The 144,179-nt window shown below is 39.2% G+C and overlaps 1 protein-coding gene across 1 annotated transcript; it reads left to right on the top strand.

Moving 5' to 3' along the window:
• Positions 1 to 20,525: 20,525 nt before the first annotated feature.
• On the top strand, positions 20,526 to 69,650 carry SAMD5 (sterile alpha motif domain containing 5). The gene is made up of 2 exons (XM_063096078.1): positions 20,526 to 20,972; positions 69,588 to 69,650. Exons 1-2 carry the CDS (start codon positions 20,526 to 20,528, stop codon positions 69,648 to 69,650), a joined length of 510 nt encoding a protein of 169 aa, XP_062952148.1.
• The last annotated feature ends 74,529 nt before the right edge of the window (positions 69,651 to 144,179 follow it).

Consider the following 144,179-nt stretch of genomic DNA (forward strand, 5'->3'; position numbering starts at 1 on the left):
CATAGCAGCAGCATTCATAAAAGGGAAGAACTGGAAAGAACCCAAATGTCTATCAGCTGCTAGATGGACAAATGGTGTTATGTACAGAATACTATTTAATCCAAAGGTACTAATTACAGATTCACGCAACAAAGTGAATAAATCTTAAATGCATTTTGCTAAGTGAAAGAAGCCAGACACAAAAGACCATATATTTTAGATTCCATTTATATGAAATTCTACAAAAGGCAGAATCATGATAGAAAGCACATCAGTGGTTGCCTGGGGTTTGGAGAGAAATAGAATTGACTGCAAAGAGAAAGGAGGGAAATTTGGGGTGATGAAAATGTTCTATATCTTAATTGTGCTGCTTGTTACAGGATTGTGTATGTAAGACAAAATGCATAGAACTATACAATTCACATGGGTGGGTGTGATTGGATGTAAATTATACCTAAATAAAGTTTTTTTAAAAAATGTAAACATAAATATATAAAACAAGAAGATGGCAAAAACTGGATGAATAGATACCACTTATCACAATAAATGATCCTATCTTTTCCCTCTATAACACCAATACTAAAAGAAGAATCTCAGATTGGGTTAAAATATTTAAGTAATTAAATTTTCCTTTATTTATTAAACAATTATTTGTGATAGGGTCTATTGAAAATTAATTGCTGACCAATAAAGTAAGCCAATTGCAAACCCAAATGCAAAACTAAATGCAACTCAGAGCAAGGACTTTGAGTTTTGGGCTTTCCTGGCCAAAAATGGTATATTAGCCTGCTCAGGTTGTCATAACAAAACACGTCACACTGGGTGGCTTATACAGCAGAAATTTATTTTTCACAGTTCTGGAGGCTGGGAAGTCCAAGGTCAAGGTGCTGACAAGGTAGATTTCATTCTGAGGTCTCTTCTCTTGGCTTACTGGAGGCTGCCATATCACTGTGTGCTTGTGCAGACTTTCCTCTATGCATGCAAAGAGAGAGAGAGAGCAGGTTCTCTGGTGTCTCTTCTTAAAAGAACTCTAATTCTATTGTATCAGGGCCCCATCCTTATGACTTTATTTAACCTAATTACTTCCTTAATGTTGTAATGTTAAATAGAGCCACAGTGGGGGGTTGGGCTTCCACATACAAATTTTGGGAAGGAAACAAACATTGACCCCATAACAGATGGGGTATGACAAAGGAAATGGGGGAGTAGAGGAGGAAGGGGGAACACGTTTGCCTGGTGGCAGATTCTACCAGTGGTCAAGACTTGCAACCCTTTGGAATGCCATGAAGAGGTGGAGAAGCCCGCTGGAGGAGGTTTCGTGTTTAGCTGGCGCCTGAGTACACTGAGGCCGAGCTTGGTGTTAGAGATGTCACCAGCAGAGCCTACACCTTCAGATGGCCCCCAAGGGCCTGGACAAAGAGATGCAGCCAGGGTGAACTGAAGGCTTTAGCCTTTCTCTTGCCATTCTCCAATTTGCTGGTGTGCAGAAGCCTTTGCAGTCTGGTATCAAGACAAAGGAGGGAGAGCAACCCCGAACAATGTTTTGTTCTTCTTGCCATCTCTGGATCATGAGAGTGGCCAGATTTGATTGGATTTGATTCAGAAAAATGAAAGAATATATAACACCAAGCTCAAGGGTTCAGATCCCATACTGGCCAGCCACCAAAAATAAATAGATATTAACTAACTAACTAACTAACTAACTAACTAACTAACTAACTAACTAACTAACTAACTAAATACCTGGAAATAGCAAAATGAAAGAATGGATATTTCATGTTCTTGAAATCTGTGGAGCAATTCCTAACTGCTGTACATTTACAAATACCTCCTACATTCCTGGGACTGCTGGTTAAAGAACACAAATGCATCATAAATGTTCCCTGTTCTCAGGTAGCTCATAGCTAGTGAGGCATACATACACATAATTAGATAATATTCAGTTTCGTAAGCGCAGTGATAGAGATTAGTGCACGTTATTATGGGAGTAAGTATACACCATGGTATTATGAGAATGATTTTGTTATGACAGCCTCAGCAGACTAATACACCATTTTTGACCAAGAAAGCCCAAAACTCAAAGGTCTTGCTCTGAGTTTGCATTTAGTATTGCATTTGGGTTTGCAATTGGCTTTCTTATACAGAATAAGAGGGGTTCTCTGTTGTGGCTACCATGAAAAAGCAGTAGGCACCCTCACCCAAATTTTGATTCAGATGTCAAGATTGATGATGCCTCCCCTACCCTCCAATAAAGCAGGGAAAGCTTTACGAACATAATTGAGGGCTCTGGGGAGAATAGGGAAGGCCACTCAAGCAGGTCCTCAATGGCTTGAGAATGCAAGGAAAGGAGACCAGCTCCGGGTTTTTGTCGTGGTCGGATGCTGGGTTTGGATCCCTGGCTGGACACAAAGGTGGGAACACCAGGCTTTCTTCTCAACTTGCCAGGGTATGGCTCACAAGATGAAGAGGAAAGGTGAAGCTAAACGGTCGGGAGACATCAAGGATGGAGTCAGTCTCTGCTGTAGAACCTAAGCCCATTTCAGAGGTGTAGGGTGTGGTCAGGAAACTTTCCTGTAGAGGGCCATGCCAGAGATTATATGAATACTAAAAAAGGAGTATTGATCTATTTATTATTGTTTGTGACTGCTTATAAACATATGGTAACTTTAAAAAATACCTTTAAATACAGAAAGGTATAAAACAAATTAAAATTCACTCATGACCTCATCATTCTAAAGTCATCACGGTTAACATCTTTGTTCCTTCCTGTTTGGATTAGTTTGACAATTAGGACTAAATAGTTTATCAGAAAAATGATAACAAATTTTTTTCTGGTGTACTTTTTAGTAACTCCAGCTACTGTATGGTACATGTACCTTTTTTTTTCTCCATGAACTCTTGATATAATTATTATTCTTAAACTTTTTATGTAGAAAAGTTAACATTTCTGTTCAATTTTCCTTACCATTTTAAATATGGCAGAACTGAAATTATATACTTTTTAAAAACTTTGCAAATCTATATTTCTTTGTTAGGGAAATGTTATTTTTATCATGTCTATTTTCATTTTGCTCTCAAGAAACTGCTGGAATTCAAACTTGACCTTTCTTGTTTAATGCCTATAGTTAGCTAAGAATTGCCAAAGAACCACCAGTTCTACCGCACTCCACAAAGAAGACAATGTACATTTGGAAATCCCCACTCTTACCACTTTCATCTTTCAGGTGCTTAAAGTACTTGTCAAATTCAAACAGAGAATCACAAAATTCCACATTTAGAAAATTTCAAAAAGGCTTGGTGATGATGTGTCTAAAGACTGATAGAGTGGGTTCCATTTATCCCTATAACTCTCACCTTCTCTAATTCCTTCCTGGTATATTTCAATTTTTTTTTTTTTATTGTCACCACTCAGGGACAAACAGCAAAAGAAACTCTCCATCCTGTCTTGCCTGTTCCCTGGTCTTCCTTGGTCAATCTATTTTACTGTACTCTACGTGGTGAACATCAGCCCACATAGTCCAACAATAAAATGGATGAAGTGGTAGCTCTATCATAAGGCAAAGGTGGCCACAGCCTTGGGATTTGCAAAGAAAAATCTCAAATGTTCAAGGACCTTGAAAGACTTTGGTCCTCAAGGTGATCCCCAGTAAAGCTCTTTCTAGCTCATCAAAACAAGGCCAACTTTGGACCATGGAAACATGTGAACGTGTTTCCACTGCCTCTGCATCCGAGACGGTGTGACGCACAGTAGCTCTCCCTACAGTAGTTCCACGGTTTTGCTTTCCACAGTTTCATTTACCTGCAGTCAACCTCAGTCCAGAAAGAGTAAATGAAAAATTCCAGAAATAAATAATTGGTAAGTTTTTAAATCGCACTCCATTCTGAGTAGCATGATGAAACCATCCCCCTCCGACCTGTCTGGGACGTGAATCATCCCTTTGTCCAGCATGTCCACGCCGTATACACTCCCCGCCTGTTAGTCACTTAATAGTCATCTTGGTCATCAGACTGCCTGTGGCAGTATCACAGTGTTTGTGTTCAAGTAACCTTGATTTCACTTAATGACCCCAAAACACAAAAGTAGTGGTGCTGACATAGTTACAATTGTTTTATTTTATTATTAGTTATTGTTATTAATCTCTCACTGTGCCTAATTTATAAACTAAGCTTTATAACAGGTGTGTATGTATAGGCAAAACATAGAATATACATAGGGTTTGGTACAATCCTTGGTTCTAGACATCCACTGAGGATCTGGAACACATTCCCAGAGGATAAGGGGGGACTACTGTATGTGCAGATTGACATTTCTGTCTAAGGTGGGAAGTGCATTTTGGACCCTATACTTTGTGGAATCATCAGCTGAGTGTGTTCACATATTTATGCAGAACGCTAAGCCTGTAACATTTACTACCTAGTGATGAAAAGTTTGGCAATCCCTCCCACAGTTAGTCATGTTCACACCAACAGAACTATTTACTGATGCCAGAATTTATTAAAAGTTGGTAGTTGATATGGCACTATAAGCACTTGAATTAATTAAAAAGTAAATCATTGCTAGTTACTGACATGAAATAATGAGGTTATACCCATTGCAAAAATGTCTAAGAATGGGGATGTCATGCCAGTATAGGACATTGGAATCACATGGTACAAAAAAACAAAGCAAATGACTTTGAAAAAAGGCATGTGTCGTGTTGTAATGTTTCTTCTTAAGGCTTCATTAGTTCCTACAATCTAACCATATTGTGGAAAAATAAGGGCCAAAACTATATCCCATTGGGAAAATACACAAGTTTCACCTTCATCAACAGCTATTAAGTGAACTTGACTTGGTGCTATGTATACAAAGTGACAAAAGTCTAGTTTGTCTCTCAAGAAGCTTAATGACAATATTCACCAAATGTATGGAGCTTTTACTATGTGCCGAACACCATTCTAAGTACTTTACCCGAATTATCTAATTTAATCCTTCCAGCAGCCCTATGAAGGAGCTACTACAAGCATCATCTCATTTTAAAGAGGAAATCTTGTTACTTAGAGAGATTCAATAACTTGCCCCAGGCCATGAAACTATAGAGATTTAGTGAGGACAATAAATCCGGCAGTGTAACTAAACTTTCACATCCTTCGCCATTCTGTACATCACCTCCCTAAAGATTCCAGTCCTGTGCAGCAGGTGCTCTGACAGGGGATCTATCATAAAACACTATGGGGAGGTTAAGGTTACTCGAGAGGTCTTCCCAGAGTCTGGAATGACAAATAGGATTTCGGGTAGTGGTGGGAGAATTTATTTCAACCCTCCCAAGTAATTCTCAGCTGCAGACACTAGAGATTTAAGGCCCATGGCATAGCTCTACCGAGTCTCTTAACAAATCCCCTGCAAATTGGAGGATAAATTAGGAGTGTAACAGCCTCCATCCCTCCATCCTTCTGTCCTAAGCCCATGCAGAGATGCCAAGTTGAAGTTTTTCTTGCTCTTTCCCCAATCCTCCTCAGTGCCTTCCATTCTGAATGAAAGGGCTGCATCACACTTCCTTACTTCTTGCTCTTTCCATCCTGCACTCTAACTGCTGGATGCTACTCTGTTCTGTGCAGCCCCAAGGTTTTTACCCGCCCGCCCTCCCAGTGACAAGCAACAGTTTGCCTCCAAGGCCCTGTCGTCACAAGTAACATAGTCATGAACATCCTTGTTGACCTTTGCGAGAATTTGGGGGGATGTATATATGCTGGAGTGGAATTGTTGAATCTATGAACCAGTCTGTACCCCGCCTCCCAGCAATGCATGAAGTCTTCATATATCTACACTATATCTCTATACCTATATACCTAATGCCAATATACAGTTTAGGTATTATACTTGACAAGGTAATACCTGGCATTTTCCAGCTTATTCTTTACATAGTCATCAGCATATCCCATGTAAAACCACAAGTCAGGTAGCTCACCACTGTGTACAGGATAAAGGCCAAGCTACTTAGTAGCTACTTAGTATGCAACTGGCTGGGTACCCACAGATCTTCATTCTTATCACCAGCTAAGCACTTAGTTATTGAGTTACTATCAGTGTTTAGATATCTGTGCTTCCCATGGTCCAACAAGGGCAGCAAGTGAGTATTTTTCACCATTTATATGAAGGACCTTTCACGGTGCACTTCATACATGGTTTTGACTCAGACAAAGAGAAAACAGAGGACAAATAACCGTTTTGGAAGGAAAGATGATTGTATTTTCAGTATATGGAATTAAATTATCAATTTAATTGATAGACATTCATATACATTTGTTTTTCAAGAAACGTAGAACTTTGGATTTCAAGCAAAAGAGATAGTTTGGGGATCGAGTTGCAACCGTGCCTTTTGAGTCATTACTAGTGAATCAGTGAATTGCACGGGGAAGAAGTATATTGAGAGAACTACGGAATCAGGTTTATTTAACATTCAGGGAAGGATGGTTCTCTGCCAAAGAGGAGGAGTCAAGGAGGAGGCTCAGAAAGGTTTAGCTGCACCAGGGAGGTCAATGGGGTATCACCAAGGTCAAGGGAGGATGAGGGACAGGAGGGACCAGTGCTCTATACTGTATGGCAGTAGGGTCAGAATGTGACCAGGCAGAGGCTGTTGGAGCTGAGAATTTATATTTCACTGGTGTCTTCAACAGACCCTATTAATTTGTGTTGACATTAAGCACTGTACCACATTTGCTTTTCTTTTATCTATAGGAAATATCTCATACCTCCTTTTTGGCTTAACTTGACTGTAGGACACTTGAAATATCTATATGAAGAAGAAATTCAGAATGTAATATTTTCAGGAGAAAATAGAATTTTATTGAAAGAAGTCAAGTTAAAAGATTATTCTGTACTATGTGAGGCTAAAAAAAAAAAAGCATTAGCTAATTCCCTTGGCTCATCACATCACATGAGTTCCTTTGAAACTGTAGGAGCTATGTGTATTTTAAAGAAAGGTAGAATCCTATACCTTTCCACCACACACTAATGTTGACACCATTTGCTTCAAAGTAACCTGCCCTTACCCAGCAATTCCATAAGGAACTAGAAGATATGTAAGGATAAGTTCCTGCAAGGTTACATAATTTATCATTGTCTTCTTATTTGTCATCTGGTATCTTCCCTATTGAATTTCCATTTTAATGTGCACCCTAAGTTTTTTGTCAAAAAAATTTAAACCCTTTCTCCATTAATCCCATAGAATTCTTAGAGAGCATAGTTTTTTCAAAGATTGTAAATTTCTACCTCTTCAGAAAAAGTCTACTCTACAGCTTTTATATTTATAAATCTTTTATGGTGATTTTTATAAGTTATTCTCACTTTCCTTTTACCAATCAAAAGCATAATCTTTCAGAATTTTCTGAAAAGAAAAAAAAATGCCTTAAGTCATTTTCCATTATTTCCAGGAATAGAATTAAATTAATGCAATAAACCTTAAAAAAGAAATTCTTCCTTTCATATAGCTTTTGTGCTCATTTCTTTTATTTCTTTTGTACTTGAAATTTATGTCTTTCTGTGCCCACAGTCAGTAACTTGGAAATCATCTGTGCCCATCTATATCACTGATCTCAGGCTCTGGAAAAAGATTTTTGAATCCTGTGATTTCCTTTCCTACAGCATTTTTAGGGTGGTAGGTTATATTAAGGTGATTTTGATTAGGATGTAAGTTGGGTTCTCTGGAATCTTGTCAAGTATAGTTGACCTTTCTTCATCTTTCTAATATTAGGACTGGTTCTTCCTTCATTAGTACAGAAATTAGTGCTCATAAGGTACCAAACAGTCTTCAGAGTCATCAAGAAGGATGTCAGTACAGCTTTAGTTTGTACTTTGCTTATACTAATTTTTAAAGTTGTAATCCTATTTAATGAAGTTTTATATTCATGAGACTATTTGGTTAACTAGATCAATTCTTTCTTTGCTTTATGCTGGAAAACCTAAAGACTGTTATACTTCTAAGATGGTTTGTGATTGTTTCAGCTTTTCATTTCCTATACATAAGTCTTTTCTTGCATTTATTCTGTGTTTTTTCCTGAGTCAAGGTTTGGTTAGAGTAAAAGCTCTGCCAGCTTAGCACTTGCCCCCAAGCATCTCGATGTAACTGTAGGAGAATGCACAATCCTGTTGACTGGAAGCTTATGACTATGTACCTCAAGTGTGACCCTAGGATCCTGGCCTCTGGTCATCAAGTACAGAACTTCCCCATGCTCCCATGTCCATTTTATGTTGCTTATAAGAGTACCTGAAAATCGGTAATGTATTTAAAATAGGAAATTTAAGCCCTTCACATACCAGGCAAGCAATGGAGCAAACTGAGATGCCTGGGGATCCTGAGATGGGGACTGAGGGCCTAGGCCATGCTCCTGCCCACATCCAGGCGAGCAACAAAGCCAGCCCAGATGCCTGGGGGTCCTGAGACAGGAGCTAAGGGCCAGTCATGCCCCCACCTGCAACCAGATTTTAGAATATACTTATTAGCCACATGTATTTCTTTGTGATATGTGACTTAACTACTCACACCCTTCACCAAATTCCTGCTTAGATTTTTCTAATTTATTTTTAAGAGTTCTCTTTGCAATAATAAAATAAAATAAAATATTTAAAAGAAAATTTATTTTTTACAGTTCTGGAGGCTGGGAAGCCCAAGGTCAAGGGGTGGGCATCTGGTAAAGGCCTTCTCGCTGGTAGGTACTCTCTGCAGAGTCCCAAGGCTGTGTAAGATATCACATATTGAGAAGACTGAGTGTGGTCACTTGGGTCTCTTTTCTTATAAAGCCACCAGTCCCATTCCCATGATAATCCATGAATCCATGAATCCATGAATGGATTAATTCGCTCATGAAGGCGAGCCCACATAACCCAATCACCTCTTAAAGGCCTCACTTCTCAATACCATAGTAGAATTTCCCACCCTCTTACTACTGTTATAATGGGAATTAAGTTTCAACATGAGATTTGGAAGGGACAAACATTCAAACCATAGCATCCCAACACCAAATCTATTACTCCACCTGCATCTGTACCCACAGACTCTACCTTCCTAGCTGTTACAAATGGGATTGACCATTCAGGCTCCTACCCCAGGTCAGGCCCTCCACTCATGCCCTGGATTTCATCCCCTCCCAGCCACCTGAAGACTTTGTTCCTGCATCACTTGTCTGCCCCTCTCTCCTGGATCATTCCCTTCTGCAGACCCACATACAGTAATTTCTCCTGTCAGTAAAAGAGCCCCTTCCTTTGCCACACACCACTTTCCAGGCTTTGCCCCTTTTCTCAAATCTCTTACAGTGCAATTGCTCACATTGCCATCTCCATTTCCTCCCCTCAATCTCTCTTGAGCCCCTTTCAACTGATACTGGCCCTGACAAAGCCAGAAACTGACTTCCGTGGTGGCTGATCTAAAGTCAGTTTCAGTTCTCATATCTGTGGACCCTGCAGCAGCACTGGAGACAGTTGCTCATGCCCTTCTTGAAACAGCCTTATTCACGGATCCTAGATTCCCACCTCACTGGCTGCTCCATTTCCTTCCCTCCTGTGGCTCTTTAGGGTCCCTTCCATATTCTACGTGTTAGCGTGCCCTTAGTCTTGGCCTTATTCAATCTAATCTCATTTTGTCCTATGAATTTAAATACTAACTATATGCTGAAATGGCCCAGGTTTATATTTCTGCTACTTCTCTTCCCTAGCTACAAATTCACTGGGATAACTCCACTTAAGAGTCTGTGTCTAAAGGCAAATTCTTTCTTCCTCCCTATCCCCACTCCCAAACTCACTCCTTTTCAGTCTTTATCTTAGGATGTGGCAACCCATTCACTCAATTGCTCATGCCAAAAATTTAGGAGTCAGCTTTGTTTTCTCTCTTCTCAATCTGCCTCCAGCAAGTACTATAAGTATGTCATAAATTTCAAATGCTTCTTATTACCTTTACCACTATTGTGCTCAAGTCCAAGTGACTCTTTTCTCTTGCTTGTCCTGCGAAGTAGCTTCCTAAGGGGTCTCGCTGCTTCTGCTCTTTGTCCCAGTGGTATCTACTCCATGGAGCAGCCAGAGTGGTCTTGTTAAATTATGAACCAGTTCACATTGCTCCCTTGCTCATAACCTGCCAGTGGCTTCCATCACATTTGGAACAAGCTCCAATGTCCTTACAGTGATTTGGCCCTATTCTAAATTGGGTTAAAAGTGTCCCCCAAATGTTCATGTATTAGAAACCTGATCCCCCTTGTAACAGTATTAAGAGGGTGGGAAATCCAATCATGGTATTTCAAAGATGGGGTCTTTAAGAGGTGATTATATAATGAGGACTGTGCCCTTGTGAATGGATTGATATATTCATGGATTAATGAGTGTGGTTCTGATGGCTTTATAAGCAGAACAAGTGAGAAGTTTAGCTCTCTTGCATATGCCATCTCTTGCTATACGATATCCTGAATTTTTGTAGAAAGCAAGTCACCCCACCAAGAAAAAGGCCCTCACCAGATGTGTTGCCTGGACCTTGGACTTCCCAGCCTCCAACACTGTAAAAAGTAAATTTCATTTTCTTTATAAATTACTCAGTTTCAGATATTCTATTATAAGCAACAGAAATGGACTAAAACACCCCTCTCTCATTCCAGTTGCTACCATTCTACCCCCCTCTAACTTTGCTCCAGCACATAGGCCTTCTTGCTGCTCCCCGAACATACCATGCTTGGTGCTGCCACAGTATCTTTGCATTTGCTGTCCTCTCTACCTAGAACACTCCCTCCCCAAGATATTTCATGACATGTTTTATTCCTTTCTCCACTTTACTTTTATTCATACTTTTTATTTTCACTTAACACTATACAATTATTTATTTAAGCTCTACAAGGACAGAATCTTTGTCTCTCTTGGTCATTGCTGTACTCCATGCTTAGAGAAGTGCTTGAAATAATAATAAGCACACAATAAATAATAAATAATAAAAGAATTAATCAATGGCATAAGGTATTCATTTTCAAGAAAATACTTGCCAAATACCCAAATCCGTATAACCATAATTTTTCTGTCAGTCATTTCTTAAATTGAAAATGGTATTCCAAGGAAAAAGTGGCTAGTTTGGCTGGCTACTCAAACTATCACTCAAGTAGTGTTCCAGGAGATGACCACCCTAGGTCAGTATGCAGCATATGTGCTTTGTGTGTATTTCCATTTAGTTACATGGAATTATTTTTTAAACACTTGAAGGTCAAGATTAAAAACAATTAATAATTTTTACTGCTTCATTAAAGTAATTTTTAAATGAGATTGGCTATTTATTCCCCTGCAGCATGTGGCGGTAGAGAATACAATAACTACTTGCAGCACAGTTGGTGCCACTGCCTTGATTCATGCTGAGGCACCAGCTGTTTTTCCCACCATTGCTTTTGTACTGTCAGTGTAAATGTTAACAAAGTAAAAAAAGGCAATAATGTCTTTGCATTGCCATGAAAATATTGGACCTGTGATCTCTCTAAAAGTCTATACGTGGGGATCTCAGCAGTCCATACTTGGAGATCTGCTGGTTTAGATCCATTAATTTATTGAGAGTTGCATTAGTAATATTATCATTTACTTAGCTGGAATACATTTATGAAGAAACTCCTTCTCACCAATGATTTTGTCTTCATATAGGAAAAAGAGAAAAAGTGCTTCCCTTACTCCCTTTATGTACCATTTTTCAAAGTAATGAAGTGGCTCTCTAACATTCTCTAAAGGGCACTATAAGGTTTTATTAAAATATCACATGAATTTATGGGTTTAAACATATTTGATGGGTTTAACACACTTCAATTTTCATCCTTACTGGTAATGATCAAATCCTTCCATCTTTGCCTGGTGGGAAACTCACTCAAGTAGGCTGCTGAGTCTTTTTGGCATGATCCTAGCCATCTTTGGTAGATTCCTTGCTTTTTGATATGAAAAAAATTTCCAGGTTAATTTTGTTCATTTCCTGCTGTTGTCTACAAATAGCATTCCAAACCTAGAATCAGGCATTTCTTCAAGGAGCCTTAGTTTTTTTTAGTGGGAAATGGTATTAGGGAACACAATTTGGATGCTAGAGACTTCATTACTAATGGGTCAATCATTGTCTCTAAATTTTTTCATAGATAGAAAATATGGATTTTCTTTTAAAATAAAAATACAGCATGAGTTCATACTGACATTTCAAATTAAAATTTATGATTACAGAGTTTTTATCTAAACTCATTGATCTTATAACTGTATCTCCTTTCAACTGTACCCAAAATCTTGGCTCTCAACAATGCTAACAATTAGTCATTTTATTTATACCGTATTATTCACAAAACAATATCAGTATAATTCCACTTATTACTGTTCTTTTTCCATGGAGAAATCCCATCAGGCACATATGGTCAAATTTTTATTTTTTAAAGTCTCTTGGAATAGCTCCTCTCTGTGTGCTTACGCCACTAGAAGATACAAAGGTCCACTTGTTTTATTTATTTAATTTTGGGAGGTTGCTTTTATAAATTTATTTATTTTTTTATATGATTGCATAGAATGTTTTTATTGTTCCACAGTCAAATCTACAAAACAAAATCTCTCAAAGAAGTCTAGGTCCTTTCCCCATCACCTGCACTCTATCCCATTCATCTCTTCTTATGTAATCATTTCTTAAATTGTGTGCTTATCCTTCCATTGTTTTATGTTAATATTAGCAAATAAATATACAGTCATATACTGCATAAGGACATTTCGATCAAGGATGATGTTGGTCCCATAAGATTATAATGGCTATACCATATAGCCTAGGTGTGTAGTAGGCTATACCACACAGGATTGTGTAAGTACACTCTATAATATTCACACAAAGATGAAATCTGCTAACGACACATTTCTCAGAACATATCCCTGTCATTAAGTGACACATGACTGTATATTAATACCTCCTCCTTCTTAAACAGTTGCATGCTATACATGCTTTTCTCCGTCTTACTACTTTCCAACTAGTGATCCTGGAGATCACGTCGTTATAGGGTATAGAGACAGCCTTCAATTCTTTTAACAGTTGCCAACTACTTCATTGTACTGATTTATCATAATTTATTCCATCAGTTCCTTACTGAAGGATATTTAGGTTGTTATTACAAAGAGTGCTGTGATAAATAGTCTTGTGCATACTTTTATTGTATTTTATTTTTCCTAGCATATTTTTTTGAAATAGAGTTCTACAAGTGGGATTTGCTAAATCCAAGGGAAAATGCACATGAAACTTGTTAGATATTGCCAAATCCCCCTCAATTCAGTTATTTTTTTTCTCATATCTATACTTACTATTTTCTCCTCCCCTTTGAGCTGGAGGGGCTAGAACCCTGCAAACCACATTATTGCTTTACCAGTTGGTTTTCTGTTAAGTTTGGCCAAAAGCATGTGACAGGTAGACTGAAAGTCAGGAAAAAGAATGAACAAGGGACTAGTACTTTCTGTCTTATCTCCTCTTCTTGTCAGTGTCCCCCAGCAACAGATTTCCACCAGTAGAACGAGGTTACAGTATCATTTTTCACACTCCTAGAATCCTTTCTAAGGTATCAACAGCAGCCACTCAGCAGCCCCTCCTCAGAAGTCTGAGTCCCTGCTCTGCAAGGGGCCTCCTGTGGTACCTGTACCTGACACATGATGTCCCTTCCTCAGAGGTCTAAGTCCAGGTCCCTTCTCCTAACCCTCCAGGAAACACTTCCTTCTCAGAATTCTGGGTCCCAGCTCAGCAGGGTCCTCCTCCAGGTTTCTTCAGTCTAACTATCTCCGAACCTCTTTCCTTTGTTCCCCCTACCTTTAAAGATAATACCTCCTTCCTGAAGTTACTACATCTGGGGTATCTCGGGGTTTAGTTTGTCTTTTAGATTCTTCAGTGCCTGGTTAATAATTTTCTTTCTATTAAATTAAATAATGTAAACTTTATTTTTTTGACCAAGTCTAAACAACAGAGGAGTTATACTATTTTGCCTTTTTTTTTTTTTAACTCTCAACCTTGTTTCTTTTCAGCCTTTCCAACAAAGTTTGTTGTTAAACTTGGATTTTTGCTAATCTGATAGGTAAGAAATGGTTCCACAGTATAGTCTCAATGCATATTTCTTTTACTCTGAGAGAAATAGAAAATTCATTCAAATGAACATCCATTTGTATTTTTTTCTAGGAACTTTCTGGCCCATTTTTCCAAAGGGCTATAGGTTTTTCCTTTTACATTTTTAGATGCCTTCTCTGTATTAGCTATGTCAATCTTTGATTATCATAGAAATTCTAAATATTTTCCCACAAGGTCAAGGTGCCATTTACTTTATTAAAGCCTTTTTTATCCCCATGCAAAGGTTTATCATATTTATGTAATCAAAAGCATTAAGTTTTCCCCCCACTGCTTCAGGAAGTTGAATCAGAATTATGAAAGTTTTCCCCACTCCCAGATTATAGAGAAATACACCCATGTTTTATTTTAATTAGGTATGCCATTTCATCTGAATCTTTACATTTCTGAAATATTTGGAATTTATCCTGTTGTACAGTATAAGAAACAACCATTTATATATTTTTTCTGGGCAGGTCCCTGAAAACCCTCTCTCCTTGCCCATGACCTCAGCAAGTCCTGTGAGGTCACAGCAGGCTGGCTGACCATGGCCCTGGTCCAAGCTGTGGGGATCTGGGGTTACTCAGAGAAGACAGATGAACAACTACAAGAAAGAGTCTGAGATCTGGCTTTGGTGAAACTGTTAAGCTCAAAAGTTTTTAACATATGTTCAAACCGTCTTCTATTCCTGGGTTTGTCCATACTTCTAGGAACTAGGCTTTGCTGATCTAACGATCCAATTTTCACTTCACTCAGGCCTTGTCTTTGTACATCTATAAATAGAGTCTAAGATTTCATACATATATAAAAAGTGACCTCGGAGGTCAGGGATAGTTTCAAAACCAGTCTGCATTCCCCCTGCGTCTCTCCAAAGCTGGAAAAAGGGCAAGAACTTAAGCTTCTGTAAGAGCTTTAATTATGTGCAGGTATCCCATAAGTTAAGAGTTCAAGAATTATAAAGTGTATATTCCAATAGCGAGTTTAAACCAGGTAAGAAGGAATAAAGATTTTAAACAAATACGTAAAATTACTTTGCCTAAAGAGAGAAGACCGACCACCTCTCAATCACCAGGAGCTGACTAGATCTCAGGAAGTACACCCCATTGAATGGGTTGTCCTAACTCCTGAATGGAAATAAACCATCAGATGGGAGCAACTATCATTTATCCAGTCTGGACAACTGATCATAAATTGAGTGATTTCATTGTTGTGGTTATATAAATAACTTGTACTTGTCCGAAATATCATTTTATCAATATCATTTCACTTGTATGAGTGATAGAACTTGAAGGTGCTAAGTTAACTTTGCTTACTTAGATTGAAAAAAAGGGTACTCATAAGAGTTGCCTATTGTTACCTAACAAAATACCACACCTACCATTTTTACTGCAGGAAACACAGGATTAATTCTTTCCTCCACTTCTTGAGTATATTTTAAAATATAGAACTTTGGGGGATTACCAGAGACGAGAGGGCAATAATTTTTTTAATGGATCTCATTTTATTTTCTGTCACTAATATATCCCTTGCTTGGCTCTCTTTCAGTTAGTGACCTCTAAGTCGATGACTTCTTGAACATGCATTTTTGTCCCCTTTGTTCTTTCTTTAAAGAAAGAAAGGCCTGTTATAATAGCAATGAATAATCTAATGGCATCCTGCTGGCACTCCCTACTGCTCCTTGTCTCTCCTTCTTTCATATATGTGTTGTCACACACAAGTATAATGTATACAGCTCAGACATATTAACAGACACCCCCACTCAGCCTGCCCCCAATTAAGTTGCCCACGCAGTGCCTGACTCGCCGCCCCTGGAGAACAGATTGCCTGTTACATCACTCAAGCCATTATTCTCATTTCTCCCTATGGCATGCGTTCCTTCTAGATGCTTTTTAGCTCATAGTTTAAGCAGAGGCAAGACATATTTTGCATTTCAAGATTAATATTATATACCTTTGACTTTTACATGGCTAGGAACGCTGGGGACTGACGTTTAATACATGTTAATGGAACTTAATTTTACATACACCAGTGTGAATATTTATCTTCTAAATACAATAGTGTAAAACCTTATGCAGCACCAAGAAAACTTCAACACAAATTATTTTTTACTCTACATCCTTAAACTGAGTTACTGAGCAAAGTAGAAAAACTGTTTTTTTGATATTTAGAATTTAAAACCTGATAATTATCAATAATTAATTACACTGAGAATATCAACAGACATTTTGCCAGTTATTTTCATTGTAAAACAGTTCTAAAATGGTGCCTAAAAAGAAAATTTCTCCATAACCTCTTTCCCCAGTGATTTTCATTAGACGAGGAGTCTCTGCAACAATAAATAAATAAACAAACAAATAAACAAATAAATAAATAAATAAATAAGAGTCTAGCCCCAAACATATTAAATAATAATCAGCATGATAAATATTTTGAAAATTTTTACGTAAAGAAAAGAGTCTAATAAAGCAATCCCACTCAAAAATACCCATAAAATTATAGGTACTCAACAATGCATGCTGAGTAAATTAATTTGGTGTTCCAAGGCTGTGACTAGGAGCATAATAGCCACTTGTTTTTTTAAATTACGTTTTCGTCTGGATGCCAAATATAGTTTAATTTCAAATTTTGGTTTGTGTTGTGATTCACAGAATTTGGATAATATTAAAAACAGAAGAACACACCACCCTTGTACTTTTGTAATCTTCATAATTCATGGGCTAACATATGAAAAAACTATCAGTTTATTCTCTACATATTTAAAATGCTGAAATCTCTCCAGTTCCAATTAATGAAGAAAAACTCTTCTCTTTTTGCTCAGTGCCTGGCACAGATGTGCCTACTTAATAAACATTGGATGAGTAAATGAATGATTTTGACAGTGGCCAGGCACTCACAGCAAACATGAGGTAATGCAGGGCACTGCAAAGAGCAATGTGAGAAAGAGGTCTGGGTTCTTGTCCAAGTTCTGTCACAAACTAGCTGTGTGACCTTAGGAAAGTGACTTGACCTTCCTGGGCCTTTACTTCCTCCACATAAATTTGGGTGCTGAAGATGATCTCAAATGGCCTCCTAGCTCTTAAAAGCTACAGTTTTAAATCTTAAAATTAACTAATCATTGTTCTTGCCAGATTTACTTTGGACTTTAGACATGAGTCTCTACAGGAGGTAGAAACACATTTAGGCTGTAGAACTTCTGCATTTGATATTACATGTAGTGACCTCTAGAACGAAATCCATTAAGAGGTTCAATGTGCTAAGGCAAGCAGTAGAAAGTTAGAAGCCTCTAGGGTTCACACAGAGAAGATTTGAGCAAATGTAGGAGACTAGAAAAGTAGAAGGGAAACTTGGAAAAAAGTATCTCTGTAGCTGAGACTAGTGAAGTCTCCAGATAGCAGGTTTCCTCTAGAGGTCAAAAGTGAGTAGGTTTTATTTGTGACTGATGAAAAAATGATGAATTTATAAAAGGCATCCCTTCTAAAGAGAGCACCAGGATGCTTTATTTCTTAATTCGATAGTGCTTTGCCCATAAATAAAGGAGAATCACTGCTGCCTGTCAGCAAGACACTTTGACAAGTCAGGCTTGTTCTCTCTGTCCTGATTTACTGTATGACCTTGGGCAAGTTATTCATCTTCTCCCTAACTAGTTTCCCTAATTATAAAATGGAAATAAAAATACTCACTGTCTTCACTGAGGATTAATGAGACAAGATGAATGTCTTTAAGCTCCCAGAGGGGAAAGGCTGTATAAAAGAAGGCAAATCACTACTAAGTAGTACTGTTGGACTTTTCTCAAAACTTGGGAAAGAAAAAACCGCGACAGTAAGACCCTCGAGCTTTAAGTTTCTCACTCTAAAAATAAAAGGCCTCACCTCTTACAACCAGCCCGATTTTTCCTGCGTGTTAACGCAGCACACGCTGGAGACTGTGGACGTTAATAGTCGGAAGGCTGGCGCTGACTTTATCCCCCCAGAGTTCTTACCATCGCCCCACCGTGAACAGTGATACCTTGGGTGAATTAGTGTTTCGGTGCCTCAGTTTCCTCTTCTGTAAGATATTGTATTGTAATACTAGTTACCATATATGCAGAAATTCATTTATGGATGTCTGGCACCTAGTAATATTCCAATAAATATTTGATGATAATTGTTTCTTAGCAGCATAATTCAAACTGCTGGAATATCTTCCTTTTGAAAATCAAAGGTCCTTACGACAGAGCTATGGGATACAAAGATAAACACGACGTAAACATTTGTACTTTAAAGGAGGAGGGAGCGAAGAACCGGTATAAAGCCATAAAGCTTACTTTCTCCTGCTGAATAAAATGAATTTGGGTACTTGGACAACGCCTTAAAATTCGCGCTCGCGGACGCGAGAGGGCGCTGTGAGTCTGTTCTGGAGAGGGAGAGGCGGCGACCCGCGCGGGCCGGGGAGGGCTGGGCGCTTCCAGACTCGCAGCGCCCAGGCGCATCGCAACCCTCCCTGTCCGCGACCCTGACTCGGGCTCCTGAGGGGGCGGCCTGGGTGACCCAGGGCTGGGGCCTCACGCAGCCCCACAGCTCTTCGCGTTCCTCTCTCCTCTCCCGAAGAACACATGGTCCTTTCTGGCATGTGACAATCTTGAGTCCAGGGGCTTGGGCACCCAGAACTCCTCTGTAACTGTAGGTTACATCCGAGGAGCGCCTACGTCGGGCATTTTCCTGGGCAAAAGGTCCAACGTTGTCATCTGATTTTTTCAGAGGTTCGTGTCCCAAGAGGGGATTAAGCTCTGAAATAGGGAGAGACCCTCGCATCCCCGTCCCCGCCCCCCAACAAAACCAAACAAAACAAAAAAACGCGCAGTGGGTCGGGAAAGGACTCTGTCATCACTACTTGTTGGCCTCCCTAGGTCGCGGCGAGAGGCTGGCACGCCCCCCCCGGGGACTCGTGCGAAGTTGAATCGCCCTTCTGCGAAGAGAGAGGACGGTGCACCTGCCCCCACGGTCCTCAGCTCTTAGTCGCAGAAGAGGGCAGACACAGGGAAACGTGGGCCAGGCGCTCTGTCTGCTCCACCTGCCGCTCGGGTCCCCACTCCCAAGCGGATGCTCGGGCATCGGCACGATGGGGAAACTCGGCTGATTTTCTTACTCCTTAGGGAGAAAATACCGTGGGCGGAGAGGCCCTCGCGTCCCTCTAACGAGGCTGGATGGGAGTGTAACGATTTCCACGCGATCCCGGGGCGGGAGGCGCGAGGGTCTGCTCTGATCCCCAGGCCCCGGTACTGAACGCGTCGCACTGTCACTGGGGGCAGAGCCACCCAAAGCGCTCGGAGAGAACCTCGGGTCGGAGGAGCGGAGAGAAAGCACCGTGAAGACGAGGGTGGGGGACCCGGCAGACAGCAGGGTGGGGGACCGGGCGGGACGCTCCGGCCTGGGACAGATTACAACCCTTCCTAAACTTTCGCAGACCAAGGGGCAGAAGCTTCTCCCGCCGCCCAGCGTGCCCAGCTGCAGCGAGGAGGGGTCGCGCGCTGCGCCGGCCGGACGCGGGCGGTCACCACGTCGCGCCCACCCGCCTGGCCAAAGCGCCGCCGCTTCGGGCACTGAGCGGGCGACCACGGAAGAAACCCGACCACCGGGCACCGGCCTGCTCGCGGGCTCCGAGGAAGGGGGATTCAACGCGGATCGGGAAGGTAGAAGGGACGCTTGACCAAACAGCCTCGCCCTGCCCGCTCTTCGCCGAGCATTAATGAGACAGGAGGACGTGCCCTTGGGCGGCCCGCGGGAGTGCAAGCTGGAGGCGCGCAGGCTCGGGAAGAGGTGAGCGCGGAGGGTGCCACGGGCTAGAGAAGTCGGATTAAAAAGAAATGTCAAAAGCAATCCAGGGCAGCCTCTGGAGCCCGGCAGCCTAGAAGCCACCCGCTCCCCCTAGGAGGACGACGGTGACTGGCACGCGCGAACACAAGGCGCTCCCGGCAGCCGTGGGTCTGCGTGGAAAGGCCGCCTCCCCAACTTGGGGCGCGCGTGCAGACGCCCCCCAGCGCGGTGGCCAGGACGCGACATGCGGCGCGCAGCCCGGGGACCGTCCCGGCCTGGGAAACTCCGGGGCGGCGCGGTGCTGCCCTGACCCGCGCGGGTCCGAGGGGTGTGTCCGGGCCCCGCCCGCCTCCGCCCCTCCCGCGCCCCTCCCCGCGGCGGCGGCGGCGCATCCAGGGGCGGCGCGGAGCGGCGCGGCTCGCCCAGTCGCCAGTGCCTGCGAGCGCCGCGGCTGCTGGGGGAATTCACTTTGCTGCCTTTACGCTCCTGCGTCCCTCAGGCGTCTTCGCAGGGCTTTCCGTCTCCGGCCCGATCTCTTCCTTTAAAAAGAAAACTTTACTGCGCCTTCTTTTCCCCCTCCGAGGCGAGGATTCAAAGTTCCCACCACTGGTGCCGCCGGTGCCGCTCGGCCGCCGGGAGGGCGTTCGCCGGCGGGGTTCGCAGTCCCGCCATGTGCACCAACATAGTTTACGAGTGGCTGAAAGCGCTGCAGCTCCCGCAGTACGCGGAGTCCTTCGTGGATAACGGCTACGATGACCTGGAGGTGTGCAAGCAGATCGGGGACCCGGACCTGGACGCCATCGGGGTGCTGGCGCCCGCGCACCGCCGCCGCATCCTGGAGGCCGTGCGCCGCCTGCGGGAGCAGGACGCGGCCGCCGCCGGCCTCTACTTCACGCTCGAACCGCAGCCGCCGCCCGCCGATGCCGTCCCCACCGGCCGCCGGGGGGAGCCGAGCGGCGGCGCGGCCCAGGGCACCCGCGGGGACCCCCGCGGCCAGACCACCGCCCCCCGCAGCAGGGAACTGGTGAGCTACCCCAAACTGAAGCTGAAGATCATGATCAGGGATAAGCTCGTCCGCGATGGCATCCACCTGAGCAAGCCCCCGTACTCCCGCAAGGTAAGGGGGCGCCGCCCTGGCGACCTGGGGCGAGCGGCGGGAGGGGACGCGGCCCAGCCGGTTGTGCCGGGGCTTGGCAGCCCACTCCAGGTGACGACGGGGAAGCCAGGATGCTTTGGGTGTCTGGGACTCTCTTCCGTTTTCTTTCTGTATTCGCTCTTTATTCCTTCCTTCCTGGTGTCGCCAGGGGTAGGTAAGACAGGATCCGGCACCCAGATTTAACCTGAAACCAGGACCGAGTCTCCGCATGGTCTCGGGGCTCCCCTGTCAGGAACTGGCCTCGCGGTGCTTCTGGTAGCAAAGGGGATTCCTGACGTGCTTCGGTGTGAGGGGTGCCAGGAAAATGCTCAATACCTACATTCTTTTAGACCTTCCTTTTTGTCTTTCTTTTCCTTACTTTCTTGAGTTCTGAGAAACTCCCACGGGATCTGGCGAACTCTTTTTAAAGAGTGAGAAATCACGCCCTGTTGCTTTCAATTCCATGAGTCTGAATTCTAGCACTGCTGCAGATTTGAGAAGCGTGTCCATTAACATGAACATTCTGGGGGGACAGTTAGCCAGCCACGTGTCGGTCCACTTGAGAGAAGTTCTTTAAACTTAAGGTAATAGGGTGCAAGACGTTGTAGATAATAGGGCCACGGGGTGTGCTTCGGGGGTCTGTGCTGTCACCAGTTTGGTTTATTATTAACCCAGATGCTATGAAGTAGCTACAACGTGACTTCTAAAAAGTCTGAGTCAACCTGCATTTGACGGAGGAAGACAGAGCACAAGGAAGTGACATTTTCAGTGCCTGGGGAGGAATTCTCTGCGGAGCCTCTGGGAAGAAGCCTGGAAGTTTCCCCAGCTGCTCTGCGAGGAAGACTCAAGTGGGCTTTGAATAATGAAGTCACAGACAGTTATTTCACACAAGAGCTCTGCTTCTTGCTCTGTCTGTTCAGCTGGGTTTTCTGCGGCTGTCCAGGTAGAGGGTCCTGACTTGACACAGAAGTGGACAGCACACGTGACCCCAGGGTTGCCTGGAGTTATGCAGAGAAGGAGCACTTCAGCTCGAATCTCAACACTTAGGGACGGAAACCCAGGAGGAATGAGGGCAAAGAGTCTCAGCTGTTGGAAAGAAAACACAACGCCCAAGCAGGGACATGCGGATGACGTACATGTCGTGTGGGTGTCTGGGGCCCTCGCACTACTTTATAGTCTTAAGTAAAGGTCAGTGCCTGGATTAAAGGAAGTTCAAGCGAAAGCTTTGTAAAAAAGTAGATAATATCTAGAGGAGATGGAAATAAGGGAGTTAATATTATCCATCTGTTAAGGCAGTAGATATGACAGGCAATTCAGACAACCTGCTTGAGTACAAATTGGAGAGGACGTAAAAAGGGCAGGTCAGGAGGACGGTTTGCCTCACATTCAGCACCTGTTCTGGCTACCCGCTCTGTGCTACTGATGTGTGCCTGAAACAGCGATGGGAAGAACGCAATTTCCCCAGGGCTTTAGAGGCACGTTAGAGGTAGTGTGGATAGAGGGACTCCAGACTCCAGTCATCAGTATGAAGCTTGGTCCTGGAGACGGCAGGTCAAAGCCAGTTAGATGTTTATTATTATCATCCCAGGAAGTGAGGGGGCTTAGGCTGAGTAACTGGGCGCATGGCGAGAGCACAATTCCAGACCTGGCTGGAAGGCGATGCAGAGAGCAAGGTGTGTCACAAAGGCTTGCTTAGCGTTCAGGAAAAGTGCTGTGTAATGGGCCGGCAGGGCAGGGAGACAGTGGGCTCCAGGAGAGAGCAGTAAGCATGAAGTGACACGTGTTGGTTCCGGTTTTTAAACAGCATAGGCAGGCTGAAATATCAAACTTAGAAACTGAAAGGATTCTAAAGACATGAAAAGTCTGAGTGTAGACTTTGAACTGTGGACTCCTACCTAGATCAATGAGTAACATGGTAGTGTATTTGCATAAGTATAATTTATAGAAGAAAATTTCAACTTGCACTGTAATACTATTTATATTCCATGTAAAGAATTGTTTGAGTTAACTTTACTCTTATATAAATCCCATAACAATAATGTTTGATAATAAAAATATGCCCCTACTCACCTTAAATACATATTTAACTCTCCTTCTCGAACTAATGGAAGGATAAAATGGGGGCAGAAGTGTTTTTATTACCTCCTTCATTGATGCTCCAGCTGGGACCAAAAAAAAAAAAAAATTAGAGCTGACAAACTATTGTAAGAAATAAATACACAGTGAGACAGGAATTAAAACATAATTAGTGTATATGAAACTAAGCATACAACTGTGTAATACCAGATCACATTGCTCATTCTGAATTTGTTGCTTATAAGTGCATTGCTGCCTAAGTTTTGGATTTTCAGTTATTTACTTTGTTTTCTGATGCAGCTTGTTTCTTCATGAACAATGCTAGGACTTTTTATTTAAAATATGATCCACATCATAATTTCTGCAGACTCCTTGGCTCTGTCATGATCAGAATGTACAGTATTCATTATGTGCATTTGGAATCGTGCTTGGTAAAGCAGGCTTCAGTCTCCCTTACGGTCATTTGCGTCATGGAGCCCTGTGATTTTGTACTTTGGTGAGAATGTCAGATTGCTTGAAAGTGGATTATATCAACAGTGATCAAGGCAGGTCTTTTACAGAGGAAATTAGGTTGAGGAATTTTCCCAAGAATCATCTGAAAGGATTATAGGATTTGCTCCAGTAACAGTTAAGGTTGCCCGGTTTAGAGATCAGAGAGTTAAAAGGTAAGTTCAAAATAAGTTTCTCTTTGTTTTCCAAACAGTCTGTAGCTCTCAAAAGCCTGGAGCTTGGAAAGAGCACTGGGCTGGGAAACAGATGACTCTGGATGAGTCCCCTCTTCTGCCCTCTTTAGCTTCTCTGACTGCTGTGATTCCTACCTGTGTGAGACGGCGACAATGTATTTTCTACCAGGCTTTTCTATGCCGCACTCCTACTGGGCCCCAGGCTGCTGTGGCTGACAGGCTGTGGAAGCCCTGCTCTCGGGAACCTTAGATTCTAGCAGAGAATACATAAAATGGAATGAAGGCTAATGATAAAGTATGACAAGTGCTTTGATGGGAAGCACATGATGCCATGAAGAGTGCATCCTGTGTAGTTTGCAGGAACTGGGACCACGCAGGCTTTCCAGAACTGGCATTTGATCTGATAACTGAAGGTTGAGTGGATTTAGCCTGAAGAAAAGCAGGGTCTTAAGGAGAAGAGTGTTCCAGGCAGAGAGAACAGTGTGTGCAAAGGCCCCACGAGGGAGGAAGTAGAGCATGCAGCGGGAATGTGCAGGAATTCTGTCTGGCTGAAGCACTGGCTGCTTGGAGGAAGTGGCAGCAGATGGAGAGATGGGGCAGCAGCTGGTCCTGAATGGCCCTGAGGTCATGTTAAGGAGTTTGGAGTGTATACCGAGAGCAGAAGGGAGCTGTTGACGGGTCCTGACCAGAGGCAGAGTAAACAATTGGGAGATTGTTGTAGTGTCAGGAGAGAGAGGCTGGTGGCCTGGACTGCCTAAGACAGTGGGGGAGAAGCAAAGGAGGTAGTTGAGAGGGAGAGTTGACAGAACTTGATGATCGTCTGGATGACAGGATGAGAGGGAGAGAGGTTGGGGCAAAAGATGCAGGTTTGAGAGGTGTCAGCACATTGATGCTGTGACTGTGAGTGAGATGTAGAGGGAGAAGAGAGAAGGGACTACGACGGAGGCCTGGGAAACACCAGGTTGTATGACATGGGCAGAAGAGGACGCTCCAAGGGAGGCAGAAATGGGCAAGCAGAGAGGGAGGAGGCAGGAGGAAGCGGGGTGCTGGAAGCTGATGGAAGCAGTGATGTTTCAAGGAGGAGGGGCCAGTCAGCAGGTCAGAAAATTGTCAGGTAGAACAAGAACGGACACACACCCATGGGAAGTAGCAACCACACCATCGAGGACCTTGGCAATAGCAGGTTTAGGTGATGGGACCAGTGGGAGTGGAGACAGGGAGAATGCACACCTTATAACAAAGTTGGACTGAGAACATAGAACTAAGGTTACAGCTAGAGGAAGAAGGGAGACTTTGGGTCAAGGAAAGGGTTTTGTGGGTTCATTTGCGTTAAGGGTGAGAACAACTGGAGCCTAAGTGTTGGTGGTAGGGAGCCATTGATAGGGAGATGGTGGAGGCATGGGAGAAAGGAGATGACCCAAGAGACAGGGTCCTAGGGAGGTGGAGAGAATCGTGCCCAGGGCACTGGAGGGAAGGGTGGATTCACTTTGGGCCGGAGGAGAGTGTCTCCTCCATGGTAGAGGGGAGGGAGGCAAGAGACGAGAGGAGACTGGGCACTTTGTAGGGCTTACACTGAAGAGCCTTCATTTCTCTGTCTGACCAGATGTGACTAGTATGTGTGGTGGGGGGGAACATTGTGTTAATATATAAATGTTGGAATATTGGATATTATGATCTGGTGTTTCTAGCTATGCCTCCATATAAACATTACATAATACAATGTATAGGATTACACATATACTCACAGAGGGTTCTCTCACCATTCATATATTTGTGCTGTAGGTTACAGGTTATGAGATGTTTGGTTGTGTCCCATGATGTTTGGCAGTGCTTGTGGGGTTGTGGTTGGTATGAAGGGTATGGGGCAGAAAGGTATTTTATTTTCTAGCAGACTTGACAAAGCAGGAGGCAGGCCCTAGGGTAGGTGGGGTGGGCTTCTAGACTTCTTTACTGGAAATTTTCTCCTTACCACATCTACCACTTAAAATGGTTTGAGTTAGCAAAACCTTATTTAATAGTGCTGTAGGAGGGCTAATATTCATTCACACTTTCATGTGAATTTAATTAATAACTCTCATGGTAATGAGGCTATTTATGGATATTCTGGTGAGATGGCCTAGGATAAAGGCACGTGGAGAGACAGAGGTGGCCTGAAGGCTTCTGTGTCTGGGGTGCAGGATAAAGAAGCAGCGTTTGGAAAGGGAAGAGAGAGGCTGGCAAAGATATGATTGTGTCCTTTGGAGTTTTGCCTTGGGTCTTGGCAGAAGCTGAATTGAGAGTAAATATTCCTCCTCCCAAGAATCTCTTCTGCCTTTTTGACATTACCAGGGACAAATTAAAAACTGGCATGTTTCTGTTTTCTCCAACTCAATCAGTATCCTCAAGTATTCTCAGCCTAGATCCTTCGGAGAGTTTTTGTTTCCCTGATTGGAACACTTTGGAAAGGGGGAAAGGGTGCTCAGAGAAGGACACAAGGGGTTGGGTGGTGGTGGGGCTGCTGTATTCCTCATGTTCCTTACAGTTTTCTGTCCATGGAGTGTCGACATAAGCTGTCCCTCGGCCATCCATTGATACATCCATCTATTCATCCATCCATCCATCTGTCCATCTGTCCATCCATCCATTTGTCCATTCATCCATCTGTCCATTCACCCATCTGTCCTTCCATTTTACACACACTGAGCATGCGCCATGTGAGAGGTCCTAGGATTAGGACTGCAGGGAGCTAGACAGACATGGCCCCGCTGGTATGTGGAGGGCCTAACCCAGCACCTGATATGTAATAGTTGCACTATATCAATGTTAAATGTTATTTCTACAAACATCAAGGGCTGGAGAATTTTGCATTTGTGTTTATTTCAAATGTTAAGAAAAGATCAACTCTCGTGAAAACTCAAGTAGAGATAATTGATGACGAAATTTAAAATCAAATATGTTTATTCCTTACATGTTATCAAAGAAGAACTAGGAATTAAAGTGATACTCCTGCAGGACATTAAAAAAAAAGACTTCTGCAGCAGGGCCCGCACTCGGGGGAGGGAAGTAAGGCACCTAGGGCATAACATTTACGGAAGTGCTCATTCTCGGGGTCATCCAAGTCCAGGCCAGGCTAGAGGGCCAGTCACATTAACAAAATGTACTGCTTCTCAAGAAACATCAGGTGTTAGTAAGTATTGTAGGCATCCCTCACATCATTCACTAAGCAGTCACCTTCTCCTCCTCTGGTTAATACCTGCCCTCAATAGCAACATGCTGAGAGCTGAGTCAGTGCTGATTTTCCAAACCAAGAAAACATGGTTTCTATGAGTTATGGCAGCCCATGGAATTCATCCAGGTTAGAATAATACTGTGCATTCCTATTACTTCTTTCTGCTGACTGAAGAGGCTCAGAACCAGACTGCAGAGTTCAAGTCCCAGCTCTGCTCCATGCCAGGTCACCTCTGGTTCATTTGTTAAAAATGCACAACACTAGTGAACATCTCATAGGGTTGTTATGGGGATTAGATGAACTAACACTTCTGAACTTAGTAGATCAAAATTTGTTTGAGTTGCCTAGAGTTACCATAACAAAGTACCACAAACTGGGTGTTTCAAACAACAGAAATGGTTAGAAGTCCAAGATTAAGGTGTTAAGGTGTTGGCAGGAACTTGCTCTAATATCCTAAGGATCTGCGCTGTGATTCACCTAGAGGGGCCCACTGAAGGATACAAACAGCATCTGTCTATCTGCCACTGTCACCTCAAGCATCATTGGGTCTGCTGGATCATATGGCCTAAGGGGCAGAGCAGCTTGCACAGCAGCCTGGATCTGCTGCAGAGCCTTCTGTTATTCTGGGCCCCACTCAAAACTGGCAGCTTTTCAGGTCATTCAGTAAATGGTCTTGAGTAGCACACCTTATTGAGGAATATGCTGCCTCCAAAATCCAAAGAGGCTCACTAGGTGTTGTGCCTCTTCTTTGGTTGTAGGATGGAGCCAGATGCAACAACTTATTCTTCACCTTAGAATGGATGTCTTGATTTACCCCACACCACTGGACCCCTGGAAATCTCACTAAGGAATAGGCCCTTGAATTTTTGCAAGATTTATTTCCCACCCTACACAAATGTCTTACCAATAAGTTTAGAGTAGTTACTTCATCTCGATCACTAGGTCAAGCAACATAATATCAGTGTAATGGACCAGTGTGATGCCTTGTAGAAAGGAAAGGTGACCAAGGCCCCTGCAGACTAAATGATGACATAGGGCTGGAGAGTTGATACACCCTGAGGTAGGAGTGTGAAGGTGTATTGCTGGCTTTGCTAGATGAAAGCAAAGGGCTTCTGGTGTTCTTTGCTAACAGGTGTTGAGAAAAAGCATTTGCCAGATGAGTGGCCTGGCTCATGGTAAGTGCTCACTGTGTTGGCTCCTCTTACTGCTGTACTTAAGTTTGCTTGGACAGCTCAGCCTCCATCACAGTGGCTGTGTGTCACCTGTGCACAGAAAGGACTGCTGGCCTAGGTCGTATTCCTGATGATAGGGGTGTTTGGTAATAAATCAGTGGTATATTTTTAGTACACATGATGGCCAGTTGTTTCTATGTGCCTGAGGATACCATAATGAAAATAATTTTTAAAAATATAAACATTTCAAAATTTAGGTATTCAAAATTAGGTTATAATCTTGAAAACAGTCACTTGGGAGATTACAGTGCTGCTGTTATTCAAAACATTTCTAGAACTCCAGTGCCTGTGGAACACTCGTTGGATTATCTTCAGCAGTGGCGAGCCTTCATTCTCAGGTAGATCTGGTTTGGGGGTAAATACCTAAAGTAATCCAGAACCAAATCAGGCAATTAAGAGAAATGACAATTGGTAAAATGTGAAATGGAAAATAGACTCTGACAATGAGGTTTTTTTTTTTGTATGACTTGTAAACTGGTTTTTAGATTTTATGATATTTATAATGCTTTTTCTACTTGTGAATCATTAAAAATATGCTCTTACTATGTATCCATATCTGTGTATATGGAACCCCCCCGCCAAAGGCTTTTCAAAATGCAAAAGTCAATTCCCTTTGTATTTTCAAAGAGCAAGGCACCAGTTGTGGTCTCTCCCAATGGATAATTAGTGTAAAGTATCTGTGGCCCTAATGGGGAGGAATTAGGTAAAATGTGCACAGTTATCAGTAAACTATGAAGCACTTGATGAGCTGATCAGGATTTGGACAACCTAATGGTTTTCTCAGGGCATTTCACTTGCTGCATCTGCAGTTCTTAGAAAGCTCTTCCTCTGCACTTCCATGTTGTGTCTTAGCGGAATAACAGTTGTACTTGTTTCTCCCTCTCCACTCTTGAGAGAAGAGAAGATGCTAACAGCAGGGGTAGCAGTGTTAAGGTTGCTCTTGTCTCGAAGAGACAAGAACCTCGAGTCTTGTCTGTGCTTGGTAGTTGTCTAAGGCGGACCATGAAAAACAAGAAAGAAATAAGAAATATATTTTTATAAACATTTAATTCTTTTCAGATTATATTTAAGTGTTCAGATGCTGGTCCACCAGGAACATGTTTTGAAATGAGTTTTCCTGAAGCGAGGCAAGTCAGATGGCATGACCTCGGCCAGGGCTGGTTCTTGAAATAAACAAGGGACATCTGAGGTGTTTGGAAGAAAGGGCACCTGGAACTATGATCGCTTATAGCTTCTCAAGATCACACAGCCTGCGTAGAGCTGGAAACAACACTGAGTGCTAGGCTGTAGCAGATGCTTATTATTACTACTACTGGTATTGAGTTAAAAGGTTTTTATCATTTGTAAGTTTTATGAAAAATGCTATTTCAGAGTAACCACTGATTTGGACTTGGGGAGGCCTGGGACGATTAGGAAGGGAATCCTCGTTTTCAGTCAATATAAAAACTATTAAGGGCCAGTAACTGAGGATCATGCCAAAAGGCATTAAGTATACAATCTGTCTTACATAAAGACTAAGTCACATCTAATAGTTTAAAGAGATTTCATTACTGCTCTCATTGAAATACAGAAATGGTCTGATGCTCTCTAAAAAGCTTACTGTTACCTTTCCGTAAAATTATAAATATAAACAAAATAAGACCTATTTCATTTGGAACAGGTCAGTACAACAAAGAAAACAATTGGTATGTATTCTTATTTACCAAAATCATGAGCAGATTTGACAAGTTTTAAGATTTTTTTAAGTACATAACATAACATTCTAAGACTGGAGATGTACGTATTGTATTTGATAGAGTGTATTATTTTGAACACCCCACCTCTATTTGACAAAATTAGTTTAAGTAATAATTGTGTAGTAATACACAGAAATTAATATTTTCTTGTTCCCTTTTTTTGATTTTAAAGCAATTAACAATTAAGGAAAGAATACATTTCAATTGTAAAGTATTCAAAGTTAGTAAAAATATTTCATCTATGAAAGAGAAATTGTACTTATCAAACTAAAGTATTACACCTTGCAGTTTCTAGTCTCTTTCACTGTTGTAAATTTTCAACACAAAAACTCCAAGGGGTCACATAAGAATAAAAGCATTGAAGTAACTCAAGTTTAGTTTCTTGGTTTTTACAAATCATGGTGCTCTCAGAGTTTATTTCAAATGAACTGTTTAACTCAGGAATATGTAGTACTATGTGGGAGACATGGCAGCTTTATATTCTCACTCTAGAAAAAGATTCTTGTAGCCAAGTCTGCAGTGTGGGCCAACTATACAACTGTATTAACTCCCATGTAGCATATAATGCTTGTAAGAAAAGATGCTAATTTAAAGCTTATATACAGACCATTAAAACTTAACAGTAGCAGCAGCAGTTAGAAGTTAGGCCAACAAAAAATTTTTTAGGGAGAAGTGTTTTATTACTAACATTATTTAAAAATGGTTACTGGGACATGTTCATAATAAAAAGTTTTGTTTTTAAGGACTCTTATTGCCTGCAACTGGGGCGAACCCTTCCCTTTACCCTGTCATTGTAAGATATAAAGAAATGTGATCATTTTTAGTTTAAGAGAAGTTTTTTCTTCTGTAAAGTGGTGCCAATATCTATCTTACAGAGTTGTAGTATGAATTAAATGGGATAATATATGAAGTTACTTTGTAAATTCTAAAAGAAATTTACCAATTTATGGTGTTCTTACCAATAGTAAATAAATCATTAGGTTTATTTAACAAAAAAATTCTGTTGAAGAGCAGACACACTGAATTGAGAAAATTTGGGGAACAGTGAAGCAGATAAAGAAGAATTTAAAATGGACTACATTACAATTTCTAACATTACACTATATCTCTTTAAAAATCATTTATGTGTACAAATATCTGTTTTGTGCAGAATGCACCAAATTGGTACCACATTTTATATGGATAAGGGTAAGGCTGTTTTTATGAGTGATATCATTTGAAAAGTGATTTTCCCCCAGTTTTATTAAGAAATAATTGACAAAAAGTGAATATATTTACAGGGTACAACACTATATTTTGATATATGTATACATTCTGAAATGATTAAGTTAAGCTAATTGTCTATCATTTCACATACTTATCATGTTTTGTGGTGAGAACATTTAAGATCTAATCTCTTAGCAATTTTCAAGTAAACAATATGATATTAACTATAGTTATTGTATATGTTTTGTATGTATAAAATATCCAGAACTTATTCATCCTAACTGAACCTTTAAATCCTTTAACCAACATCACCTTATTTTCTCCCCTTCCCCCCAAAATGATCTTAATACTAAGACATTTTCTGTCTTAGGTTAATACCATAATTAGTTTAAGCATTTCCTTATTGAGATGAAACCTTACCCACGTTATTGCTATTATTATTATTATTATTATTATTATTATTATTATTATTATTATTATTTGAAAATGTCATGTTTGAGAAGTGGTATTTCATCATTGTTTGAATTATATTTCTTAGATTACCAGTTTACACAATTTTATGTTTCTGGCTTTTTATTTTATAATTATATATTGCCTGTTCATGGCACTTGCTTATTTTTTTCTGCTGGTTTTAGATGACTTCCAGTTGCTTTGCAAGAGCTATTTATGTATTAACAAAAAGAATCATTATCTCATAGAGGTTGCAAAGACTTTTCCCAAACATAAGAATGTGTTTTACATTAGAATTTTATGAGATTTTTGAAATATATATTCAAAAATTTAAAATTCTTGAGTATTTCACCTTATTAGTAATTTTTTAGCTATTTCTTCCAAACTGGGGGAATATAAAGGGTGCAGACTCATACAGGACTGAGTTTGAATTCTTTCTTTACTGCTTACCTGGACAAGTTACTTAATCTTTATGAACCTGAATTGTTTCATCTAGAAAACAGATATAATATTACTTACTTCTTAAGAGTATTGTGAGGAATCAGTAAAACAGTACATGAAAAGGGCCTCTTATAATACCTGCCACATAGTGTTCACTCAAAACATCTGGCTAATATTTATAGTATTATACATAACTTTATGACTGTGAAGTTATTCTAAATATGAAGATATTCTCTTAAGTTATTAATTCATGTCCTTGCCATTCTGTTGACGTGTGTTCTTTTCACTATTTAAGAAAGCTCTTTAAATAAGAACGACTTTTTTGCCTGTTATAACCATTGAAGATATCTCACTTAATTTGTCATTTGCCTTTTAGGTTTTCCCACTTTTTTTTTTTTTAAGTGAAGATAATAAATCTCTATGTTTGTGATTGCTTTTATCCTTATAAATCCATTGTTCAGTAAAAATCAGTTAATGTTTACCTATCTCTTCTATTAATTTGTTTGGTTTTATTTTTACGTTTAACTCTCTAATCCATCTGAAATCTATTTTCATACATGATACAAGGTAAAGCTCTAATGTTATATATAATTATATTATACACACAGGATAATTTTATCGCCTACTTTAAAGGAATAATATCTCTTATTTCTTTGTTCTGGGGTTATTGCGTTGGCTGGAATTTATATAACAGTATTAAATAACAATGACATTTAGGCATTCTTGTCATATTCCAAATTTTAGTGAAAATGCTGTAAAGTCATTTGCTGTTATTCTGTCATTGACTGTTTAAGATAGTCTTCATAATGTTAAGAAAGCATCCTCCTTTTCCTAATTTTGTAGGAATTTTTATTGGGAATGGATATATAATTCTATGAAATATCTTTCTAGCCACTTAAAAATATTGGAGAATTTTTTCTTACTGGGCCTGATGTTGATATATTACATTACTAGATTTCCTAATGTTAAATGATCCTTACATAGCTGAAATGAAGTAAAAAAAAAAAAATGACATGATGTCATTTGAAGAAACCTGAGTATGAGGTGAGGAGTTTATAAGAATCTTAGATCATTATTACATTTTATATCTTTTTCATGAATAATGTTTGACATTTACCTTCAATTCTGTAGCCTCTTTGACAGTTACTGACTTGACATCCTTACAGTTCGCTTCGTGCCACTGGCTTTTTGGAAGTTGTGGTCTCTGTCTAGACCAAGACAAGAGGCAGGGACAGCAGGGGGAATAGGGACCAGCACCCTCATGACAATAAAGGCTGTGGATAATGACATAGCTGTGGGTAACCGTTCAGTTTTCTGGCTCTTGAAGACATTTTGTTTTTGAAGCAGAGAGTCAGGGGCAGGGGAAGTAATTCACTTGAATCCCTCTTGATTTTACTGTTTTCATAGCAAGGAGGGGCTCTTTTTCTCAGTGCACTTCAGGAAATTCCTCCCAAATTTTGGAATTATGTTCCTCTTCTTCAACCTCCCACTTTTCCACTGCCCCACTCCCACTCCCCTCCAATAGTCTGCTTCCTTCCCACCCCCACTTCACCCCAGACCTTTTAGTGGAATATTCAAAGGGGGGCTGCTTGCCAGATGCCCTGTCAAACTGAAAACCCTTATAAAAGAAATTGAAGTGGCATTCATTTAATTTGAATCTTTGGCTTTGCATAGAAACAACAGCCCAATGTATAACAAGATAAAATTGGAAAAGTCTGTAAGAAATATTATTATAACAAATCCTTGATTTACATTTAAACATTTATTGAAAGGTCAAATAGATGGATTTTTAAAAAACATTAAAAGGTCATTGAAGCAAGGATTAAAAATGGGGTACTGGAATAGTATGTTTCTAGAGAAAATACCTAAATCAGGCCCTGAACTCAGCTGAGTTTGCAGAAATGGATACACCCGACACTTCCCAAGCCAGCCATCAATCATGCAATAAAGATACAGCCACTTTAAAGTAACCATGTATCAACACAGAATGGAACACTGCTATGTTATGAAGCGCTCCTCTGGGAAGCTTTTGATTGATAAAAATAGTACTGCATTAATTAGTAGCAATATTTTCATGGCCAGATAGTAATAAAGCTATAGATGAGCTTTACGAAGAGGAAATATTTTGCATAAAATATCACGGAACAATTCTTAGGACTTGCCTTCTACAGGATCAGGTTAAGGTGCAAAGTAGCTCTACCTAAATGTGAAAGAAGAAATTGATAATTTGATAAGTTGTTCATTACATCCACGGTTGGTGCTCTAGTCACTGTCATTTATAGACATCTGAAGAAAAGATGGGATTAGTTGCCATTTGAGATCACACAAACCCACTGTATCTCTGGCTGGCTTAAACTTGTACAGCAGCAAAAAAACTCAGGACATGCATATTGCATTCATTATAGATTAGAGTTGAGCCAGAGGGTATGCAAAGTAATTTACTCTTTTGAGACCTACTTCATTACAGAGAAGTGGTAGAGAGTTGGAGTTAGGTTGGTGACAGTAACTTTGGGTTTTATTGCTGTGTCATTTTAAACCAGAGTTTTTACTGCCATTTCTTGGCATAGAAATTTGGGCCAGTGTGTTTATCTCTGTCAATGTGATCCCTTATATTGACACACTTTCCTTGAAAATGGTGATGGGTTGAGTCTTCTGATCTTCTTCTCAAGGTTTATTGAACATTGTGGCAGGGACACACCTGACCTGCTGAGCTATGTTAGACCTGCTCTCTGACAAGAAGAATGCTATTCTTTATCAACCCAAACATAGTCTTTTTTGATGCATATATTCCATTATATTAGTAAGTGATTTTTTGGAGAAATGGGGAGAGAGATGGTGTGTTTCTGAAAGCAGACAAATTGGACAGGTGACAGACAGCTCCTGGAAGAGTGAACTGAAGCTGCATTCTGCAAACCTTTTCACAGTGCTTTGATGTCATTAATTGTGATAATTAGACTTATTCTTCATTCAGCCATATGTTAATTAGTTATGGAGAGATTTGGTTTTCCTCTTCACATCTGGGAGGGACTTCTCTGCTTGAACTGCTTCCCTCGTTCTCCACGTGGAGTTTAGAAAGGTAAAATATTATTTCTCATTCCCATCTATTTTCACTTTTGAAGTCAGGTTTGCACAAGTTAGGAAAAGCTTCCTGCTGTTGGTGGCCTCTTCAGGTATAACATGAAGAAACAGCCCTGAAATACACCAAATCATAACAACAGTGATGATTTTATATTTGTTATTATTTATGAAGAGTGCCTTACCATGTTATTTCACTCAATCCTCATAACAACCCTCTAACATAGAGGTTATTTTTGCCATTCCTGTTTATAGAAGAGAAAAATGAGGCTTAAAGAGCTTAAGTACTTTACATAAAGTCACACAATTAGCAAATTTCATTTGAAAACCAGGTGTACTGATGCCAGTGCCCATGGTCCCCATCACTGAGCAATTCTGCCTAAAAATGTTGCTATGTGGGACTTGGCAACTATCTGTCTTTCTGTTGGTGAAAAATAGGTGTGGGATAGGGAGCAGATATATCCTAGAGGGTTTTGGTTTTTTAACAAATTTTAATAGCATACTAATTAGTTTACATTTCAAAGATGTTATCCTAGAATGAATTTATATGTTATACTTGATTTAAGACAAAGAGAAATCCTTTATTCTTTCAATATGTATTACAAATATCGATTGACAATATTTGTAATCAATTTGACAAGGAGACAGAAAAGAAAGACATATATGAATCAAATCACATCAATTTGGTAACAAAAGTTTCTGTTAAACTTGAGCATCCGATGTCTTGGTCTATGTTCTGTTACAGGTTGATGAAGTTATTAGTCGTCATTAACTTTATGTGATTGCTACTGTGTTACATACTAGACAAAACAGTATTGGCTCTCTTTTGTTCTCTTCTTCAGGATTTTATACTATGTTAAAGTTTTTGCTAAATCCATATTTGCTACTTTAGTTTAGGATACATTTTTAAGATCCCAAGCTTTTATTCCTTCAGAAAATGTGGAGGGTAATATGAGAGCCAGTCATTTAATCAAATGATTCTGTTCTTGCTCAGAACACTTCTAAAAGTTAATTTGAGTTGCTTTTATAACCTTCAGCACAATGTTTGAATATCCAGAATGGCATATTTGGAATTTGAGGTGGGATTTAGAAATAATTGAAAGTCATCTTGGTAGATAAATTTGTTAGCAGGTAGTCATGTTTTTAGTCCCAAATCCCAAACAAATTAAAAAAAAATGTGATTACAAAGTGTAGAGGCTGGTTTTCTTAGGAATAGGCATTTCCAAGGGAATTGGTTTATCAATATCTTGATCATGTATTTGGCTCCACTGCTGTATAAGCATAGTTTCCCAGTAAAAATTACGTTTAGACACCTTTTACTGGCATACGTAAGTCTTGATTTGTTTGCTTAAAAGTATACTTAATCATTTCTAATAAGTATCCCTTTTGCTTAGAGTCATGTATTTGAATTGAATGGTGTTACTTTGCCATTAAAATTAAGAATAAATATTCAAAATTTAGTTAGTAGCAATTATGAACTTGGGAAAATAGGCTCCCTTGTTGGCCTTAATTGTGAAAAGGGGAATTAACCTGTACTGAAGAATTAGTTGACATATTATATGGTTCCAGTAAGACTAGACCCACATTACGTCTGTGTACATCATGTGTGTTTTAATGGGAATAGGCCTAGGACACCTTCAGATCATTGCAGTGTGAACAAAAGACTCACATACTGAATAGTGGCTTTATTGCATTGGAAAGAAGGAAGGGAGACTTTCAAAAAAATGAGAAAGCATTTGGTTATACTGCAGTGTCCCATAGAATTAGTAACTTGTTTGAAATGATATTAAACTTGTGAGTTTTTATTTCACTTAGGGTGTTGAAATTCACAAGAAGACATTGCTCCCACTTTAACAATGAGAAAAAGATGGATAGTCTAAAATATCATGTATTTTTTCCATCCCATCAGAGACCTAAGGTCTAAAGGCAGGCAGGTGATCTAAATTCCAAACTGAGAAGGGACATAACATTGTTTTGTCGTTGGTAGAGCCCAAGGATGAGGGTTAGCAATCATCAAAGCAGATGTGAAGAAAACAAATAAAACTTTTGTGAATTTTTGAATCGGGCTAGTGTGACAATTTGAAATTCCTAGGAATCCCAGACACAGAAGGTTTGTATTGACTTGCCAGCTCTTGACCACAGGCCTCTACTGTGTATCCATGAGAGTGACTAGGGGCAGGGCAGGAAACTAGAGAGGGTCACTCAGTAGGGCAGGTGTGCAGGTGATGCCTGGGGACTAGGCACAAAATGCACCAGTGTCTGGGACCTTCTGTCATAGGACACAAAAGATAGGGAATGAGCAAGAAACCTGCCCAAACATCTGACCCAGGCAAAGATTGGCAGCTGTGGGGACAGAGATAGAAAACATGCCTTCCTAGTCCTGCACTGACACTAGATAAACACTATCTGCAACAGGGCAGTATTGGGAAATCTGCTTAGGCCCAGGGTGTGATATGATGTAGTGCTCTGCCATAGCTGGGATGGAGTAGTCTGAAACGAAGACCCACTAACAATACAAGTTAGATATTGGCAGTCATTCATGGTTAAAAGTGATATGAATGCTGAGAAAGTCCCCTCCTTGAAGCTGCAGTGCACAGGATTTGTCAAAGAGAGACTGCAGCAGGATAATCAAGAAAACCCTTCTAGACCCCACCATGAGACTTGCATCGAGTAACAAGTCTAAAGTTGGGGAAAGAACATGAGCATAGAGTGAGGCACCCTCTGTTGCATAGGTATGTAGGTCCTCTGGAAGCTGAGGGTGGAGCAGGAACACTAAGAAAACTCTCGGTCACCCCAGGCTTCACATTGAACTCAAGGTGTCTAGAATCCCTTGCTGAAGGAATTTGAAGTCTTTGCTGAACTGAAGGTTACTATAGCAACAACGAAATCCAAACCCAGCTCAACTATTCTTTAGATTTACTCAACTACCCACAATAATAGCCAGCAGAAAAGATATGCCTATTGTAGATGTAAGTCTAGTTTATTTTTGTCTCACCTGTTCTTTCACATACAATGTTTTGTGCACATACAAGACGCACAAAAGAAATAGAAAAAAAAATTCATTTACCAAGGAAAAAAAAATCATCCAACAGAACTAGACCCAGGAATGGCTGGGATGTGGGAACTGTCAGATAAAAACTTTAAAATAATTATTAATTATAAAAACTGTACCTTACTAGTGTAAGATATTAATAATAATGGAAACTGATTATAGGAGTATATAGGAACTATCCCAATTCTTCTGTAAATCTAAAACTGTTCTAAAAAATTAGGTTTAATAAAAATTATATCATTAAGGAATACATTTTAAATATATTGTTAAGGAAATAAAGGTCAAGCCAAAGGCTGGAAGAAAATATTTGCAAAACACACATCTGATAAAAGACTGGCAACTAGAATACGAGTACATGAAGAATTCTTACAACTCACTGATAAGAAGACAACTCAACAGAAAAATGGACACACATTTGTGCTTTCACCAGAGAAGACGTATGGATTGCAATTTAGTACATGAAAATATGTTGAGTGTTATTAGTTGTTAAGAAATGCCAATTAAAACCACAGTGAGACATGCCACAGTTAGAGTGGTTAGAATTAAAAAGCCTGTCAGAACCAAGCACTATCAAGAATGTAGAGAAAATGAGTTCTCACTCACTTCCGGTGGGCATGCAGGGTGACCCAACTACTCTGAAGACAGTCTGGTAGTTTCTTATGAACTTCTCAGACAACCAAGCAGCCCCACTCTTACCTATCTTCCTACCAGACATGAAAACTTATGTCCCTGCAAAGACCTGTTCATGAATGTAAAAAGCAGAGTTACTTAAAATAGCCCCAAACTGGAAACAACACGAATGTCCACCTACTTGTGAATGGATAAACAGATTGTCCTATATCTATACTCTGGAATAAACTGATCAATAAAAAGGAACAACACTTTCAATACCATGGATAAACCTCAAAAGCATTATGCCAAATGATAGAAGCCAGACACAAAAGACTACATAGTGTGTGATTCCAAGTATATGTCATTCTAGAAAAGGCAAAATGTAGTGACAGCAAAAAGATCAGTGGTTGCCATTGGCTGGGATGAAAGATGGGCACGTGGAAAATTTTTGAGATGATGCAAGTGTTATGTATCTTGATTATGGTTGTGGTTAAATGACCGTATATATTTGTCAAGACTCATTGAGCTGTGTACTTCAAAAGGGTAAATAATTGTATGCAGACTATATTCAACAAACCTGTCCAAAATGCTATTGAAATCTAGAAGAACTTATAGGGGGTTCTTATAAAATACATATTTAAAATGGAATTTACAAAACTGGTGGCAATCAGTCTATAATTATGCTGTGCTATTTGGTGGCATTGAATATATTAACTTCTCACTGCCTTAATTTTTTTGTTCATAAAAATGGGATAACAATCCTACATATCTTATATGAATTTTTGTGAGCATTTATTTAAGTAGTACACATAAAGTTTCTAGAAAAATGCCCACATCATAGCAAGTGCTCAAGTAATGTGTTATCTGTCGTGATGGGGACGTTGCTTTACTTTCTGTGTATAATAGAGGTCTTAGATCTCCACATGCCGTTGATGCCCTGAAGAACTTAGATAGATAAATATTACTGTTTTACTTCAAAATTGATGTTTGCTTGTTCTGTTGATTAGTATAATTTCTTCTCTCATTCAAAAATACTTTTTTTTAAATTGAGCACTCTCTCTATTCCAGACATTGTGTTAGGTGGTGGAATCACCTTGAAGAAGGAAACTTAGTCTGTGCCCTCAAGAGTGTGCTGTGAAAACAGACCGATCATTAGCTCTGCATTTGCTGTGCTAAGTACTCTGAGTAGTTGTGGGGACCTGTTATGGTGGCCCATGAAATGGGCATCTACTATGGCAGAGAAGAAGATTTTGATGGTGGAGGTGAGGGCGTGGCTGACCCCTGAAGAGGTGTGTGTTGGAACCAAGCATGCCATCAGTTTGGCCTGCCTGGAGTGGGAGTACATTGTTAAAAGCCCATGGAATGATAGTACAAGAGGAAAAATCTTTTAAAAAGAGCAGAATCTGTGTAAATAGTATTTGATCTTTTAGTAAACTCTATTAATTGATAGTTAAAGTATTGGCAGTTAGAGATCACAAGGGACATGATTCTAAATTTTTTTCCGTTGTGACTTGACATTGTTGCCGGTTGCAATGGAAAGGTCAAACTCAGAACACACCCCAGCTATCAACTGACTGATGCTTGTATCACAAAGTCTGACAAAGAGAGAAGCAGCTACATTAGGGAAGCACTGGTTCCTGCCAATGTCTCTGAATGTGCTTGACAAATTTTGCTCCTTTAGCAGGATCAGTCTGTTAATATGCTTGCATGCAGGTAGAAAAACACAACCGAGAAAGCCAACATGTCTTCTGGGAAGTTGGATGTTTTTATGGTGGTGAGAAGAGATCAGTCTCTGAACCAACCTTAAGTTCCAATGAACAGCAGGTACAGGCCTCACCTTCTGGCCATTATCCTTGGATATACCACAGAGACCATACCTGGCTGCCTTTTGACACTTCATCAGTGTCACCTACACACCACAGTCTTTAAATGGCCTGCGAGAAATGAATTCCTGAAGCTCAGACATGATGAACTGGGAATGTTGCAGTTTAGTTAAAAAGCATGAATATGTGCAGATGGAATGGGAACAGTGTTTTGAAGGGAAAACACTGTAAACCTATAGTTTTTTAGGCTTAAATTTGGTGAGTTTCATATTTTGTTCAGTACTGGACCTTAACATATCAATTTATTGTTAATTAATATTATTTATGGCACTCAGCAAATATTTATTGAACACCAAGCATATGCAGAGTACTGTTAGGTGTTATGTGGGGAAATACAGAGATAAGTATGGTATAAATTGTGCCCTAATGGAATGTATAATCTGGAAGAAGATACACACACACACGTACACGCACAAGTCTATCTATACATAAATACGTAAGTAAGTATATACAACATTTCAGCATGACCTGAATGTCAAATGAAAGATAAACCAAGGATAGAACTGTTCATTTTGATTGGGGGTTTGAAGGATCTTCAAAGAGTAACTGGAATGTGAAGAACAGCAAGGATTTCACTAGGCAGAGCTTCAGTGTAGACTGGGCACTGGAAGCTGAGGAATTCCACAAGGATCTTGTGAATTTTATAACCTTTTGTATATACCTCACCTTGCTACAAATGTTTGTTGAATGGGTGAACGTTTGAAACAGCATAAGCAAAATCTCAGGCTAAAGAAAGTACAAGGTGTGGATTGGTGAGTGGTCTGCTTTAGGTGGTGGTAGGGTCAGTTACACGATGTAAGAGGAAGCCTAAGGTTGGGCTGGGTTGTTGAGGGACCTCCCTGTGGTGCTAATGAGTTTAGAATCTATTCCACAGCCAGGAGACCTATCAGATATGTTTGATATAGTTACCCAAATCTATTTATTTTTTGAAGTTCCTTTTATACTTTTATTGTTCTTTGATTTCTTTCCCATTTTCTCCTCAGGATTTCCTAATCTCTTTATTTGCAGGAACCCCTTTTACTGTGTCCTACCTTACCCTCCACTTTCTGTGCTTTGGTTTGAAAAATTTTGCTACACTGCTCCGGTGGTAATCAATTCATTTGCCTGTTTTCATTGATCAAAGGCGTATAACTCAGTAATAGGATTTTCCCGTGAGGGTTGAGCATGGATTTAATTGCTGATTGTATTAGTTTGCTATGGCTGCCATAACAAAATACCAAAGACAGGGTGGCTTAACAGAAATTGGTTTTCTCATAGTTCTGGAGGCTAGAAGTTGAAGGTAAGGTGTTGAGAGGTGGGGTTTCTTTTGAGGCCTCTCTCCTCGGCTTGTGTATGGTCGCCTTCTCTCTGTGTCCTCATGTAGTCACCCCTCCGTCTGTGTCTTACCTGCATTCTAATCTCCTCTTCTTATAATGACACCAGTTGTATTGTATTAGGAATCATACATATGATCTAATTTTAAAGTAACTACTCCTTTGAAGGCCCTATCTCCAAATACAATCACTTTCTGAGGTACAGGGGGTTAGGACTTCAACATACTAATTTTTTTTGGGGGGGGGGGATACATGATTCAAACCATAACACTGACCTATAGATATGCTATACCATCTGATTTAGGAAATATGATGTCTGGGGTTAAGTTAATCCCAGTCACATGTGGCTGGAATCTGAGCTTGAATCTAGGACTTAACATGGTTAATTGCTCAGCAGCTGATGAAACTGGATTGTTGCCTAGTGAAAGTGATTCCTTCTGAAGAGTTCGGTCTATGTCAAATCAAGGAGCAGTCCATATTGAATAGCTTTATGTAAGCTTGGAAAGGATGAACATTAACCCACAGCATATTTGTATGACATTTGCTAGAGAATAACCAACTAAACAAGTGCTAACTAGTACTACTGACAAGATCACAGGCTCCCAAATCAGATATACTTGGCTCCATTACTTTTGATCTGTGTGACCCCAAGCAGATTGTTTAAGCTTTCCCTGCCACTGTTTCCTTCTCTACACGTAGAAGATAATACTGTTTCCTACCACATAGGACTGTTCTGAGGAATAAATGATAAAATGTATGTAAAGCACTTAGCACAGTGCTTGATACATAGTAAGCACTTAATAAGTTCACTAACCGATTATGTATTCAATGTTAGCTCTTGTTGCAGGTGAAAATGGTAGGTCTCTTCACAGGCATGTTAACAATAGAACTGTTAGTGAAATATTAGTCTTTTCAGTTAGTCTTTGCAGTTATAGGTCAAAGAAATAATTTTTCATAGGTTGGCATTCATGTTTTTCACATATCATAAGTATTATTCTTTTAACCTTATCAGATAAAGTGTACTTTTGATTCTTGTCTACATACTAGTATTATTCAAGAATAACTTTCATTGGCCTTAATCCAACAATTTGATGAATACCAACTGAAAGTAATTTAGGTGTATTTATCCTCCAGAATTGAACATTTTATTCTGTTAATAGTACAAACTTTAATTGTCTTACTTATGAGGTATACATGCAAATAAGGTGCTTCTTTGTGTTGTTGAGATATACAGGATGATTTGACACCAGTATTGCTTCATTATAGATAACCTCATAGAAAGCCTTCTAGAAGATTTGCTTAAAGGAAGCATAGCACTCATAGAAAAGGCCAAATAAACTCATCAGTAATGATTTCCTTGGATCTTTTTTCCCTTCTGGCTACTTCATCTCCACCTCAAAGCACAGCAGTTTACTAATAATGCATTTTGTAGCACTTATTTTGCTGGTATTATAATCATTTTAGAACGTTTTGAAATATCTTATTCAATAAAAACGAGTTGGGCATTTATAAATACTTGGTACTATAGGCTGTTTTTAATACTATCATTAAACTAATTATTCAGATCTGTCTGATTTATATAATGCATGTGGTAACTGAGATACTTACGATTTCTTTTGTGTGTTTAAAAAAATAAAGTGAAAAAAAGTTTTCTTAGTTTTAGAAATGAGTTGAAAGTACATTTTAAAATATCACACACAGTTGGGACTCCTCAGTACTTTTTCTTATGGTGGTATTTCTTTTTTTCTTTAAAGTGGATTAATTTATACCATATATGGGGAAGATACTTCTCTGATTTTTAGTTCTACTTAAAAAAAACCTGCAAATAGAACTATTAAACAAATGTATAGGTCTTGCCACAGGAAGGTTTTCATCACGTTTGAGATTTCTGTTCAGTAATGATCAACCTTACATTTGACTGTAAATAGAGGTGACACAGACATGAGGAGGAGGAATGATTTTTGGCAGCACAGTAACTTACCATGCTGTTTGAGTGTGCGTGCATGCATGTGCACACATGCATACACACACAGACACACGTGCAGGCACGTTTTTCTTGTTGGGATTTACTTTGGAGGAGCATGGTCTTTGTGCAGAAGGCAGGTGCAGACAGCTTTGTTCTCCATGATAGGGCATGTCAGTTCTCATTTCCTCTCTGCTGAGGAGTACGAAGTGGAGCAGCCACAGTGCCCCCTGGGGCCAACAGCCTCCTTCCTTCCCTTGGTGTCTTGGAGACATGACATCCTGCCCCATCTCCTGACTCCTCAGCCACAACTGGCTTGTGGTTTTGCTTTTTGTCTTTGTGGTCCTCATTGAGGTTCGTGTAATTAATTTTATGAGCAGAACAACCAGTGAGAGGCAAACCTTGCAGACCAGGAGTTGCTGTAAATGCTCAAGAGTCTGAAAGGAAGAGATCCAGGGTGCAAAGTGGCTTGGGGTGGAGTTGAGGAATTAGTGAGATGTATGGTCAGGCCAGTGATTCCCAAAAACACAGAAGAGGAGAATCACGTTCAGGGTTGGAGCCATGGGCGTTTTGCAAAATCAGCCTTCTCTGCAGTTTCTGCTATTTGATGTCTTAATCTGCTGTTCTGAGAAGTACAAAATCTTGGAAACAGATCCAAGTTAATCCAAGTTAACCTCTAAACTTGACCTACTTTCATTTAGAATTAGCCTTACTTAAAATTGTAAACTACTGTCTTGACTATAGCACATTAACGTTCTGTTTATGAAACATGTCTTTTATTCTCTGCTGTAGATTCTTTCTGGTTTGAGAAGTCTATATAACCAAACCACAATATATATTTTAGTGATCCCAGGACATTTAAGCTTTTGAAGATTTAAAAATAATAGTTTTTTTCATTTTATTTTAAATTTTGGAGATAAAAGAGGTTTTTTATGCTCTCAAATGGTCAGTTAATTTTTGTTTCAATGTTTTAGAAAAATGCTTTAATCCTATTTATGTGAATAAAGTCCAGTCTACGTATGAAATTACACTAAAGTCATCATAATCAGTTATGATTATGTAAATTGTAGAACTGAATTTGGCTAAGCATTTAAAGTATCCTGCCTAAAATTGCAGTATTTAATTGTAATTTTAGATTACTATCAGGATAATTGCTATTGAAGTCTTCTTATTTCCATAAGATGTGAAGGAAGGCCCATGTCTTATGCATCCTGTCATCCTGAGACTTGGCACCATGCCTGGTGCCTGGTGCCTGGTGCCTGGAGGGCACTGGTGACCATTGGGCTGAATAGAATGCTCACGAACAGGACACCTTCCTCCATTTTCACTTTGCTCATCTATGTAAACAAATGTATCAATCAGCCTTCAAGTCAGAACTACACTCATTCTTGCAACCATGCATGGGCTTTGCATATAAGAGCTCGGCCAAAATCAACAAAAACATTCTGTAAGAATCAATTGGGTATAGGGAATTTACAATAAGGGGTATTATAGAGTTTATTTAATTTTGTTGTTGTTGTTGTTGTTGTTGTTTTGGTATATTGTGTGCTACATGTCCTTCCTATCAGTACAGTTTACGATAAGTTTATAGTTAAGTTAGGAATGTGTATATGTGCATACATTTTTTTCCTCCCGGAGAGCCAGTTGTTAAACATTTAGCACCACATCACTGAGGAAGCATTTTCATTACAGTTAACTTCTAGGATTTTTGGTAGTGAAGGTTAACTGAAGTTCTTGTGAGCTGACATTTGAAGGAAGGTGTTATTTGCTTTTCTGGATGGTAGAGTAGAAGCAGTGCAGCCCGCTGGGGGTCTGCTCAGGCCTTGGGCAGGGAAGGGGCCGGGCAGTGCTGCCCAAGGCCAGCACATGCGGAGATCAGGAGCTCAGACTCCAGCGTAGGGGCCCAGCCCGATCATCGAACCCAGGGGCAGATCCAGGGCTTATGCGGCACGAAGCTTGTAAAAGTTAGGGAGCTTCTTTACAGGAAAAGAACACAAATTAGGTAAAGAACCTGGGAAAAGTCCAGGCAAGAGACCCCAAGGCTTCAATTTCACAGTAGACCCAACTTCTTGTGAGCACAGGGAGTATTTAAGAAATTAAAGAAGCTTTCAGCCTGAGATCAGGAAGGAAGAGAACAGGACTCACAAGAATATCAGTGGTGGCAGAAGACAGGAGAAGAGAGTCACCAGGAGTCGGGCAGAATAAGGAGCCCTGTGGTAGAGAAACAGAACCAGTAGGGTATGTGTGTACGTCTCCTCCCTTATGTTAAGGAATTGGCTCATGCAATTGTGGGAGCTGGCAGATCTGAAGTCTGCAGGGCATATGGGCAGCTGCAGGTCTGGGAAGAGCAGATGTTCCAGTCTTGAGTCTGAAGGCAGTGTCCAAGCAGAATTCCTTCCTTCTCAGGGGACCTCAGTCTTTTCTCTCAAGGCCTTCAGCTGGTGAATTGAGGCCTTCCCACATTATGCAGGATAATCTGCTTTGCTGAAAGTCTGCTGATTTAAATGTTAAATCACATCTAAAAAAATACTTCATGGCAACATGTAGACTGGTGTTTGACAAAAATATTGGTCACCAAAGCTAAACCAAGTTGACATATAAAATTAACCATCACTAGCCCCAGTGTAGATGCTCAGCCTAGACCATGACAAAGGTCTTGGGAGGGCACATCACCTCCTGTTGCAGTGTGGAAATGGCTTGTGGAGCCTAGAATGGAGAAGACTGCCAGGGGAACATGGAGTTCAGATTCCTGCTCTGCCATTAGCTGGTTTAGTTTGGGGCCTGAGGGAGGTAAGCCCTTTTGCCTTTAAGCCTGAATTTTCTGTTGTGTAAAATGAGAGTCTCTGTAGAGACATGCCAAGTCAGAGGTGTGAGGACGGGGTTTTTTCTTCTTTTTTTTTTTTCTTTCGAGAACCCTTTTTGAAGCAAAATCTCATGAGAAATTCAAACACCCAAAACAGAGTTAAAAGTAGCTTGTCTAATTGTCTAATCCAATGATTGGGACAAAAGAAAAAAAAAGAAAAGAAACCCCAAGCAGTCACCAACTGGCTCCCCAGGCCAGCCCAGGCCACTCTGAAAAGCAGGGTTTGGAAACCACTGACTGATGTCATTCTAACCCCGTCCCATTTTTTTAAAAAAAGACACTGAAGCAATGTTCATTCCAAGATCACAGAATGACAAAAATCAAGATTAGAAGTTATATTTCTTTGAGATAAAAAATTCTTTTCCTTTAGTAATGGACATGTTTTTACATTGATTCGCTTAAACACACACACATTCTGATATCTAGAAACATTTTTACAGTTTGAAATGAGAGCATCATGGTAGGTAAGACTCCATTGCTGGAAAAAGTTCTAATGAGAGTGAGGTCAGAATCATAGAACTTAATCAAACTTATATAGAAGTGAGAAAATTATAATTTTTTAATAAATGTTCTATTGGAGTCTCTGTATTGGTGTTTGTGTGTTTGATTTGCTTGGAGCTAAATTGGGTATAATGACCAGAATCTATAATATTTAGTTATAAATAACTTGAGAAAGGACACCTAATTCTGAAATTATGCAAATGTTAAGTATTTAGAATTATGGGCAATTTTCTTTACTACTACAGCATTAAGATATGATCTTTATTTTATTTTATTTTATTTTTTTCTTAATTTTATTTTGTCGATATACAATGTGGTTGATTATTGTGGCCCATTACCGAAACCCCCCTCCCTCCTCCCTCTCCCCCCTCCCACCCAACAATGTCCTTTCTGTTTGCTTGTCATATCAACTTCAAGGAATTGTAATTGTTATGTCTTCTTCCCCCCCCCCGGTTTTTTTTTTTTGTGTGTGTGAATTTATTTATTAATTTTTAGCTACCACCAATAAGTGAGAACATGTGGTATTTCTCTTTCTGTGCCTGACTTGTTTCACTTAATATAATTCTCTCAAGGTCCATCCATGTTGTTGCAAATGGCAGTATTTCATTCGTTTTTATAGTTGAGTAGTATTCCATTGTGTAGATGTACCACATTTTCCGTATCCACTCATCCGATGATGGACATTTGGGCTGGTTCTAACTCTTGGCTATTGTAAAGAGTGCTGCGATGAACATTGGGGAACAGGTATACCTTCGACTTGATGATTTCCATTCCTCTGTGTATAGTCCCAGCAGTGGGATAGCTGGGTCATATGGCAGATCTATCTGCAATTGTTTGAGGAACCTCCCTACCATTTTCCATAGAGGCTGCACCATTTTGCAGTCCCACCAACAATGTATGAGAGTTCCTTTTTCTCCGCAGCCTCGCCAGCATTTATCGTTCAGAGTCTTTTGGATTTTAGCCATCCTAACTGGGGTTAGATGGTATCTCAGTGTAGTTTTGATTTGCATTTCCCGGATGCTGAGTGATGTTGAGCATTTTTTCATATGTCTCTTGGCCATTTGTATGTCTTCCTTAGAGAAATGCCTACTTAGCTCTTTTGCCCATTTTTTGATTGGGTTGCTTGTTTTTTTCTTGTAAAGTTGTTTGAGTAAGATATGATCTTTATTGATAAAACTGATAGTTGATAAGAAAAGATAGAAATTTGTGAAATATTAAGTTCATAAGTTAGGTGACAGCTTAAGGCAGCAAAGATGAGAAATGAGGATAGTTATTAAGTGAACTAAGAGTTCAGAATAGAAAGTATGAATTCTTCAGGATGAGGTGATCTGGGAATGTAGAACTTATAAGGATGGGCTTTCAGTCAGGTCTAGATAAGAGTTGGGAGGAGGTGTGGAGCAATTCCAGGACAGAGAAAAATATAAGCAGATGTGTTGCATGGGAAAGGAATGTTCAAGGGAGAGGAAGTTCCTCTTTCATAAAGGTAATAGGAAAGGTATGTGTAAAATTAAGATACTCAAAAGAGACTAAGGCCCTTAAGATGCCAGTATACCATGCATAGAGAATGGTAATACATATCATTTATAAAAGACTCCCTGGGGTAGCACAACATTATTATATGAACACTGTTGGTTTTATAGAGCTAAAACCTTCACTGTGGACAATAGGCAAGTTAATATGAGTTAATATACTGACATTTTTATTTTAATAAAATGAATTGCATTGTATGATCAGCCATGTGATGTAAACAGTAAATAGTATATTTACATATGTTCATGTGAATTTCAGTATTTATAAAATATTTGTCTAAAATTCCAAAAGAGATATTATCTCAGATTTTCCTACATAACCAGCAATTCTGCCCAGAGTAATATTTATATAAATTCATATGTATAGCAAAACAACTTGACCCATATTTATCTAAAATATTTATCAGAGAACTAGTAAGAGGCAGTTATTAAGTTATTAACCATTAAACTTAAAAAGAAAGTTATGTCCAGAGTATGGCCATCCATCAAAAATGGCGTGGCAGCTCATCCTGCATTCATTTCTTATATGCACACAAATAAGAGTGTTGTCATAGTGTCCTTGTTAACGTTTTGCAAATTTAGTGACATATCTTTGTCATTTTTAGTCAGGAGATTAACACTGATGTTGCAGGGTCTATTGTAATCGGCTGTGATGAGAGAGGGCTGGCTTGGTAGTGGTATGGGAAGGGATACACTATTTCATATGCCCTTGCAGGTGGTATATTCTGTTTGATTTTTTTGTTGTTGTTCTTTGTTTGTTTGTTTGTTTGCATATTTTTTGTTTGCTTTAGAAATGTAAAACCCCAAGTGACTAAGAAACATTCCACATCATTTTGCTCCAGAATGGACTCCCCAAATTTAGCAATGTAAAATGCCCTTTCTTATTGCTGTAGACAAAGCAAATGCTTTCAAAGTTAATTCTGCATAGCTGAAATTCTTTGGCAACAAAATAATTCTGAATACTAGTAGAAAATTTATGTATTTCAATTAGAGTTAGTAGTGTATCATAATTCCAGTTTTATATTCTGTGCAGTTCAGTGTTTTGGATTTTTAATGGGGCCAGTGCAATAATAATAAAAGTGATTCAAATGCACCCAGTAATTACAGAGATTTGCTGTTGCCTTTGCATTAAAAGTGATAATGATTTATGCTCAGTGAAGTTGTGATCTGTGGCTCTATTTAGGGTATTCTTGCTATTAAGCTGCTTATTAGTTATGGTCAGTGATTTAAAACTTAAGAGCTACATTAGAGGGCTGTAAAATTATTTATTCCTTAATAGATGATAGTAAATTTGAAACAGACGTTAGGTCAATTATAATCTTGTACATTAAAGAATATGTATTAGCCTTTTGTCTCTTCTTAGGTCCTTTGAAATTCATTTCAAGTAACTGGAAAAATGGCCGATTGGACTAGACAGACCTGTGTATTCACTTCTACCTCCTGGTTTATAAATAGTTAACTTTTCTGAATTTGCATGAAAATAATTTTAGCTTCTCCTTGTGAGTCCTTCTCCATGCCAAACAGATGATACTTTTCACAATAACTTGTCTTTGTTCCAGGTTGACATTGCTGAAATTACACTGAAAAGATCAGAGAGGAAGACCCTTCTCCTGATGTGGGGGTGTGGACAGTGGGGGAGGGAAATGTAGTTAAGGATACATGCACTTTAATTTGGCATTGAAGGAGGGAGTTTGTCATTATTCCTATTATTCGTGATTATGTATAAATTTACATGTGTATATGTGTACATATTTGTACAAACACACACAAATATATAAATGAGGATTTCTGTGTTCCTCATTGTAGTTTCATGTAAGACAGAAATCATCCAGTATAAATATCAAGTTGTGTCAGAAAATGAATTTCTTGTAACATTAATTAAATTTGATATTCAAATTCCTGTGCAATGCTTGGGTTTTATGCTATATCAAGAAAAAAAAAATCTAAGAAAAGGAGATTCTGTCTACAAAGCTGTTAAATCAAAGGAGAAAATATACGTGTGTTATTCGGGATGTTAGGCTATGCTTTGACAAAAAAAATCTGCTCCGCCCCCCATCCCCAAACTCAAAACCTATATAACAAATACATATTTCTGGCTCCTGCAAAGTCCAGTGCGGGACTGTAGAGGCTTTCTTTCATACAGTGACTCAGGAATCTAAGCTCCCTCTATCCAGTGGCCTGTCATCTCAACATGTGGCCTCTTCAGGGACAAGAGAAGATTGGCTGAGGATGTTTTTTAAGAATGAGGCCTGGAAATGACTCCTATTATTTCTGCTTATATCCCATTGACCAGAACTCCATAAATGATCCCCACCTATTTGTAAGGGAGACTGGGAACTAAAGCCTTCCTTTCTGCTAAGGAAAAGGAAAATAAAATGGTATTAGATGAACACAGTGTTTCTTCTGCTGCAGTAGGTAAATGATCCTGAACTCTCTGAATGTAATCATGTAAATTTACAGTCAGAAAAATGTCACAAATGCATGACATCTTTTAAACAATTTCATGATCTCTCCACTCCCCACTGCCCCATTTATTAAGAAGAGTTGGAAAGAAAATCAGTTGGTCATACCCTGATTCCTATCACTTGTGGCCTGGTACATTGTCGTTTATCCTAGTCATTCTGCTTTTTCCTTTCATTAAACTAGTTGATTGTGTAGCTGAAGCATAACAGTGAAGCTGGGCAGAGTTGATGTTTCCTATTAGTCTGTCCCACACTGAGCCCTGACTTTCCATCTCTGACCTCCTTTCTCTGTCCTCCAGTGAATTCCCTTCCTTTCATGAGAATTAATGGTGCACATTCTGAAGGTAGGAAAGAGTCATTATTTAGCTGTTTAACAGAACATGGCAGTTGATAAATCTAGTTACATGTTGTATCAGTTTTCTATTGCTGCATAACAAATTACCACAAACTTAGCAGCTAAAAATAACACCCATTTATTATCTCATAGTTCTGTAGGTCGGAATTCTGGGCAAGCTCCCAGCTTGACTGGGTTCTCTACTCAAGGTCTTATAAAGCCAAAATCAAGGTATCTTCCAGCTTCGGCTCTTATCTAGAGGTTCTGGGGGGAAAATCTGCTTTCAAGCTCATTTAGGTTGTTGGAAGAATCCAGTTCCTTGCAGCTGTACATGTGAGGTCCCCGTTTTGTGCTGGCTGTTAGCCATGGGCCACTCTCCATCTGAAAACTGCCCTCCTGAGTTTATACTTGCTTCCCTCAACCATCAAACCAGCAATGAGGGTTGGATCCTTCTCAAGCTTCAAATCTCTCAGACTTTCTTTTTTCCAGCCAAAGAAGCACAATACTCTTAAAGGGCTCATGGCATTAAATTAGGCCAACCCCAATGACCTCCCTATTGTCATATACTATGACCTATTAATGGGAGTGACATTTCATCATATATTCACAGGTTCCACCTATGCTCAAAAGGGAGGGAGTGGATCACTGGGGTCATTCTTGAAATTCTGTTCAACACACATGTTTCTGCTCCAGACAGTTTAGAAAAGTTTTTGTTTAATGGAAACTGTATTTTTGCCCAAATACAGATTTGAAAGGTAAGAAATCTTTCTACAATAAGAATTAGATGTGGGTGGGGGAAGAAGGGGTGGCTGGAGTTGGTGAGGAGAGAAGATAAATTTTCTTTCAAAGGCTTCTTGATGTGCAGAAAATACTTTAAAAGCAAGTTAATTTATGAAATGGGCATATAAAGTAGTTTACTTGCTTGATTTTAAAATTAAGAATGGCACTCGTAAAATTTCATTTAATAAATACAACTAGAAAAAAACATAGTAATGGCCAATTAAAAGAGATAGAGTTAGTGGGGAGTGGGAAGTGGAGAGAAAGCACAGAGGGTAAAATCCATTCAAAGACCCAACAGATTAATGGTATCCCTTAGAGGATCATGTTGCTAACTATTATTAAAAATCATGTTGTGATTTTGGACAAGTGATTGAATCACTTTCTTACATGTTGCCTCCTCAGAGAGACAATCATTTACAAATTTGCAACCCATCTCTTACTGTCATATCATTCTCTTACTATCATGTACCACATGGCGGAATTTGAATTTGTCTGTTATTTACATGTCTAATTGTTTATTCTCTGGATCCCAGCATGAATATAGATATATGGCTATAGTGTTTCCTACTGAATTTATCCTGGAATGGAAATACAGAGAACAGAGTTCCAGTCCCAGCTCTGTCATTAACCTACCAAAAGTCATTGCATTTGTGATTTCTGAAAACTGACCCTATCTCAACATTTGCAAAATGAAGAAACTTAAACTGTAGGTTTCTAATGCTTCTCCCCAAGGCATCCCTTGTGCCTTGTCTTATTTGGAAAAAGATCGGGAAATTATCTGTTGTCTTTGATTGGAATGTAACATTTCTTGCTTTTTGGGGGTTGGGTGGGGGGGCAACTGGCCAGTACTGGGATTGAACCCCGGACCTTGGTGTTATCAGCACCACACTCTAACCAACTGAGCTAAACAGCCGGTCCTGGAACTTAATATTTCTAAATACTGGGTGGTCATGGGCTCAAAGAATCGATGGTGCCATGAAGGAATTTGCACAGGATTCCCTAATGTGAGTTTTTCCTCCTTCCCTTGGCTTTCTCCCCATGAAATGAAGGCAGCATGTGATATATTGTATTACTGCACTCTATATCACCCTGCAGGCTTTGCCCCTCCCTGCAGGAGTATTATATGTCCCCTCCCTTGGAGCTATGACATGCTTTGGTCAAGGAAAGATGAGTAATGTGGGTCTCTTTCAAGAAGAAGCTTTACAAACCTGTGCATGGTTCACAAATTACATCTTTTCTCTTAGCCACAATGACTTGCAATGTTCCTGACAGACTGTTTTGTCGACTTTGGTCCTGGAGTGAAGAAAATGGCACAAAACCATAGCTGACCCATGCTGGATTTGTAGCATGAGTGAAAAATAAACCTTTGTGGTTCTAAGCCATTGAAATTGTGGGGTCATTTGTTACTGCAGCATAACTGGCCCATCCTGACTGATACACATGGCCTGATACTCGTGTGCACCAGTTCACCTCATTGATTCTTATTTGATTCTTGTTCCAGCCACTGCTGAGCAAACAGTTCTGCACAGGCTTCAACTAGCATCATTTAGGTGCAACCTGACAGCTCATTGGTTTAGGCCCCTGCTTCTTGTTTTGTCCAGAGGCTCCTCTGACTTTGTCATGCTCTCCTAAGGGAGCTGACTCGCATGCATAAACAGGAAGTGCAGGGAGATGAACACCCATGAGGCAAACCTAGACAAATGGTAATGGAAGCCGATGCATAAATGTTTTCCTCTTTGTTTTCTCCCATTCCTAGTTCTGAGATGCAATTCCTAAGATTCCTGGGAATGTCTTGCATAACTGAGCAACACATCACCAAGTGGCCAGCTCCACCATGCATCCTGTGCTGGCTTGCCCTCCTTCATTTTCTGCTCCCTTTCCCTTCCTTTTACTCTCTGGGATTGCATTCCCAAATAAACTACCTACATGAGCCTTTGTCATAGGCTCTGTGTGCTGGGGAAACATGACTCATCATCAGTTAGAATCTCATTTAACTGAACCAATCAGAACATTACCCACCACCAGAGTGAATTATTTAAGTAATACCACGGTGTAAAGGATTATACCATATATTTATAGCAATTTGCAAAGCATAAACACTTTCCTACTCAGACTGATAATTCTGTTAGGTTTGCTGACCCCAAAATAAGTCCCTTTTCTCCCCCACAGATAAATCTCCCATCATTAGTTCCCAATCCATCCTGATGCCATAATACACATGTCTTAGTTGGGAGGAATCCATGTTTTTGGAGATTCAGTGATGTGTTGAACAGCATATCATTAGGCAAATGTTTAAATATTAAAGCATAGCTGAGGTTTTGCAGAACAGTCATTCTACAATACCCTCTTGCCCTTCAGCTCCGAATTGTGAGTCCTCTGACAGTGTCCTGTGGGACAGCTGTTTGGTCCCATGGAAATATTGCCTTGTGTAGGAATTGAACTGGCTAAATTCCCACAGCAACTTGGCTCTCTGTCTCTGCCTCTTCCTCAGCCTATTCCCTAGAAATCTTAAAAAATCACAGCATGGTAGAACCAGAGTGTATCTTAAAATCGTTTAGCTAAACTCTTTATTTCATAGGTCAGAAAACAAGTCCACAGAGATTAAGAGAATGATCCACTTTGTAGGGTGGTGGAGAGAGATTGAGGTGAATGTAATTTTGGCTGTTAAGAAGATACCATTCTTTTTTGACGTAATTAAATTCTTGATTGTGATGCTCTTAAATGAACTGTGAAATCGTAAGCAGTTACAACGCAAGTGTGATTTTTAACTAAGGCTTTTTTTTCCCACCCCCAATCTGAATGTTAAGGTGGCAGATGCATAACTAATCTTAGCTGAATCTATATTAAGAAATCAGCAAGGTGTCTTTATTTAACTTGCATGATCTGTGAATATAATGTGATGAATAGCATGATTTTGCACATTATGTTCTAAAATAAAAACAAGTTCTTTAAAGTGATAGTAAAATGCAGTAATGTGAAAGGTTATTTTACATTTGATCTCAAAGGAAATGAGAAGCATAGAAGAAAATAATTGAAGAACTTTATCCTAAATGTGATTTCAACAGATGTATTTATACGTATGTGTATGTGTGTATGTGTGTATATATATACTTAAAATACTTTTTTATTTGACAGACAAAAGTCAGTGCTTGGAATTGTGTCCTATGTCATACAGAGGACAGTCCTATCAGCAGAAGGGAGGTTCTAGAATCCTTGTTATCCCGGTTTAAAATTTCTGACAAATATCCAGCCCCCATTGAGTTTTTGTGTTTTTGCTTGGGGATGTTTCCATGAATCTGTATTAGTTTCAGGAAATTTGGGTCTTTTCTATTTTATCTTTAGAATCGAGGTTCCTGCAGAAACTACATGGGGATTATCGGTGTTCTCTGTTTAACATCTTTGCTGCAGTGGGTCAGATTCCTGAAGGAGTAAACAATGAAATATTTTAAGACCCAAGTGTATAAAATTGTGTGGAGAGGAAATTCAGCTATTCCAATCTAAAACATAAAAAATGTTGACCTTTACTTTCTCAAAATATTGCTGTAAAGTCTTCTTGCCTGCTGTACCCTAACCAGTGCAAGCATGTGGGGACCACTCTTTCTTATATTTGAAGTTGTGATTCTGGAGTTTAACTTCTACTCAGTTAATCAATTTTTATTTTAATGTATTTGAATTTATGTACTAATCCAATTTTAGCTTCTGATGATTCCATTCCCCTGGGAAAGTGCTCCCAATCTGAGCAAGCTGGACCTTTGAGGAATTAATACAGGAGTCTCAGAACCTATTTGGAAACCAGCTGTTGTCAGTGGATCCTTACATAAATAATATGTTTTGTATAAATATATTTGAAGGTGTTCTTAAATTCTAGGTCACATTTAAAGCAATACTTTTTCTCAATCAAAGGGCAGTAGGAAAATAAGATAAATATGACAGTAAGTTTCTCTGTGTGTGTATGAGCACACACGCCCACAAGGGCACACACATGCACACGCACATACACTCAAGCATATGCCTGGGGGTGTCAATGTTTTTAAAACAATTAAAGAAGTCTTTATGCGTGAGCAAGCTGAGAACTACTTCTACAGTAGTTATGTTCTGTAGGGCATGGTTCACAAAGCTAAATGAAATTTTTTAAAGTTAGTATGTAAACAGTGCTTAAAGCATACACATTTATTCATGATTTATTCTAATAACATTTGTGGATGACTAACTTAATAAGGTTGTTGAACATCCATTATGTTTTTGTTCTGAACATGTGCCTAAATATCTATATGCCTCCTTAGGGGTAGGTTTATATCACTCAGGGACTGAACTAAGATATATAATCCCATGTCTTTGTGTAGGGTGGGTGCTAGAAAAAGCATCCAGATTTATAGGCTTACACTGTGCTGGGTACTGCTCTGTACAGACTTGCAGATAGCAGCCCATTTACTCTCCATAACACCCCCCTGAGAGCTGGTACTTCTGTTGTTCCCATTTTGTAGATAGGGAACTGAAGCTAGGCATGGCTAGGTTAAATGTACCCTAGCACCCGTTCAGGAAGTGGCAGAGCTGGGGTTTGAATTTGGATCTGAACAGCTCCCCGGGGGATTTCATGTCTGTCCTGGCAGGATTGGATTGGATGACTGCTGAGGAATACCCAGAGGCTGGCTGGTTTGGTTTGAGGTAGTGTGTCCCTCATGTCCTTCATTCCCCATCCCCAATCTTCCCATTTCTTTTCTCTGTCTCTGTCTTTCTCTGTCACACACACACACACACACACACACACACACACACACACACACACACACACACACACACACACGTACAACCATCTTGAGCTCACTCTGGACACTAAAACATTTGGCTACGTTGGCCTGTAACTATTGTAACTGAGACCCCCTTGATCTGGGCTTGGCTCCTAAACCTTCTCTTAGGAACTGTCACTTCATAACAGCAAGCATGCGGTCAGGGTCTCCAGTGCATGATCAAAGTTCATTTGGACAAGGTCAGCATCTTGGAGGTTATTCAGATGACTTTATATGCGCTGTTCCTTTAAAACAGTGAGCCATTGGTCCTTGAAATCCACATCAGAGCATCCTGTTTTCGTGAGATATCTGAAAGTGTCCCTCTTTACCCCTGCCAGAATCAGAGACAAGACAAGACTCTGGCTGCCACTAACCATGCAAATATGCTTTGTAAAGAATTGCCAAAAAGGATTATGGCAATCGTCTTGCTTCCCTGCCCACTCCAATTTGGCAAGTGAGATCAAGGCCCAGTGGAGACCATACTTCTATGTTTGGGGAGCTGAGACTGGATGCCAGGAGACCACACGTTATTTTGATGCAGCAGGATGGCTGTGCTCAGAATTACTTGAATCACTTCAGAAGCTCTTGTTATTGTCAAAGCTGGCAAGCACAGTTCCTCAGAGAAGCATTTTTTCCCCTAACAGACCAGCCATCTTTGCAAACCCTCTCACCAAACAGGAGAGAAAGGTCATCTCACCTTCATGGCAGGAAGGTTCCAGACTTTCTAGTTCCTTGGGGCTGAGCCAGACTGGAGCAAGGAGGGTAAGTGTGGAACGATTGTTAGGAAGGAGCTATCATTTGAAAGAGCAGAATTATACTGCAGACTGATGTGCTGGTCTGAGACATGTTGATGCTGATTTTGTGATATCTCCCTTGACTCTTGTGTCTAGAAGTAGAATACAGCAGTGGTTCTCCAAGTGTGGTCCACAGATACATGGGGGTCCCCCAGACTCTTTCAGGGGACCTGTGAGGTAACAATTACTTTATAATAATACTATGACATTATCTGCCTTTTTCGCCTTGAGGATGCTTGTACTGGCAGCACAAAAGTAACAGTGGGTAACAGTATTGGCATGTTAGTGCTAATCTATATTAGTGCTTGTTGTATTCTTCTCCCACACTCAGATGATAGAAAAAAAGAGCTATCTTCCCTTAAATTAACCTTGGTGAATTACTGGAAATTAATGTTTCTTAAATCTCAATATTTGTGTCCATGACTTTCAATATTCTCTGACAAAATGGGAGCTACTTGTAAAGTACTTCTGTTGCAGTGGAGGTGCATGAAGCTTGCCTTCTTGTAAGCCTCTTGAGCCACTGTCTGAGTGCTAGCTGAACTATCAGCTTTTCTCATACAACACCATTTTTACTTGAAAAAACAATTCAGGGACAAACTGTGGTTATTTAGACTTAAATATTTGGCAGATTTCTTAAAAATAAAGTGAACCTAACATTTCAGGAAAAACAATTGACAGTATTTGTTGTTAATGATAAAATTTGAATGTTTAATTGGAAATTCAAATTTCAGAAAATTTATATTTGCCACAGTGAGTTTGACAGTTTCCTAGTGCTTGAAGAATTTTTTTTTTTTTTTTTTGATGAGATGGGAGGCAATATTAACAAATGTGATCCTTTTTGATATAGAAAAATGATATGTGCCGGGCTGCGCCCGTGGCGCACTCGGTAGCGTGCTGCGCTAGCAGCGCGGCGGCGCTCCCGCCGCGGGTTCGGATCCTATATAGGAATGACCGGTGCACTCCCTGGCTGAGCGCCGGTAACGAAAAAAAAAAAAAAAAAAGAAAAATGATATGTGTCAACATTTAGAAGATCTGCATAACTCAAGAACCAAATGTTTTCTAAGTGACTAATGCATGATGTTATAAAACCATGTATAAGAAAAAAATCTGTTAAAAATAGAAAACAGACAATGGTTTTAATGTAGTAGAGAAACTACAGAAAAAGTTCATTGATACAGTATCAGATTTCAACTTGCAACTGACTTTTAAGAAACCACCTGTTATCAAGTTTTGACATTGTATAAAAAAGAATACAGGCATACCTCAGAGGTATTGCAGGTTTGATTCCAGACCACTGCAATAAAGCAAACATCTCAGTAAAGCAATTCGCATGAAAATTTTGCTTTTCTAGTGCACATAAAAGTTATATTTACACTATACTGTAGTCTACTAAGTGTGCAATAGCATTGTCTAAAAAATGTGCATATCTTAATTAAAAAATACTTTATTGCTGAAAAATGCTAACAATCACCTGAGCCTTCAAAGAATCATAATCTTTTTGCTGGTGGAGAGTCTCCCCTTTTTATCAACAGATGCTGACTGTTCAGGGTGGTGGTTGCTGAAGGTTGGAGTCCCTGTGGCAGTTTCTTAAAATAAGATAACAATGAAGCTTGCTGCATCGATTGACTCTTCCTTTCATGAAAGATTTCTCTGTAACATGCAATGCTGTTTGATAGCATTTTACCCACAGTAGAACTTCTTTCAGAATTGGAGTCAATCCTCTCAAACCCCGCTGCTGCTTTATCAGTTAAGTTTATGTAATATTCTAAATCCTTTGTTGTCATTTCAACAATGTTCACAGCATCTTCACCAGGAGTAGATTCCATCTCAAGAAACCACTTTCTTTGCTCATCCATAAGAAACAACTCCTCATTTGTTAAGTTTCATCATGAGATGGCAGTGATTCAGTCACATCGTCAGGCTGCACTTCTGATTCTGGTTCTCACTGTTTCCACCACATCTGCAGTTTCTTCCTCCACTGAAGTCTTGAACCTCTCAAAGTCATCCATGCGAGTTAGAATCAACTTCTTCCAAACTCCTGTTAATGTTGATATTTTGACCTCCTCCCATGAATCACAAATGTTGTTAATGGCATCTAGAATGGTGAATCCTTTCCAGAAAGTTTTCAGTTTACTTTGCCTGGATCTATCAGAGAAATCACTGTCTATGGCAGCTATAGCCTTCCAAAATGTTTTTCTTAAATAAAGACTTGAAAACTGAAATGACTCCTTGATTCATGGGCTGTACAATAGATGTGTGTGCGAAGATTAATTCTAGGTGTCAACTTGATTAGATGAAGGAATGCTGAGAAACCTGGTAAAGCTATCTTTTTAGGTGTGTCTGTGAGGGTGTTTCCAGCAGAGATTAGTGTGAGAGTCTGAGTGGACTGGGTGGGAAAGACCCAACCTCAGTGTGGGTGGGAACCATCCGATCTGCTGGGGGTCTGGAGAGAGCAAAAGACAGAGGGAAAAGGTGAAGCTCTATCAGCTGGAGCTGGGATACGCTCTTCTCTCCTGTCTGCGGACATCAGAGCTCGAGACTCTTCAGCTTTGGGTTCTAGGACTTACACCAAGGACACCATCAGCTTCCCTGGTTTTAAGGCCTTTGGACTTATACTGAGCCACACTACCAGCATCCAGTTTATAGACGACCTATCGTTGGGCTTTTCTTCACAATCGCGTGAACTAATTTCACTGATAAATTCCTCTCATATAATTATAACATATCCTATTGATTCTGTCTCTCTGGAGAACCCTGACTAATACAGATTTTGATTCTGTTTCTGTGTTAGCAGGCATAAAAATGACATTCATCTCCTTGTACATCTCTATCAGAGCTCTTGGGTGACCAGCTGCATGGTCAATGAGAAATAATATTTTGGAAGGCATCTTTTTTTCTGAGCAGTACGTCTCAACAGTGGCTTAAAATATTCAGTAAACCATGCTGTAAACAGATGTTCTGTCATCCAGGCTTCATTATTCCATTTATAGAGCACATGCAGAGTAATTCTTAAGGGCTCTAGGATTTTCAGAATGGTAAATAAACATTAGCTTTAGCTGCAAATTACCAGCTGCAATATAAGGCTGTTTCATCCACATTGAAAATCTGGTGTTGAGTGTGGCCGCCCTCATCAATGATCTCAGCTGGATCTTCTGATCACTTGCTGCAGCTTCTCCATCAGCACGTGCTGCTTCACCTGCACTTTGTGTTATGGAGAAGGCGACTTTCTTTAAACCTCATGGACCAGCCTCTGCTGGCTCCACACTTTTTCTCTGCAGCATCGTCACCTCTCAGCCCTCACAGAATCGAAGGGAGTTAGGGCTGCTCTGGATTAGGCTTTGGCTTAAGGGAATATTATGGCTGGTTTGATCTTCTAAGCAGACTACTAACTTTCTCTGTATTAGTAATAAGGCCATTTTGCTTTCTTATCATTTGTGTGTTCACTGGAGTAGCACTTTTAATTTCCTTCAAGAACTTTTCCTTTGCATACACAACTTGGCTAACCATTTGGCACAAGATACCAGGCTTTCGGCTTGTCTCTGCTTTCAACAGGCCTTCCCCACTAAGCTTAACCATTTCTAGCTTTCGATTGTTAAGTGAGAGGAGTGTGACTCTTCCTTTCATTAGAACACTTAGAAGCCACTGTAGGATTAATAATCAGCCTAATTTCAATATTATTGTGTCTCAAAGGAATAGGCAGGACTGAGGAGAAGGACAGAGATGAGGAACAGCCCGTCAGTGGGGCAGTCAGAACACACACAACATTTCTTGATCAAGTTCACCATCTTACGTGGGAGTGGTTTGTGGTGTCCCAAAGCAGTTACAATAGTGACATCAAAGGTCACTGATCACCGATCACTGTAACAGATATAATAACAATGAAAACGTTTGAACTATTGTGAGAATTACCAAACTGTGACACAGAGACACGAAGTGAGCACACACTGTTGGAACAATGGTGCTGATAGACTTGCTTGACATAGGGTCGCCACAAACCTTCGATTTATAAAAAACACAATGTCTGCAAAAAGTGCTAAGGTGAAGCACAATAAAATGAGCTATGCCTGTATCTACAATTTTCTTTTGAAAAAGCCTATTCAAATCCTCCTCCAGACTCTTCCAATCTGTGTGAGGTTGGATTTTTTTCATATACTTCAACTAAAAAACTTAATGCCACAGGTTAAATGTAAATGAGAAGTGACCATCCAGCAGTCCATCGGGCCAGACATAAAGAGATATGCAAAATGTAAAACAATGCCACAGTTCTTGATTTCGGGAGGGAAATATATTTATTTTTCATAAAAATATGTTATTTATATTAACATATAATGAATGCATTTACTAGTTTTATTTTTAAATGAGTTAAATAAATGTTTAAATATTTATCAGTTATAATTTCAAACATGGTAAATATGGGTAGTTATAACCCATACAGACAAAAATTCTTTGGAATCCTCAATATTTTTTAAGAATGCAAATGACTCCCAGAACCAAAATGTTCAAGAACTGCTGGTGTAGAATATTGCAGTGTTTTCCAGCTGGAGGTTTTTGAACTGTCAGTGGATTTGGATTCAAAAAAGTTATCCAGGTTGGGAATAGTGACTGTTTCACTATAGTTTCCCCTTTAAAATGGAAACCTCATAGAGCTCAAATATGTTTATAACACACATTAAACTCTCAGTTCTTAATAACTGATATCAAAGCAGAAAAATGCTGGCAATTATATTCAATTTTAACTTACTATAAATAAATTATATCTACAAATATTGTGTGTTATGTGTAAAGCAGTGCTTGGAAATAGCCACTGAAACCTTCTCTCTTGTTTTGCAATTTAAAGCAAATCACAAATGTTCAAGTAAATAATAAAGAAACCAGTGGACATTTTAAGCAAAAGAAAAAACAGTCGTTTTATATGTTGATTATTTTCTGGTTTTAGTGCTGTAGCAAATAGTTAAATCTCAGTCTGCATTTTAATCTACATGTAGCCCACATATAAATAAAGTATATAATTTTTAATGTCCTTCTATAAACTATGTTTGTCTTCCATAGTTAAACTGTTCACATCACTTATTAAATAGGAAGAAGTCAAATTTTTCATTATGAATGACATTCAAGGTAATATCTACATAAGCATTTAACACATTTCATATTCTGAATAACAATAAAATACTTTTTGCCTAAAATGACATTCACATGTAGTGCTAAAAACAGTGAAGTGATTAAAAACATTCCTAAGCGCATTTGAGAAATTATGAATTTCCGTGAAAGGGCTCTGTATTAGTTTCCTAGGGCTGCTGTAACAAAATTCCACGAACTGGGTGGCTTAAAACGAGAAAAATTTATTCTCCACAGTTCTGCAGGTGGGAAGTCTGAAAACATGGTGTCAGCAGGACCACGCTCTCTCCAAAGGCTGGGGGGAGAAATCTGCCATGCCTCTTCAAGCTTCTGGTAGCTCCTGGCATTCCTTGTCTTGTGGCTGCATCACTCCAGTCTCTGCTCCCATCTTTACCAGGCCTTCCTCCCCGTGTGTCTCTGTGTCTTCTCCACTTCTAATGAGCACACCAATGATTGGAGTAGGGCCCACCCCAAATCCGGGATGATTTCATCTCAAGATCCTTAACTAATTATATTTGCAAAGACCCTATTTCCGAATAAGGTCACGTTCTAAGGTTCTAGGTGGATGTGACTTTGAGGGGACCCTATTCAACCTCTGCAGGTTCCCAATCAAAACTGATTGAAGTAGTTCGATAAGGCTGGACTATTCTGTTGGACAGAACTGTTCTGCCACTTATTAGCAGTTTGACCACAGCACGTTATCTATCCCCTTAAAGCCTGAGGTTCCTCATCTATAAAATTGGGTCCAGGATCACCGTCATGTTGGCTTGTGGTGAAAAGTAGAAGAGATTATGTAAAAATGTACATTCTTAGTGCAGTGCCAGGCACAGAGGGAGTTCACTCAGTAAATATTAGCAGTTGTTTGCTACTGTTGCCAAGACAGGCAGGTAATAATAATCACAGTAAGTACTATAAACATACTGTAATAGCAATTATATTGGTGATAATCGGAATAAGAGCTAACAGATTAATTTTAATAGTGATTTCAAAGACCATTAGTGCATAATAATGGATGGTTTTACTGTGAGTAGGTGGATGAGAGAGAGAGAGACAGAGAGAGGGAGAGAACAAAATCCCTAAGCGAGCAGCCCGGGAACCTGGGGAGACACAGACATCAACCGAAGTGTCTTATCCAAAGACCCAGCTTGGTCTTATTTGAAAGAGCTGCACTAGGGGACGAAACGCTGGTGTGCAGCCCCTGCTGGAATTTACGGTTCTCTCTGCTCTGGGCTGGTGTCACGCACCTGTAGGCCTGTGTCCTGATCACATTTGGGGTACTCTTTGGAGACCTTGAAGCACAATACAGAGATAAACTCTAAAAGCCAATCTCGTGTCATTCCACGCAGTCCAACCTTAACCTGCCCTCTGGCAGCTGTGAAACCAATTTCCTGTCATAATTCTCTTGGTGGTCATCTTAGGCTGTCCCATCCTTCTCTACTCTTGTGCCTCTCATTGCTCCTTCTGCAGGTGTTTGGCTCCTGACTGAGAAGGACAAGTTCACTGCACATCAGCTCCCTTCCCCTCTCCTTTGCCTCCAAGTATGTAGGCATATTTGCCCATCTGGGCTTTTTTCCGTCTAGTTTCAATGAAGAATTACCGGTCTCCCCTCTAAGGCTTAATCCCTCCTCTGGGTAGCTAGTCCTGACCTAAGTAATAATTATGGTCCATAATGGTCCCTTTGTTTTTTGCATTTAGTCTCTCTCTCCATGGAATCCTTCCACTCAATCTATAAATATGCCCAAGCTCCCTCTTTGTTCTTAAAAATCACTGTCCCCTTTCAAACACCATTTTACCATCTTAACTGTACTATTAAACTTCTTGAAAGAGTGGTGACCTAGCCCTGGCTTCTCGTTGTAGCCAGCTGTTAATTATTATAAAATTATTGAAAGTGCAATACGGAATCCCCAATGGTTAAATTTCTGATCATTTCCTCCTAATGGAGATAAGACAGGGCAATGCCTCCAGGCAATGAGGAGGCCCTGGCTTCTGCACCGCAGGCTCAGGCTCCGGGGGCACCTGCTGCTTCTTGCAGATCACACCTCTGACCCTGTGGGCTGTTCTCCTGTGTGGGAAGTTGACAGATTCAGAATATTTAGGGATGAGTATAGCAAAATGCTTTTAAGAAAATCAGAAATTTACATAGCTGTTCAGTTGGAACACTTATAAAAATCAGTTAATGCCCTGAGGATAGCATAAACAAAGGTGCTTTTGTTTTTTAACCTCTGAGTTTGTTCCTGAGAGTTTTCTGAATAATAAGCTGGTAGGAAAATTTCTAGCCAGACTCTTCATTATCCTTTCCATTTGCTGAAAAGCTGCTGCTAAGTCCTGAGTGAAGACTCAAACCCGTGTGGGTCCAGACGAGGCAGTGAGAAGCAGTGCAGCTGATCACAATCTACTTGATTTGTTCCAGGAACCACACAGTAAGTCAGCACGTCCCAGGGACCCACCTCGGATGAAGACAGATAGGAGAGGTAAACAGAACAGTTTGTAATTGGAAGGCATTTGGGTATTTGTTTCCAAAGTCAAAAAAAAGAAAATCTATGTAGATCATCAGGTAGAGGATTCTGGCATAGGCTGAACATTTTTCTATAGAATTCTAGGAAGTCTACCCCAAAAGACTCCTTTAGTAGAGAAGGGATCTGTCAGGACACATTTATAGACCAGCTTCTTGTGTAATACAACAGTGCCTCCTCCAGCTTACTGGGGTCTGGGAGCCAGCCTGGGCCTTGCACAGTGCAGAAACCTGAAGGAGACCCTGAGAGGCCTTTCAAGGAACTGAAAGGTGACCGTTAAAACCCATATGGGCTTAGTGAACATAGATTGATTATTTTTGTTTTTTTATGTATATTGTGTAGGCAAAGGAAAATATACCCCCATCTGACTTTGTAGACTCAAATTTCCCAGTAGGAACTTAGTTTAATGAGAAATTATAATTAAAATTTATAATGTGGGCAATCCAGTCAATCAGCAATAGTAGTGGGTGACATTAAATATCATGTCCTGTAGGAGATACAAAGAGGTGTAATATATGGTTTTTGCTCTTGGAAAAGTTTACAGTTAAAATGAGGCTGTACTCAAGTTGCCTCTCTCTAAGCAAATTCCCACCTTTCTTGATCACATATAATAGACAGTGTGGCATGGCTGAATGTTGGGAAATTTGGCTTGGCTATGTCATGCAGTAAAAAATTCTTGTGTCTTGTCACCAACTAAAGGTTCAGCTTTATGCCCGTTTGTCATCCAAGAGGAGAGAAGACAACAGTTACACTGTCATCCTTAATTAATTTTTTCTGTGAGAAAATTGTCCCCACCCCAAATTGTGTGGAAACTGCATGTACTATTAATATATGTACAGTGCTATATTTTTTTATTCAAGCAACTGAATATGGAGAATTTGTGTCTATTGGTTCTACAACTGCACTTGAGCTCCATCCTTTAAAATAATATCATAATAATTAAAATAAAACTTCTAAATGATTTAGTCTGCGTATAACTCTGATTGCCTTTAATTAGGGGGAAAATCACAAGCTAAAAAGAGTAACAGACTCGAAGTCAGTTAAAAATCAGAGTAATCAACTGAGAAAACAATTTACTCTCATAGATCTTATTTTTTAACCACAGAATAATAGTGTCTTTGTTCATTGAATAATTTTTCATGCCCCTCCTTGTTTCTCAGATTAGAATTCGAACATTGATGGAGATTTGGCATTAGGAGAAATGCCAAATCTCTGTGAAATAAGAGGCTCCCCTAACCCCATAAAAGCCTAGAATAAATGAAACCAAGAAAGTCACAGTTCAGCCCAAGAATTAGGTTTGAGTGGCCTTAATGTGAGAACTCTCTTATTGAGAGTGGTCTCAAAGTCAGGGAGGGGGAGAAATAGACCAACTGGGGTATAAACGTTTTAGCAATGTTTTCCTAGAAATAGGGACATCATAATTTGGCACAATTTTTAAGTCAACCTAGTACTATAACCAAGGAAGAAGACTATAAACATATGTGAACAGATTATTATTTTCCTTGTTGGAGTGAAGAAAGAGCTTTTTTCTTTGTAGGAGCATGCCAGATAATTTAGGGGGAAATGAAATACGAACAATATGTGCTGGGAGAGCTGCTCTGTGAAATGTGTATTTGCCCATAAGAGCTATTTTTAGCAGTTACCCCTTCAAGCTCATCACACTTTTGAAAATCTGTTCATTTCTATTCCACTTGAAGAGTGGATCTATCAGGACCAGGCTTGGGAATGTCACAATATGGACTGGCCACCAGAGTATGAAGGTGCATTCATAACAGGGCAATTACTTATGTTTCCTATGATCATGAAGCAACATGTGCTTGGCTAATTACCATTCTCTGTGACTGCTCTCACATCTTGAAACTCTCCATGACCCAACTGCGGAAATCCTGTTTGTCTGCCTCCCACCCTCTCCCCTAAAGAATGAAAAACATCAGATTGCAAGGCTGGGCTTGTTTAATGAATGTGATTTGTTTTTGTGGAACCAAAGGCACAAGAGGTTTTGGTGGCTGTTAGCTTGACGCTGGATTTGTGAAATGACTTCATGGTCCACATCTCTAGATGAGCTTAATAGGGAGGGTGTCTGTGCTTGCTAGATGGTGACCTGTCCCAGGCATTTTCTTTATTTTTATCTGTTCCTACGGCAAAGCAACCTTTGAAGGTAGGTGAGACCATCTTCCTGACTTCACGCAGAACTCTGTAGCATGGGGCAGTTACCGAGTTGTTTCTTTATGGCGAGAATGTTCCCAAGATGCCGCCACCTCTCTTTGTGGTTCTCTTCTTTTACTAGTTGTCATCTTCCTGTGGTCTTACTGACCCCTAACACTGTAACCTAAGGTTCTTTCTTTCTTTTTTTTTTTTCTGATAAAAATAGCTAGTTATCTTGCACTTTATAATGAATATAATGCTGTTGTTAATGCCTTTTCATTTATTCACTTATTATAGCATTAAAAACCAAACAGTTTTACCTTCTCTACATTAAGGTAACTTCCCTTCTGTACAGAACTTGCCCTGACTCCCCCGCCTCTGCACCAAAAAAACCCCAACAGCTCGGTTTGTCAAGATAGATTCAAAATTACTTTTTCACAGTTCATAACAGGAGGTCATTTTTAATAGAGGCATAGGCTTGGATATGGGTCTATTTGGGTGACTATTGGAATATATTAATTAGTAGTAAGATATTATTACTTAGTATTACAGCAAAAAAAAAAAAAAAGTCCTGGAAATAACTTGATTCTTGGGAGAAAGAAACTTCCTGAGCATGCATGGTAATACTTTTCATCCATTTAGATGTGGTTGCCTGATGGTATCACCTAGACTAATTCATAATGACATATTAGTTAACATATTGCCATCAGCAGGTGGTGATTTGAGCAGGGGTGAAAATGGCATGTGGTAAAACAAATTGTTGTACCCTGGAGAAATGTGCAGGCTTGTGTTTTTAGTGTCTTAATGATGTCTGCAATATGATTTTTTTTTCGGGGGGGGCACTTATAAAGCTTTAAGGGATAAAACTGGGTGAAGGTGGAAAGGTAGATATTAGAAAAACAAAGCAAAAAAAAACCAAAAAACCCAGAACCTAGTCAACCTTTTCCAAAAGCTTTTCCAATTAAACAAACAAACAACAACAACAAAAAAAAACAGTTGAATCCAAGCTGCACAAAAATTCTGGGAAAGACTCAGATACCTTTTTTCTACCTTTTAACTCTCCTTTTTTCCTCTCCTTTGTTCATCCTAAATCTTTCCGGGGATTTTCAGCATAGACATGACAGCTGTTGCTGCCTTTCAATTTTGGAGGGATCATTGTGACAATGAAAGGGTTAAAAGTGTCAACACCCACAAGAGCTTGGAGATAATTAGTGTAATATAAACTCAAGAACCTTGACTCTGATGACCACACAACAAATGAATTTATTGCTTTGTGAGAAATCCTTATTCATCTCTTTCCAGCACATGTGCAACTATGCTTTTTAAATGCCTATGTGAAAAAGATAGTGTTTATGCATACAAATAATAATGATTAAAGATGATTGAGGATATTTCTTTATTTTGGGAGATGCATCTGGAATTAGTACTTGCGGGACCAGTTGAATAGACTCTTCCAGAATGCAATCGGTGGCCTTCAGAGTGTCTCAGTGTGGTGACTATTTCTGTTGCTAAGGTTGCTAAAGTATAGTATTGAGGACTGTGATTTAGGAATGCAAGCTATTACAAGGTATACTTTAATTTCTTAAGTTTTCTTTTCTTGCAAAGAACATGAAAGGAAAACAAAACATAGGCTTGCCAAGAATAAATACATTCTTCATCTATTAGCTTGAAAGAGAAAATTGATAGATAAAAAGCAGAGACTCTTAAAGCTGTTTTTTAGAATTCCATGTGGTAACCAGAAAGGGACAAGTGTGACTTAAAGATAGGAGCAGGACTCCAGGATGGACTAGGGGACGCATGGGTAAAGGAGAACTTCAATAACACAGATATGTTCAAATCCACAGGTCCCCATGGCTGGCATCCTAGAGTACTTAATGAATTGGCCGAAGTCATCACAGAACCGCTAGATATCATTTTTGAGAACTCGTGGAGGACTGATGAGGTGCCTGAAGACTGGAAAAGGGCATATTTAGAACCTTCTTTCAAAAAGGGAAATCGATGATGACCCTGGAAATACTCATCAGCTTAACTTTTTGCTTGGAAAAATTCTGGAATAACCAACTTAGTAAACTGGGTAACTGACATACAATAGCTAGAAACAAGGCAGTGAAATACCACGCACGAAGAAGTATTGAGTTCATTTTTAAGAAGATGCACCATTATGAGATAGTCCTATGCATGTCTTGGGATTCTCCCCTTCATTCTATGAATTCTTGATGAAAATAGATGAGGTTGACTAAGGCATTTGGATAATAACCTATTTTAAGTATAATACAACAAAAAAGTAGTTTTATGGCATTAACTAGTAATTATATTATTTCCAAATTACCTTTTAACTTGAGAATAGTAGCTTAATTTTGTATTTTAGCATACATGTTATTTTACTTCATATAGGACCATGGTTTCATAAGTTGAAATATTTTATGTAATTCTATATAGAATCGTTTGGTGAGGGAATTCTTATTTGAAGTTGCTTTATATAGATTTTTCATATGTAGGTATAATGATAAAACTGATGAATTAAGGAACATCACCAAGGGAAGAAGATTTCTTCTAACTTTTTTTTAAATGTAATCTGGCTGAGGTTTACTGTTAGGACTAATAAGATTGTTTTGCTCTGGCATATATTGACCAAGAGTGAGCTCTTTTACTTCCACCTAGTTTTCCTCTCTCTGTGGAGACTGCCATGGCCATAGCACCTCCTGAGTCGTGGTGTTTTATCCCACCTCCCTCACCAGGCTCCTGACTTCTGGCCTGTGAGGGTAGAGAAGTGGGTAGCCCAAAAGGAGAGTAGATAAAGGTGAAGGGAGAAAATTAAGATGAATCTGGGGTTTTTCTAATTCTTTGTATTCTTGCCTTTAGATGTTGGTAGTTATATTTCCACTTAGAAAGTCAACCATGTTGATGGGACTGTAAACTTAGTTGAAAGGAAGCCATGAAAGAAGATACAGACATGCAAAGAGCTCCTGGCAACTCTTGAGAGCCCCTGAGTGGTACCGTATTACAGGCTCTTCCTTCCACTTCTTAGAAGTATATAAGTATAGAACAAGGAAAAAAATGAATGTAAATTTCTTTTCCTTTGAGGGTTTCCTATTTTTGTCCATCACATTCATTTTTTCCTGGTGCATACTGGTCCCTAGGAATAGACAGATAGTTAGGGCATCAGGTAGGTATACAAGAACAATTTTAACACAATACTGTTTTAAAAATCTAAGGTTTAAATATTTTACCTACTTCTACAGATTAATTTAGGCACTGAGTAAAACAGTCTCATTCTCAAATACATATGTAAGGAAATTAAGTTCTAAAAGCATGTATAAGTTGTCCTTTAGATTACCCATAGCGTGCAGTTTTGGAAGTATTGTATTCCGATCAACTTTTCATCATTTTCTCAAGTGAACTAGAGTCTTTAGAATTTCTGAGCTAGACTTTTTTAAGGGGTGGGAGAGTCTGTATAGATCACAGATATAATTTACTGTGATAACAAATGGCTTCCTGTTGGAGACCTCATTTCTAGGTACAGCATCTGTGGCAGAGTTATTTCACAGATGTACATTTGCATGCATTTGTTGAACTGTTGCTAGGAAGAACCCAATTCCTGCAAAATCTATTATTTTCACTATGGTCATTATGGTACAATCTCCTGCAACCCCGAAAAAGGCTCTTTGGTCATTTTGAGTTTTATTTTCTATGTGAGTAACATCTAATTTCAATTCTTTTGCCAAATTTAAATCTCGTCTTTGTGTCTGCTGTTGGGATTGGAAAATAACAATGCTGTACCTAAATTAAGAGTCACAATCTACAACAGTGAAATAGCCAGTGGACTGCAAGGACTTCTTAGTTAAAGCTAGAAGAAGAAAACTTTAAAATAAGCCAAGAAATATGGAAGGAAGCCCACTAATTTCTTTGTATTAAATCAAGGTGAGGTAAGAGGTAGAATATAACAGAAAGGAATTATTCTTACCATGAACTGTGTCTGGAGATAGTTACTCTTGAGAAGAGTAACTTTTTAAGTGTTTTTTCCTTTTATCTAAACACTAATGGTATCCTTCATTTTTGAATGTAACGGAAATAGCAATTGACTAACAGGCAAATATGTTATCAAAATTAGATGATTATTTTGATTTGTATTTCCTCGAACATCAAAAGACATTAATTACAGACTTTTACTTCATAATATTGAGGAATTTGGAAGATGATAGCAAAATGTTCATCAGTTCATCTTAAAACAAAATTTGGGGGGGTGAGGAATAATTTTGTTGACATAAAATATTTCTTGGCAGAGGGAAGACATAATTTTGAGGGATGCTTCCTTACCAATGTGGGGGCTGAACCAAAAGCCTTGGAGAAAACTGAATTTATAGTGGCAAAGGATAGTAGTTTCTCAATCTGGGGAACTCAAGCAGTTTCTCAGTCCCAAGATATTTACAGCATCTTGGTGTCGTGCAATAAACAATGACAACAGTAAGCATTGAGTTTTCACTTTGGAGTTCCTCAGATCTTAGTTCAAATTTTGGAATTATCCTAATAGTTTTTTCCTGTGGTGAATCTGTTAAGAACATAAGCAGTAGTGTAGCTTGGGGAATGGTCTTGAACAATTATCAAACTCCTTAAAGCTTCTTTTCTCTTGTCTGTAAAACAGGAAAAATAAATACCTCCTATAGTTGCTAAGAGGCTAGAGTTCTACAACATGCACCCACATACGATGCCTGGCTCAGCACGGGGTGTAAAGTAGTGGCTGACTGCCTCTCTCTCTTCCCTTCTTTACTTTCACTTATCTTCTTTATTTCCTCTTGTGTAGAAGAGATTACCTTAAAACTAACTGGGAAACTCAAGCATAAATTGGCATACTCTCATCATTACCTTAAACCCACTTGACAAGGCCCTTTTGCTTTCTTTTAGGAAGGATAAAAAAGACTACAGTGCCTGCTCATAGTAGGAGCTCAGTAAATGTTTATTGATTGAATGAAAAGAATGTGATTTTTAAAAACAATGAGCAAATTCATAAAGGCCAGCCAGCACTTTTCAATTCTGGGAATATAGTCACATAGACTCATATGAAGGTATTTCATAACCTTTCTTCTTTTTACAACAGCTTCTGATTTATAAATTTGGTGGGCAAATGGGTGAGTGGCGTATGTGTATTTTCCTCTGATTTTATAACTGTGATTCACAAATTAGGAGTGTAAATGGGCATTCCCCTGATAGCTTCTTCTGGGATGAATCCAGCCAAGATATGAAGCAGATGATGTTGGATCAGCAAACTCTTTACTATGTGAAGAGAAACCAGATGTGCCAGAGACTGGAAAACACCTGCCTGAAAATTGAGATATGCATGTCTGAATTTTTTTCTAAGATCCTGACTGTTGCATGGGGGTTGAAGAATAACAAAAAAAAAAGAGGTTAAAGAAAATAAAATTTTTGAAGTGTTTGATGTATGTAAATTCTTACATGTAATATTCAATTAGATATCAAAATATCATGTTCAGGCAGGTGGAAGATTTCTGAATTTTAAAGTAAATAAGGATAAGTACCAAGGGCCAGAAAATTTTTTGAAGAGATCAGTTGACAACTTGGGTTTAGAATAAAGTCATATAGGAGCACCCATAGGCTTTCTCTTTTAGAATTTTCTAATTGTACTCTGATTAGCTCTCTCAGAAGTCGTCAATTACATCAGATATTTTACACTATCAGATTCTTTGACTAAAAACATCGTCAGCTTTATATTATTAATTTCTAATGAGGTGAAATCAAATAACTTTATAATCCATGATCATCAATCACTATACTTAGATATTTACATAAAAGGCAAAAAGGGAAGAAATGGTAGTTCAAAAAAATGAACAGCATAACTTTTCCTTTTTATTTATCAAAATAGATATTTTCTTTTGAATTGTTTAAACTCCTGTAAAAGAAGTTTTATTTTTTATTGTTGCTGTTAAAAGATACTTTTTAAAGAAAAACAGAAGGTTCAATTTCAATAAAGATCTACGCAGGATTTTTTTTGACAATTTTGCCAAAATTTCTTCCATTAGACCAAAAGTAAATAAGTCAACTTTTAAACATTATTTATGATGGGAAATGTGTTTTATAGATATACTCTGTTCCATGCCCTTTATTAGATGAGTTTACTATTCCAAAAATGAAATGTTGTATTGAATATCTCTAGGGCAAAGTGAAATACTTGCATTAATTGAGACAAATGTTAGAAATTCTGTTATTCATTACAGTTGTTGCCCTGTTCCCTAAGCTTGACAATGTTCTGAGATATTGTTTAGTTACTGAAGCCATTATTCATGGAAAAGTTCTGCCTGTAAAGAAGTGTGCACATGGGCCTGAAAAATCAACATGTGTGTAACTAAACGGCCAAGCACAGATTCATTCTCACGGAAAGCTGCAGTTTGGTTTTGTAAACATAATTGCAATTGACACTTTTTCCCCCCTTTCAGTTATTTTTTTAAAAGGACTATCTGAGAAGGCACTATGAAAAGCCTAATTGGAACAGCATTATGAACCATGTAATGTATGCCCGTGTAGCACTGTGATTTTCAAACATATGTCCGCTCTTCAATAAATGTTATGGCTTTCACAGCGGTTCTGCCTTGGCCTCTTTTGTAATCTTGTGCATTTTGATGAATGTGATAGAGTTTGTGTGTTGTTTAAATTGACAATTTTTAAATATTTTCATTACTATAGCTCTATGGTCAGCACAGGAAATCAGAGCTCTAACTGGAAAAAAGGAAAAAGCAACTCTCCCCACACTGCATGCAAAATTCAAATCAATTTATCATATGTGCTTGGATCTTTTTGTATGATTGGTAGACATGAATATGTTGTGGCTTTCTCTCATGTGATTGGTGGCTCACCACCGTGGGAGGTGGAGTGATGGGGTATATTAGGTGGCAGGAGGGGTCGTGTGTGGAGTTTCTCGACATGTGATTCTGAAGCCCCTGACTCTCCATCACCTGAAGATCATTGTGATTCATCTACAGATAAGCAGTATCTCAGTGGTCATTAGACCCAGAGACCTGGATTTGAAGCCCAACTTTCTACTTTCTGGTTTTCGGACCTTGGGAAAATGGAATAATTATACATGCTTAGCACAGTAACCAGTCCCAAAACATTAATTCAAAGATTTGTGGCAGTGTCTTGGGTTATATATAAATGTTTTCATGTGCAATGTTTTGATGATGATGAATGACTGTTTTAATTCTCATAGAATACAAGATAAGAGGAAGGTAAATTTAAAGTAAGAAAAATCCAGGATAAATATTAGGAGGAATATGTAAACATTTGTATTTTAGAAATGAAGCGGGACCTTAAGGATGACCTAGTATGATTCAGCAATTGTGTAGTGAAGACACTGACGAATCAGGAGTTTGTGGCATGCCCATTGTGACACACTGGGTTAGTGGCATGTGGTTGAGTTTCTCCCAGATCCTCTAATCCTGGCTTTTTGGCCAATGTCAGATCCTAGAAAGTATATGTAACGGGTTCCACAACATCTTCAAAAAGGACCCATCTTTCTAAGTTCAGACTTAGATAGACCTTAGATTCATGGTTTTCATGATGTAGCCTTAACACTTGTGTTCATAAACGAAAGGTCCAAGCAGCCCTGGGGCTCTGAAGGGACCAGCATCATGGTATGAAAACTTGATCTTTCAGCTTTAAAATCTGATGCTTCAAGTCTTTTTTGATCTAATCAGCATATTGGAAAAGTGCGTTATATTGGTGGGCAGCACTAAAATGTATTTTTTAAAAAACAAGGAAATGTATGCATGCAGTAGAGCTCACAAATAAATGTTTGTAAAGAATAGGATGGTTTCTATCATTAATAAGTTGATTTTACATAAGGCAGCTTTTAAAAAGCCTTTCATTTGAATCTGGATAATGAGTACCTTCTAGAATCCATTCAGGCTTTCTGCTGCCCCACTGAGGATTTTTTAATTTAAAAGAGAAATCTTGAACAATTGTAAATGAAAAACTTTCACCCCCTCCTAGAGTTACCCTGAAGATAGAGTACATTCATGTAATTATGGACACATTTTTGGCCAACCTCCTCCATTTAAAATACATCCATGTACTAAGAACAGGATATCTGTGGAATCTCTTGTTTCTTGGTCAAATAAGAAGCACCAGTTGTGAACTGTATATATTTGGTTTTTTTTTTTTTTTTTTTACATCATCCCTTTAGCTCAATCAGTTAACATCAACTTCATTTTGAAAGTTAATCAATCTACATAATAGCATTTACAAAAATAGCCATTTTGGATGAAGAATATACATTTTTACATTTTTTCTTTTTTTAACCTTGCCCATAAATCAGAAGCCCTGAATCCAGTCTCGGTGTTCCTGGTGAGTAGAGCTGTCTAAGTTACTTGCTTTTACACCTTCAATCTTCTGTCTGTAAAATTGTTCAGTGAACAGCATTGCCAAACATGCCCTGTGAAAGGTTTGAGAAACAGATGATATCTATGAATAACTTCATGTTCTTTAGAAGCAAGTCACTGAATGACAAGGTCTGTGGTTTTCGATGACCTCCACCAGGTCATGAGCACATCTGGTTTGTGCCCACTACAGTTGTTCTCTACTTGGTCCTTCCTTATAAGGTTCCTGGTGTTTTTTCTGGCACAGTGTAGGTGCTCAACAATATTGGTGAATCAGTGAAGGTCTAAATGAACTTTCTCACCTGCCTAAAGAATTGGTGCTTCCAAGGCATTTCCTGTTTTGCAGGAGCTTGAAGAACACTGTGGCCATGCGTTTCACCGACAAACCTGGTAAACCGAGTTACTCTTTATCAGAAGTCCACCCTGGGGTGTGGTTTTGTTGTTATTCAGGTTTTCCAACTTTCCCATTTTCTTTTGTATAAAACTGTAAATGCAAATAATTTATAAAATAAAATTTTATATACTTAATTAGGTTTTCTTTTACAGAAATGTATTAGACATTGTAATTTGTGAAGGCACATGGAAATACTAAAATGACACACTATTTGAATTAAGAGTTTATTTGGCTCATATTTTCCTACTCTGAATTGTGAGAGGAATATTATCTGTTTCTGAAATTAAGTATCAATATATCCCTGCAATTAAAGCTAACCAAACATGGTTAATGTACTTATTGCATAAATGTTACATATGGTATACTGCTAGAAAAAATACAAAGAAATTTTGATGGTCTGTTTTACACAAACACTAACTTCCCTCTTAGATTTATAATATAAATTTCTGACCTGTGACTTTTTCTCAGGAAATAATTATTTCTTCCCTAAAAGGCTACTTCTACCTTCTACCAATAGAAAGACAAAAAAAGAGTGGCGTACTTAGTAACAGTCCAGGGTTGTTCAGACCTGGGTTTGAATGTCACTGAGCTGCTGAGAATTGAGATTGGTGACCTAAGAGGGAGCTTGCGAGTCTGCAGTGATCGCATGCATGCCTTGTCTTTCTTTTCTTCCTCTGATATGAGTGGGTTATGCAGAAGGGAAGAAAGAACATTAAAGCTTTGACGTTACAAAAATCTGATATAAATCCCAGCTCCCCATACCCGTGACCTTACACAAGTTACTTTCCAGTCTGTTCAGTCATCTGAAAAGTGAGGTTAATAACACTTCCTCGGAGTTCTTGTGCAAACTTGAAATACCATATAAGATAATCAATAGAGAATCTGGAGTTGGAGTAGCATGAATCCTTACTAGGTATCAGCTATGCAGTATTGGCAGATAGAAAGTAGAGCGGTAGGCACATAGAGGTTTGAATGAACATTCTTTTCAAGATATGTTAGAAGAAAGGCTTACATCATGAGTCAATTACAAAACAACATTAAAAAATACAGTTGCCGACATTTAAAAGGCATTTAATATTTGCCGAGACAATTTAAAGCATGTTACTTGTATTATCCCATTTAATCTTCACAATAGCCATATGAGGTTGTTCCTATTCTACAGATTATTCCCATTGTAGAGATGGGGAAACTGAGGTGAAGACAGATTTTTTATTTGGTCATTTATCTAAAGCCACATCCAATAACCAAGAAAACTGGAATTTGAATCTCAAATAGACTTGAAGCCTGCCCTCTTAACCTTTATGTTTTATGCAGGCCAAATTCAATACAGAATCAACCATAGGGACCATATGTCAAGAAATAGGACAGAGAAGATTGACAAGAGTTATTAAAAAAGAACAGGTGCTTGAGGGATGAGAAGACCAGGTAAAGATAGTGTCCTAGTCCATTTTGTGTTGTTATAAAGGAATACCTGAAACTGGGTAATTTGTAAAGAACAGAAATTTATTTTCTCATAGTTCTGGAGGCTGGGAAGTCCAAGAACAAGGGACCCACAGGTTCAGTTGTCTGATGAGGGCTTCATCTTCCAGAGGACGTTCACTGGTCAAAATTGACTGTAGTTCTCCATCTATCATTCTCCCCCCTGGTTTCATACATATTTAAATATGAACATGAGTGCATTTACTTCAATGAAATATGCTTTCCTGTCAAGTTATAAGGAAATTGTGGCCACCCATTTCATTTTACCTACTGTTCCTCCATTTTGTTGATCATGATAATTTTGTTTATAATGATGCTTGTCATTTTGCTTGTGACTGCCTTGGACTCAGAATAACAATGCCTTTTGATTCTTTGTTTACTTGAGTCTGTGCTAATAGTTTTCTATAGTGGGTCTCTAATATGATTTGCTCCATAGACATAAAACACATATTGGTTATGTTTGGCCTACTGCCATTATTCTGTATTTCATCAAGATCCCTGACTCATGGAAAGTCTTTCAACAATGATTTAAATACCATTTTATAGAATTTAGCACCTTCCACCATGGAATGATAATAATTTTTATTCGGGTATTTTAATTTTTAATAATGATGCCCAATTATAGGGTTACCCCTTATATTGCTAATATAACTACCCACTATTGGTAGCAGGAGTTTGTTCTCACAACTAGTTCAGGGTAAGGAATACTAGATATTTTCATTAGAATTCCAAGTGCCAAAATTTACTATTTGGTCTTTAAATATTAGAGCTCTGTTAAAGTACTTTGAAGTTTTAAAATGTCTTTAGGAGCTGTTAGGCTTCCTTTACTTGTGCTCAGAGTATGTGTGGTATAGCGGAAGGAGGGTGGAATCTCGGGACTCGGGAGAAAGGGGCTCCAAATACTTCACTACTATGTGGTCTTTGTAAAAAGATACCAAATGATTTCACTAGTCAGAACACATTATATACAAATTACATTTAATCCTTATAATAACTCAGTAAAGTAATTGCTGTTATAGATGAGGAAACTAAGGCACAGAGAGTTTAATTACCTTAGGAAATTTTCTTTACCTCTGTTATCTTTGATGTCCTTAGATTTATAAAAGGCAGACTTGTTGTATTAGCCATAACATGTATGAAACACACTGCACATGTTTGGTGTTGAAATGGAAATTAATTTTATTATACTGGTTTTTCACTGTTTTTCTCCTTCATTCCCAGAGGAGTATTAAATTACCATGTGAAATTGCCTTATAGATTCTGAGAGGAAAATAAACATTTTGGAAATTTTAAAACTCAAATAAAAATAATTTTCTATTACACAATTTGGTTCTCTCTGTTTTGTCTTACGTGGTTGCTAATATTTAATTTTTTTAATTAGAAAAGCAAGTAAGCAGCTTCATACCAGTGTCTAGGATTTCCTACTGCCTGTGAATATTCTCCGTGATGCCTCAGTTGAAGGAATTTCCACTTACAGTGATCAACTATTTTTCTCAGTAGACCTTTGGGTGAGGCAACCTAATATCTTCTGTAATTTTGGTCAATCAATAACCATCCAGTTGGATATGTAACGAACTATAACTTCCAATAGTTCTTGTCTTTATAAAAATTTCAATGTCTACGTTAGAAACATTAATTTTAGAAAACTATTCATTGCCCCCACTGAATACAAAGCAGAGTAATCTTAATATGTGTTTAAAAAGAAGTTAATTCAATAAATTGACAGATATAATTAACTAAGGCAAAGTTTTGAGAAACACTAAAATTGTTTCCTCAAAATTTTGAGACTGTCTTCCTTCCTTATCTCATTCTTTCTTTTCCTCTCTTTTTTGGATCTGACAACTAAATGAATCGAATATATCTCTTTTAGCCTACACATCCTATATTTATCTGCTTTTATTTTTCCATGCTTCAATCTTATACCAAGCACATTTGGAGAATAAGTAAACATATTTTCTAAAAATCTTGGCACATTTCTTGGTTTTGGAGGTGTGATGAGAGGGTTGGCAAAAAAGTGATTTTTGAATGAAAAATTAAGTCTATACTTACATTTAAATTCCCCAGAGACATCATTGATATAAACCAAAGTAGCCATTTTCAGTAAGGAAAATAGCCAGGTTGTATGTGATTTTGATTATTGAGTTCAGAAAAGCATGTAGCAATTGAATATATATGTAAATCTACTGTGTAGTGTATTCATAACAAAAATATATTGTAAACTCAACTAATAATTGGAAAAGAATAAACTGATGAAAACTATATTCTAGCATCAAGTACACTATTACAAAAGTCCAATCTACCAAAATAAGAGATCTGTTACATGTAATTTTAGGAACAAGGCAAAGCTTCTTACTATGTTATACAGTGAAGAGAAATTGAAACACACTTACAAAGACTGATTTGTGGAATTAAATATAGCAGAGAGAATAAAGAAGGACAAGAAAGAGCCATGCATTTATTTTACTGCCCATCATTTCTCTCTACTTTATAAGCTTTTTGAATTTTTTCTTTGTATTTTTTTACTCTAATTATTAGTTGCTTAACGTTTATTTTGGTACCATGCTGCTTAGTTGTGTTATTAGTAGAATGTTTTGTGATATATTATGGATATATATATCACACACACATATACATATACACACATGTGTATATGTATATATACACACATGCACATATATACATATATGTATATACACACACATACATATTCATATCTTTCCTGGCTTCATAAACAGTAAATAATGTTGAGCAACTAACACTCCCATTTCCATTTCCACCTCCATGAAGAAAAGTGCTCTTAACCTGCTGTGGGCAATGCTCCTTTCTGTTCACCTTTGTAGTGAGGAAGCTTTCTAATCACATCATTTATAAAAAATTCCATGAGAATATGTCTTTAAAATAAAGGATGAGTTTATTCTTTGTAGGTTTCAAAAATAATTCTGAGGCATTATCTAATTATAGAAAAAGTCCATGGTAATCTGGGTATACTAGAAAGATTCTAATGCATAAAAGTACAAACCATGCACAAACTGTTGCTTTACATATATTTGTTATCCAATTATTAGTGCAACCAAAACCAATGCCAACTCCTGAGTGTCCAGAGCCCAGCACTGACAACAGCTGCTCAGGTCTTTGAGGAGGAAGGTGGTATAATCTGATTAGCATCCAGTGGATGCTAATATCATGGTTAGTTTCACTCAAGTTTCTCTGAACACCATCGTCTGATGAGTTCATGGGCAACCTTTCCCTGAGCATTCCTGGAGACCTTTTATTTATTTGTCAGCACCTCCTCATATACCATAAAGGCCAAAGATGCAGCTCTTTCCACTGCAGTTTCACCTCTGGCCTTTTCCTCTCATTGTGTCTTATCTCCCTTTGTTTCACCTGCCATTCTTCTCCTTTCTGTAACAGACTTGTCAGACTAGCACGATCAAGTAGGACTTTCTGCAATGAGGTGATGTTCTATTCTGCACTGGTCACTATGGTAGCCACTAGAGATCAGTGCATATGTAGTTATTGAGCACTTGTGTTGGGAAAATGGAGCAATTTGGTCAGGCTCCCCTTGCCTCAGGGCTGGATAGGGGAGGTTCCATAAACATTGTGTGTGTGTAGGTGGAGCGAATGTGCCCTGCACACTGCCACTTTGGCTGGTGTTTACTGCCTCGGACACTGGCCCTGCATGGCCATGTTTTTCCAGATCTGCAGCTTCCAAGGACCATGTGGCCAGTTGCCTAGCTTATAGACCTGCGTGGAAGGGTCTGGTGAACCAGTCTAGTTTGTGACCCAGTCTCTGAATGGGCTTGAGGGGTCCGGGAGCTCCAGACCCAGCCCTAGCTCTACCATCGGCCCAGTCGCTGCAGGATTTCCAGCAGTAAAAGGGCTGCGACAACTAGCGTGGTCGCCCAGTGTTACAATTGGAGTCACGAACAGGATTAAGAGCTAGACAATTGGCACTGTGAGCAGGGTATGTGACATCAGCCTTAGCCAGACAGTAGCCTTAGCCTAGCCAGACAACTTTAAATGGGGCTAGTGTGACTGAGGAATGCAATTTTTAATTTAATTAATTTAATTTAATTATTCCTGTGTGGCCAGTGTAACATGTTAGCACAGGTCTAGATGTTCATAAAAAATGTCCAATTCAGTATTCTATTTCTTTGACAGTCATATATCTGGAAAATTCTTACATTCAGTTTTTCTACTTTTTAAAGTACTTTTTTGCAGCTAACCTATGATTTTTTTTTTTTTTTTTTTTAATTCTCACCTAGATTCAAGAGCAGGAAAATGGCAGTGCTGTTTGCTCTCTGTCTACACTTGACCCTCGAGTCATAGCAGCAGCCCAGAAAGAGATTCTATATGTTGGGGGTCAGCTGTGCACCTGAGGTTTGTACAGGGCTTTAGGAAAGCTGACGTGTCCAGTGTCATCTACAGAAGGACTTCCCAGCAGCAGTCAATTTTTGAAGCTCTAAAATAAAGAGGAGCTTTAGGTACTCCGCCTTGATTAAATTAACAGCAGGAAGAAAGCACAATAATTGTTTTGGCTTTTTCTTTCTGCAGTTTGCATTGCAAGTGCATGGTTCTAATTTTTAAAAATCTATGAAAATAGATTTTAAAAATCTGTGTCTAGGTACAGAGCCCTAGGCGGTGAGCGAGGCTTTAAAGTGGATCAGCACTGCATTGATAGGCTTGGTGTTCCGTGGTTAGCAGCACCTGTTTGTGCAGAACAGGGGGCACCTAGTGTGTGTCTGCCACTGTGTTCAGCTGAGACGTGATCTTCACAGGTGCTAGAAAACACATTTGCTTTAGGCGTGTGGGGTGTGTTGGTATGTGGGTGGCACCAACTTCTGAGAAAATCTTGTTATGCAAAATAAAAGTATAACTAAAAATATTTAATGATTTCTTAAAGTAATGTACCCTTTCGTTAAATAAAAACGGGATGTATAAAATTCATATCTAGTTTTAAACATAGACATTTTATTACACGGATATTTCTCCGATATGAAACTGAGCAGCTGTTTTCTCCAGATGCCGCATCAGGGCTCTGAAGGGAATTGTTGCTAAGTCCAATGCCATAGTTAGCTAGATATGGAAAGAAATACTACAAGATGTATCTGATCTAATCAGTAAGATTCAGTGAACTAAAATTTAAACACATGGCGTGGAATTAATGTGAGATTTTGGATTACATTCTAAATAAGGGAAATGTAATTGCTATGCTTTTGAGCTTACCACAATCTAATTTTTATTCTTTAAAACCTATTAAGGATCCATCACAAGAAACCCTCTTTGTTTTTGCTACAATCAGTTGTCATTGTGGTCGCCAGTTGTTTTGAGAGAGAAAGTACAACATGATTATTTATGAGGGAGAGCTAACACACACAATCCATATATTTGTCTGACTCTAATATGCCTGGGCCAGCATATTAAATTATGTGTAATAACTACTTGAAAGATAGATCCAGAAGGTTACAGGTAATTTTTATGCAGGAACCATCAGCCCTATACGGAAATGAAAAACTGCTCATCAACTACTTTATAACCTATTGCCATTCTGTACCACAGAGTGGTAAAATGAAGAGCAGGAGAAATTTATGGAAGGATTCCATTGGTCTAAAATGAGTTACCTGATAGTGATGTAAAAAAGCGGAATTTTCCAAAACAAACAAGCAAGCAAACAAACAAACAAAACACAACAAAAAAATTGACGTTTTATCTTGAAGAAATTTATGAGGTAAAAAAAACTAGTTGATTCTCTTTAACAAATAAAAGATAAGTCTCTGAGTATTCCATTTCTAAAATGTAAATAAATAAACATAATCCACTTAACAAGCAACTCTTTAAGCATTTCACAAACTTTTATTGAAGGTTAGTAAGTATCACTTAGATGATCTTAAGCAAGGATTTGCTTTTGTTTCTCAAAGAACTGTCTTTTGCCTTGACATTAGCTTATATTGATAAGGGAATTCTTTAATCTCTGTGATTCAATCTACTGTCCCGGCTTAGGGTAGCATCCCTCACCCTCCATTCTACACAGCATCTTATCACTGATGAATTAACAGGGGTATTACAATTATATACATATTTTGTTAGTGTAATATGCCTTCATGGAATAAGTAAACGAGGACATGTATTTTTTAGAGTCTTTCAGCCCACTGATTAGATTAGCTCTGTGAGTGCCTAGCAAAATGTAACTTGTGTGTTATGCTTGGCAAATATCATACCAACTATAAAACCTTTATTAGAAAATATGACAGAAGGGAAGAGAGGAACATGAGAGAAAGACTACTGTTGACGTCACAAAAGTAGCTGCTGGTAAAAATAGATGCAATATCTCAATGGTTCTTGACACTTCAGCTTGTATAAATGCATGAGTATGTTAGAAGTGTTTAGACAATTTGGGGTGAGGGCTTCTAAAAATTGTACCCTTTTATATTTACTCTATGTGCTTTGCCCTCAACCTGCAATGCCCCAGCCACTTGAGTTAGCTGCTCTTGCTTATTCGAGGTGTGTTGGGGCACATAAAAGGTTGAGAACCATCAATAGCGATATAAGAACCTGCAGAATGTCGTGGCACCTAGATGGCAGATCTGTGATGGAGGGGATGGAGGCAAGTGGAGGATTTTAAAGCACTGACAGATTCAAATGAAAAACTATAGAGATAATTCCAAATACCACCGTAAATATTATCAGAGAGAATGGAGACTTGTGGATGGACTTACAGCATAAACCCTTTTGCAGTGGTTAAGTCAGAAAACATGCCCCAAAGTCAATAATTAATTTCACCAAGGAGACTAAGATTTTGCTCTCAAGAGCTGTGATAAGCTCACTGCTCCCTTTTATGAACTTTATGTAATGGGCAAGAACTGTTAATGAGAAGGTAACAAAGTGCTCCCATTTAGTAGGTGCCACTAGGAATTCATTTAATAAATTTCTGCTCTAACATAAGAAATCACTCCTTAATGGCCGGGAAAAAAAGTGTTCCAAAAGAGTGGCATTATGCTCCCTTCTTAGTGGGAGAAACAAGCCCCATAGACCATATTAAGAAGCTGCCACTTTTTGCCATTTCAAAAAGGTTCTTAGTTTTTTGCCTTTTTTTTTTTTTTTTGTGGCAGCTGGACCATATACAGATCCGAACCAGTGACCTCGGTGTTAGAAGGCTGCGCTCTAACCAACTGAGCTAACCGGCCAGCCTGGTTTTGGTCTTTAATTACTTGCACAGAAATCACATTTTATGAATTTCTAAAGAACTTTGCTTTTCCTAAGTCCTAGTTCCATTTCATTTTAAGAGAGAAAATATATACATATATTCACACTGTGAATACTAAAAACAGCTGGTGAAAAAGTAAAATTTCAGTGTTGACATAAATCCTGCTGAAAGGACTGCAGAAAAGATGAAAGATAAGGGTTGTAATTCAAATCAAATTTCCTTCATGTCCCAGTTCACAACAACAAGGTCATGACAAAAAGAAATAGGTAGCATCAAAGAATAGGGTGGGAAGTGGGCATTAGTTTGGAGTCGAGGTTAACAGTCGCCCTTCAGGATGGCCATCACATGGCACCATGATTAATGAAGGTATCTGCCAGTCATATGGGCTCAAATCATCCTTTGGAAAGGGCAGAAAGCCTGGATATTTACGTAGGGATCATATGCTCATATTCAGAGCACTGTCGCTGCCTCTCTTGGCAGCCTGTGACTCGTTGGCAAAATGTCTTCAATTACGGGCAAACTGCCTAGTCTCATATCATCACAAACCAATTTGTCAGGATGTGTGTATTTGGAAAGCTATGGGAACAAATATTTTACTTATTTTAAAAGGGTGGGGAGAAACCCTCGTATACATAAATTTGAAAAATATCAAATCTTATGAAATTTTATTCTTAGATAAACATTTAATAAAAATGCCCATGCCTTCCACAAGGGAGAAAAACTAAAGAAGTATCTGTGTTAATGTTAATGTGAAATAGCTTTATGGGTGGTTAGAGAAAAATTGTGGAATGAAGAGGCTAAAATATTTCTACCTGAACTCCACATTTAAACTAATCAATATTACCGTGGTTCTTCTTTAAATAAGTTCACAATGCCTAAATTTTTTAAATCATTATTTCCTTGATACTCTGTGATAATCATGAGGTTAAAGTATTAACTATTATAATTTATTTCATAAATAATATAAATACATAAATGATATAATGATACATATAAAGATACATGGAGTGTGGAAAAGAGCCTATGGCAGCAAAAATAAAATAAAGGCCAATTAATGAAGTAAAAGCAGAAATGAAATAACACGTTAACATTCTTCCATTTTTCTCACTCTTTGCCTTTCTCTTTCCCTGACATGCTGTAAAAAAAAAAAAATCCGAATTATGAGAACTAATACACAATTATTAGTACATAAATTATATTAACATTAATTCCGTTTTTTCTCATCTACAGCTTTATATGTTATTTTAAGCTTTAAAAAGTAGCTGCTTTTCTGTAGAGTTGATTGTAAAGTGGATACCTATAAAATGAATAATATTTTCCTATTAGATTTAGTTATGGAGGTTTAGCATATTTATTTGTGTTTAGTTGTTTAATCGCTGTCTTCTCTGCTGGCTTGTAAGCTTCGAGCGGATTATGACTAGGTCTTTTTCACCACCATATTCCCAGCACCTACAACAATTATAATTCCTGCTAAAAATATTTTTTAATGACTATTGAAGACATGCTGTTCTGGAAAAATATCATCCAGTATAATAAGTGTAAAAGTTTATAAAACAGTAAATACTCTTGAATTGTAATGAATGTACTAGTATACCAACCATTGATATGCCTTCTGGCCACTGAATTTACCGCAGAATTACTTACTCTCCTGCAGCATTTTCAAGACTTGGGAGGACTTTTCCTCTTCTGGGGTCTCCCTTTGACTGTCTGACATAGTTTGCCCTTCCCAGTCTACTACAGCAATTTCTTATTTTGTTCTTTAAGTTCCTAGAACTTAGCGCCCTTCCTGCATTTTATGTCTAAGTTTATGATAACAAATAGAGCTGAACCATGAGGATTCATTTTTTTCTGAAGGATGTTCTACAACCTGGAAACTTTTAATGCTTGAAGCTTCGTTTTTCAAAGTGCATTGTAGATCTGCTACTTCTGCTCTTTTCACTTAGACCTCTGCTCATAGACATCTCAGAATAAGAGGTTCTCACCCTTATGGGGTTTATGAAACAGAAGCAAAGAAATTAAGGTGAAATGCTGAGGAAAAGAGTCCAGGATATAGTTCCTCTAAATCTCCATTTATTCTTCAGAGGAATCACTCTATGCTAATCAGCAAATCTTGATGGGAGCTTGAAACATGGATATGTACCGAATTTTTTTTCAAATATTTTAGACCAATATATAATATGTATAATATTGCCCAGTTTCAATGAATTATTTCAGTTCCCTGAATAAAATGCTGTTTTCTTACTCTGTGATGTGATTTTAAAATAGCTTTTGGAAGAGTACTACTAAAACAGCTTGCTTATCAAGATAATATTATATTTGTGTTACTGATAGGATCACTTAGCTTAGAGAAAGTGATATGGCATTTTTTTCCCCCTGTACATCTTTTTGATCATTTTTTACTAGTGCTGTGATTCATGGGCATATGGGTATGATTTTATGTGGAGCCCTGTTGGGTGAACACACCTCCTGGATTATGCCTGTCATCCTGGCATTGTTACTAACAGAGCCCTTTTTCACTTTCATAAGTTTGGACAGTAATTTATATGGTCAGTCCATCGATATGGACTTTTAAAACACCTTTCATATATTTTGAAATTTTCTCCGCCCACTTTTTCCCACTTTTCTCCACCTTTGCTTCTCGCAGACCAAACTTGTCTTTCTCATACATGCCACAGAGACAAATCTAGCATGGCCATTTTGAGACATAAAGGGTTGGTAGCAGGAGACAGACTACCTGGGTCTAAAGCCCAGCTTGGCCATTTGATGGCTGTGTGACCTTGGGCCAACTAGCCAGCCTTTCCAAGGCCCAGTGTCCTCATGTGTACATGGGGGAACTGTGGTACTTCTTGGAAAGGCAGTATAACATGGTAGTTACAAGCCTAGACTTTTGTGCCTCACTGCATGGGAATGAATCCCGGTTCCACTATAATTTAGGGCTATGACAGCTTTAAACAAGTTGACATGTATCAGAGTTCTTAAAATAAAGTAAATGTTAGCAATTGTTATTAGTGCTCTGAGAATTAAATATGGTACAAATGAAAGTGCCTAACACATAGTCAGCACTCAATAAGTGAGATCTAGTAATATTACTGTATCCTTACCTGGTGTGTCTCTGGTCTATATCCCTGCCTAATCCCAGCAGTAATGTGTTCATCACAGATACTCTAAATATGTGCATACATATGCATGTGTACATAGGTCTGGAATTAGAAACTCTGAACAGATATTGCTTTATATCTCCAAATAGACTGTTCAGGGCTGCCAAATTGCAGTTAAAAATCAAGCAAAATGCCAGCACATTTCAAATAAGATGCAAATATGAAATTTGCTTGCTCTTAGAGGGTGTATAAAGGCTTTGCTAAATTAGAAATGCAGAGAAGGGAGGGTTTGTTTATCCTGTTTATTTGAAGTGAGAGCCAGAATCATGATGGTTTAACCGTCCTAAATATTTCCTTGGGTTTTTTTAGGAGAGAAAAATTGTATTTATCTCTTAAAATGCCCATCCCTACCTCCACTTATGAACTGTGAGAAATTTTATTTATTTACCATTTCTCCCTCCAGGGGACTATAAGCTCCTTCAGTGCATGAGGAGCCTGTCTTTTTAGCCCTCATGGGACCCGCACCCATTAGAACTCAGAGTGTGTTTGCGGAGTTGAAGGGATTGCCCCACAAGGGAGGGGTCAACCCCTGCTTGATTTTACAGTCTTCTTACTTCCACTCACTTACTAGGAAAAAAGTTCAGTAATAAGTTTACCTGACCTCCTGAGTAAGTGACACTTTATACGTAGTTTTAGATGTTTCTTTGTGACCAGCTTACATTTTATGGCTTATGACATAAGGATGAGCATTCTAGCACAAATGCAGTTCAGTCATCTGTCTGGATGATGTGCTGCTCAGTCTTCCATCAAAAAAGTGATTTTATTAATTTAGAAATAGAGGATTTTCACTAATTTGTGCTTAGAATAAGGATGTAAGGATCACCGTGACATTTTTGGAAAATGGCTTGAGCTGTGACCAGGACATAGCACTACACTTAGAGGTCTCCCCCACCTCTGAGGCAGCATCTGCTCCAGTAGCATAAATCTCAGAGTCCCTGGGCCACCTCTGAGAAGTGCCTGGGGGTGTGTGGCCCCTCAGCTGCCAGCTCTTCTGTCTCTAGAGGGCTCTCCAATTTCTCCAGTTGGGGGATGGGAAGCTGAAGTAGCATTGGGGATGGGAAGCTGAAGGGGCATTGGGAAAAGCAGGTCAGAGTTAGGACTGGAAAGGAGTGGAGAGTTCTGCTCTCTCCATAGGCCTGAGAGTGCCTCATCCTTTGTATCCAAGGAGCTATCTAGGTATTTCCTAAACAAAACCCTATCTCTGCTGGTACGAATTGCCCACTCCCCTGGTGGCTTCATTTGGTTCTTGTCTAGAGGGAAAATGTTTCCATCCCACCATGCAAATGCAGAAGCAGCTGTAATGCGGTAAGGTCAGTACTAGGATGGGAGCATGGCGGAAGAACCTGACGTGGCCTCAGGTGTTCAGGGAAGGCTCCCACAGGAGGGGCATGCAGGTGAAGGAGATTGGTTCCTGATGATTTAAGGAATGAAGTCCAGATATTTAAAGCTCTACTCAGTTCACTTCCCATCCATATTTCTACACTTCTTTTTCACTTTGCCCCTACCCAACCTTCCTCACCCATCATCAGGTCCCCCAACACTTTGGGTCCTCTTGAGGTCTGCCTCCCCCTCCTCTCTGATTCATAAAGTTCTCACCCTCAGTCAGGTCCACAGTTGCAGATGTGTGTTCCTCCTGCCATGAATAGAGCAGACAGAAGTTCTCTCTTTTCTCAAGTAGATTCTAAGCTCCTAGTAGCCTGGGTCTGTGTGTTAATAATACCCAGCAAGTCAGTGACGGTGATGATCATGAACAATTTAGCTGTGAAGTGTTGGGCAAGATGCTTAACTTCTCTGCCCATCAGTCTGCTCCTTTATCAAACAGAGATCATAATATCCATATGAAAGGTTGTGTGTGGAAGAAGTGAGAGAACATATGTGAAGTGCCCGGCCTGCTATCTGGCATGGAGCAGGGATTCATAGGTGGCCGTCACAGCTGCTACCAGTATTCTTTTTCCTCACACTGTATTCAGGATCCATAACATCCATCCACCAGTGGGATCCTGAAACTCCTTCAGTCAGATGTAGATCATAGATTCCTGGAGCTAGAAGAGACGTTCAGTATCATGCAGTCTGGTGGTTTAATTTTTCTGTTTTTTTTTTTTCAACTATGTAGTAGAGTCCTGGGATACCACAGAGGTAGTTAAGGTGTGTGGTGTGTTGTGTTTGGGTTCATGTGTCTGGGAGGGGAACGGATGGTAGAGGGGGATTACTGCATTAGGTCACCCCAGAAGTTAGTGGCTGGAAGTGGAATCCAGGACCCACGCGTTTGCTCATTCATTCATTCATCTTATTGAACATTGAGAGCCTGCTCTGTATTGTGCACTAGGAAAATATATGGATTTACAGAGGCAAGCAGAACAGATCTGGCTCTCTAGCCTAACAGAGCTGACTGTCTAGTGGAGAGGCAGACACCATACAAATAAATAGTCAGATAAACGTATGATCAATACACTGAAGCAAAAAGAGAGGGAGATTAAGAGGGAGGGGTGGGGAAACTACTTTAAATGGAGGGACCAAGAAAGGCCTTGAATACAATAAGTTTCCAATTTAATGGAACCTACGTGAGTGCCATAAAATATTTGGACAATAAATTTGGTGCAGTCTTTATAGTGACTGTGTTTGAAATAGCAACCAATGCCCCAACGTTGTACAAAAGCACTGGGTACTAGTCATTTGTAGTTAGCTGAATGCAGCACTTTTCAGGCTGCCTGTATCTGAAGGTTTTTCAGAGCCTGACATAACTTGAACATGGATTTTAAACGAATTAAAACTGCCGAAGCGTGCAGCCGCGTGTTACTCCACGCCGCTCTCTTCTCCCCGGTCACCCCTTGTGCTTACTTCCCCTCTCTATGTCTGGAGACCTAGAGAACACGTGCACTGGGGGAGGGACTTCGTGTTTTTGCAAACTTCTTCCCCATGAAAGTAAAATAAAAAGCAACAGGAGCGCAGAGTGAAGTGCAGCCATGAGGACTCCATTCTCTAGCCTTGATCAGACCGTCTGTGAATTATCTGAGCATTTCTGTCTTTTCTCTCCCTTCCCTTGCTCATTTCTTGCTCATTTTGTTAAGATCCAAAGAGAGGTTAGGGAAGAGCAGGAGGAGAATGCAATAGTCTCTGTTTCTTTTTATTAACAGCTCTTGTAAAAGGTTTTGGTGGCAGAGAAGATTGAAGGTAAGATGAAATTACATCAAAGTTCATGGATAATGCCATTTATTCTAATTATGGCAAGTAACTGAGTAGCAGAGATAATTGAGACTGAGTTTGCTTTACATGTTTTTAACTAATTCATCATATTACAAAGGTAGGTAATGGTAAATAGCTATTTCCATTTTAAGGTATATTGTTAAACAGATTCAATAGCGTTATTATGACGGCTGGTTCTTGTTAATAGTGAGAGGGGAAGGACACAAAGCAGGAGGATGGAGCAGGGGGAATTTCAGAGCCCATCCAAACCCAGCTGTATCTGGGGAAAGATAACTGCAAACACTCTTCACTAACAATCAGCTCATCCAAAATTGTCACCAACAGGCATTTCTCCCAACTCCGACCATATGAAGAAAATTGGGGTCCAGCCTGATGGTCTTCAGGTAATACAAGAGCTTGAAGCAACTTCTGAAGCCTCACGGGAAAACTCAAGTAACTTCAGTGTCATTGTGTTAAGTATCTGCGTGCACTTTCCTCAGAAGCCGGTGATGCGTGCACCTTAAACTGTGACACTTATGTTTACCAGAATATTTATTCAACTAGCGTATCCCTTCTCCAACCCCAAGTGGAAAACAGAACTAATCCTACTTGACTAAAACTACAAACGAAAAGCTCGGTGAAGCTATTCATTTTGTATCATAGACAACTTTCATAAACTGTCTTAAAACTTAACTCTACCTGTTAAGACCACCATAGAATATGTCATCTTGAGAGCTGATGTCGTTCTGAGACTCACTCCACCTCGAGCAGCCCCTTAAAAAATTACCAGTATATTTAGAATGTTTGCACGAACCAGGAGATCTGTTTTTCACAATAATGACAACAAGAAGCATTACTATTATTAACATTATGCAAAAAGCTTTATATGCAAAGTGTTGCTTAATGCTCACATCAAGCCTATGAGGTAGGACCTATTATTTCCCCCATTGAATAGTTTGAAGCTGAGAATAACCAAGAGTTCGACAGCGGAGCCCAGATTTTAACTCGGTTCTTCAGCCCAGCCTTTAGCAATTGCTGTTCTGCTTCCCTTAGAATAAATGTTCTCTGGCCAAGGTGTCCTCATCCCCCTACGCTGCCTTTAAGAGTGACTGAACTTCTACATTTTAATTAGTAGTAGGTCGTCCATATTCTCCTCATGCTTTAGTTTTCTTATCTGGAAAAGAAAGATAACAAGTTCCTTATATATAGATCAATATTATTCTTATCATTTTAATATTAAGACACAGATGAATGTGGTATCGACCTTCAGCAGCATAGATTTTGCTGGCCAGGGATATCAAAGTGAAATATATTTGGGATACAGTGTGTTTACATTATGAGTTTAGCTATAACCCCTTCTATGTTTGCCAGCTTTCCCATTTAGCAAGATACTCAAGGTCATATAAAAATACCTGAAAATTGTCTGGAAAACCAGATTATCTCAGTATTTCTTTTATCCTCACTGACCTTTTCCTCTTTGCTAGGATTATGTATCTGTTTATTTTTTTCTCAGTAGGTTTTTTTTTAACAGTCCCTCTAACTTTTATCAAACAATATGTCACAGTATAGATGGATTTATTGGTCCATGACAGTGTCTTTATCTCAGTACATTTAGCACTATAAACTTTCTTGTAAAATACTCTCAAGTTTTTAACTTAGTATGTTTTTTTTTAATTGATTAAAAAGTGTATTTCCAGTTGCGTATTTATTAAACCTACTAGTCTGTGGTTATGGCCATAATTGCCACTCAGGCAAAATTTTGGTTCGTGTGTATCTGTGAGTGAGTATTGGAGACTAATGTTCATTTTCTAAAAATATATTTTCTGGAGGAAATGGGATTAGCATTTGCTCTACGAATGTCATTTAAAACATTCTATTTGAATAATAAGTTATCACTCCAGTGTTTCTCTTTCCACAGTTATTAATGAGCTGTTATCCCAAACTCCATAGTTATAAGAATGATTTATATACATCATTTAGATTTATTGTAGTCACTTATGTTTCATAAACATTTCTTTTTAAATTATTATTTTATTTACTTGACAAACACACCCATTTGCTAACATATATACTTATCTGCTTTAGCTGTTACATAGGTGCTATGGGAGGAGGGTCTATGCCTGCTTTGGTTTGGTTATGAAAAATGCCACGTGGGCCAGTCATACCAGCTGATGGTGATCTTTCTTTCAATTTATTCAGAGCCTTATTTCTAGGAAATGGCTTACTTTTGGGTGCCACATGCTTCAAGTTCCAGGTAAACACCATTTTGAGGACCCTCTTTTTTATGCCATAAGTGCTTATGGTCCTGGGTCATGATGGGGGTGGGAAGAGTGGGGACCCAGCTGAGAAATCACCTGTTTTTGTGATAACACTGGGCGTCCTGGGATGCCATTGTCTATAGTTAGCCAGAGAGTATTTTAGAAGGATATTTATCACAGAGATAGGTCTTTAGAAAATCAGCATTTTCTCAGCTGTAAGGTTGATGATTTTTAGGATTAATTAGTAGGGTTATTAATCCAAACAATTAAATTCTCTCCTAAGAGTACAGCTGTCTGGTTAATTAATCTATTAATTAATCAGTGGCACCTCCAGATGTCTGTTGAGATACTGTCCCCTGAGCACTGCTGAGATGCGTTTTCAGACCATGAATTAATCCCATTCACTTATTCAACTTTACAGTAAAAGGAGACTATTTATTACGAGAGTCCTGTTGTGGGTTTGCTGTGAGCAAAAATCTATTTGTAATTATTTCAGGTTATCCTTCTCATTCACGTATGTGACATACTTCTGTGTCATGAATTGATAACGTGTGATAAAATCTTAATAGCTTTTCATATGTAGTTTCTTTCACCATCCCAGAAAGTGTACTTATGAAATTACACATTGCAGCTGAAAAGAAAAGAGTCATCACATTCCAAAACATATTTATTTACTTCAATAAAGCAAAAAAAAAAAAAAAAATGCTGATATTTATAGTCATGTAAATTTCATGATCTCTTCAACAGCCATTGCTTTCCAAGTTAAAACTTTGTATGGCAACCTATTCATACCTGACTCTTGCTTCAAACTCCTGTGAGCTCCAGGTCCCCAGGACAGTCCCTCTATGATTATACCTGGGAATCCCCAGGGAGCTGTTGTCTAGTAGCTTACAGGATGCTGCCTCCTCTGGGCATGGCTGACCTGCCCTGTCCTCTGGTCGCCCAGACACTGTGGAGACAGAACCATCTTCTCTCTCCCCTGCAGGCCAGGCCACTCAAAGTCCCCCAGTCCTGCATGGCTGCTCCCTCTGTGGCAGAGCCGTCTCCTTCCTGGCACCGTATACTTGGGCTAGATTATGCCAGGCCCTCCAGGCACAGCCTCACTGCACCACTGATGCAGTGGAGTTCTGAGGGACAAAGCTTCAGGGTATTGTTTTTAAAAGTGGATAAGAATGGTTCCCTTTCTCTCATTTTTTACATGGGTACAACAGAAAGCAACATAGATTTTAGAATGAGAAAGACCTGGATTAGAAGCATTCATCTATCTGGTGTCTACATAGGTTAAACAGAGAATAGTAACGATGATACTGACTTCACTGCACAGCAAGGAGGCATTGCATTTGAAAGATTGACATAATCCAGGCATCTCATTCTCCTCCTCCTGGAATCCAGCCTTGGATTCCTCTGCAGAGGTAAGAACACCCTCTTCTGTGCATCTGACATGTGCACACCTTCATTCATTCATCAGTCTGCACCTACTGTGTATCTGTTACTCAACATGGTGCTGATTTATGTCCTGAAGGTGTGTTTTAGGTGGCATGAGGGTGGGGAAGAGGCCCAGAGGGAAAGAAAAGCCTGGGCAGTAGTTGAGGCTGTAGATTCATTTGAACTCACCAGCATGACTCTGTATGAATTATACAGAAGGACTGAGGATGGACCTCTGTGGAACACAGACATTTCAAGGGAGGGCAGAAGGAGAGTTGTCAGTAATGAACATGGAGGAGGTGTGGTGAGTGGAGGAGCAGGAGGGCCAGCAAGGGACGAGAACCCCAAAGGGTGGAGTCACAGAAGACAAGATAGTTCAAGGAGCAAGTGGATGAAGTGTCTAGGATGTTGGCGACTTTGATGGAGTGGTGGCAAAGAATGCCAAATTGCCGTAGGTTGGGAAAAGACTAGGAAGGAGAAAATACAGATTTCTTGAAAGACGCGTGATTATGGAGGCAAAAAGCAGGAAGGAGGAGAGCAGGTGAAGGGAGGTTTGCATCTTCAGATGGAGGAGACTGGACATGCTATGGTAAGTTCCAGATGGTTGTGCTTGCCAAAATAATATAAAATTTGCAATGAAATAGATTTCCTAAAATAAAAATGACAGTCCATTGTCTCAATTTTAATTATTAAAGTAAGGCGTAAATTATAATCTACTATAGCTATAGAATGTGTCAGAGTTGGAGGGGAAATGCATTATTTTATTTTTTTAAATTTTCTTTTATCAGATTAAACCTGATTTTTCAACTAGTGAATTACTTTTGGGGAAAAAGAACAAATCCAAACACTTTTCTGTGAACTTCTTTGAGGCCTCAGTGTTCAACTCAGATGCTTCTTTCCTGAGTTGGAATTAGAGCCAACAAGCACCAAACCCATTGTCGGTTCCTGTTTCAGTTCCATTTCTTGTCACCGGAGATTTGTAAAAACAAGCATAGCTTTGCTCTATGGCTTGGTAAAGTGAAAAGCTCCTGCTGCATACATCGAACTGCTCATAGCTCGTTTCTTCCAGTCATTCATTCAAAAGCCTGATTTATGAGTATTTTATTGAACCAGCCTGACCTCTGAGGCACCACCACTGTGCTGACGAAACAGATCTGAACCCCAGAGTGTTGCTGGGATTCCAAGGTGCCTGAACAGGAGCTGCAGGGCCTGGGTGAGTGTTTCCACCCCATCATTACCCCACTGCCTGCTCTGCTTGGAGCCCTCCAATTTTAGATGTCAGAGCCCCTCTTTTTAGCAGAGAGTGCAAGTGAAGTGACCAGGGGACATGGGTCCTCTTTACAGGATGGTCCGAACCAGAGCTAGATACGCAGCCTCTGAGTCCTTGAGAGCCTCCTTTACAGTGGGAAGGGCCCAGGGAAGTGGGTCCTCGTGGCCATTCTGCTCGGTGATGGACTGTGATGAGTTTTGCAGCAGTTCCCCCTCCTCTGCCAGCGATGTCTGCTTTCACTCCAACCCTGCTCCAGCAAGTTCATCTGGGAGTCAGCGTGTTCCTGCACAGGAACTAACCAAGAGTCTGTAGTTTAAGATGTCAAACTTTTCTTTGTTTTTTTTCCCCTTTGGCTTGAGACAAATTTTCTATTCCTTGAGAGATAAAAGAGTAAAGAAACAGAACTGAAGAATGACTCCCATTTCCTTCCTTTTAGGGAGTTTCATACACAGCCTTTTCCCACTCCTCCTATCTAGCTCAAAGTGCCCCCTGCCCTCCAATTTCTCTTTCTCCTTAATTTCAGAATTAGATATCTATTCTTGGAGTACTTTACTTTCTCCCCACTTTCTCTCTCTTCATTTAGAATCCTATGTTTTGACATAATTTATCATGGGTTGTCACCCTTGATGATTAAAAAAGGCACTAATGAGATGGAGCTTGTCAAGACTCAATCACCGGGTCCCTATGTTCTGTTGGATGGTAATAGGATGTCTTCGAGAGACTTTGGAAAAGCAGAAAGTGTGAGAATAAGCTATGGATTCTTGTGGATGAAGTCAGAGGTGAGATGAGGCTACCCAGAGTCAGAATTTCTTAAGGAAATCAAACACCCGATAGCAGCTCTACCCTTGACCATGTGCTGGAATAATGCACCACGCAACATGGATTGAATGCTAAAATGTAGAACAAGATATCCACAGTAGCAGAGTTTTCAAAATAGATGTGGGGTTTTTCTTGCCATGTTTGGGACTGGGCTATAAAGACTATTTTATTTGGGTGACAGACATAATATGGAAGGCTGACAGATGTATTAGCTTTCCATGGGTTTTATGTGGAATACACAGCTGGCCCCAAACAGAAGAGACGAAGTTTACACGTTCCTCCAGTGGGACTTCTTGTTTGAGATCTATCTTCTATTCTGGATCATTGTGGTATAGTTAGCAGGTTGGCAGCAATTCATTAGGAAATGAGAATCCCAAAATAAACGAATCACACAATCCATCAGGTTTGTGGCATATACATTTATAGATTGTAAATTTACTTTATTGTACATACCCTACACACATAAATAAGAATTTTTTGCTGGACTGCAGGCAACTGTTTCATTCAGATGTTTGGAGTTTCATTCAGATGTTTGGACAATCTGGTTATTTTCATGTCCAGAACAAGTTTTCTAACTCATGTAGGAACTTATCTATGTCACTGTAAGATGTGTATTTGACCGTAACTTGTGATTTATTATTTTTTAAAAAAATATTGCATGCATGTCTGTTTAATATTGTTTTAGAGAGTTGGAACTTCAGTACATTCTGAGGTCACACTCTTTTCAAGCCTTCACAAATGAACACACATCCATATTATTTGAAGATAAACATACCTTAGATTGTAATGCTCAGTCTTGGCCATGAATTGAAACACTGGTTAGAAAGATATAAAATAAGAAAAAGATGAAATAATTAAGTTAGAGCATTATTTTTGTCCTATGTTACTGTTATTCTTGTCTCATATGGTACTAAAGGATTAATCACAGTATGTTGTTGGTGGACCGATGGATGTGATGCAGCTTACTTCACTGCGAATGCGATTATGCATTTCAGGGTTTTCGTGAAGAAGCAGCTGCCGGAAGGAATGTGTACTAGAGACTGTGGATATTTTATGAAAACTGTCTGGTCCATTGCCTCCTTCACTTGAATTAACACTCAATTATCCTAAAGGAAGGGGCTGAAGACTCAGCAGAGTCAGAAGATCCTACAGTCTCGTTAGTACAGCAGCAGCTGCCTGAATGTGCTCACATCAAATTGCAGCAAGTCATTTCATTTCATTTTTGTCTTACTTTGTAAAAGACACAGATGTGTTTTACATTTTTAAAAATATCCTAGCCACAGATTCAAAAGTACATAGCAGTTTGAGAACTGGTAAAATTTCTCACTTCTTATATATCTTTTGTTCCCATTTGAGATTGGACATGCTAAAGACTGTATATTCATTTTTAATTTTTTTCTGCTGTGAAAGTGCATTATTTTTGACATAACATTTTCAATTCTGAACAGAACACCTAGACTGGCAAGGATGACGGTGCTGAGTTAGTGCCATTAATACAATATTTTTAAAAGTTATGCTAATCTATCTGTATACAAGTGGAAAAGGGGCGACATTATTTGAAGTTGATAAGCATCAGCTAGAATGGATGTAATGGAAATATATTTTCTAAGTATACACAAATTACTGCACTATAATTTTAAAGCCAAGTAAAGGTAAAGATGAAATTGAAAAGATAAGACTCCTCTCAAGTTCAAGATTCTCATTCTTCAAAAGAGAAATAGATCTTATGTTTCTTCCTGGGGAATTACATCAGATATATGAACTGAAGTTATTTCTGGGCAGTTACAACAGAAATTAAATTGGGTTTTGAGAGGATATTAATAAAAGAATCTATTGTCAGCATAATTTCAGGCCCACAGGTGTATTACTCAGGCAGTGTAATATTTTTAGTGCCCCGTACAATAATTTTTGTGATCATGAAGGTATATATAGAGGTCCTCAATGCATCTGCTCTTTAGCTCTTTTGGGGCCCAGTGAGGGCGCCTGACTTGCCCAGTCTCACAGAACTACCTATATGTAAAGCCGGGTCTAGAACACAGGTTTCCCGATCCCCTGACCAATACCTTTCCACTGAGCTGTTGCACAAAGAGTTCAGGAACATTGATATTTAGTATATTTATAAACAGAACAAATCCATTTGATATGAAAAAATCCCTTGCTGAGAGATGGAGTGTCTGATTTTCCCACGTGTATGCAGGAATTGAAATCTGGGCAGGATGGAGTTAGTCTCTGTGTGCTTCTAGCTTTAGTTGTTACTAATTTCTACTAGTTTTTCCCGAAGACATTCTGTGCTAGCTTTTGAAGCTGCATGTATATTTTTAGGCCTTAATTTTTCATAATAGTTGGATTAAAAATATACAATTTGAAGTTTAATAGCCCTGATTTTTAACCTGGAATGTAGGCTTAATATTGTTATAAAATGATATTTTGTTTCTAACACGAAGACTGATGACTGTAGAAATTGTAGATTTAGCAAAACTACCAAAGTGAGTTATGCCTGACTGATAAGATTGCATTTTACTTAAATGTACTGACTGATTTTTTTACTAAATGATGCTTAAATATCAGAACTTATGGCTTTAGTTAGTGCTTAGATCAGTGAAAAACCTCATTTTTAATACTGCCTTTAATTTTTTCTTCTATAAAGACCTGACAGTTCTTGATGAATCCAGTTAAAAAAGACAGGACAGCAAATGTGTTCTGCAGCTGGTATGAGATTGTGAAGAAATGATGCCCTTTACCCCCTATCACATGAGCTCCAGTCAAGAGAAAATTTCCTTGTTAGGTCAAGTGCTATGTAATTACAAAATCACTTTCAAAAGGGGGAAAATAGTTGGCAGATTTGGGGAGTTCTGAAACACATGAGCCCATGCCAACGGCATTAGGTGGATATACAATTTCAATTCTGGTTTTCAAGAAGGGAACCAGTTTTGGCTTATCTTTCCTTGAAGTGCCAAGGATCCTTTGCTTGGTGTGGTTGGAAGAATTGTTTTTATTCTCTGACACGTTGACTTAATTAAGCTTCAGCATCATGGAATTTGTGAACCAAGGCTGGCAAATTTACCAAATGAATCTACCTAGTATGTAATTGCCTGAACCATAGCTTCTTCCCATGTAGGTCTTCTAGAACACCTACAGTCCACATGTGTACTTCTATGGTGTACCTTATGGGATGACTGGAGCATGGAGAATAGGGTACTTTAAATAAAAAATGCATTGGGGAACTTAAAATGTTTGCCAGAAAAAACTTCTGACGTTCTTAAATATGGCTACTGATTTGTATCTTTTGAGGGATAATCAGAGCCTTGACCACTAAAATAATCTATAGTCTGGTTGCATTTCCACATCTAAGGTTTCTCTGACACTATCTTCTGTCACTGTCAGTGCTAGCTCAGTGTTGCACTCATGTTGCTGTATCGAGCAGCATTTTAATTTTACAAAATGTATTGGCAAGAATGGATGGTAAGGAATCTGTAAGTAGTCTTTACAGTCTTAAACTTATTCTGGAAACCAAAGTATCATGAAATATGCCTGAAAAATAAGTACTTTCTCAAGTTTTTCTATAAATAAAGCAATGTACAGAAAACAGAGTAGATAGAAGGGATTTTTAAAAAATATTAACCTGTTTTTAGAAATCTGTTGAAATTACATTAAAATCAGACACTGACCCCTTTATGATTTTCTAAATTCAACAGAATTTACACTAATTAGATTGCAACGTTTTGTAAGTTTGTCATGCAGTAATCCAAAATGGAGTTGTGAGTTAAACCCAGAAGATAAAGGAATTCATCATCAGGATTGTATCTGATTCTGGGCATCGTAATTTAAAAGGAGAAAAAATCCTCTTTTAAGCAGGGAAGCCAAAATGACAAAGGGAATAAGGGATTACTGTTCCCGTGAGGGATGTTTGAGGCACAGGGTGTTTATCACAGAGAAGACTCTAGTAGACCTAGAGCAGTGTTTGGCACAGAGGACGTACACAGCAAATATTTGTTGAACGCATGAATGAGTAACAGGATTCAAATACTCGGAGGATTATCCTGTGAAAGAGGAATTAGATAGGTTCTATTTGGTCCCACAGATAGAATTAGAATCTATTCTGTTCCAGAAAAGGAAGAATTTTCTGCATCCCAGCTGTTTACAGGAGGATGGGCACCGTTTAAGGGGAGGGTTGTTGCCCAGCAGACTGGATGACGCTTTGGGGTGGGTGTTGTAGATGAGACTTGAGAAATGCACAAAGGGTGGGGTCGGGTGACTTGGGGGTCTCTCTTGATTCTGACATGCTACAAAGTGATATCTTTTGTTTGTTTGTTTTTTTGGATTTCCACTTGATTTCCTGTTTCTGTTTTGGAACATGTTGAGGTTTTAGTAGTGCCCTTATTACAACAAGACCACCAAAAAAAAAAAAAAAAAAAAAAGCCACTGGGTGAGATTAGAAAGGCCTGATGGCCCGAGGTGGGTCCTGAATTGCAGTACTCTTTATGTATTCAGGGCACAAGGAGCATCTGTTTCTACTGCATTTAAGTGTTTATTTATTTATTTATTTATTTATTTATTTTAAAATTTTATTTTGTCGATATACATTGTGGCTGATTATTGCTCCTCATCACCAAAACCTCCCTCCCTTCTCCCTCGCCCCCTCCCCCCCAACAATGTCTTTTCTGTTTGCTTGTCGTATCAACTTCAAGTAATTGTGTTTGTTATATCTTCTTCCCCCCCCCCAGTTTTGTGTGTGTGTGTGTGTGTGTGTGTGTGTGTGAATTTATATATTAATTTTTAGCTCCCACCAATAAGTGAGAACATGTGGTATTTCTCTTTCTGTGCCTGATTTGTTTCACTTAATATAATTCTCTCAAGGTCCATCCATGTTGTTGCAAATGGCAGTATTTCATTCGTTATTTATTTTTTAAAATGGCAGCTGACTTTTTATTAATATTTACTAGCCATTTTTTAAAATTTATTAATATACGGTGTAGTTGATTTTCATGTCCCTTTACCAATTCCTCCTTTTCCCTCCTGCGTCTCCCCACCCCCTTACTAACCATTCTGAAAGAATCTAGATAGTGGGTAGTGGATTGAGAGGAATCACAGTAAAAACTATAATATAGTTAATGCTTATAAAGCACTATACATGCCAGGCACTATTCTAAGAAATAAAAATGATTATGTAAATATAGGATATACATATACACACTCTCATTTAATCCTCACAACACATTTATATTGGATATTTTGCATTTATGGAGATTGAGGCACAGTGAGGTTAAGCAGCTTTTTCACAAGGTCATACAGTAGTTAGAACCAGGATTGAATCTGGGAAGACTGCTCCAGAGAATGTACTTTCAATTACTATTACACATATTAAAAGGAGGAAAGTAGAGAAAAATCATTCAAATCTGTAGCAGCTTTATCCAAATAAAAGTATCCATATGAAGTCCCTGCCTCCTGCTTCCAAAGTATCAGCTCTAACTCCAGGATTAGAGCACATTTTAAAGAAGTGGTTTGTAACCTTGGCTGAACATTATAGTCACCCGATGGTCTTTAAAATTCTCTTTAGTTTTTAGCATTGTTTTTATTAACTCTGATGGAAATTCTTGTTGAAAATAGAAAACAATCTCTTTCTATTCTTTTATTTTTTTAATTTTACTTATTAATATTATTATTTTTTTACATTCTAAGATGTTGCAGAGCAGTTGTGGGGGAGGAGAAGAGCAGAAGGAGGAAGGAAATAGGGTAGGGGAAGCGGGGGTGAGGTTGTGGCCTGTGGCATCCCCCTCATTCCTGCAGGGGAGACAAGGGGACTTCCAGTGGTGGCTCGGTCATTGCAACAATCTTTTTTTAAGGGATACTTGCTTTTCCTGTATCAAATGAGCAACAGCTACCTTTAAAAGTTGTGACATTTTAAACTCCCTGTTATTGATTCAACTGTATCTCCTCCCAGCCCCCAGCCCCCAAATTCATATGCTGAAGTTTTAAACCCCAGTACCTCTGATTATGACCTTATTGGAAGATAGGGTCTTTATAAGGCAATCAAGTTAAAATGAAGTCATTAGGGTGGTCTCTAATCCAATATGACTGGCATCCTTATAAAAAAGAGATATTTGGCCACACATAATAGGAGAATGCCATGTGACATGAAGACAGCCACCCCCGAGCCGGGGAGAGAGGCCTGGAGCAGATCTTCCCCTCACAGCCCTCAGGAGGACCCAAGCCATCACCTTCATCTTGAACTTCTGGCCTCCAGAACTGCAGCACAATAAATCTCTATTGTTTAAGCCCCCGGCCTGTAGTACCTTGTTATGGCAGCCCTAGCAAACTAATGTACTCCCTAAAAGACATTACTTCACATCTCTACTGAATTTCCATAAGAGAACATATTTAGTAGATTGGAGAAAAAAAACGTGGCTTGTATAAAACATTTATTTTCCTTAGATACACCTGGATTTAATTTTCCTAACTGACCAGTTCGAGTTAACGCACCTTGCTGTGGCTTTTGTTGCTTTCATTAAACAGTTGGGAAAATAGCCACCAACAGAGCATGAAGATCCCACATTATGCTGTACGCTGTGCTCCGGAAACAATGAACATAATTTTCTCAGTTATGAGATACTTTCCATGCTGGGCACAAATCTCTTGTTACACATCCTACATTGTGCGTGTTCAGGTTTCCATTTACATTTATATGTGAAAAGTACTTGGGCTAGCTGATAAACACACAGTGAAAGGAAGGAAATGGATAATTTACCTGAAGCATTTAGTCTGTTGCAGTTTCTATTATTCTTAGCTGATCTACCCCATTGGTGTAAAAAATAGGAGAAAAAAATGTCTCCCCTAAACAGAGACTGTATTCAAGACATGACTGGCTTTGGTGCAGTGACTACACTCCTGGGAGCAATTGTCATGCTGGGCAATGTTGTATATAAGCAGTACCCCAGGGATGTGATTCTGTAGCAGTCTCTCCCTGCTGCCATCTGTTATGCAATACATTTCCCATAAAATTGTATTCGAGCATGGAATTGAAATTTGTATCATTACCAGTAGTTTACTAAAGTAAGACACTTGCTGGACATGTCAAAGTAACGCCAGAATATCTTTCCAATTCATATCACCTATGAGTCCTTTTAATCAGACCTTCACACACTTTCCCAGGAACATCATGATCTGACTTACGAGATTGACCAAAGTTCTTGAGTCGGTCATTCTGGTGAGGATTTGGCCCCAGTTTCTCTCATGGTTGCAGGTTTGATCAGGATTTGGGGTTGAGCCTGGAAAGATGGCCTGCAAGGGGTGGCCCACTGGAGAGAGATTGATGAAGAGAGAACCTCTGGGGTGAAGAAAAGCCAGAGTTCTTTTTAAGAAGTTAAGAAGCCTGGTTGGGGAGTGACCAGACATAAGCCCTTAGATGAAAAGTGCAAGAAAGTGATCCAAAAGAGACGGAGAATTGGGATAAACTGGAAGCTGGTCTGAAATCAGCAAGGAGAATGAGGGACAAGGCTGTGACCTTTGGGGGGTTTCCTAGTGTGAAATGCGAAGGATGTCTTAGACTCTTCTGAAGATTTGGGGTCAAACCAGACAGTCTTCAGCTTTGCTGCTGGTAAAATTATTTAATTAGGAAGAACAGAGACTCCCTAAAGTTACTTGAAGTAATGCAGTCTGTTTATAAGGATCTGTGGCAGGAATGTCACTCAGATGGGTTGCTTTGAACCCTGGGAACAGTCACGACTGAGCCTCATGGAGATGAGAACGTAATCTGGGAAAAGGGCTGGCATTTCTGATAATCCTCCTGCTGCCGCAGCACAGCAGGTGTAGATACTTGCTAGAGTGCTGGACTGTTGACATAGCTCAGTTCTTCCTCCGATTCTGTTTTCCTGTCTATGCCTTTTGGCTTTTCCTCCCATTGCTGATTGTTTGTCTATGTCTCAAGTTCAAATTTTCACAAATCAAGGGTACTGTGGGTTTTGTTGGCCTGAATATCACCTGGTTGTAGTGCAGTAAATAGGTGGACTGATCTGTGGTCATGATGGGGAGGTCATATAGTATTGGTGTGGTGACTTATGTGAAAGAACACTGTCAGCAGAGGCTGTGGGATTGGTACCATTCTGAGACCTGTTCAGCCTAAAATACAACCAGCTCAATAAGTCACAATGTGCAAAACTGCTAGACTAACCTCATGGCCTAAAACATTGTTAATATGTTATATTTTCTCTGATTTCAAAACGAAAACCTAATTCCATTACTGCTTCTAGAGAGTCAAATCTACACTTCCTTATTTGGCATTGAAATCCTTAGTAATCTGGTCTCAAACTGCTTTCCTAACCTCCTTTTCCATTACTATTCTACTCTAACCTTCTCTATTCTCTTGAATTGCTCTCTCTAAATTTCTTTACCTATTTAAATTCTGATCCTGAACTGAAGCACATTGGAACCTGCTGCATGGTGTTGTAGAAGTCACCATTCCTCTCTGGGCCACCATCTTTATTTATAAAATACATAAGGTTACATCATGTCATCTAGGTTCCTTTCTTCCTGTTATACCTGCTGTAGGGCTGAGCTAGTGACAGGACTCAGTGTTCTCACTCCAGCTCTGTTTTCCCTTTTCTGAAGTTCTCACATTTAAAGTCTCAGCTCTTATTTGAAAACTTATTAGGATTATATCTTACAGAGGCCCGTGTCCTGTACTCTGCTCCCCACCTTCCTGCACCCCTGGAGTAGCTCTGCAGTGCGGAAGAAGGGGGCCTAGTGAATGCGTCCTGGTCTTGTGAATCTATAGGCTTCCTTCCCTGTTAAGCCTCTGATCTTCTTAAGTGTCTTCTTTGAGCACCATGCCCTGGCAGGTAATCTGACCCATTGTCAAACTTCTGGACACATTCCCGGCTAGTCGAGCCTCTGGGCACTTACCGAGCCTCTTGCATAGGGATGATTCCCTCCTCCCAACATTTCTTCTCTTCTACTGGAACCCGCAAGTCCACTCACTTTCTCCTGCATCATGTTACCCTGAACGATGAGCACCAGGCACAGCATGGGCTGTCCGGGAGGAAGTTATAATGAAGGTTACAGGAACTCAACAGCCTGATATTCTACTAAGTGTTTGTCAAATGAACTCACTAACACAGAGAAAAAAATGAACATCCAAGGCAGAGAGAGCAGAGATGGCATTGAGAGAAACAGAGGGGGAGGGGGAGGGGAAAGGTGCAGGAAAGGGAAGGGGAAGGGGGGAGGCGGAGCAATAGAGAAGGCAGAGGACAGGGTGGCAGAAGAGGAAGGAGGGAAGGGAAATCGTGAGCAGAGATCTTTGTCTTCATTCACATTGTCCTGCATTCATCCACCACGAGACTGTTTGTCTCTCTGCTCTCCTGTCCTTCTCCTGGTGGTGGCTCTGTAGAATGGGTACATCAATACTTCCTCCCCCCCCCAGGGCTTACCAACACACCACATGAGGCAGAATGAAATATGTTCTAAAAACGACATGAACAGAGCCACTCATTATGTCTGGAGAGATGAAGAAAAGCTTGACGGAGGAGACAGTGTTGGATGAACTCAGCAAGATGGGCAGGATTGGGAGGTAGAGAGGGAGGCATCTGAGACGGAGAGAACAGCCCGTCAGAAGAGAAGCTGAGAAAAACGAGGGAACGACCCATGCCTGCAGCAGCACGGGAGGGTCTCAGAAACACTGCACGGAGTCAAAGAAGCCAGACACAGAAGATGGAATCTTATGATCCCATGTCTGTGAGGACAACAAGCAGGCAAAACTCAGCTCTGGTGTTGGGAGCTGAGAACTGGTTACCTGAGATTAGTCAGCAGTATCATGACAAAGCATATTGAACACTAGCCCTGATATTACAGTTTATATTTCTGGTTTTTGAAAGCTGGTTGAAATGTAAAAATAAGCTATATTAATGCTGTGTGAATACATTATAGTTCTGATTTTAAGATTAGATTTTAAAGGCATATCTTTAAATGTTTATTAACTTAAAAATAGATCGCTGATAATCTTTGTGTCATGTCTTTTGGGCACCTGTTTTTTATGACTTGGGGAAAAGTGTTCATTTTTATTTACATAAAAATTAATAAAGTTGAGAAAAAATTGAAATTTTATTCATTTTGGGGGGGAAAGTACCCATTATTTCATTCATGACCATGAACTCGTTTATGAAATTCCTCCAGAAATAACTGAAGAATTTGTCCTATATGCTATACTAGCAAAATCCAAGTACTGATAAATGAAATGTTTAGTTCTTTGAAAATATGCCTAAAGTGTGTGTCAGTAAAATCATATGCTCTTCAACAGAACGATATGAAAATATTGGCTGGAATGATTCATATGTTTTGTGAACTGAAATTGTATGCAGTTGAGTATCTTTTACATAAATAAATTATATTAACCACAGTTTGAAATATACCAAAGACATAAAGAGATTCTTCACTTAATTCTGCTGTTCCAGTCGAGAGGTCATGACTTTTCATCTTGGATTTTATGTTGCTAAGAGAAAATGCTGCAGAGGGCTCGGGAGATGAGGAGTTGGTCGCATGAGTGGCTAGATGCAGGCTGCACACTTCACTGGCTGTGTGACGTTGGGCCTTTGTCTTTCTGAAGCTCAATGTTCTCATCTGTAAAAGCTGAGCTACTAGTGCTGTCTTGATGCAGAGCCCTATGAGGACTGAATGATATGACAAGCTGAAAGCACAGAGTCTGGCATATAATAGGTGCTCAATAAATGTTCCTCTCCCTCTCTCCCTCCAGGATTCTGTGGTCACTGTGCTCCCTCTATTAGTAAGTAGCAGTGACCATACTGACACTGTTGCTTTTTAGCTGTAATAGTACTATTCATTTGCCAGATGGTAATTTCAGAATATAAATTAGTAAACAGAGAGGAAGTGCTATTTGGTTCAGATATTTTGGTTCCCTTGTTTTCAGTGTTAATAAATTCTAGCTGGATAGAGCAGGTTGATGTTATGGGATAAAAGTTTCTCATCTATGATTTCATTTTTGTGATCTACCCGATTGAGGCTCCTTTTACAGTGTTTATTTCTCTTCTTTGTTATGTGATAGGTATTACAGATAGTCTTTCCTTAGGTGAATCTTATACCTGGTATGGGAAGACTCTGTCCTCTGAATAGGAGATTTGCATTGAGTTATGGTAACTCAGAGGGTTACCTAAGAACAATTCATCTCAAGAAATATAGTGTATACCTTGACAAGCATGTGGGAAATGTTCAGGAACTTCAGTAAAAGCAGGATCTCTCGTGGAGCTGTGGGCTCAGCCCTGGCTGCCATGCCACTGGGCCTCAAATGACTGAAAAGCTACCTGGAAAAAGCAACTTTTCTGATTCACTGGCCTTTGGAATTGGTTTGTGACTTATAGACTCTACTTAGAACATAATTATGCCATTTCCATCTTCGCAAATGTGGCGTACTCTTGAATCTAAGCTGCAGGGATAGCTTTATGAAATGAAATTGCTCCATAGTGCTTTAAATGGAAATTGCTGCATCAGCTACATGGCGGTATCTATTCTGGAAGCTAATTGAAATTGCTCTGGCAGATGCTGGAAACAAATGCTGGGTTACATTAGCTTATGGGGGTCACTTTCTTCACGGTGTCATATGCAAAACTCATCACACCATCCTGGATTCTAGGAAAGAGCACAGGGCCAGAAGAAAGGGAATTTGGTCGCGGTCCTCCATACAGTACATTCTTCAAGTGGCAACCCAGCTCTGTCTATGAGTGGCAGGTGCTTTGAACATTAATAATACCTACTTCCTGTAACTACCACACAGATTTGTTGATATAGATTTAATGTGAAAGTGTTTAAAAGATAAAACTTACTGGGCAAGTAATTTAATTTTAATATTGATTTTGTCATTATATCAATATTCATTTAGTCTTTTATTCAACAAAGATTTATTGAGTGCCTAAAAATAAGGGCTAAATTTTATTGAATGCTTAGAATATGCCAGAACACTCTATTTTTTATGTTCTAACTCATTTAATCCTTCCAATAGCCTTATCATCTCTTATAGGTGAGAACACTGGTATAACTGACACAAAGAGGTTAAATGACTTCTTCAGCATGTGTTGAGTGCTTTGGATATGCTAGGCATTGTCTGGATGCTAGCAACACGCAAATCAATAAGATCCAGCACGATGCTCAAAGACATTAAAGTCTGGTAAGACGGAGGACGAGAACAGAGCAATTCACCAGCATGTGTTTAAACCTAAAGATGTAGAGACGGGTCCGTGCTTGGGAAGCCCCATGAAAGGACACTTTAGTAGCCCGTGGGACAGAGAGGTGGGTGCAAGGGGAAGGAGCTGAGATTCCAAGACCCTGGGAGGCAGGTGGGACTAAATAGAGCCTGGGGCATACTCTCAGAAGCAGGCTAAACCTAAAGAGTATCTTGAAGCCAGTGGTTAAAACATTGGAAGTCAAAGTAAAACAAGTTATCGGGAACAGAGCAGATGGAGCAAGGTGAGGTCAGAAATTCAGGGAGACCATCCACTCTGAGTAGTTGCATTGTGAGGAGACAGAGCCACCAGCACCCAGTCCTAACGAGAGCCCATTGTCTGGTCAGCCTGGAGACCCTCTGTTTTGGTTTCTGCTGAGACTCAGAACCAATTACAGTCGTCCCTCAGTGTCTACAGAAGATCGATTCCAGGAGCCCTGCACATACAAAAATCAAAGTCCATGGATCCTCAAAATCCACTGGTACTGAAAAATTAAATTAAAAAAATATTCTAAAATTACACACACAGTATTTTCCACCCACAGTTGATTGAAATAAATCTGCATATAAGCAGACACAAGCTGTTCAAATGCGTGTTGTTCAAGGCTCTACTGCACCCACCCGGGAAATGTGGAATGTGCCCCTGAGGACACCTGGCCACCTTCTGAGCACAGAAAGGACATTTAAAGAAACCATCCATGCTTGTTTTTGTGAGATTTCTACTTCTTACTAAGTCATATCAGTGGTTCACCAACATTTTTAAATCACTTCATCTTTTAAAGAGAATGTGTCTCAAGGCCGGCCCGTGGCTCACTCGGTAGAGTGCAGTGCTGATAAAGAGAATGTGTCTCTAACTGGGAATTTGGAACTCTGCAAAAACATAGTAAAATGGGAGATGTGCTTTCAGGCCTTTCCAAAATGACGTCTTCCCCAACCTTATTTAAAAGAAATATATAAAATAGGGAATCTAAAATAAATAAAATAATAGAAAGTCACCATGTACTTGAAACGAATTAAGTATTTAAATGAATACTGCATTTATATCTGAATTCCCCAGTGGCCCAGGTAAAAAAGAGAAATGCATTGGGTTATTTAGTTTCCCATATCCCGACAGAAAAGCACACACCTTGATCTGGGAGAAACTTCCTGAGTTCTGCATCAGATCCGTAGCAGATATGCTACTCATAAGGATACATTTATGTAAAGATGCTCCTTGACACTCCTAAAGTCACAAATTTATACAGGAAGAGATTGTTGTTTTCTGTTTCTAAATGAATTGGAGGAGAAAATCGTGCTATTTCTGCTTCACTATGACTTCGAAGAGTGAGGAAAAACTGCCACCTTCAGAAATTCCTCAGAAACAGACCAGACACTCAGGGAAAACCTGTTGGCAGTACCAGGAGCCAGAGATAACTATTTATAACTATTTAATTATACTGACAGAGTGGTTGGACCATCATCATGGTCATTCTTTTTTTAAAAATTTTGATATATCGGTATACAATGTAGTTGATTTTCATGTCCCTTTACCAATTCCTCTTTCCCCCCCTCTCTCCCCCTTTCGCCCATGAACATCATGTCTTTCACTTGTCTTAACAAGTGTGATCGTTGTGTCTTCTTCCCTACTCCCCGTTTATTTGTTTGTATATTTATTTATTTATTTTTAGCTCCCACAAATAAGTGAGAACATGCTGTATTTCTCTTTCTGTGCCTGCCTTATTTCACTTAATATAATTTTCTCTGAGTCCATCCATGTTGCTGTGAATGGTAGTATTTCATTCTTTTTTACAGCATAGTAGTATTCCCTTGGGTAGATATATCACATTTTCCTTATCCGTGCATCTGATGATGGACATTTGGGCTGGTTCCAACTCTTGGCTATTGTAAATAGTGCTACAATGAATATTGGAGTACAGGAATCCCTTGACATGATGATTTCCATTCCTCTGGGTATATTCCCAGCAGTGCGATAGCTGGGTCATGTGGTAGATCTATCTGCAATTGTTTGAGGATCCTCCATACCATTTTCATTATGGTTATCCTGTGTCTAGAGAGGTCTTTCCAGAGTGGATCCAGGCTGCCTGACAAGGGAGGATGCCATCTAGTGGTTATTACCCCTAAATGCCTGATGCCCAGTCCTTAGGATTCTACACGTCCCTGCAGACTGTGCCCAATAGACTCACTGTGGAAGGTCTATGGAGTCCTGGCAGACAGCAGGAAGCTTCTGCTACCATCCGTTCCTGGTTAATGACCTAGTGATACATTATTACCATTTGAATTGTTATGGCTTCTATATGAAATACAATGTGTTTAATAAAAATAAATTGAATGTTGGTGTTTCCTCATTGGAAGCACTATTGCCCTTGCTGGAAAAAGCATCAGCATCATGCTGTTTTTCCCCTGCTCTGGGAAGCCTGCAGATTCCATCCATGCTCTCCACGAACCTCCTCTTTCTCCACCCACAACCTGCTCTCTGCTCCACTTCTGCCGCTCTGAGCACTGTCCTGCACGATTCCTTGTTCATTTTCTGCTTGTTCTTCTCCCATCCACGGAATGCCTCTTGCCTCTTCTGCTCACAGATAGTAGCCTCAGCCTCACACCTGTACAGCCCCTTAACTGGCTGCCTTGGACCACTTCTCTCCTCAGCTCTGCTCTCAGAGTGAAGGCCACAGTTCGCAGCATTCGATTTGCGCTTTTATTCCTGTAACCTGTTTTGACTGTGCGTGAACTATATGCAAAACCTAGGCAGGAATTCTGCCTTCAAGGAATTTACAGTAGTAGGGGAGATAAGACACAGGCATACCTAATGCTGCTTCAAGACAGAAGTGTTAAATGCCATAAGAACCATGAGATAAATTACAGAGAGAGAAACACTTCGAGAAGGACCCAAGAGATTTCAAATGAAGGAGACTATTCCCTAAAGCAGAGCTTTCTCACAACTGTGCTGGGAATTGGATACAGGTAAATGAAACAGCCATCTCCTCAGTAATCAGCCTGCCTGAAGGACTTGGCTGGTTTGGAGGTTTACTTCAGTTTAGTTTGGTGGACTGTACAAACAACATCATTTCCTATGTGTGTCCTGCTGCAAATGTGGTAAGAACATTTTCTTATAAAGGGGTTAGACTGGACACTGAGACTGTGTGTCTGAGAGGGAGTTGGCAGGGAGACAAGGTTAGAAGAAGGAAGCATGACTACTTCTGTGTGTGTGTGTGTGTGTGTGTGTGTGTGTGTGTGTGTGTGTGTGTGTGTGTAGCAATAGTCAGGCAATTTGCAAATAGGGCAGTAAGAAAAGTGCGTTGGAGCATCATCACACAGGGTCCTAAATGTCAGGCTAATAGCTTAAATAGAGTCAGTGAAGGTTTTTGCATAGCAGAATGATATCATCTGAGCAAAGCTTCTTATATACTTATATATACTTCTCAGGTTCAAAAGGGCAGAGGGACTTGAGATGAGAAGACCTAGGGGGCAATTTTGGTTTTATAAGTGAGAAACAATGCACATGAAGTACAGCAGTACAGTGAGACCATGAGGTTGGATAGCAGATGCAGAAGGTGCATTGGATCATCAGTGGTCGGCTTCTGACTGGATGGAAGCCAGCATGCAAATCAATGCAGCAAGGTGGTGGGAGAAAGGAGCTGTCAGAGATGATGCCGGAGCCTGGAGCCTGGGCACTGGATGATGCTGATGGTTGCAGCCACTATCAGGTATCCATGCAACACAAAGCAATCCCCAGTCCCAGGGAATGACTCAGGATTAGTCTGAGCCAGTCAACAGTATTCACTTCTCTTTGCTAGTGAAGTAGACATATGACCCAGGGCTGGTCAACAAGCTAAATAGAAGTAGTCAGCTGGGGGCTCTCTGACAAAAGACAGCAGCTGAGGAGAGGCCCTTTTGTTCACTGCTCTCCCTCTTCTTTGGATGCTGTTTGGTACTAACATGATAACTGGAACAGTGGCAGGCTTCTTTGGACCATGAAGGATAGACCAAGAGAATCATGGGGAAACCAATCTAGAGTCCCCACATTGCTGAGTTTGTTTGAACTCATGGAACCATTTATCTTCAGACTTTTTTCCAAGGGAGATAATACTCGTACATGCCTGTACTGTTAATACTTTGTTGCTTGCAGCCAACCATATCTGAACTTGTAAAATGATTAACAAGAATGTACAAAAGGTGGAGGGAGACATAACATGGTGGTGCAGGTAGCTGGAGAGAGAAGATGCAGAGTTTCATCCCGGCTCTGCTTTTTAATTTCCTAGGTCCTCTTCTGATTCTGTCTCACCACTAGATCATAACATTCCCAAGGATAAGCAGTGTCCTTAGGATTGTTCTTTTCAATAAACCTCACAGAAAGTAACTTGAACTGATTAAACTCCAAAGGAGAATTTATTATAAGTCTCAAAGAGTATCTTCTAGAAATCAAGGGCAGCAAAGTGGCTGGGGCTCAGGAAGGGAGTCCAGGACTGTCAGAGGCACCAGGACCTTTCTCCTGTCTCCTTCCTGGTGAACACTGGCTTTCTCCACTTCTCGGGCCACATGGCAGGAGGATGACTTCCCAACAGCACCTCTTATTCAGGAGACCAACCCAAAATGAGCAGCTACTTGCTCCAAATCCCACATTCTCGGACAGACATTCTGGCCTGGTTTAATGAGCTGCCCAGGTCTAGGAGATGACATTTCACCAGCATGTCAGCTGCATGTGTGGGCGAGAGCCAATCAAGAGGGGGCCTTCTGGGCTTTGCAGACAACAAGAACACATCTGCTACACTTACTGCTCATTTAGCTGTTCTCTTCCAATAATTTCCCCCAACACAATAGGATTCTTAATGAATAACTAGCCACATATAACAAAATAATTTTAATGTTAACATCGTTATTTGAATATCAAAGGACTTTGACATAAAGATTTATATTTCCATGTTTTAGGACATAGGCTATGCTCTGAACTGTAACAAATATTACACTTGGCTCGTGAGAGGAGTTTGATCTGCTTCCTCCCCCACTGAAACATATCTAGGAGAGACGAGATGGAGTGATCTGATGTCATCTCTGCTATTTCCATGATTCATTTTCCTGTTAGAATACTTTCATTCAGGAAAATAATATAACTCAGCAGATACTTGTAACAATTCTTCCTAAACACAGAGTATATTGTGGAAAAATAAGTTTTATACATCATAACTCTGACCACATTATGCCTGTTGTGTCTGAAAACTTAAGATCTCAAAAGGCCATTAAATTTAAGTAGGATTGAACAAATTAGTCCAATGAAGAATTGGTAAGTGGTAGATGCCAGTTTGGATGTTTCAATGAGACTAACATTTAACTTGGGCATATACATTTATTTTGATTATATTTATTTTCTGCGTAAATTTATTTTGCATTCTAAATTATTGTAACTCTGAAATCAAAGGGGAGAACGGAGTCTAATAAACCCAGTTAGTCCTACAACTAACCTAAAAGTGGAGTGTGCGCAGCAGGCGTGGTTGAGGGTCCTGGCTGGGGCACGCATACCCCTCCCCCTACCTACCCACCCTGTCCCCCAGGGGATGTGGAAGTGCCTGAAGAACACAGGCCACAGGACACATGCCCAGCTCCTGGAGCGGCAGGGTTGCTTAATATGAAGGAATTAAAAATGTTATTTTTATTTTAAAGCAAACAGAGGTAGATTATGAAGAGAATGCAAGAAGAGCTTGAGTTTTTTAAATTAAAAAAGGAAAAAATTAAAAACTTCCTGTGTAGGGCAGTCCTCCTCTGGCTTGACACCCAGTCCTTCCGTAAGAAAGTGGGAGTGACACTGATGCAGGGGGACCAAGAGAAATGGGTACCTTTATTCCAGAGCAGGTATTCCATTGGTGGGATCTGTGGAAGGTCCACGTGAATATTAGTGGCAATTCACATGAATATCCCAGGCCTGTGAAGGACCCAGGGTCTCCCAGGGATCATAGAATCTGTCTGCTAATATCTTGTGGTTAATACAGACATGATGCTCTCACTGTTTGGGCTTTTAGTCATTATGGTAGATGCTGCTGCTTCTGAGTTTTATGCTTTCATAATGTTAGAATCCCTCAGCAGTAGAGCCAGAAGGTGCTTGTGGCTCACCTAGTCTATCTCTCACTCTGCAGAATAAAGTCAGAGATTGAAAGGAGTAAAATTACTAGGTGGGTTACTGAGATTACTTCACTTAGTTATTAAGTGACTCAGTTATTTATTAGAGAAACTGGCTAGGAATCCAGTTTTCCAACTCCCAGTCTCAATTCTTTTGAGAAAATAAAAGTATAGAAATAGAGAAATGTTAAGCCCCATAAACATTCTTATGGAATCAGTTTCTTTAATGTGTCTTTTGTGCCTGTCACCTTATCCCCTAGGTTGGCAGACTAGACCGCACTCATATCCTGTTTTTAGATAGCTCACAAACTAAACATTTTTAAAGGGTTGTAACAGGGGGGAAAAAAAGAAGGAAAGAAAAAAGTATTAAAACAAATATGTGACAAAGACCATTTGTGGCCTTCAGAGCCTAAAATGTTTTCTATCTGGTTCTCTACAGAAAAAGTTTGCTGAGTCCTAAGGCCCTGTGGTAGTCCATGGTAACTGTGTCCAGTCCCAGCTGATCACAGAACACCACTTCAGTTCTAGGCAGCAGGGAACCCAGCTCCAGAGAGTGGGTCAAAACCAGTCACAACAATCCTGTTTCAGATTTCTCGGCTTGTTTTGCAGTTGAGGGTAGCCATATGATTTAATTGTGACCTGTCAGATGAAAGTTGAAGTATTTTGACTAGGGGAGGGAGTGTTTGGGGAAAGCTTTTGCTTTTCTGATGTATTCAAATGGCTGTGCCATTCTGACTTCTATGAATGTGATATGATGGCTGGAGTTGCAGCAGCTCCCTTGTGCTGTGAGGCAAGTGGCCAAGAAGATTGCCATGTCCTTGGCCCCAATACTATTGAACCAATACCAGCAACCACCTATCTCAAGATGTCTTACCATGTGTAAGAAAATTAAACCCCTTTTTAAGCCACTGTCGTTGTTTTATCTGTTACTTGCAGTCAAATATCTTTCTACCGACAGAGACAGTATTCAACCTCAAAAATTCCAATGGCTTCCAGTTTTTTTTCCTAGAAAATATTTTTGGACTGTTACTGGACTTTTTCTGATCTATATTTTTATTTAAAATTGCCTCCATCCCCTCATTGCATACTCTGACATAGACAGCCTTTGCAACTAGTGTGATTTTTATGCATTTTAGTTAAGCTATATACAACCTAGCAAAACTACATACACTTTTAGTTTTCAGATTTTTAAGATGGGAATAATAACAGTACCTACCTCATATGTCCATTCAGGAATTAAAAAAAAAAACGAAGCATGTAAAGTACTTAGCATAGTGTAATTGGCGCTCAAAAATGTGTGTTGTTGGTGTTCTGTTGATATTCCCCTGCTCCTCCTCCTGTTTCTTTCTCTAGGTCTTTAATAAAGGAATAAGTATTTTAGGTTATATTTGGGGTCCCATTCCTTTACTAATGATACAAAGGCAATGACCTTGGAACCACTCAGGAAATATTTACATAAGGAGGAGAGGCTTTAACTTCTATATTCAATGCTGGAAAAAACTGAAGGTTCTTCATTCCTGGATGTAATACTAATTTGAATATTATATGGACAGATAAAGAATACAAAACACAGCAGAGGAAGCACTTTTTTTTCTTTCAGTGTTTCAAGAGTTTCTTGGGTAAACTGGACAAGATTATTTAGGAAAGCACCTCATGACCAACTGAAGGCCTTTCTTAGGTTTAACACACTTTGATGGTTTTAGAGGATGGATGCTGTGTATCACCAGAGGGACATACATTTTGTGTAGGAATTTTTTATCATACCACTTTATATTTCCCAGAATGTACCCTTGAGGTTTTGACAGGAAGGAGAATCTATTTAGTAAAATCAGGAATTGGGGAAAATGGCTTTTTTTTTTTTTTAAAGTGCTGCTTCAAAAGGAGGAATATTTCTATTGCAATAAATTATTTTTTGATTGCCTCTATACCTCTTCCTGCTCCACATCCCCATTCTGAATGGCATCATTAAACAGTGCCCGATGTGAATATTAATGCAAGTCAGGAGAAGTCTGCCAGCCACACACAGAGCATTCAAATGTTGGCTTTACATAATTATCCTCTCTTTTTCCTGTGTTCTTTATGATGCCCAGTCTAGATTCTGCAGGGCTATCTAGTAAATCTGCAGTGAAATTTCTTTGTATTTGGATGACATCCTAAAGTACTGCTGCCTTTATACCTGGATGAAATTTGTTTCAAAAGAACACAGGCTTCTGGCAAAAATGAAATTTTATCAGTCTAAAAAAAACTATTCAGAGTCCACCAATGTTTCACTTTTTTGTACAGATGTTCCCTGCTAGTAGATCATTGTTCTACATCTGTATGTATAAAAGGGTTAATAATATTGGCCATTGTATCTCAGTGCCTAGGATTTGTTCAAAATAGTTATTGAATCCTGAATGAAAAGCCTAGTAAATATTTTTAGTCTGTAAAAACACATAGTTCCTTGTGAATTAAAATATTCTACTTGTGGACCAATAGTGCTGGTAGATTTGCTTGTTGTCTGTTTTTTCCTAATGTTGATAATGTTTCTTTCATCCAATCACAAGCTTTAGATAAGAGAGAACAAGGCCCCAGATGGAAAGAGGTTATAAGAGAGCTTCTGGTTCTTTTAAATAACTTGGTACGAATAAATTATAATCTATCATACTGAAAGAATTTAAAAATCATATTTCTAGATCATTATTGATCATTTTTAAAGATTTGTGGTTAAAAAAATATTTTTTAAAATTGTATAGTTTAGCAAATATAGCCCTGATTTTCAAAAATGATAAACTATATGCCTATTCCAACCCAGTATAAAATAGATTCTTAAACGTACTTTGAGAATTAAAAAAATAAAGTCAAGAGCTGATCACCAAGAGCCAACGTGGATTTGCTAAGATTATTTGCTTTGATGATAGGATTACTGGAGTGCTAGTGAGGGAGGTCAGAACAGTCTATTTGAATTTTAAAGGCATTTGTCAAAGGATCTCATGATGTACTCAAAGAAAATAGAGGAATGGGAACTAAATCAATGGTTTCAAAGACTCATTGAACACAGATTTAAAAAAAATAAAAAGATGATGAAGAAATGCAGTTTGCCCTTTCTGCCCTGCTCCCCACCCCCGAAAAAAGAAAAGGACAGGACAGAGGTGGCTTGGAGAGTGGGCAGAGCCCCCTCACTCTGCTACACTACCCCCCCGGTAGCCCATGGAACTCGTGTAACTCTTTGTGGAGAACAGATGAAAACCGCTGGCCTGTAAGATCACATCTTTGGTTGGGAAAGAGTGCTCACATCATACTGATGACAATCTAGAATGCATGCTCCAGTGGAATGTCACAGATCCACATGCTCTCTTTCTCATGTTTCCCATTTCAAAAATTTCTTGAGTGGATAAACATATTGGTGACTGTATTCCTAAATGTAAAGCTAGGGGAAATATTAAGGTATAGGAAGGCAAAATCAGGCTCCAAACAGGTCTCAAAAGGGTAGACAGACAAGGAAATTCAATAGTGTGAAATTCAATGGGAATAGGCAAAAAGACCTGTATTGAAGTTAATAAAACAAGTCAACAACACGGAGGACATAACTTGGCAGCATGTATGAGAAACGTTTGGGATTTTCAGTTGATTTTAAAGGAAATGCTAGTCAAGAGTAGTAAAACTCAACTACAGGGCGACAGATGATCTTATGCTCTTCAATGGTCAGCATTAACCTGAAGCGTTGTGTTCAGTGTGCTAACAACAATTGTGAAGCACTTCCTCTGTCTGCATCAGATGCAGTGTTTCCTCTCTGCCTGTATTTTTCACCTTTATTCCTGACTGTGTGGTTTCTTCTTCTGGGGGTGCATCGAGAATCTCCTGCTAGTACCACCTCTTCCTCACAGCACTGAGGAGATGAAGGGAGGCCTCATGACTGACATTTTGACCACGAGCAGTGATGGGTTCCGAAGGACTTAGGCCTAACTCAGTTCATTGAAGACTTCAAAGAACCGTGATTTTCTTAAGATAAAATAGTGCTAGTTTTCAATCTAATTGATTACAAAGAATGGATCAAAAGGGTGGGGATAATGGAGACCACAGGACTGACATGCATCTCGTGACAACAGACTGTGGTGTTGACTGTGTATTCACTTCTGGCCTGCTGCTGAGTAATAAAACTTGAACGTGCGTGTAAATGGCTGATGCTCTTTTAAAAATAATCGTAAGCCTTAAAAATGATATTCTTTCCAAACTGATGATGTGGTAGATGTTAGATCAGTTCCACTCATAAATTTTAACAGTCTGCTAAGGCAAAATTTCTACACAGAAATTCTAATTAAAATGTCTTATAATTAATGTTTGTCCTTCTTTCCCTTGCTCTTTTCCACATTTTTGCCTTTGTACCTCCGTAACGTCCTTCTTTTCTCCCTCCCTCCCTCCCTCCCTTACTTCTTCCTTCCTTCCTTCCTTCTTTCCTTTAACACTTATTAAGTACCTTCTATGCCACACGTACTGTAGAACCTGGAGCTGTGGTTGGTCAGTCAATGTTCAGATAAAACTCCAGGATGAAGAGGTAGATTGAATGAAATGACAGAAACACAGGCAGATTTGGGTTTTTTGGATGTTTTCTTAAGGAAATCCACTGAAGAGAGAGACCACTTTATGCAATTCTGAAGGGTTGGTGAAATTTGTTCTAAAATCCAAGTACAGCATTTTAGAGGCAAAGTGTTAATTCTTTTGTTTAAAAACTATAGTAATTATTACAGATAAACTTTCGCCAGGGTTGCAGGCTATTTATTTTGAAAAGACGAAAAATTCCAGCTGGTATTTCCTGCTATAACTTCTCTTTGTCAGGTTTCGTAACCCAAAGACTCCTTCAGGCTGTTTTCTATTCTTTCTGTCACCAGGAAAAAAAAAATAGCCAATGACATTATTAGCTTCACTGGTTCCTGAATGGATTGGGAGTGACAGTGGACATCTTCTACTCACACTAGTGCAGTCCAGCATTTTGTGGAAATAGCCTCAGGGGGGAAGCTTACACACCCCCATAGCCTGACAACTGCTATTTTTCCAAATAAAGGAGATAACTGATATTAGTATGGAGGTAATTTCCTCTGGAGGCCAACATACAGCAGCTTTCATACAAAGTCTTGAACTCAATCTGGTAATTTAAAATTTAAAGATTTTAGGTAATGAATTTTTTTTTACAGCCATTCAGCAATTTATGATGTGGACTTATTTTCTTCCTCTTCTTTTTTCCCTTATTCTTTCACTCTTTTGTGTGTGCTCAAAAGACTCTATTCAGTTTCTCCTTCTGCTTTACCGAGAAATAACACACATACCATATAATTCACTCACTTAAAGTGTACAGTTCAATGGTTTTTAGTTATATTCACAGAATGTTGTAACCTAGCTGTCATCACAATCAATTTTAGAACATCTTAGTCACCTCAGCAAGAAACCCAATATTTATCAGCAATCACTCACCATTTCTTCCTAACTCCACCCCACCCCCAGCAACTACTAATCTCCTTTCCAGCTCTATAAATTTGCCTGTTATGGACATTTAGTGTAAATGGAATTATCCAATGTGCTGTCTTTTGTGTGTGCTTTTGTTCACTTAGCATAGTATTTTCAAGGTGTATCCATTCCTTTTTATGGCTGAATAGTATTCCATTGTATGGATATACCATGTCAACCTAAATAACAAACAAAGATAAATTCACCAAAGATGATGAGTTTCTTCAGGGGTATGCAGCAGATTTATAAATCTGGCATATGCAGGCTATGGGGACACTAGGCATATCCAAAGAGTTTGAGGGAAGAGGAAACTTTTAAAGGCAAAAGGAGGTACACAGGTAAGTTGTTTTGAAACAAATACAATGTTGGTTATAGGGCTTATCACAGGAGTTGACGTCAGTTCATTAGGGGAGACAGTGTGTCAGGTAGGTGTTCTTGTATATTTGGCTACCTGTCCTTGTGACTTATGTAGCAAGCTACAGTTTGGAGAGTTCTTGGCAAAAATTTTGTTGTAAGAGTATGTGCTTAAGAGCCCTTCAGAGAGTCTTTGTAATAGTTCTTCTCATAGGCATGTGTGCGTAGGGCTTTATTTATTTGTTTGTTTTTGTTAGAGTTTGACACAAGTGACTCCATTTTGATTCTGGCAACTTTCACAACATATTTTCATACTTTCCTTTTCTTGAGGCATTGAAGTTTTATCTCTTCCATTAGACTATAATCATTTTAAAGGGAGGAATTTTTCCCCCAACTAGGGCTTATGTTTTTTACAACATACGCATATAATGCAGCACCTGCAACATGATACACATTGAATACTGTTGAATTGATGCTGTAGACATTAATGTGAAAAAATGAGTTCAATATCTTTTTGGCTTTAACAGAGTGAAGTTTATTTAGGGAAGATATAAAAGGGAAAGTGAAAGAAATGGTTTGACATAGTAGATTGAATGAGTATGAAATAAAAAAGGGTAAACTAAAGAAGAGGAGCAAAGCCCCTTAGTGGGGCACAGGGGACCTTGGAGAGAAGAAGACTCATAGATAGAGCAGGAAATGCCAAATGGAGATGCCCAGAGACACAGACAGACAATTTGAGTAGAAACCAAAATTTTAGAGTACTCATCACAGGTTACATTGAAAATTTTGACAAAGACAACAGGGTACATAGTTTTGATTCTTAATTTTCATAGATAGACTGAAATTGTTGAAATTTGACTGTAAAACTAGTTTATTCATGATAATTTAAACTTTTTGTGACTTCTCACCATCCTCATAGTCATCATCACTATGGTCACCAAAACCACCACCATCATTATCATCATTGCAATGGAACTTTATCAAACAGATATTAAAATGTCATAAAAAATAGCCATTTCATGTGCTCAGGACAGTGTGCTAAAACATTTTACATGGGTTATTTTTTTAGTCTTCTTAATAATCTTATGGGGTAAGACCTATTAATATCCACAGTTTTACATATGGGGTTTTGAACTAGGTTTGATTGACTCTGAAATCTATACCCTCCTGTAATTTCTATTTATAGCTCCCAAACTTTTAGTCTTATTTCTGCTTCAGGCTACTTTGACTTAACGGTGGTTTTATAATTATGGTGGTTTGGATCATTGTTAGTAAATATTCACATCCTCTCCTACTTCCATTGTGGGTACTACCCATCTCATTAATTTGGGTTTACATGACTAACTTTAGCCATCGGAACAGAGAGTAGGAGACACGACGGAAGAAGAGGCCTTAAAGAGGCTCACACTTGTTGCCTTGCCGACGAGTGCCTTGGTGATCCTCCATGAGAAGAGGACGTTCAGATAGCCACCACACCTTTAGTCTGGGCCCTAGAATGAATACATCAGCTCAATTATGCAAATCCATGAGCATGAGAATAAATGTTTGACTTCTCAAGCTGCTGGGTTGGGGTGGTTTGTTATGCAGACTTATTGTGGCAATACTGATTACTATGATAGTATCTATTTGCTCTTTCCTGCACTGATTCATTTAGTGATTAATTTAACCATGACTTAATTTGGTGCATACTGTGTGCCAGTCACTATTGTAGGTGTTGGGTGTATAAAGATACATATAGAAAAGTCTTTGTTATCTGGATGTTTAGTGTTCCATCAGGAAAGCCAATGTGTTCATGCATTACTAGAAGACAATAAAATCTGGTTAGTGCCCTAGCAGGCAACTGTACTTATGCTCTGGATGTCCTGAGGAAAGGGTATGATGACTGATTGGAGGTATCAGAAAGACCAAGGGGCTGTAAGAATGCCAGGCAATGTATGAAATGTTGGAGAATTGAATTCCCCTGAGCACCAAGAAATGCCATTTCCGTGAGGCTTTCTATCATGTTTTTAGCAAATAGAGATGACAACCTCAAAAAAAAAATTAGAAATGATATATCCCTCATCAAAAGGTGAGCAAATAGAATCTCTCCCATTAATTCATTGGTGTGAGCATGTGGTTGAGATACTTGCATTAAACTATAGGAATGAAAGTACAAAATCCTCTCATTTTGTTCTTTGTTATGTCACCAGGCCTGGATTATAAAAGATCAGACAACTGTTGTATTCCTGCATCTGTCATTTTTTACTTTTTTTTTTTTTTTTTTTTTTGTGTGGCCTGTGCCTTGCATGGTGACTACAGATGGTGCTGCCTAATGGTTAAGCATTTGAGCTCTGGGGTCAGATAGACCTGGATGAAGATCTAGCCTCTCAAGTTATTTAACTTTTCTACACCTAATAATCCTTATAAAGAGTCAATCATGTGGTAGATCATTAATAAATGTTAAATATTATTACCCACAGTGTGATCTAAACCCTTGACGAACAACCCTCAAGACCCGAGAATCATCTGCTGTTACCTAACTAATATTGTGTTATGGTCAGCAGAGCAATTTCAAATACCTTTCAGTTCAGAACAAACAAAATACTTAGGGGAAAGAAATTTAAAGGACATTCTATTGAGTGAAGAGAGAAATGTGTCTTAGAATCACTCATCCTCAGCAGTAATGCTCTAGCCATGTGAGGACAATGAAGAGGGGGAGGTGACAGTGTCACAGTAGTGTTTGCAACCCCAGTAGGCTGAGATGTGGGTGCTGGAAGCCTGTGGAGCTCAGTGGAGTTCACACAGCACAGAACAGCCCAAGTGCTGGACAGCCACCACTCTCTGGGAGCAGCTGAAACACTCCAGGCGACAGGGATCCATCTGCTAAGCTTCCCTGTCTTAAGTGGAGAGGAGATCCCACAGACACCACAGGGAGATTCCTGACTGGACGATGAGTGCTTCATCATTCTCAGCTCGGTGGGATGTGCCAGGCTCTCCACAGCCCTTCCTCACATGTAATGGAGCAAGCTCATTTCAGCTGCAGATCTCTAGTGAACTGTGGGCAAGTATGACTTTGGACTTCAGCTTTCCTATCTGTAAAATGGAGATAATAATACCTACTTATCACCCTTGGGGTTATTTCAAGGATGGAAAGAAACCCTCTGTATAAGCAGACTTTAACCCTAAGGGGCTTATTGGATGTAAGGGGTGAAAGACTAGAGAGCTGTTGCCATCTTGTTACTCTCCAAATGTACCTAGAAATTTACATCCTGGAAGAACCGGCTTTTTCATTGAGTCTTCTCTTAAAGAAAGCATACGGCCTAACTGGTAAGACTGAGCTGAGGCTTGTACACCTTTTCATTTTGAAATAGAAAAAGAAACCCTTCATTTCATAAATATTTTTAACTTTTCCAAATCCACCCTTGTGCAGTAAAGTGGTGTTTACCATGATGGGAACACGAGGACTTATAGGTTCATTCTTACTCTTTTTGCACAACAGCTGTTTCCGAAAAATGAATGGTAGGCTGTCACGAGAGTGCTTTCCTGAGTATGATTTAAGCATTTTCCTTTTCATAAGCAAGTTTTGCTTTTTTTTTTCAAACCAATTTAATGCTTTTGTTCAGTACCTGCCATTATTAATTTCTCTCATGCACATATTTCAAATTCCTCACATGACAGTTTTGAGAAACTAATGAAAATTAGAGTGTGTTAGCATATCACATTCCTACAGAGACCTGCTAATACATTCAATTACACTTAGTAATGGTAATGGAGACTTCTGAGAACAGCATTGCCATTTATACCTGCTTGCTTGAGTGCTGTCTCTTTTTCTCTCTCTCTCTCCACCAAAATATTTGGAAAAAGTATAGCATAATGCAAAGGAAAAGTCATTTTATGCTATTTTAAAAAGTAGCTATTTCTGAAAATGCCTTGCTTCTTGATAAGAAGCAGGATGGTGCTGGCACACCTGACCGACTTATTATTCATCAATTAAGAACATTAGTCCATTTTTCTACACTACAGAAAATTTTCCTTTTGTTCACCAAAGGCTTCAAAGGAATTACATAAAGATATTTTTCTACCTAGATACATACTTTGGCAATTTGATTTTGTTTTAAAGTAGCATAATTACATTTTCTTCATCCATTCCGTGAATCACAGCCACCTTGGGAATTCCTTTGAAAATGCTGATTAGGACTGGAAGATGTGAGTGACTAGTGTGTGATCATGTTGCTGTTCACTTGTCCCCCGAGCACGGTTTGAAATTCAGCTCTACCCAGCAGGATTGCTCTCAGCTTTGCAGCAGTGTTTTGAGACATGTGGGTCTGAGTAACTGTATGTGCTGTGGCCAGCAGGTTTGTCAAGTCACGTTTGGGCAAATAAATGGCGGAAACTCAACCCTTGATGCCAAATACTTTCATAGCTTACTATGAAATAAATTAAATGCACATTTATTCTTTATATGTCTGTCTATTTTAATATTTTCTGTTTTAGATGATGACCTTCTGAAATTCAGGAATAGTGCCATTAAATCTATTTTGTGTTATCTATATATGCATTTTGACAAAAAATTTAATAATATATTTGTTTACTAGATCATGATTTAGAAGGCTAGTGTTTTAAAATATGTTTACTCATTCGTTTGTATCAGAACAAAAACTGGCTTATTTTTCCCAGTAAAATAGAATAGTTAGAGCAGATGTATAGACATAGGTTAACCTGGGTAAGGGCTGTACCAGGTGTTGTGCTATGTATTATGGTTCTAAAGATAGACAAGATGAAGTCAAATACTTAAGCTATAAATTGCAAGTATGTGGCAAATAAAAGTTATTCAGTTTCTAACCCTTTTTTAAAAATTTTTTAAATTTTTCTCATCTTGGAATCCATGCCAGGAGCCAGAATTTCTAGCTTTGAAGTGGTTGCAATTCTCATCTAAGCATGATACTGTAATTGTATGAATTAACAAAATACAATAGCACAATTAATGAAGTTGCTAATCTTAAAAATGCTAAAGATTATCCAGTCTTTGGTCTATGAAAATATCTGAATGTTCAAGATAAGGATTGTAAAGTTTTATTTTGCGTAGCCCATGTGTATGTTTATGCCTATGAATGGTATTTTCTATATGGGACATCTCTCTCCAAGCTCCATGCATAGCTGTGTGGTTCATATCCCTCAAAACACAGCCCATGATGGGTCAGGAAGAAGGCACCTGCTGCTCTGGGGTCCCGGAGGAGCTACGACTCATTCCCATCTCAGTGGGTTCCTCTTCCAAACTATGGGTGCTCCATCTGCATCCTCCCCCACCCCAGCAATGTTCCCCCTTTTGTTAGCCAGATGCCCTGAAGGGATGGCACAAAGAAAGAGTAGCTGAAGCTTTCTGCTTCCTCATAACTGCTGCCTTGCTTTTTTTTATTTTTATTATTTATTATACTGCCTTTCTGACTAAGAAGCGTTGAAAAATGTACTTGTAAATGTTTTCTCTGTGTCTTGCTTTGGAAGGATTTTCATATGTAAATTATGAGATGAGAGTTATTCAAATTTATCACTTTTTTTTTTCAGTAGCAATTACATTTATTTATTTATTTATTTATTATTTTTTATTTTTTTAAGTTTTATTTTGTCGATATACATTGTGGCTGATTATTGCTCCCCATCACCAAAACCTCCCTCCCTTCTCCCTCGCCCCCTCCCCCCCAACAATGTCCTTTCTGTTTGCTTGTCGTATCAACTTCAAGTAGTTGTGGTTGTTATATCTTCTCCCCCCCCCCCCGGTTTGTGTGTGTGTGTGTGTGTGTGTGTGTGTGTGTGTGTGTGTGAATGGAATACTACTCTGCTATAAAAACGAATGAAATACTGCCATTTGCAACAACATGGATGGACCTTGAGAGAATTATATTAAGTGAAACAAGTCAGGCACAGAAAGAGAAATACCACATGTTCTCACTTATTGGTGGGAGCTAAAAATTAATATACAAATTTATCACTTTGAACATCCATTCTGTTTTGGTTGACGGCCCACATCCCCAAAACTTCAGCATAGGTCACCTTTAATAACCATGTAGAAACAGGGACAACATCTAATTGAGATCATTTTTTCTCTGTTAGGAAAGATTGCTACTGACTGTAAAGGGCAAGAATATTGCAGGTTATTTTTTAAGGGTGGAAATGGGGGAAAATAATAATTTGCAATCTGAATTGCTCAGCTGAGGCCACATACATTATGGCTAAAAGGCTGAATGGTAAAGGATGATGAACAGAAAGTTAAGCAGAAATCTGCCAAATCTAGCCAGGACCCAAGGAAGAACCCTAAAGTATGGCTAACTACTAAAATGTTTCTCATGTATGGAAAAGGGACATATTAATTATAAACTTAAACATTTACCCAAGTAAACCACTATTATTGTGTCCCATTCCATTTTAAACAGGCTCAGTGGGAAGTATCCTTATTAAAATGAATAAAATTTTAAAACTCTGTCTCCTTAGTACCAAAATGGAAAAAGCACCAAGAAAAGTTGTTAAGCCAAATGGCCACTGGCTTTGCAAGGCAGTGCATCAATTGATGCTATGACCTACAAAGCTAAACCTGGGGACTTTGTCTTTAAGATCACTCAGATGTTTATCTTGTTGCTTAGCAATTAAGTATTTTTTAATTTAATGTTAGCTTCCTTTGTCCTGCCTCCTCACGTCCTTAGAAATCCCTTTGAAGATTCACCGAAGTCTTGTAGAATCTATAAAATTGCATAATAGTGAGTTCAGCTCCTTAATCCTCTGCAAACCTGCTTTGGCATCCAGTAGACATTAATAATGGTTGAACAGTGGTGGATGGTGAATGCTTTGTCAGATGGGGTGGGACACAGGATCTGAGAAGCCAAGCTTTTAAACCTGATCCATAAATTCTTCCACCTGTGACGGTCTCCACAACGCTCAGCTCCAGCAGTTGATATTTGAATCAAATAAGGAGGTCCAACATTGGAAGATTTCCCACAAGAATTTCCTTCCCTACATCCCTCCATTAAATGGGCTTCAGCAGCAAATGACAAAATTCTCTGCCCAGTTGCTGGGAGCTCTATTTACGGGCTAAATGATGTGTGGGCTACAATCGAGTCAAAGGCCCACCTCACAATGAGTGTGATGGAGCAAGCCACCCTGATTTGGAAGATGGACTTTGTGTAGGTGGTAGAGTGCAGTGTTCAGGAGAGAGGCACAGGAAGTGGGAGCACATCTGAGAACTTGTGCATGTCAGCCTGGCCTTTCCAACTTGGTTTTCACCTTATGAAACTCAGTAACCCTTTTTCTCTCACTTTTTTTTTTTTTTTTTTTTTTTTTGCTCAAAAATTTAATGGTTGGATGACTAGACTCTCAACATAAAATTTCAAAATGTCTATAAAGAGTGTGAATGTTTTTAAATGATGATTCAGATCCTAAATTTTAAGAGTTTTGTACACAATTAACACCCAGCTGTCTCAAAACCCTGCTATGAGCTTCCTTTTGGTATTCTGCCCTGCATGCTGTTGCAAGACTTTTGTGATTGCATTATAGAGTTTGATGGAGGCAAAAAATGCAACATCTATTAATTTTACCTACAGATTTTGAATAACTTAACTTTATGTTTTGAAGTAAGCTGCTTGTTTGTTTCACTGGAGTTTGAATTCATGATGTGTTAACCTAAAATTATTTTCCCCTTAATTCATTTATGAAATGTTTAGAAGGAAATCTTATTCTTAACAATATTTGTTTTTTTTCCTGTCTCATAACAATGACAGTCTAACATGAAAATGTTTGATTCACTTTTCTGTTTTATTGTTCTGTTTTAATTCATACAATTCTGGAAATAATGATTTATTCCTTTTGTTAAAACTTCTTTTTTTAATACAGAAGGGAACATGGGCTGCTACATGCACATTACACAATGTTTTCTTCTTTTTCTTTGTTAGGAAACAATGATAGATTGTAGCACATCATAAGAATGTATGTGACACTTGTAATTATTTCTTGGTTATAAAAAAATCCATTTTCTTTTAAACCTTCTCACTTAAACAATTTGAGTAAAGTTTTTATTTTCTAGCTCCTCTCATACTACTCATCGTCATTCTTAGTGAATTTAATGCCATATATGACAAACTGTGAAGAAGAACCTGAATAATGTCCACGGTGGTAGAAATGTTATCTCTGGGCTTCGTTTCCTTGTCTGTAAAATGGAGACTTATCCTACATGATCCCAGAGGTCTCATGAAGTTCTAATTTAGATGACATTTTAATCAAGGCAGTGGTCAAGAATAATAAGTCAGTCCAGTGGCTGAATTATCTTGCTCATGTACCACATTCTTAAGTTGTGACCTTTGCATTCAAACTGCAAGGTCCTCTTCTGCATGTTCCCCCCAAAACATTGATTCTTAAAGACATCTACCCATGTTTAGTGCCAGCAGTTGTGTTTCCCAACCCTTTCAATTTATAGATAAGGAAAGCAAGACAGTGTTTTATTGAAACATCAATGTGACAGCAAATAAAGTGACTTTTTTTTGTCTAATAGCTGTGCAATCCCAGTCTTACTATAAATAATCCCAAACCAAGGCTGCAAAACCTCAAAGCTAATTCTTTAAGCATTCCTGTCTAAGGTCAAAACCTACCCACTGCCCCTGGGGGAGCCGTCTTGCCTATCTGGTGTGCAGGGCCCCAGTGCGAATGTAAATGGGGTCCCAGTGGTTAGTTGTAAGGTATCTGCACTACTGTCACCCCAGAATAAAGTCACTGTAAAGAATTGGAAAACACACAGCACTTAGGTGTACCTAATTCCGTGAAGATAATTACTTCCCCAGATCCAAGAATGTTGGCAAACAAACTCATCCTGCTATAATAACAGTTTTATTCATTATTACTCCTGGTGAGGAACACTCAGCTATTTCATATCTATTTCATAATCTCCACTTTGATACCCTATTTGGTTCTGCAAATCCTCCCGCCAAAGGGCCTGTGAAATTATTGGCTAGTCAAAAAGACTATGTTTCATTCCATTTGGTAACACTTCTTTTGTAAATTCAGAATATATTTTTGTTTATAGTTAGCACAAATATACTTTTCATGGGCTTCAGCATTCTATCAACCTTTTAAAGGAATTCAGTATTTGCTTAGATGTGTTTTCCACAGTCTTTTTAATCATATATGTAGATTTTTTCTTAATTATCGATGGTAATGGGAACAAGATCAGCTAAAGCACACAGTAAAGAAGCTAATTTTATCCACTTGTGTAGTAGTTTTATTCCTTCACTGGACTTTGATATAGTAAAAAAGTGGAACACTGGTCTGATTTGAATTTTACTTCTTTTACCCCATGGTAACATTTAGAAGGAAGAGGAATACAATCTCCAAATAGAAAATCATCCCAAATTCATTGGACTTATCATTTATTTACCAATAAGAAGCAATTTAAAATTCTGGCTCTTTGCTTGAGTAAAGTGTATAGTCTGAAGCATTTTGTTATGCAGAATTTGATGTATTTTATGGCAGGCTTTCCTAAGCGAGAGAGAAAGAGAGAGAGAAAAAGCAAAAAAGAGAGAAAGAGAGGAAAAGAGAGATTATGAGTCTGTATTCCTGATACATTAGCAAGGGTTTGTTTGGAATCTTAACTTGCCCTGGGTTAACTAGTGTTATAGGTGCAAAGTAACAGGGTTTAAATGTCACACATTATGACAAGTAGGAAAATTAGGACATTATTTGCATGTGAATGTGTATAGAGGTGACTGGATGTTGATTCATTGCGTGATGAATGTTTGCCCTTGGTGAAACGTTTTACCTTCTGTGAAATTATAAACAATATTTCTTACTGACTGTAAAAGGTAGACACCAAGCCTAGAAGTGTTTGCTCCTGAAATGCTGCTCCAATTAGAAAACTGTTAAAAGCAAAACAAAAGAAAACCTAATCAGAGGAGGTGAGGAATGTTGGAGTTCTACACTTTTGAGGTTAAGACTTTCCTTACTGTATCTTTTTGGGGTTGAGAGAGGTGGGAGAGAAAGCAGGAAGTATATTATAATAAACATTAGAGATTAGTTAACAAAGACATTTTACTCATATTCCTTGGGAAATATTTCTGAAGTCTCTAGAAGAAATTAGATTCATTAGTCTTATATTGTTTTATTTTATTAAAGTTTCAGTATATATTGATGTGATATACTTTTTCATTTATAAAGTTAAGACTTTTGTGGGAATAAACACAATCTCAACTCTTGGATTATTAAGAGGGATTTTTTTTCTACATAATGTGTCAGTATCTCTTCAATGCATAATTAGAGAGTCTTAGAACTTGATAAATAAATACGTGTTTCTTAATTTTTTTGTAGAAACATCAAATACTTACATTGATCAAAAACATTGATTTTTTTCAAGGTCACTTTTCTTTGTAATTTTTTCATTCAGTTAGATTATAGTTAAAGCATGATTTTATAGTGTGTATACTTATGAATTAATTTATGTACATATATATGTATATATGTGTGTATGTGTATTATATATTTTAACGCAATAATTCTCCAAATCATCAGAAAAGACATGGGATTCACAGAAACCCCTTGATTAGCCCAGAGTCAAATAATAAATTAGGATCAGGGTCAGAATTGGAGTCCACCAGCAACACTGAATTTTGAGCCCATATTGAAGCGTGGTTGTGATTTGATCTGCAGAGAACCGGAGGTCAGAATGCTCACGGATAGGGTTTTGTACTCCTTGAAAAGGCTCTACAAAAGCAAGCATCAGAGAGCCTGCCAGAAGCCCCCTCCTTGGGACATGAAGCACCGGCATCCCAGGACTTTAACACGGAGATGCCATAATCAGAGGCTCTGCGGGGCTGCCAGGCTGGGGCACCCCTGCACAGCAGGACAGCTCACTGATTTGAAGAAATGCCACTGACAGCTGATGGCATGTGCAAGGAGGGATGACGATCCACACGTGGGGGTCTTTGGGCATGACATCTTTCTTTCAAGAAACTGAGCAAAGCCAGCTCCCCTGGGCTGTGTGAGGGAAACATTCCAATCAGCACTGCCTAAGAAGCTGGTTTGGAAATCATTCTCAAGAAAACACTCTCCAAGTTCATTTCTCCAAGCTCGTGCAATATATTTCTAAAGCAAAAAGAACATTGACCCTTCCTCTGCTTGAGGTGATGCTGCTTATTCCCATGTTAGAATCATAGAATTTTTCTATAGTACATATATTTATAAATGTACTGCGGATTAAACACGAAGGCCTTCTGGGGAAAGAAGAGCAAGTTACATTGAATTCTAATGTATTGTGTATGACCTTGCACGGGTGTGTGAACATTTTTCATCTCAAAGGATTTCTCATAATATTGTACAGGGGGATCATAAGCTTGAATAAGAGTGAAGCAGACTAGGGGTAAGAGCATAAGGATTGCTGGGGTCTGTGACAAACTGGGGCCTTGGCCTCTTCCAAGGAAGGTTGCAGCTACTTGGCTCCAGCTGATGGTTGTGTGGGGCATACAAGCCCAGTGCCATAAGATCTTAAGACTTGCTTTTATAAGAGATTAAAACTAGGTTTTTAGGTAAAACTTCTCAATCTTAAATAAAGCCTTGAGCCTAATGAAACACATCTGCAGGCCAGAACTGGCCCTTGGGTCATCAGTTTACAGTACACTTGGATCATTAGCAATGGCTTACTATATGTCAAGCCATTATACACACACACACACACACACACACACACACACACACACACACACTGTATATATATATATATATATATATATATTCCTTAATCTTCACCATGACCTTGTGAAATAGGTATTTTTATCCTGCTTTGCTGATAGGGATACTGAAGTTCAATGTAGTTGGGTAACTTGCTTAGGATTTAGTAGCTGGTACCTAGGAGGAAAATACCTCCTATAACCTAGCTAAAAATTTAAGTTAGCAAATATTTACTGAATATATAATTCAATAGCTGCAAGACACTATGGATTCAATAAGAATGAGATAAGTGCACAAGGCTTACATCTATGTAAACTAAATACAGGAGATAAGGGCAAGGATCCAATGCTTTTGGTGCACACAAGAGAAGAAGGCTTCTAGGACATGATGCTGATCTGGAGCTTGAGGGAGGAATAGGAGTTGACCGAGTGAAGAGGGTGTTGGTGAGATACATGTTCTTCTGGGCATCAGTGACAGGAATCCCAGAGGTGATAGAGGACCTGGGTTCCTCTAGGAAGTGATAGATGTTTGATGTGACTGGAGCTAGATCTTGACTTAGGGATTGGGAATGGCAAGAGAAGAAAAAGCTGGACAGATGAAGCAGAGAGGGCACAAAGACTTTTAAACTGGGGAATGACTTGATAATTTGGGCTTTAGGATGATTACTCTGGCCACAATATTGACCAGATTAGGGAGGTCACTGGCTATGGGGGTGATAATAGAGGTAGGGAGACCTTTAGGAAGCTAATTGGAGTAATCCAGGAGAGAGGACAGTGCCTTGAAACAAGGTAGTGATTGTGAAATTGACATTAAATGATGTGAGAAACATTTAAAATGTAGAACAGCCCAGAAATGGTGATTGAGTAAGTGCATGGGATGAGGGAGGGAGAAGATAATCAAAGATGAGGTTGAGATTTCTGGTATAATTGATTGTGCAGATGATGAAATCATTCCCAAAGATTCAGAGTTTGAAAGAGCTGGCTTTGAAGGTGGCATATAAAGTGATTAGGTTTGGATGGTTTGAGATGCCAGTGGGACATTCAAGTGAAACTGTCCAGAAGTCAGCTGGAGATATTGGATGCTCTGGGGAACAACCTGGGCTGGGCAAGTATAAGTGCAGATGGTGATGGAAAGTATGGAAGAGGATAAGTCGACAACGGTGGGGAAGAAGCATAACGACATCGTGAGTTGCTAAAGGCAGCCTTCATCTAGGTTTCATAGTGCCCCAGAAGGATGTCACTCCGAACAGATGGGACATCACCACCATCATTCGGAACTCATCTCCGAAGAGAAAACTTAAGTGACTTGAGAAGCATTGTTCCCTGAATAACCCACACCGTCTTCTGAAAATGTACCCTTTGGGCTTATCTCAATAAAAGGTAATGCGTCTATTATTTAGGTGACCGAGTGTTGATGTTCACTCAAACCCAGTCTGCTTTTGGACTGCTTCAAGAGATTAAACTGATCAAGGTTATATGGCAGAATTTGAACCCAAGACTCTGGGACTTGATTTCACCCCATAATCAGCTAGTTAGTGTGATCCTGTTTAGTGGGGAGACTTCCCTCTGAGACAAGTTATCTGTTTTAGAGACATGGATTTATGGAGTGCTTTGGGGCATGACCTAGTCCATGACCAAAAAAGGTTAAAGCCTCTGGCTGACTGTGGAGCACCCCAGAATTGTCTTCCTTTCAACTGATACACAAGATCTTATAGACATTCATCTACTAGAAATAGAAAACTCTGGAAGAGATGTGAGCTCAACGTTTGATCCTCCAAATTAGATGATTGGAGATGATTTACTTTAATGTCCCTGCTTAGTCAGGAAACATGTGCTGGTTCTCTTTTAGATGCATCTGCAAGTCAGCAAGAAAAATAAAGCAACTAGAAGCAACTGGTATGGAACTTTATTTGGAATTGTAACCACCAAAAATTTACTTTTAAGTTAGGTATTTAAGTAACAGTTAAAAGTTTCTGACCAATGATTCTTCACTATGTACATTTAGTTACTATAAAAAACTTGATAGGAAACATTACTTTTCTCCCATGCTAACATTCTATAAAACTTTAGCCATTTGAACTGATAAAAAGCCATCACCCTGCAAAGTAGCATTGATTGTAGACGCCCATTCCCACAAGAGGACATTTTTTAGATTACCTCTGTTGGATTCTGATTGGCAATGTTTAGGTTCCATTTAATATTTTCCATATGCTGTTACTATTTTAAAGTTCAATCTGTGAATTTATTCTCATCACCAGCTGTGGGAGTCTAGACCCTAGGTAGCAGCTTCAAACCAAATGTCTGTATATTCTGGATATTCTGGCATCCTGACCACCAGGATGCTTATTTATTTTATATATATATTATATATGCTCCAGAACTACTTATTTATTTTAGTTTTATTTTTCATGGAATGAAGGTTTGGGTAACATATTTATGAACATAATCACAAACTTTAAATATCTTTCATCTTTATGATGAGACTGTCTTATCATATGCTTAGTTTAATTATAATTTGAAGAATATTGGCATGTTCCAAAGATTTGCTCCAAATATCCAAAGATATTAGCTCCAAAGATAAAGCTAAGTATTCTAGAAGATTCACATGAAATGAATCATGCTATGTCTTTTTCAAAATAGCTTTATTATTTATGTAAATGTGATATGTGCTCAATGAATGAATAAAAGCATAAATGGGAGAAAGAAAAGTCACTTGAAATTTTCCCACCTGGGCAAGAACATAATTCAGTGACCATCCTTCCCAGATCTCTGTCTGTGAATATACTGCCATGTCTTTTTAAATGATATTGATTATTAATAAGATTATAAGTACACCTTATAGGGTGACTCATAGACAGTGACCAAATAATTTATTGCACACACTTGACACTTTGGAGAATGAAAAAGAATGCTGTTAAAAATCAGGCTGGCAAATGTCCATCATCAGATGAGTGGATACGGAAATTGTGGTATATCTACACAATGGAATACTACTCTGACATAAAAAAGAATGAAATACTGCCATTTGCAACGACATAGATGGACCTAGAGAGAATTATGTTAAGTGAAACAAGTCAGGCACAGAAAGAGAAATATCACATGTTCTCACTTATTTGTGGGAGCTAAAAATAAATAAATAAATACACAAATAAACTGGGCCGGGGGAGGGAAGAAGACACAACAATTACAATTCCTTGAAGTTGATATGACAAGCAAACAGATATGAGGTTGTTGGGAGGGAGTGGGGAGAGGAAGGAGGGAGGGAGGTTTCGGTAACGGGCCACAATAATCAACCACATTGTATATTGACAAAATAAAATAAAATAAAATAAAAAATCAGGCTGGGACAACAGGTGTGTATCTGGACTGTCCTAGGCACCTTGAACTGGGATTGCCTTCCTTATTAACCCTTTACCATATACATGTTTGTCCATTTATTACACATTTATTACATGCCAGATGTTAATCAATAAAGTAAATGAAACACAGACTGCCCTCAAGGGCTCACAGTTGAGCAGCAGTTAAAATGCCATGCAGTGGCTGTGGTGGAGGGAACTTGTCATCCTATGAGGACACATATGGCCCAGCAGTGAAGGCCTGAGGTGAGTTTCCAAGTGGTTAGCCTGACAAAGAAGGGAGCAAGGGACATTCGTCCTAAGAAGGAGTGATAAATGCAAAGACTAGAGGGTATAAAGTGTATGGGATCTGAGGAAGCTGCAAAAGGTTCAGAATGATTAGAACGTTTGGTGGAAAGAAGGGGAGTGGCTGAAGCTGAGGCTAGACATGAGGGCAGAGACCTGATCATGAATCGCTTTGTATGTCATGCGAGAGAGGTTGGATTTTACCCTAAATGTGCTAGCATGAAGTCATCAGAGTTGCTTTTGAGAGTCCTGGATGAAGATGCTATTCGTGGGAAGAGCTGGGGTGTATCTGATGAAATTAAGGAGGTTGCATCAATCAATGATGTTCAGGACAAGGGAGAGAAAAAAACTCATGGAGTCAAACATAGGCACCAGGCTGGATGGTGGAAATATTCACAGAAACACAGAACATGCAGGGAGGAACTGGCTCAGGAGAAACGGAAGAAGGCGATGTAGTTTAAATGTGCTCAGTTTGAGGCTCCAGTAGGGCATCCAGGTGGAGATGTCTACCTGTATGATTTTGGCTGGAATTTAGTAGAGAGATCTAGGTTCGAAAGAGGTTGAGGAGTTGGTGGCTTACAGGCAGTGTTGGAAGCCTTGGGAATTTGAGGCCAGTTGAATTTTTATTGCTTATCATAAATTTCTATTAACTGTGGTTCAAGGATATTGAATTTGTAACAGAGTGGAATAAATGGTAACTAAAATTATAACATTTTTATTTTTTTTTTATTTTTTTTTTATTTTTCTTTTTCCATTTTTTTTTGTTTTGTTTTTGTTTTTGTTTTTGTTTTTTTTTAAATTTTATTTTGTCGATATACATTGTAGCTGATTAATGCTCCCCATCACCAAAACCTCCCTCCCTTCTCCCTCCCCCCCTCCCCCCCAACCATGTCCTTTCTGTTTGTTTGTTGTATCAACTTCAAATAATTGTGGTTGTTATATCTTCTTCCCCCCCCCCCGGTTTGTGTGTGTATGTGTGTGTGTGAATTTATATATTAATTTTTAGCTCCCACCAATAAGTGAGAACATGTGGTATTTCTCTTTCTGTGCCTGACTTGTTTCACTTAATATAATTCTCTCGAGGTCCATCCATGTTGTTGCAAATGGCAGTATTTCATTCGTTTTTATAGCTGAGTAGTATTCCATTGTGTAGATGTACCACATTTTCCGTATCCACTCATCCGATGATGGGCATTTGGGCTGGTTCCAACTCTTGGCTATTGTAAAGAGTGCTGCGATGAACATTGGGGAACAGGTATACCTTCGACTTGATGATTTCCATTCCTCTGGGTATATGCCCAGCAGTGGGATGGCTGGGTCGTATGGTAGATCTATTTGCAATTGTTTAAGGAACCTCCATACCATTTTCCATAGAGGCTGCACCATTTTGCAGTCCCACCAACAATGTATGAGAGTTCCTTTTTCTCCGCAGCCTCGCCAGCATTTATCATTCATAGTCTTTTGGATTTTAGCCATCCTAACTGGGGTTAGATGGTATCTCAATGTGGTTTTGATTTGCATTTCCCAGATGCTGAGTGATGTTGAGCATTTTTTCATATGTCTGTTGGCCATTTGGATATCTTCCTTAGAGAAATGCCTACCTAGCTCTTTTGCCCATTTTTTAATTGGGTTGCTTGTTTTCTTCTTGTAAAGTTGTTTGAGTTCCTTATATATTCTGGATATTAATCCTTTGTCAGATGTATATTTTGCAAATATTTTCTCCCACTCTGTTGGTTGTCTTTTAATTCTTTTAATTGTTTCTTTTGCTGTGCAGAAGCTTTTTAGTTTGATTTAATCCCATTTGTTTATTTTTCCTTTGGTTGCCTGTGCTTTTGGGGTCGTATTCATGAAGTCTGTGCCCAGTCCTATTTCCTGAAGTGTTTCCCCTATGTTTTCTTTAAGAAGTTTTATTGTCTCAGGGTGTATATTTAAATCCTTAATCCATTTTGAGTTGATTTTAGTATACGGTGAGAGGTATGGATCTAGTTTCATTCTCCTGCATATCGATATCCAGTTATCCCAGCACCACTTGCTGAAGAGGCAATCCCTTCCCCAGTGAATAGGCTTGGTGCCTTTGTCAAAGATCAGATGGCAGTAAGTGTGTGGGTTGATTTCTGGATTCTCTATTCTATTCCATTGGTCAGTGTGTCTGTTTTTATGCCAGTACCATACTGTTTTGGTTATTATAGCTTTGTAGTATAGCTTAAAGTCAGGTAGTGTTATGCCTCCAGCTTTATTTTTTTTGCTCAGCATTGCTTTGGCTATTCGTGGTCTTTTATTGTTCCATATAAATGTCTGAATAGTTTTTTCCATTTCTGAGAAAAATGTCTTTGGAATTTTGATGGGGATTGCATTGAATTTGTATATCACTTTGGGTAGTATGGACATTTTCACTATGTTGATTCTTCCAATCCAAGAGCATGGAATATCTTTCCATCTTCTTGTATCCTCTCTAATTTCTCTCAGCAGTGGTTTGTAGTTCTCATTATAGAGATTTTTCACCTCCTTGGTTAATTCAATTCCTAAGTATTTTAATTTTTTGGTGGCTATTGTAAATGGGCAGGCTTTCTTGATTTCTCCTTCTGCATGTTCACTATTGGAGAAAAGAAATGCTACTGATTTTTGTGTGTTGATTTTGTATCCTGCTACTGTGCTGAAATCATTTATCAATTCCAACAGTTTTTTTGTAGAGGTTTTAGGCTGTTCGATATATAGGATCATGTCATCTGCAAACAGGGACAGTTTGACTTCATCTTTTCCAATCTGGATGCCCTTTATTTCCTTCTCTTCTCTGATTGCTCTGGCTAGTACTTTCAACACTATGTTGAATAGGAGTGGTGAGAGTGGGCATCCTTGTCTGGTGCCTGTTCTTAAAGGAAAAGCTTTCAGCTTTTCCCCATTCAGGATGATATTGGCTGTGGGTTTGGCATATATGGCTTTAATTATGTTGAGATACTTTCCCTCTATACCTAACTTATAGAGGGTCTTTGTCATGAATGAGTGCTGAACTTTATCAAATGCTTTTTCAGCATCTATAGAGATGATCATATGGTCCTTGTGTTTGAGTTTATTAATATGGTGTATCACATTTATTGATTTGCGTATGTTGAACCAACCTTGCATCCCTGGGATGAATCCCACTTGATCGTGATGAATAATTTTTCGTATGTGTTGCTGTATTCTGTTTGCTAGTATTTTAGTGAGGATTTTTGCATCTATATTCATCAAGGATATCGGCCTGTAGTTTTCTTTTTTGGTTATATCTTTACCTGGTTTTGGTATCAGGATGATGTTTGCTTCATAGAATGAGTTTGGGAGATTTGCGTCCGTTTCAATCTTTTGGAATAGTTTGTAAAGAATCGGTGTCAATTCCTCTTTGAATGTTTGGTAAAATTCTGCTGTGAATCCATCTGGTCCTGGGCTTTTCTTTGTTGGGAGCCTTCTGATAACAGCTTCAATCTCCTTTATTGTTATTGGTCTGTTCAAATTTTCTACGTCTTCACGGTTCAGTTTTGGGAGCTTGTGTGTGTCCAGAAATTTATCCATTTCCTCCAGATTTTCAAATTTGTTGGCGTATAGTTGTTTATAGTAGTCTCGAATGATTCCTTGTATTTCAGATGAATCAGTTGTAATATCGCCTTTTTCATTTCTAATTTTTGTTATTTGAGTCTTCTCTCTTCTTTTTTTTGTTAGCCATGCTAATGGTTTGTCAATTTTATTTATCTTTTCAAAAAACCAACTTTTTGATTCGTTGATCTTTTGAATTGTTTTTTGGTTTTCAATTTCATTCAGTTCTGCTCTGATCTTAATGATTTCTTTCCGTCTGCTAACTTTAGGATTGGATTGTTCTTGTTTTTCTAGTTCTTTAAGGTGAAGTGTTAGGTTGTTCACTTGCCATCTTTCCACTCTTCTGAAGTGAGCATTTAATGCAATAAATTTTCCCCTCAATACTGCTTTTGCAGTATCCCACAGGTTTTGGTATGATGTATCATTGTTTTCATTAGTTTCAATAAACTTTTTGATTTCCTGCTTGATTTCTTCTTGGACCCATATGTCATTAAGTAGAATGCTGTTTAATTTCCATGTGTTTGTATAGTTTCCAGAGTTTTGTTTGTTATTAATTTCTAGTTTTAATCCATTGTGGTCTGAGAAGATACATGGGATAATTCCAATTTTTTTGAATTTATTGAGACTTGATTTGTGACCTAATATGTGATCTATCCTGGAGAATGATCCATGTGCTGATGAGAAGAATGAATATTCTGAGGTTGTTGGGTGGAATGTTCTGTAGATATCTGCCAATTCCAATTGGTCTAGAGTCTTGTTTAGATCTTGTGTTTCTCTACTGATTCTTTGCCTAGATGATCTGTCTAATATTGACAGTGGAGTGTTCAGGTCCCCTGCTATTATGGTATTTGTGTCTATTTCCTTCTTTAGGTCTAATAGAGTTTGTTTTATAAATCTGGCTGCTCCAACATTGGGTGCGTACATATTTATGATTGTTATGTCTTCTTGATGGATCAGTCCTTTTATCATTAAGTAGTGTCCCTCATTGTCTCTTTTTATGGTTTTTAGTTTAAAGTCTATTTTGTCAGATATAAGAATAGCCACTCCAGCTCGTTTTTCTTTTCTGTTTGCATGGTAAATCTTTTTCCATCCTTTCACTCTTAGTCTGTGTGAATCTTTATGGGTGAGGTGGGTCTCTTGTAGGCAGCATATAGTTGGGTCCTGCTTTTTGATCCAGTCAGCCAGTCTGTGTCTTTTAATTGGGGAATTTAAGCCTTTAACATTAAGAGTTGTTATTGAAAGGTGTTGATTTATTCTTAGCATTTTATTGGTTGTTTGGTTGTCTTAGGTGTCTTTTGTTCCTTGCTTTCTGATTTACTGTTTGGTTTCTTTGTTTGTTGGTTCCTTAGGTTGTAGATAGTGTTTTTGTTAGCTTGTTTTCTCTTCATGAATGCCATTTTTATTGTACTAGCGGGTTTAGATTTTTATTAGGTTTTTATGGCAGTGGTAGTTATTTTTCAGGAACCAAACCCAGTACTCCCTTGAAGATTTCTTGTAAGGGTGGTCTTGTGGTAGTGAACTCCCGCAGTTTTTGTTTGTCTGAGAAATATACTATTTGCCCCTCATTTCGGAAGGATAGCCTTGCAGGGTAGAGTATTCTTGGCTGGCAATCTTTGTCTTTTAGTATTTTGAAAATATCATCCCATTCCTTTCTAGCTTTTAGGGTTTGTGATGAGAAGTCTGATGTTAACCTGATTGGGGCTCCCTTATAGGTGATTTGACGCTTCTCTCTTGCAGCTTTTAAGATTCTCTCTTTGTCTCTGAGTTTTGCCAATTTGACTATGACATGTCTTGGAGAAGGCCTTTTTGGGTTGAATACGTTTGGAGATCGTTGAGCTTCCTGGATCTGAAGATCTGTGATTTTTCCTATACCTGGGAAGTTTTCTGCCACTATTTTGTTGAATATGTTTTCAATGGAATCTCCATTTTCCTCCCCTTCTGGAATACCCATGACTCGGATATTTGAGCGCTTGAGGTTGTCTGATATCTCTCTCAGATTTTCTTCCATGTCCTTGATTCTTTTTTCTTTCTTTTTGTCTGCTTGTGTTATTTCAAACAGCCCATCTTCAAGTTCAGAGGTTCTCTCTTCAACTTCGACAAGCCTGCTGGTTAAACTCTCCATTGTGTTTTTTATTTCGCTGAATAACTTCTTCAGTTCAGCAAGTTCTGCTACATTTTTTTTCAGGACATTGATTTCCTTGTATATTTCCTCTTTCAGATCCTGTATACTTTTCCTCATTTCATCATGATGTCTAGCTGAGTTTTCTTGTATCTCATTCAGTTTCCTTAGAATTATCACTCGAAATTCCTTGTCAGTTATTTCAAGGGCTTCTTGTTCTATAGGATCTAGAGTATGAGATTTATTAACTTTTGGTGGTGTACTTTCTTGATTTTTTGTATTTCTGGTGTCTTTTTTTTGGTGTTTATTCATTGTGGCAGGGGGTTTCACAGTCCACCGGTTTAAGACTAATGACTAACTAGGATGTTGCTGTGGTTGCCAATTTGGTATGGCTCCCGCCGTGACTGCTCAGTTGGCCTCTAGTGTCTTGTGTGTGTGGTTGCCTCGGGTCTTGGGCTTCTCCGGGGATCCACCTTTCTGGTCAGCTTGTACTCTGCTGGGCTGGTGGATCACGTACCACAGGGGGTGTGATCTCTGTTGAGCTTTCACTTTCTGTACAGGACTTCTCCCCATTCCGTGTGCTCTGGCCCAGGCTGTTAGATCGTGCAGTGGCAACCCCACCGGGTGTGTGGTTTCTGTCGAGTCTCCGCCTCCCTGGCCGCACGTCTCCCCCCTCTGTGCACACTGTGCTGGGTTGGGGCGTGTCTTCTGCACCCCTCGTCTATCAGCTGGGCCTTCAAGACCCTGCTCAGCACCGCCTCGCCCAGGAAGTCTACCAGGTTTCTGCTAGGCACAGACGACCGGTCTCTCTGGGTGCCTTTGTAGCACTGTGTAGATCTTTCTCGGGTCTTGTTCACCTTTGTATCCCCCCGGTATAAACCGAGTCTAGTGCCCGCCTGCAGCCTGCTCTCCGGCAGGTTCAAGCGGACCTGGGAACTCTCCTACCACACTATTCCCAACCAGAAATTTGTTAGGCTTTTTTCCAAACTGGTGGTCGCAGAGATGGTATCTGCCTCCCAGTAACAGGAAGTTTACCGGGGCGGAGTCCAGGGTGTGGTGGAGTGACAGTCGGCCCGCCCGTACTTACTAGCCCTCCCAAAACTGGTCGGGACGCCCCACACCCCCAGCCCTGCCAGAGAACCGTGGAGGGAGTGGGAGAGGAGGCCGGCCCGCAGGGTCCGGAAAGCCCCGCGCCAGGCCAAGCAAATGGGCTCAGTGATGGCCGAGCAGGGCGGAGCTGCCCGCACCTGGGAAAATGGAGGCAGCACCGGGACAGTGAGTGGCCTGGTGGTGCAGGCGGGGAGCCGCGCGGGCATCCACCCCCCGAACAGAGCTGTGCCAGGGATCACTCACAGTGCTGTGCCAGGTCGGGCGCTCGCTCTGTCTCTGGTTTGTTGCCTTCCGTGTTCTCGGCGCTGCCGCCTCGGGCTGTTCAGTCGCGGCGCCGCTCGGGCGCTCCCAGGAGTCTTCTTTAATGCCGGCCTGAAACCTCGAATCCTGGATAGGGCAGCTGGCCGCCTTCAGTGCGGCCCCAGCCTCCGGGATCCTGGCTGCATCCACAGCAGCCCTGGCGCCGTGTTCCCTGTTTCAAGACTCACTTTTGCAGCTAAGAATCAGTTCTTTTCCTGCTCCACACTTCAAAGCTGTTGCCTGTAAATGAGGCAGCCTCTCCTGCCGGGGGCAAAGTGGCATTGAGC

Source organism: Cynocephalus volans, chromosome 5, assembly GCF_027409185.1.
Source record: "Cynocephalus volans isolate mCynVol1 chromosome 5, mCynVol1.pri, whole genome shotgun sequence".
Lineage (NCBI taxonomy): Eukaryota > Metazoa > Chordata > Mammalia > Dermoptera > Cynocephalidae > Cynocephalus > Cynocephalus volans.

Coding starts and splice junctions, on each gene's coding strand:
- SAMD5 (XM_063096078.1), top strand. CDS start 20,526: ATGTGCACCAACATAGTTTACGAGTGGCTGAAAGCGCTGCAGCTCCCG. Junction 20,973..69,587: donor AGCCCCCGTACTCCCGCAAG/GTAAGGGGGCGC, acceptor TCAAATCCACAG/GTCCCCATGGCTGGCATCCT.